Raw genomic sequence first — 144,179 nt, 5'->3', positions numbered from 1 at the left:
TGGAGGAGGGGGGGCACTGATTGGAGAGGGTGGAACATCTGTTCATTGTGTGGACGGACCACAATAACCTGGAATATCTCTGCATCCTTGGACTCCGAGACCATCCTTCCCACCTCATGCCTAGCGACGGCATTCAGCTGGGGAATAGAGAAGCATGTCCGTGAGGCGCAGCGTTCCCAGCCGAACCCCGGAGGGGACCAGATAACTGGATGTGTGTTCCTGATGCTGTCCGCCCCTTGGTCCTGGAGTGGGCCCACTCCTCCAGGCTTTCCTGCCACCCGGGCTCCCGTCTGACCCTGGCCTATGTGCGACAGCACTTTTGGTGTCCTACCATGGTCCCTGACATCTCCGCCTTCGTCAATCTGTGTGCACAACAAGACTCCTCGGCAAGCTCTGGCTGGTCTCCTTCAACCACTGCCTGTCCCTCACTGTCCCTGGTCACACATATCCCTGGACTTCATCACAGGTCTCCCCCCGTCTGATGGCAACTACGTCATCCTGACAGTAGTGGACCGGTTTTCCAAAGCAGCCCATTTCATTCCTCTCCCCAAGCTAACCTCTGCAAAAGAGATGGCCCAGCTCATGATGCAGCACGTCTTCCCGGATCCATGGACTTCCGGTGGACATGGTCTCACACCGGTCCTCAGTTCTCTTCCCGGTTCTGTTAGGCATTCTGCACACTCATTGGATCGTTGGCCATCCTGTCCTCCAGTTTCCACCCTCAGTCCAACGGCCAGTCAGAGCGAGCCAAATAAGACCTGGAGACGACACTTCACTGCCTTGTCTCCGCCATCCCCACCTCCCGGAGCCAGCAACTCGTGTGGGTTGAATAAGCCTGCAACACCCTCCCCTGCTCTGCCACTGGTCTCTCGCCCTTTGAGTGTTCCCTGGGTTATCAGCCCGCACTCTTCTTGGAGAAAGAGGAAGAAGTCGGCATACCTTCGGCCCAGATGTTTGTCAGTCGCTGTCACCGTACCTGGAAGAGAGCCCGATCGGCTCTTCTCAAGACCACCTCCAGGTATCGACTACAAGCGGACTGCGACCGGACCTCTGCTCCCCGGTATCATCTTGGGCAGAGGGTATGGCTGTCCACTCAAAATCTTCCCCCCCGGATGGAGTCCCGCAAACCTTCGCCCCGTTATATCGGCCCTTTCTCCATCTCCAAAATTATTAGTCCCTCTGCTGTTCGTCTTCTGTTGCCCTGTACCCTCCGTATACATCCCACTTTTCATGTGTCTAGGATTAAACCTGTCTCACAGTCCTTTGTCTCCCGTTTCCTGACCCTGAGCCTGCCTGCCGTTCTGTACCTTGTATACTCTGTTCTGGATTACTGACCTCTGCCTGCCCTTGACCTGTCGTTTGCCTGCCACCCTGTTTTTGGAATAAACTTTTGTTACTTTGAAACTGTCTGCAACTGGGTCTTCTCCGGAGCAGTGATAAACACAAAAAAACTGCCAGAGACCTATGAATATAGCAATATTGTCAGGACCCGGTTACGAACCCGGGTCTCCGGAGTGAGAAACAGTCACTTAACCTGTTAAGCTAACCCCCTACTTTTTCGAACATTCTGTTAAAAATCTCGCAACATTTCAGCGCCCTGCTACTCATGCCAGGAATATAGTATATGCATATGATTAGTATGTGTGGATAGAAAACACTCAGACGTTTATAAAACTGGTTAAATCACGGCTGTGGCTTTAACATAACGTGCGATTCATTGAAAAGTGCAAGAAAATCTGATCACTGAAAGTGGAAAAATATATCCATCCACTGCTTCAACCCATTGTTATGGGCGAAAGACATTAAATATGGCTGAGGTTGCAGTACCTACAGCTTCCACACGATGTCAACAGTCTTGTCATTTGCCTAGGATTTGTTTCTTGGTCAAACGAACAAGAGACAGCCCATTTCTTCCGGTCTCCGACCGGATATTTTGGTTGACAAATAGACGGACAGTATGTCAAGATGGATCCCTATAGAAAACACTTTGTCTCGTGATTAATTTGATCGCTTATTAACGTTTAATAATACCTAAAGTTGCATTACAAAAGTATTTCGAAGTGTTTTGTGAAAGTTTATCGTCGACTTTTTGAATTAAAAAAATGACGTTACGTTATGAAACGCTATTTTTTTTCATTTATCACACAGTCTACATAGAACGATATCTAGGCTATATATGGACCGATTTAATCGAAAAAAGACCCAATAGTGATTATGGGACATCTAGGAGTGCCAACAAAGAAGATGGTCAAAGGTAATGAATGTTTTATATTTTATTGTGCGGTTTGTGTAGCGCCGAATATGCTAATTATTTTGTTTACGTCCCCTGCGGGTCTTTTGTGGTGTTACATGCTATCAGATAATAGCTTCTCATGCTTTCGCCGAAAAGCATTTTAAAAATCTGACTTGTTGCCTGGATTCACAACGAGTGTAGCTTTAATTCAATACCCTGCATGTGTATTTTAATGAACGTTTGAGTTTTAACTAATACTATTAGCATTTAGCGTAGCGCATTTGCATTTCCAGAGCTCTAGATGGGAGGCCTGCGTGCCAGGTAGAAGCAAGAGGTTAACCAACTGAGCCACGAATAGTCGGTAGAACCCAGAAGATGAGGCAGACACAGCAGTACTTGAGACGGTGTATTTAATGAAGTAAAAAGTGAAGTTCTTCAGGAAAACCTGTAACTCCACAACCTCAAAAGGAATTCCACAAGAACAAAGGTAATCCTCCAAGACAAAAAGGTAAATCCACAAGGTGGAAGGTATAGCACAAAAAGCCTCAAAAGATACTCAAAAACAAACAAGAACAAAAAAACAGAATTCCACAAGAGAGTCCACCGGGATCAACAAGAGTTCACAGAGTACTAGGGCTGGGTGCTAACATACAAACACAGAGCAAAGAACTGAGGAAAACAAAGGGTTTAAATACAATCAGGGGAAACGAGGCACAGGTGCAAATAATAATGGGGATCAAGGGAAAACAAAAGGTCAAAAGGCACAATGGGGGCATCTAGTGACCAAAATCCGGAACAACCCTGGCCAAATCCTGACAAATATGAGATCTGTATGTAAAATATTTACATTTGACATTATGGTCCTTTAGCAGACGCACTTATCAAGAGCGACTTACAATTAGTCCATTCATCTTAAGGTCGCTAGGTGAGACAACTACATATCACAGTCAAATGTACAGGATACGAATATTCCATTCCAGCTAAACAATGGATATATAGAGTTTTGCAACAAAATTCAATTTAAAATCCATTTTAACACACCAAAAATCTATGAATAAAAAACAGTCATATTTTACACACAAATGAAGGTCCCATAAGCAATCATTTCTGATGATTGTGAAACATTTCTGAAATGTTTTTCAAATGGTTGTATATAGTGTTTTGGAACAAAACTCTTCAAGTATATTTTCACTTACATAGTCCAAAACATCTGTTTGAATGAAGTATCCAACTACTTAAAAAATATATATATATAATGAAAGGAATTCAATTAAATCTGCACTATTTTCAAATGAACTGTATCCTAACAAGAAATCTGCCAATCTCAAATATTTCAGATAAAAACAATATTATGGTTAATAATAACGAGTTGATGACCTGGAGAGAGGCTCAGCTCTACTGCAGGAAGCACCACACAGATCTGCCTAGTGTGAAGAACCAGATAGAGAACAAGGTGTTACAGAACCTAGTGCTTCGCAGTGGTCTGATGTGGATCGGCCTGTTCAGAGACTCCTGGAAGTGGTCAGACCAGAGTGACTCCTCGTTCAGATACTGGGGTCCCAACCAGCCCATTAATTGCATAGGGAATCAGAACTGTACTGCAGTATGGGAAGGAGTATGGACAGAACATCATTGTATGCATAGGATTCCCTTTGTTTGTTATGGAGGTGAGTCTTCATTTATTTGACTTAAGTGATCTCTTAAGTATCTTTACACCATGGCCTACTATAGCATGGGCAACATTTGTAAAATGCATTGTGACAAATGCCACGTTTGCTGTCAAGGTTACCTCTCACTGTAACAATAAACAGGACACGTCTGTGTATTTCTATGCTCCTCCCCCCAGTGAAGAAGACACAGCAGATGGTGAGAGTGAGGCTGACCACAAAGGACCAGAACATGGACCTGACTGATATTGTCGTGCAGAAGGCCATTTTGCAGCAGGTGAATCTCATGTCATACCACTCTCTGCGAGTGTCTCAGGGGGAGTTGGGATATGGTGACCCTGGTCGTGACCCCACTCCCTGCAGGTGTCTCAGGGGGAGTTGGGATATGGTGACCCTGGCTGTGACCCCACTCCCTGCAGGTGTCTCAGGGGGAGTTGGGATATGGTGACCCTGGCTGTGAACCCACTCCCTGCAGGTGTCTCAGGGGGAGTTGGGATATGGTGACCCTGGCTGTGACCCCACTCCCTGCAGGTGTCTCAGGGGGAGTTGGGATATGGTGACCCTGGCTGTGAACCCACTCCCTGCAGGTGTCTCAGGGGTGTTGGGATATGGTGAACCTGGCTGTGAACCAACTCCCTGCAGGTGTCTCAGGGGGAGTTGGGATATGGTGAACCTGGCTGTGAACCCACTCCCTGCAGGTGTCTCAGGGGGAGTTGGGATATGGTGAACCTGGCTGTGAACCAACTCCCTGCAGGTGTCTCAGGGGGAGTTGGGATATGGTGACCCTGGCTGTGAACCCACTCCCTGCAGGTGTCTCAGGGGGAGTTGGGATATGGTGAACCTGGCTGTGAACCCACTCCCTGCAGTATTTCTGTTCCACAGATAAGATTTCCACTGTTCCACAGATTTCTGTTCCACTTTCTGTTCCACAGATAAAGAAGGAGCTGAGAGATAAGGGGATGCCTGATGGCATCAAACTAAGATGGAAGGAGCAGCCCAATGAAAAGATATTCCACAAGGAAGAAAATAAGGATTACCAGAAGAAGAAGGAGATGAAAGACATCATGACAAAGAGAGAATTCTAAATTCAGAAGTTTACATACACTTTGGTTGGAGTCATTAAAACTTGTTTTTCAACCACTCCACAAATTTCTTGTTAACAAACTATGGTTTTGGCAAGTCGGTAAGGACATCTACTTTGTGCATGACACAAGTACTTTTTTCAACAATTGTTTACAGACAGATTATTTCAATTATAATTCACTGTATCACAATTCCAGTGGGTCAGAAGTTTACATACACTAAGTTGACTGTGCCTTTAAAAGCTTGGAAAATTCCAGAAAATTATGTTATGCCTTTAGAAGCTTCTGATAGGCTAATTGACATAGTTTTAGTCAATTGAAGGTGTACCTGTGGATGTATTTCAAGGCCTACATTCAAACTCAGTACCTCTTTGCATGACATCATGGGGAAATTAAAAGAAATCAGCCAAGACCTCAGAAAACAATTGTAGACCCCCACAAGTCTGGTTCATCCCTGGCAGCAATTTCCAAATGCCTGAAGGTACCACGTTCATCTGTACAAACAATAGTACGCAAGTATAAACACCATGGGACCATAGCCGACAGAAAGGAGACACGTTCTATCTCCTAGAGATGAACATACAAAGGACCTTGTGTGCAAAGGACCTTGTGAAGATGCTGGAGGAAACAGGTACAAAAGTATGTATATTCAAAGTAAAAACAAGTCCTATATTGACATAACCTGAAAGGCCGCTCAGCATGGAAGAAGCCACTGCTCCAAAACCGCCATAAAAAAGCCAGATTACGGTTTACATCTGAACATGGGAACAAATATCGTAGTTTTGGAGAAATATCCTCTGGTCTGATGAAACGAAGAAATAACTGTTTGGCCAGTTCTTTTTGTTATGTTTGGAGGATAAAGGGGAAGGTTTGCAAGCCAAAGAACACCATCCCAACTGTGAAGCATGGGGGTGGCAGCTTCATGTTGTGGGGATGCTTTGCTGCAGGAGGGACTGGTGCACTTCACAAAATAGATGGCATCATGAGTTAGGAAAATTATGTGGATATATTGAAGCAATCTCAAGACATTAGTCAGTAAGCCTTAAAACCTGACTCAGTTACACCAGCTCTGTCCGGAGGAAAGGGCCAAAATTCACCCAACTTATTGTGGGAAGCTTGTGGAAGGCTACTCAAAAAGTTTTACCCAAGTTAAACAATTGAATAGCAATGCTACCAAATACTAATTGAGTGTATGTAAACTTCTGACCCACTGGGAATGTGGTGAATGAAATAAAAGCTGAAATAAATCATTCTCTCTACTATTATTTGGATATTTCAAAAATTTTAAATAAAGTGGTGATCCTAACTGACCTAAGACAGGGAATTTTTACTAGGATTAAATTGTGAATTGTGAAAAACTGAGTTTAAATGTATTTGGCTGAGGTGTACGTAAACTTCCGACTTCAACTGTACGTGTGCAAGTGTATGGAATTACAATTATTGGTTGGTACGCCAATGAATGATATATAGCCATTGATTATTGAAGAATATACATGTATATGCCTCAAGAGCTAAATTAAACTAATTTACCCCCTCAGAAGCCAAAACAAATCTTATTTTAACTATTGTTTTTCTACAATGTAATTGTGAACAGCACATTATAGATTTAATTTAGATCACATGGATAGTCAATCCTTGCATCCTTAGCTCTATGAATTTGAGAGTGGTTTCCCAGCCTCAGCTGTTTACCAAAAAGGGTGCCGCTTTGTTGTTTTTTGAATCCCAGATTGCTCTTTAGAAGATTCAAGTTTTGTTCTTCAGAAGAAAGTATCCAAATATATAATGTAATGGTCACTTTTCCAGTAGAATACTGTTATGCCTCTTTTGAGAGCCTTTATATTGCTCCAGTCAGCTCGTGATATGCAAAGCTTTGGGACTGTCGCTTACAATGTGCAAAACCATGCAGTTTTCAAGAGCAATTCAAAATAATGTAACTTGTAATAATGTAACTTTTTTGTACAGAGCTGGCACTTGTCAAAGAGATGTCAGGAGTTGTCTGTATGTAAGGGATAATCAACAAGGGGCTATGCATTCTATCAAAAATAATGCACAACGTGGAAGGTGTGTGCCACGATGTGCAGCGATGTGGCACTAACCTTCCAAGCCCAAAGTTTATTATACTACTTATACCACGGCTATAATTTAACACGCTAAACATTTGTTGCTTGAAAATGATGTCATGTTTTGTCTTATATCATCTTGTCATTTTGCTTTTCCTTCTGTTCGTTTCCCCCTGCTGGTCTTATTAGGTTCGTTCCCTTTTTCTATCCCTCTCTCTCCCCCTCCCTCTCTCTCCTCTCTCTATCGTTCCGTTCCTGCTCCCAGCTGTTCCTATTCCCCTAATCATCATTTAATCTTCCCACACCTGTTCCCGATCCTTTCCCCTGATTAGAGTCCCTATTTATTCCTTTGTGATCCGTTCCTGTCCCGTCGGTTCCTTGTTTTGTATTCACCATGCTGTGATTGTGTTTCGCCCTGTCCTGTCGTGTTTTTTGCCTTCATCAGATGCTGCGTGTGAGCAGGTGGCTCTATCAACTACGGCCTCGCCTACCCGCGACCTGCAGTCTGTGGCCGCTTCTCTAGTTATTCCCCTCTACAGACTAGAGGATTTTTGTTATTCCCTGTTTGGATTTAAATAAACTCTGTTTCTGTTAAGTCGCTTTTGGGTCCTCTTTCACCTGCATAACAGAAGGAACCGACCAAGGAATGGACCCAGCGACTACAGACGCTCGTTACACTGCCGTCAAGATCCAAGGAGCCATGCTCGGCAGACACGAGCAGGAATTGTCTGCTGCTCGCCATGCCGTGGAGAACCTGGCCGCTCAGGTTTCCGACCTCTCTGGACAGTTCCAGAGTCTACGTCTCGTGCCACCTGTTACTTCCTGGCCTGCCGAGCCTCCAGAACCTAGGGTTAATAACCCACCTTGCTACTCCGGGCAGCCCACTGAGTGCCGCTCCTTTCTCACGCAGTGTGAGATTGTGTTCTCTCTCCAACCCAACACATACTCTAGAGAGAGAGCTCGGGTTGCTTACGTCATTTCACTCCTTACTGGCCGGGCTCGAGAATGGGGCACAGCTATCTGGGAGGCAAGGGCTGATTGCTCTAACAAATTCCAGAACTTTAAAGAGGAGATGATTCGGGTTTTTGACCGTTCAGTTTTTGGTAGGGAGGCTTCTAGGGCCCTGGCTTCCTTATGCCAAGGTGAACGGTCCATAACGGATTATTCTATTGAGTTTCGCACTCTTGCTGCCTCTAGTGAGTGGAACGAGCCGGCGCTGCTCGCTCGTTTTCTGGAGGGACTCCACGCAGTGGTTAAGGATGAGATTCTCTCCCGGAGGTTCCATCAGATGTGGATTCTTTGATTGCTCTCGCCATCCGCATAGAACGACGGGTAGATCTTCGTCACCGGGCTCGTGGAAGAGAGCTCGCATCAACGGTGTTTCCCTGCTCCGCATCGCAACCATCTCCCTCCTCTGGCTTTGAGACTGAGCCCATGCAGCTGGGAGGGATTCGCATCTCGAATAAGGAGAGGGAACGGAGGATCACCAACCGCCTGTGCCTCTATTGCGGAGTTGCTGGACATTTTGTTAATTCATGTCCAGTAAGAGGCCAGAGCCCATCAGTAAGCGGAGGGCTACTGGTGAGCGCTACTACTCAGGTCCCTTCATCTAGATCTTGTACTACTATGTCGGTCCATCTAGCTGGACCGGTTCACATGCAGTGCTTTGATTGACTCTGGGGCTGAGGGTTGTTTCATGGACGAAGCATGGGTTCGGAAACATAACATTCCTTTCAGACCGTTAGACAGGCCTACGCCCATGTTTGCCTTAGATGGTAGTCATCTTCCCAGTATCAAATTTGAGACACTACCTTTAACTCTCACAGTATCTGGTAACCACAGTGAGACTATTTCTTTTTTGATTTTCCGTTCACCGTTTACACCTGTTGTTTTGGGTCATCCCTGGCTAGTATGTCATAATCCTTCTATTAATTGGTCTAGTAATTCTATCCTATCCTGGAACGTTTCTTGTCATGTGAAGTGTTTAATGTCTGCCATCCCTCCCGTTTCTTCTGTCCCTACTTCTCAGGAGGAACCTGGCGATTTGACAGGAGTGCCGGAGGAATATCATGATCTGCGCACGGTCTTCAGTCGGTCCCGAGCCAACTCCCTTCCTCCTCACCGGTCGTATGATTGTAGTATTGATCTCCTTCCGGGGACCACTCCTCCTCGAGGTAGACTATACTCTCTGTCGGCTCCCGAACGGGCTCTCGAGGATTATTTGTCTGCTCTTGACGCCGGTACCATAGTGCCTTCTTCTTCTCCGGCCGGGGCGGGGTTCTTTTTGTTAAAAGAAGGACGGTATTGGATAGGGCTGAATGACATAACGGTTAAGAATCGTTATCCGCTTCCCCTTAACATCAGCCTTCGAGATTCTGCAAGCCAGGTGCTTTACTAAGTTGGACCTTTAACGATACCATCTCGTGCGCATCAGAGAGGGGGACGAGTGGAAAACGGCGTTTAACACTCCGTTAGGGCATTTTGAGTACCGGGTTCTGCCGTTCGGTCTCGCCAATGAAGGCATTAGTTAATGATGTTCTGAGAGACATGCTGAACATTTTTGTTTTTGTCTATCTTGACGATATCCTGATTTTTCTCCGTCACTCGAGATTCATGTTCAGCACGTTCGACGTGTTCTACAGCGCCTTTTAGAGAATTGTCTCTACGTAAAGGCTGAGAAGTGCTCTTTTCATGTCTCCTCCGTTAATTTCCGCTGAAGGCATTCAGATGGATTCCGCTAAGGTCCAAGCTGTCAGTGATTGGCCCGTTCCAAGGTCACGTGTCGAGTTGCAGCGCTTTTTAGGTTTCGCTAATTTCTATCGGCGTTTCATTGTAATTTCGGTCAAGTTGCTGCCCCTCTCACAGCTCTTACTTCTGTCAAGAACGTGTTTTAAGTGGTCCGGTTCCGCCCAGGAGCTTTTGATCTTCTAAAAGAACGTTTTACGTCCGCTCCTATCCTCGTTACTCCTGACGTCACTAGACAATTCATTGTCGAGGTTGACGCTTCCGTGGGAGCCATCCTATCCCAGCGCTTCCAGTCTGACGATAAGGTTCATCCTTGCGCTTATTTTTCTCATCGCCTGTTCTGATATGATGTGGGTAACCGTTGCTCGCCATCCGCTTAGCCCTAGGCGAATGGCGACAGTGGTTGGAGGGGGCGACCGTTCCTTTTGTCGTTTGGACAGACCATAAGAACCTTGAGTACATCCGTTCTGCCAAACGACTTAATGCCCGTTAAAGCTCGTTGGGCGTTGTTTTTCGCTCGTTTCGAGTTTGTGATTTCTTACCGTCCGGGTAGCAAGAACACCAAGCCTGATGCCTTATCCCGTCTGTTTAGTTCTTCTGTGGCTTCTACTGATCCCGAGGGGATTCTTCCTTATAGTCTGGGGAATTGAAAGACAGGTTAAGCAAGCACTCACGCACACTGCGTCGCCGCGCGCTTGTCCTAGTAACCTCCTTTTCGTTCCTGTTTCCACTCGTCTGGCTGTTCTTCAGTGGGCTCACTCTGCCAAGTTAGCTGGTCATCCCGGTGTTCGAGGCACTCTTGCGTCTATTCGCCAGCGCTTTTGGTGGCCGACTCAGGAGCGTGACACGCGCCGTTTCGTGGCTGCGTGTTCAGACTGCGCGCAGAAGAAGTCTGGTAATTTTTTTCTGCTTCTGCTCCTGGTCTTGCTGGGTCTCAGTCTGTTCCCTGCCATCGCATCTCTCCTGTTCTTGTTCCTGCCCTTGCTGTGTCTCAGTCTGTCCCTAGTTCTCATTTTTTTTTTTTAGAGTAGTACCCTAGTTTCCCTTTTATCGTTTTTCGTTACGGTCCTGAGGAGAGGAGTTGGGTTCTTTCTCGGGACGTGCTGGACCGTTTGATCTATGATTTCCTCCGTTGCCGCCAGTGTTCCTCCTCGAGAGCGCCAGGAGCGCTCGGTGAGTGGGGGTACTGTCATGTTTTGTCTTATATCATCTTGTCATTTTGCTTTTCCTTCTGTTCGTTTCCCCCTGCTGGTCTTATTAGGTTCGTTCCCTTTTTCTATCCCTCTCTCTCCCCCCTCCCTCTCTCTCCTCTCTCTATCGTTCCGTTCCTGCTCCCAGCTGTTCCTATTCCCCTAATCATCATTTAATCTTCCCACACCTGTTCCCGATCCTTTCCCTGATTAGAGTCCCTATTTATTCCTTTGTGATCCGTTCCTGTCCCGTCGGTTCCTTGTTTTGTATTCACCATGCTGTGATTGTGTTTCGCCCTGTCCTGTCGTGTTTTTGCCTTCATCAGATGCTGCGTGTGAGCAGGTGGCTCTATCAACTACGGCCTGCGCCTACCCGAAGCGACCTGCAGTCTGTGGCCGCTTCTCTAGTTATTCCCCTCTACAGACTAGAGGATTTTTGTTATTCCCTGTTTGGATTTAAATAAACTCTGTTTCTGTTAAGTCGCTTTTGGGTCCTCTTTCACCTGCATGACAAATGATTTCATTTTCTGGTAGAAATGTATTCAACATCCACTGAAGTTTAGATAGTGGCTAGAAGTGTTAATAGCTAGCAAGTTTGGATAGGTGCTACAGTAGTTTGCTTTGGTAACAAAACGACTTGTTAGCTAACCAAACCTTAGCCATGGTATATTGGCCATATACCACAACCCCCTGAAGTGCCTAATTTCTATTATAAATTGTTTACCAATGTAATTAGAAGAGTATAAATAAATGTTTTGTCATAACCGTGGTATACGGTCTGATATACCACAGCTTTCATCCAATCAGCATTTAGGACTAGAACCACTCGAATTATACAAGCTCATTGTTGAATACTTGTTGCTGATTGGCTTAAAGTGCATTCTAGAGCATGAATTATTGGCTATAGTTCATTCTTACATGTTCTATGTTTGTGCTGCTTTTGAAAGCAAAAGTGTAATTGAAAACATTTTCATAATAGCAAGCTAGGACTGATGGTTTGGTTAGCTAAGTCTGTTTTTTTTTTGTTACCATGGCAACTACCATAGCTATCTAGTAAACTCACTCGCTACTTCAGTGGATGTTGAACACATTTCTACCAGCAAATGAACACATTTCTAGCGGAAAATGTGCTAAATTATAACCATGCTAAAAAAGGGATAATCAACTCAGGGCTCTATGTGTTCTCTGGAAAATGTCAGTTCCACTCTGCTAGTGTGTCGTGGAACACACTTTCCAGGTAGTTCATTATTTTCCATAGAACGCATAGCCCTGTTGATTATCCCTTTCATAATACACACTGCAGAATGCCTTTCAAGCCATTCAAAACTGTGTTTTCAGCAATGCTGTGGTATATACGTATACATAACATGTGTATACATCTATGTACATGTAAAAGTAATATGTGTGACCATTTTAATTATATACTAGTTTGCAGTGATTAGATTTTGAAGTTGCGTGTGTGACCATTTTATATATTCCCCCCAAAATAAACACATTTTTAGCATTTATTAGTAGGGGGTGCTAGCTACATTACAGTGTATGCTGTCATACTCATTAAAAACGTTTTTTTTTCAGTTGATGATGGATCAGTACCTAAGTTGAGATACTGCTATGATAAATATTCATATACTATATTGTAGCAACCTTAAACAATACCTAGAGACCTCGGCAAGAGGTTCGGACTTCTGGGCATAACGGCTAAGGTGTTGCATTGACATTTGCTCGACCCAGATTAGAGTCCAGTCTGGGCTACCCCCCCCCCCTCAGTATGTTAATTATGTAGGTTAAATAGGTATCAACTATATAAATCCTGTTTGAAATGTTTTATAAACATGTCAGTAAAGTAGTAATTGAATAAACTTCCTGCCAGGTCTGAGGCACCATCTTCACTCTGCCCACGTAAGCCAGACATGGGCAAATTGTGCCTCATCAACACATCAGTTACCACTTTCGCAATGCCTTCGCTTGTTGTCTCCGACACCCTGTATAGCCCAATAAACTCCTCGTGAGGGACAAGGTCATGGTCAACATAATGCAGGCAGACACTCTCCAGTTCAGCACCAGAGACATCTTGAGTACCATCAACAATTACTGAAAATTGTGCAATCGGAAGAGACCTAATCTCATCTGCAAGGCCTCGAATGACTGTACTTGCCATGATGTTCAGAATTTCATTCTGTGCTTTGGGGCCTGTGTACATTGTGGTACGCTCTGTTAACCACTTCAGTTAAATGGCATCATACTCTTCTGCCCTAAGTTTCAAAAGCTGGTATAAATTCCCACTTTCATCCTTGTGGCATCCAAAGGCTAGTCCCTGCCTTACTACATGCCGCGCCGAACTAACAATTTTCATCAAGCAATGCCTTGCGTCCTGCTGTTTACCCCACGCGCTGGATAACTGGACACTGATTGGATTTAGCTGGTGTGCTGATACAGTTACAAAGTGGAGGTGGGATGGGCAGTTTTGATGTGCTGTGAATTTTACAATGGCTTTTCTCCAGTTCCTAAATCCTACACTAATGAAGGCAACATCCGCTCTTTGGCCAAAAGTTGGCTAGCTTGAAAACACCTGGTCCTGCCATGGCTGTGACACTGTCCTCTGAAGTCTCTCTCCCTGGCTCTTTCACTTTCACCACCCTCACTGTCTGGCTCCTAGAAAATAAACAAGGTCTTTGCCATACGCCTAACCTACAGATACCCAAAACTACACAATTAATCACAATAGCAATACCATTGCCTTAAACAAATTTGAGCTCAGTCACCAGTTTAAGCTGAGAGTAGGGGTATTCATGGCATTTTCCAAATATGTCCCTATTTTACAAGTCTATAAAAAGAGAGAGCCTTTCATAATGTTGCCAAACAAAGACTTAACAAACTTACCTGAGACTCCCTGTCTCTGCCAGTCTGTCTCTGCCAGTCTGTGCCCAGCTCTGGTGCCTGCTCTGCCTAATGACATCATTGTAAAACATTTCCATTATCATTTCACTTCTTTCTTATGAACATTTTATCAACTAGTCTTTGATATATTAGGCTAGTAGGGTTCTTACTTTGCTTTTAGGTGTTAAAGGAATTAAATTAATCTATGTTTTAATATCCAATTAAATTAAACACTCTTTCCATTCATAAGGACTTGTAAGACCCTTATTCTATAATAATAGACAGAGCCCAGTCTCAAAATCAAACAGCAGAGTTTATTCTCGAGAGTACTGAGTACTTACACATTTTACCACAGGTTATAAACTGAAAATGACGTCAGCGTTTTCTAAATGTTCCGTCTCTTCTTGACACTGGTAGAAAGGCTCTATAGTTCTCAAGCCTTCACTCCTCGCCTAGAGCCAAGTTCAGCCAGTGTAGATAAGCATTCTAGTCAGTCTGGAGATATAGTTCATTCATTTGTACCAAGGAACAGACCGTCATTGTTCTAAACTCTTGACCATATTCACCACATTATATTCAGTACTGGGATCAGGAAAAAAAAATTCATACATGTACAGTAACATAATAGTATTCTGATTAGTACATATACAGTAACATAATAGTATTCTGATTAGTACATATACAGTAACATAATAGTATTCTGACTCGTCAGGCCTGTTTGAAATGTATACATAATTAGTCATTATAGGTAAAAATTCCCTTAACATTAGGTTTACTGAAAAATACTATTTTTTTCTGCCATTTTTCTACCTGGCTGGCTACACACACACACACACACACACACACACACACACACACACACACACACACACACACACACACACACACACACACACACACACACACACACACACACACACACACACACACACACACACACACACACACACACACACACACACACACACACACACACGCACATGCATGCACGCACCCCCACACACACACACGCACAGTGTGCAGGTGATTTACAGTAGGATATGGGCTTCTATCATCTATTTTCTTCTATAATGGGCTTCGATCTACAAGGCAGCTAGCTAGTCAGCTAGCAAATGAGAAACGGATTGCAGTGACAAGTGTTGACAGCTGTATGAGTTCACCATAAGCTGCAACCTTTTGTCATTTTAATATGGTTTATGTTGTCATTTTATATTTGCTGGCTTCCCACAATAGCTGCATTTGCAGAGCTAGCGAGCAACAATTCCGTTTCTGTGGTATTTGCTATAATCTTTGCTATCGTCAGTTTACTCGACACACAGGTGCTTCAAAGTCCCCCAGCGACAATTTAGCTTTTGCAACGAGACCATTAAAGATATTTAAGACAATGGTAGAAGAGAATGTAGTTATTTTCAGTTTAGAGTTCAGTTTATTGCTAACCTTATCATAGGGACATTAAAAGCACTACAGCTCCATGCTGATTTTGGAATAAACTGAGGATAGAAAATATTCCATCTTTGACGACGCCACATAAATGGAATAGGTACAAGCTAGTTTGCTAGCTAATGTTTGCTTTAGTTTGCTCGCTAGCTCTGCAAATTCAGCTATTGTGTGTGTGAATCCTGCCAACATAAAACAAAATCGCTATGGTTCTACTGACTGGATTAACCTCACGTTTGTTACGTGCATTGAGTGCCTTTCAGACGGTAGACATGAACCCTCTGTTACCTTGCCAGTTAAGGAACACTGCATTCAAATCAAATCAAATCAAAGTTTATTTGCCACGTGCGCCGAATACAACAGGTGTAGACCTTACAGTGAAATATTTACGTACAGGCTCAAACCAATAGTGTAAAAAAGGTATTGGGTGAACAATAGGTAAGTAAAGAAATAAAACAACAGTAAAAAGACAGGCTATATACAGTAGCGAGGCTATAAAAGTAGCGAGGCTACATACAGACACCGGTTAGTCAGGCTGATTGAGGTAGTATTTACATGTAGATATGGTTCAAGTTTTTTATTTTACCTTTATTTAACTAGGCAAGTCAGTTAAGAACGAATTCTTATTTTCAATGATGGCCGAGGAACAGTGGGTTAACTGCCTGTTCAGGGGCAGAACAACAGATTTGTACCTTGTCAGCTCGGGGGTGTAAACTTGCAAACTTCTGGTTACTAGTCCAACGCTCTAACCACTAGGCTACCCTGCCGCATAGACAATGAAGAGAGAGTAGCAATAACGTAAAAGAGGGGTTGGCAGGTGGTGAGTGGCGGGACACAATGCAGATAGTCCGGTTAGCCAATGTGCGGGAGCACTGAGCACTGTTGAGCACTGTAACATCAAATCATTTGTTATGGGTGTAAGATGGCACAGTGATGCCATCTGTTGGTAAATGTTCATTACTGCAACTCATGTGTTTTACCGGCGTGCTTGTGATACCAGGATGTATTGTGATGTAGTAAACAAGACCGGTTACTCGCATCAATGCCTCTGTCTCGTCATTTAACATTCAAACACCATTGGATCAAACCCTTATGAGGCAAAGGATGGGGGGTCGCAATCTTTTGAAACTTAAAAACGCGCTATTAAGTTAAGATGCAGCACTCCATCACTCTCCTTCTCGGTAAAATAGCACTTACACAGCCTGGAGGTGTGTTGGGTCATTGTCCTGTTGAAAAACAAAATGATAGTCCCACTAAGCCCAAACCAGATGGGACGGTGTCTACCTGCAGTATGCTGTGGTAGCCATGCAGGTTAAGTGTGCCTTGAATACTAAATAAATCACAAACAGTGTCACCAGCAAGGCACCCTCACACCATAACACCTCCTCCACCTTGCGTTACGGTGGGGAATACACATGTGGAGATCATCTGTTCACAAACACCGCATCTCACAAAAACATGCCGGGTTGGAACCAAAAATCTCCAATTTGGTCTCCAGACCTAATGTCCATTGCACATGTTTCTTGGTCCAAGCAAGTCACTTCTTCTTATTGGTGTCCTTTAGTAGTGGTTTCTTTGCAGCAATTCAACCATGAAGGCCCGATACACACTGTCTCCTCTGAACAGTTGATGTTGAGATGTGTCTGTTACTTGAACTCTGTAAAGCATTTGGGCTACAATTTCTGAGGCTGGTAACTCCAATGAACTCATCCTCTACAGCAGAGGTAACTCTGGGTCTTCCATTCCTGTGGTGGTCCTCATGAGAGCCAGTTTCATCATAGCGCTTGATGTGTTTTGTGACTGCACTTGAAGAAACTTTCAGTAATTGACTGACCTTCATATCTCAAATTATTGATGGACTGTCGTTTCTCAATGCTTATTTGAGCTGTTCTGGCCATAATATGGACTTGGTCTTTCACTAAATAGGGCTATCTGCTGTATACCCCCCTCCCCTCACACACACACACACACACACACACACACACACACACACACACACACACACACACACACACACACACACACACACACACACACACACACACACACACACACACACACACACACACACACACACACACACACACACACACACAAACAAACGCACAAACACACACACACCTTGTCACAACACAACTGATTGGATCAAACGCATTAAGAAGGAAAGAAATTCTGCAAATTGACTTTTAAGAAGGCACACCTATGTGTTATTTTATAGTTTTGATGATTTCACTATCATTCTACAATGTAGAAAATAGTCAAAATAAAGGAGAACCATTGAATGAGTAGGTGAATGAGTAGGTGTAGGTTATCAATACACCCAGCCACAACAAAGAAACAGGTGTCCTTCCAAAATCATTAGCCAGAAAGGAAGAAAAGTGCTCATGGATTTCACCATGAGGCCAATGGTGACTTTGAAACAGTTACAAAGTTTAATGCCTGTGATAGGAGGAAACAGAGGATGGATCAACAACATTGTAGTTACTCCAAAATATTAACCTAAATGACAGAGTGAAAAGAATAACAAAAGCATTACATTATAAGTCTGTTTGTTTGGTTACTACGGTAGCAGGTGTGTTATAGTTATATCATAGCACAGCATATTTATACTGTATTCCGTTACTTTGTGTTCCTCGTGTAAAGAAGCAGCTGAGGGAAAAGGGGATGTCTGATGACGTCAAACTGAGATGGAAGGAGCAGCCCGAAGAAAAGAGGGATTCCAAAAAGAAGAAAATGAAGGAGAGAAAATCAGTTTTGACAAAGATAGAACTCTAAACTTGGAGAATTATGTTTCTTGATTTGTGGAAAGCTTTCCTATATATTATTTGATCTAATTTTCAGTTTTTTAATGGTTAAGGATTGGGGGAGGGGAAGCTGATCCTAGATCTGTACCTAGGGAAACTTCACTCTAGGGAACTTTGGAAACACAGGTTTTTCAGTCATCATTCAACACCCCATGTTGGCAGCCTAATGTTTATTCTATAGGCTTTAGCTCAGTCACCTGGCAAACACAGATGACCTAGGTTCAAACCAATGTTTTCACCTTGGTAGGCTTCTTCATCACTGGCCACTAATATTTGTCAGGCTAATGGAGGGAGTGCCTATTACCATGGTGAGCAAGGCTAGTTTATTAGCATGGTGAGCGAGACTAGTCTATTAGCATGGTAAGCTAGGCTATTCTAATTACCATGGTGAGCAAGGTTAGCCTAATATTATGGTGAGTGAGACTAGCCTATTATTATGTTGAGGCAGGTCAATAGGAATCTTTGATGGATAATTTGGAGTTAAAGTGGGTTAGGATTAGAAGCCCCAGAAGGCTGTACAATGTGGAGGCCAAGGCTCATATCTATTATTAAATTAATCTAAAACATAGGAACATCGGGTTTTTGACTGCACTGGACCTTTAAAGGGCAACTCCTACCCAGAACAATGAGGGCAGAGGTGGGTTGAGTTAAGAGGGTGACAGCCGGTTCCCTGATTGGATGATTATGAAAGTGTTTGGAAACTGGAAAGTTCCGACAACAACCCCACCTGCAGGAAATCTGATGCAACTCCACTGCCACTTGACCTACAACAACTATAGTTTACATACCTATAATGTTGGGAATAAAAATGTATATATATATATATGAATGTACAAGTGTAATATGTGTAATGTATATGTAGTTATCTAATGTAACAAGATGGTGTCATAACCTGATGGTGTGAGGTTCCTATCGATATGATTGAAATATATGTATGTATGTTACATCTTTTGAAAATAAAGCTTTTTTTGTGCTAAATGCTTGCATGTTTGACCTGTGATTTAATATATATATTTAAAATTAAATACGAACAAGGCATGCAGTATTTGGTATGTTTGGATTGTGTGGTTCTACAAGTATTAAGATGTGATGTCACAGTGAAAAACCTTTCTGGCGTGGATAGGGTTAAAAAGCAGGGTGGAAGACACAACCTAGTATCTTTACTATATATCTATTCACTGCAGAATAGGGTGGGGCTAGGCTTTACCTCAGCATTAGAGCTTCAATGCATTTTGCATACTTGAGCTGAAACCTGCAGTAACCTCAGAGAACATTTTCACATTTACTCAATTAGGGAAACAAATGTGTTTGCGAGACAAAGTGATTTGTTTGAGCAGTGCAAGATGACCAGATTTGTTGCCATGGAAACCGGGGCAATTTGTTTGGACGGGAGGGGAGCGAGGTTGATGTAGGTGTGTCAAATGTAGGGGTGTCAAACTCAATTTCTGGAGGGCCTTGTCTGCTGGTTTTGTTATTTCCTTTCAATTCCAAGTGAGGGGAGTTCCAAACTAATCAATGACCTTAATTGACCAATCAAATACAAGGGAAGACCAAAAACCTACAAACACTCAGGCTTCCAGTAATATAGTTTGACACACAACCTGTTCTAGACAAATCAAATCAAATGTATTTATATAGCCCTCCGTACATCAGCTCAAAGTGCTGTACGGAAACCCAGCCTAAAACCCCAAACAGCAAGCAATGCAGGTGTTGAAGCATGTTAGTAAGGCCAAAACCTAGGAAGAAACCTAGAGAGGAACCAGGTTATGAGGGGTGGCCAGTCCTCTTCTGGCTGTGCCGGGTGGAGATTATAACAGAACATGGCCAAGATGTTAAAATGTTGATAAATTACCAGCATGGTCAAATAATAGGTCTGGGACAGGTAGCACGTTCGGTGAACAGGTCAGGATTCCATAGCCGCAGGCAGAACAGTTGAAACTGGAGCAGCAGCACGGCCAGGTGGACTGGGGTCAGCAAGGAGTCATCATGCCAGGTAGTCCTGAGGCATGGTCCTAGGGCTCAGGTCCTCAGAGAGAGAGAAAGAAAGAGAGAATTAGAGTGAGCATACTTAAATTCACACAGGACACTGGATAAGACAGGAGATACTCCAGTTATAACAAACTGACCCTAGCCCCCCGACAAATAAACTACTGCAGCATAAATACTGGAGGCTGAGACAGGAGGGGTCAGGAGACACTGTGGCCACATCCGAAGATACCCCCGGACAGGGCCAAACAGGAAGGATATAACCCCACCCACTTTGCCAAAGCACAGCCCCCACACCACTGGAGGGATACCTTCAACCAGCAACTTACCATCCTGAGACAATGCCGAGTATAGCCCATAAAGATCTCCGCCACGGCACAACCCAAGGTGGGGCGCCAACCCAGCAAGGAAGATCACATCAGTGACTCAAACCACTCAAGTGACGCACCCCTCCTAGGGACGGCATGTAAGAGCACCAGTAAGCCAGTGACTCAGTCCCTGTAATAGGGTTAGAGGCAGAGAATCCCAGTGGAAAGAGGGGAACCGGCCAGGCAGAGACAGCAAGGGCGGTTCGTTGCTCCAGAGCCTATCCGTTCACCTTCACACTCCTGGGCCAGACTACACTCAATCATATGACCCACTGAAGAGATGAGTCTTCAGTAAAGACTTAAAGGTTGAGACAGAGTTTGCGTCTCTCACATGGGTAGGCAGACCGTTCCATAAAAATGGAGCTCTATAGGAGAAAGCCCTGCCTCCAGCTGTTAGGAGGCCTGCGTCTTGTGACCGTAGACCATTGGAATGGTGCATCATGCATGTAGGATACCTCTATGATAGATGCATAAATATCACAATGTATTTGTAGAAGACCATAATATTCCAATATATTGGTAGAAGACCATAATATTACAATATCAGTGACAATATGAACTCAAACCCTGTGTTTTAACATAATAGGATTGATAATGATGTTCATGGAGAAGATTTCAGTAACCGACCTCTTCCACATGGATACAGTAGAAAGGGAGGCAAGTGGGGCAGGTGATGTTAGTGAGGGGGAATACAGAAGGAGAAGGAAGAGTGCAACGTTTAAAAGGGTACTTACAACAAGAAAAGGAATGTAAACTAATATCAGGAATGTGAAGTATTCAGATTTTGTGTAATTATACAATATTCAACTCTTGTTACACCAGCATATCCAAACATTTGGAGGCATAGAATGATAGGAAAAGGGATAGCTTTTTCAGGAGATCAATGATCAGTGAATGACAGATCTCTTGCATGTCGTCATCATAAACCTGACATTTTTAAAGAGACATTCAATAGGAAAATATTTATTTTACACAAACCTCAAAATGACTTTATTTCAATGACAAGAATGCATATAAACATTTTAGGTTTTAAAATAAACTAATGTTCTTAAAGTGTGACATATGAGTTTTTAGGGCATAACATGCGCTTCAAAAGTAGCTAGAATTTATAAAGGCCCAATACAGGCAGTACCTCAATCAATAAAAAAACACTATTTTCTGGTGCTCCAAAGTGTCATGTGGTGCTCCTAACTTTATAAAGTTGGGAGCACCATTGCTACCAATGGCATGTTTTAATTTAAAGCCCTGGCTGCGATATAATAGCATCCTATTCAAGGGGTGTACTTACTGTATCAAGCTGCCTTGTGCTACAGAAAGAGGAGACAGGCTATTGCCAAATAGGCCATTCTGGCTTGGACAATAATTACTTACAGTACTTTCTTATAGGCTTTAGCTCAGACAGTTAAAGACCGTTTCATGCTTCCCAGTCAAAATAGTTTGAGCATATGTTACTATGACATTTTGTGACATTTTAGTTAACTTTGGTGTTCAGCAGGATATTTTCCAGCTGTTCCCTCACACACATTCTTTTGTTGAGGCAAGTCCAAGTTCGGGAGCTGAAGTCTACGCCCCTATGTCAGTGATTGGTAAACCTTACTACTCCTAGTAGGAGTGGGAACTATGGACGGAAATCTTCAATTAAGTGTTGTAATTCAATGAGAGACAACTAGTTTTATGCATGTTATTTCCCTTCAGAAATACTGCACCAAACATCTTACAGTAGTTAGATGTAAAATGGTGTGACCTCTTCAGCAAAAACATCAAATTAATGACAGATTTCTTGATTTATCTTAGATTAATTCAGACTATTTGAGAAAGGGAATACAGGCTATGTTGTTGCTATGGCGTCTCAAAGGGATAAACAGTAATATTTTAAGGGGGAATGTGAGACACAGACATTCACTTCACTTTGCTGAGTTCTGCTAGGAGGAAACTGAGCCTTGTATGCGGGCGCCTTAACATAGTCAACTGGTGAACACAGGTGACCAGGGTTCAACTCCAGTTGATAATATCAATCGTTGGTAAGTGATATTTGCTAAGCTAATGGAGGGAGTGCTTATTACTATGGTGAGTGAGGCTAGCCTAAGACGAGGGAAATGACCTGTCATTAGAAGTGATTGATGGCCGCTTGGAGCAAGGAAGTTGACAGAAGGAATGAGCACGGCCCTAACTGACGCGCGACCAAATTCAAATTCCCGAATGGCTGAGGCATACCTTTTTGAGAATCAGAGCTCAATGTTACCTTCGCCCACGTGACCATGGCTTTCCCCTTATGGAAGTGTTTCCTAATCCTGGTCCTGGGGACACAAAGAGATGCACATTTATGCACATTTAAACATAACATGTAAAATGTTGTCTCAAGTTTTATGAGCTGAAATAAAAAGATCCCAGAAAATGTCCAGACTCACGAAAAACATATTTCTCTCATATTTTGTGAACACATTTATTTGCATCCCTGTTCGTGAGCATTTCTCTTTTGCCCAGATAATATCATGATGCTGATTAAACAGCATGATCATTTCACTGGTGCACCTTGTACTAGGGACAATAAAAGGGCGCTCTAAAATGTGCAGTTTTGTCACACAATACAATGACACACAGATGTCTCAAGATTTTAGGGAACGTGCAATTGACATGCTGACTTCAGAAATGTCCACCCGATATTTCCAGATAATTAAATGTTCATTTCTCTACCACCTCCTAAAATATTTGAGAGAATTTGGCATAAATTTAACGGTTACATGTTCATCAATCATTTCAGTCACCTTGTTCATGTGTGTCAGTGATTGCGAGCATCTGCGCTACTCTGGGGGTGCAGGATAGTTTGGGATTTTGACAATGAAGCCCTTTACCTTCTTCCCCAGAGTCAGATGAACTTGTGGATACAGTTTTTATGTCTAAGTGTGCAGTTTGAAGGAATATGCTAACTAGTGTTAGCTCAATTGTTAACTAGCATTGGCTCACGACACTACCTCTAACTTTCTCCATACTGGAAGCAGAAACAGTTGAAGTCGGAGGTTTACATACACTTAGGTTGGAGTCATTAAAACTTGTTTCTCAACCACTCCACAAATTTCTTGTTAACAAACTATAGTTTTGGCATGTCGGTTAGGACATCTACTTTATGTATGACACAAGTAATTTTTCCAACAATTGTTTACAGACAGATTGTTTCACTTATAATTCACTGTATCACAGTTCCAGTGGGTGAAGTGTACATGAACTAAGTTGACTGTGCCTTTAAACAGCTTGTAAAATTCCGGAAAATGATGTCATGGCTTTAGTATGTATATACTGTACTCGATACCATCTACTGTATGCTGCTCTGTACCATCACTCATTCATATATCCTTATGTACATGTTCCTTATCCCCTTACACTGTGTATAAGACAGTAGTTTTGGAATTGTTAGTTAGATTACTTGTTGGTTATCACTGCATTGTCGGAACTAGAAGCACAAGCATTTCGCTACACTCGCATTAACATCTGCTAACCATGTGTATGTGACAAATAAAATTTGATTTGATTTGATTTGATTTAGAAGCTTCTGTTAGACTAATTGACATAGTTTGAGTCAATTGAAGGTGTACCCGTGGATGTATTTCAAGGCCTACCTTCAAACTGAGTGCCTCTTTGCTTGGCATCATGAGAAATCAAATTAAATCAGCCAAGGCCTCATACATTTTTTTGTAGACCTCCACAAGTCTGGTTCATACTTGGGAGCACGTTCATCTGTACAAACAATAGTACGCAAGTATAAACACCATGGGACCACACAGCTGTCATACCGCTCAGGAAGAAGACGCGTTCTGTCTCCTAGAGATGAACGTACTTTGGTGTGAAAAGTGCAAATCAATCCCAGAACAACAGCAAAGGACCTTGTGAAGATGCTGGAGGAAACAGTTACAAAAGTATCTTACAAGTCCTTATATCGACATAATCTGAAAGGCCGCTCAGCAAGGAAGAAGCCACTGTTCCAAAACCACCATAAAAATGCCAGACTACGGTTTGCATCTGCTCATGGGGACAAAGATCGTACTTTTTGGAGAAATGTCCTCTGGTCTGATGAAACAAAAATAGAACTGTTTGGCCATAATGAACATCGTTAGGTAGGAATCATGAGGGAGGAAAATTATGTGGATATATTGAAGAAACATCAAGACATCAGTCAAGAAGTTAAAGCTTGGTCGCAAATGGGGCTTCCAAATGGACAATGAACCCAAGCAAACTTCCAAAGTTGTGGCAAAATGGCTTAAGGACAACAAAGTCAAGGTATTGGAGGGGCCATCACAAAGCCCTGACCTCAATCCTATAGAATTGTTTTGGGCAGATCTGAAAAAGCTTGTGCGAGCAAGGAGGCCTACAAACCTGACTCAGTTACACCAGCTCTGTCTGAAGGAATGGGCCAAAATTCACCAAACTTTTTGTGTGAAGTTTGTGGAAGGCTACCCAAATTGTTTGACCCAAGTTAAACAATTTAGCCTGTCTCGACAACAGCAAGTGAAATTGCTGGGTGCCAAATTCAAAACAAACAGAAATCACATAATTACAATTTCTCAAACATACAAGTATTATACACCATTTTAAAGATGAACTTCTTGTAAATCCAACCACAGTGTCTGATTTCAAAAAGGCTTTATGGCAAAAGCACACCACGCAATTATGTTAGGTCAGCGCCTAGTCACTTAAAACCATACAGCCATTTTCCAGCCAAGGATAGGGCTCGCAAATGTTAGAAATCACGCTTAAATGAATCACTAACTTTTGATGATCTTCATCAGATGGCACTCCCAGGTCTCAATTTTAGACAATAAATGTTTGTTTTGTTCAATAGTGTCCCTCTTTATGTCCAAAAACCTCTGTTTTGTTGGTGCGTTTAGTTCAGTAATCCAAAGGCACAATGCGCACTCTCAACATTCAGATGAAAAGTTTTAAAAAGTACAATACAATTTGATGAAAAATGTCAAACGATGTTTAAAATCAATCCTCAAGTTGTTTTTGTCATACGTAATTAATAATATTTCAACAGGACAAAAGCTTCGTCAATAGAAAAGGAGAAACAAGAAAGGGGCGCCCCCGATCATGTGCTTGGATCATGTCTGGAAATGTCCACTGTCCCCTCATTGAAAGTGCTGTAACTCCATAATTTTTCAGAGTAAAAGCCTGAAACAATGCCGAAAGACTGGTCACATGTAGAGGAAGCCATAGAGATTGTGAACTGGGTCTTTGTATGGTGGATAGGCAGTCTTTCAAAATAATAGTACTTCCTGGATGGATTTTCCTCAGGTTTTCTACTGCCATATCAGTTATGTTATACTCACAGACATTATTTTAAAAGTTTTGGAAACTTTAGAGTGTTTTCTATCCAATTAAATTATAGCTTCTGGGCCTGAGTAGCAGGCAGTTTAATTTTGGCACGCTTTTCATCCAAAATTCCGAATGCTGCCCCCTACCCTAGTAAAGTTAAAGGCAATGCTACCAAATACTATTTCAGTGTATGTAAACTTCTGACCCACTGGGAATGTGATGAAAGAAATAAAAGCTGAAATTAATCATTCTCTCTACTATTATTCTGACATTTCAGATTCTTAAAATAAAGTAGTGATCCTAACGGACCTAAGACAGGGAATTTTTACTAGGATTAAATGTCAGGAATTGTGAAAAACTGAGTTTAAACTAATTTACTAAGGTGTTTGTAAGCTTCCCACTTCAACTGTACACAGATTTGTTTTTCTACGAGTTCATCTGACTCTGGGGAAGAAGATCAAGGTCCTCATTGCCAAAATCCCAAACTATTCCTTTAAGCCTTAACATTAACCAACGCCTTAACCTTAATGTTAACCCTACGCTTTACCAAAGCCTTAACCCTAATGTTAAGCCAAACCTTAAACAAAGCCTTAACACTAATGTTAACCCTAACCTTAACCAAAGCCCGGCTTGGAGTCATGGCAGCAGTGGCCATATGGTTTGACCTGTGGAAGTGGAAAAATACTTTGCATCTGAGCCCTCTAAAGAGCTCTGCATAGAGGAGAGGCAACCATTAAGAGAGACGACACCAGACACAGCAGGAGACCTCAGTCCACAGAGCAGAGAACCAGACAAGAGCAGACCATAGACCTCAGTCCACAGACCAGAGAATGAGAGAGAGACCAGACAAGACCAACTAAACAGGTTCTTATATTTTAATACGATTTTCTGAATCCAAACTGAATTATCAATCAAAATGTGGGAAATGTTTTCTTTGGTGCTTGAGATTGATATTTAACTTTAACCTTGAACATGTCGTTTTTGGGGGGTGCTAATTGATTTCTATGCTTAAAAATGGCCCATTTATATTACTAGTTAATAACAATTTTGAAAAAAATTACATGTTGAGGAGTGAGGACAGTGTTAGAAAAAAATGTACAATTAAGGTGCAATATTTTTGTGTTGCAGAAAGGCAAACACTTGTATGTGTGTCATTATAATCTAACAGCGTGATTTAATTTGAATATTTTAATCAACAACATGCGATTGATTGCCGTGATTATTTGATTACAGTTAAGTAAACTGAGCGATGCATAAATATTTACCTTCAGGTTAGCTGTACTTTTGTCATTGTAAGATACTATGGCTCCTGCTGACATATTAAAACCTGTCCATATGACAACCAATGTCTTAAGATAGAATTTGATAAAGATATTTTCAATATTTTAATGTCCTTACCTTGTCAATGGATTGCTTCAAGGGTACTGAAACCAATATGTCAATTTGTAAATTGAGTCAACTATCCCTTCAGCCCCTGCTAGCAATTCTCTTTAATGTAACAATTCCTTTTATATTCCCTTAGTGGAAACACTGTCAGTCAGACAATGGGGTGGAGAACCCTTCTCTTACTAACAGGTCAGTACAGTAAATTAATAGTGTGTGTGTGAGAGTGTGTGTGCGTGAAAGTGAGAGTGTGTGTGTGCGTGAAAGTGAGTGTGTGTGTGTGTTTGTGTGTGTGTGTGTGCGCGCCTGCGTGTGTGAATCAGTGAGTTCGCGAGTAAGCATGTGAGTGGAGAAAGGCTGGTATTCCACAGTGCCCCAGTATAGCTAACAACACAGAAATATACATTGCTTTCGGAAAGTATTCCGACCCCTTGACTTTTTCCACATTTTGTTACGTTACAGCCTTATTCTCAAATGTGATATTTCCATTTTTGATATGTAATAAATTAGCAAAAAATATATAATAAACATGTTTTTGCTTTGTCATTATAAGGTATTGTGTGTAGATTGATGAGGGGAAAAAAAACAAGTTCGGCCATTTTAGAATAAGGCTGTAATAAAACAAAATGTGGAAAAAGTCAAGGGGTCTGAATACTTTCCAATAGTACTGTATATTTCTGTGTTGTTATACTGGGGTAATGTGGAAGTGGTGTTTATTTTAGCTGCTACACTGAAAAGCTGAACTTTTCCTGGGTGAGCAGAGCAGAGCCAATTCATCAAGTGTTTGAAATTGTGAGTTGCGCCACAACATCTTGAAAATAGATCCACAGTGTAATTGTACGCTGAGCTGCACAAGCATCTCGTGAAGCTGTGTTGTTCACACCCTGGATTTATAGAAAACACAAGGTTAAGCATCCAGTGTAGCAGGCCTGTGATAATGGAACAGATAATAATGCACTAAATGATAGTTTTGTTCACAGGGCTGTTTTTACCCTCTCCATGCCATCCTCAGTACCACTTTGTGAACATGAGGAAGAACTGGAATGAAGCACAGAGATACTGCAGAGATAAGTACACTGACCTGGCCACCATAGACAACATGGAGGATATGAACAGACTGATCAACACTGTAGACAGTGGTTATAATGGATCAGCCTGGATAGGGCTGTATAATGGTGTTAACAGCTGGAGGTGGTCTCTAGAAGATATGGACTACTATGGTGAGGGAGAGGCTGAGTTTAGGAACTGGGACAGTTCAGATGGTAAATACATTGATCAGCACTGTGTAGCGACAGGAGAGTATGGGACCTGGTGGGATCTCATTTGCAACCAAAATCATTCCTCGGTCTGCTACAACGGTGAGAACATGTTATTCTTTGGTGTATTTACAGCTCCATGTCTGTACAATTAGAACATTTTAAAATAGGAAATAAGTATAACATTATCATAACTTAATGTTTGCAAACATATTTTAACCTGCATGTGCACTGACACTCTATAAAGTAATCGTGACACAAACATTACTGAAAACAAGTACAGTGCATTCAGAAAGTATTCAGAACCCTTGAATTTTTCACATTTTGTTACGTTACAGCATTATTCTAAAATGGATTCAAAAGTTATTTTCCTCATTAATCTACACACAATACCTCATAATGTCACGTTCTGACCTTTGTTTTGTCGTTATTTAGTATGGTCAGGGGTTGGGTCGTTAGTATGGGCAGGGGTTGGGTCGTGAGTTGGTCGTGAGTTGGGGTGGGCAGTCTATGTTTGTTTTTCTATGATTTTGGGATTTCTATGTTTCGGCCTAGTATGGTTCTCAATCAGAGGCAGGTGTCATTAGTTGTCTCTGATTGACAAAGTTCCTGGAGCAGCTCGAAGGCTGTGGCCATAAGGGGTAGCGGGTAACGGTTACGGACGGTTATGGCATTGAGTCCCCGGTAGTCGATGCAAGGACGTAATCCACCGTCTTTCTTGGCCACAAAGAAAAACCCTGCTCCCGCCGGGGAGGTGGATGGACGCATGAGGCCTGCTTCCAGAGCGTCCTTGATGTAGGTATCCATAGCAGCTCGTTCGGGTGGAGATAGGGAAAAGATCCGACCCCTGGGTTTCACTGTTTGTTTGTGGGTGTTTGTTTCCATGTCTGTGTTTATTCACCACACAGTACTGTTTTCGGTTTCGGTTATTCACGTTACCTTTATTGTTTTTGTATTTTAGTGTTCAGTTTGTCTTTAAAATATTCATCATGAACACTTACCACGCCGCATCTTGGTCCGATCCATACTACACCTCCTCTTCAGATGAATAGGAGGAAAACCATTACACATAATGACAATGCAAAAACATGTTTTTTTAAGTGTTTTGCTAATTTATTACATATAAAAAACTGAAATATCACATTTCTGAAAGTATTCAGACCCTTTACTCAGTACTTTGTTGTACCACCTTAGGCAGCGATTACAGCCTTGAGTCTTCTTGGGTGTGACGCTACAAGCATTGAACACCTGTATTTGGGGAGTTTCTCCAGTTCTTCTCTGCAGATCCACTCAAGCTCTATCAGGTTGGATGGGGAGCGTCGCTGCACAGCTATTTTCAGGTCTCTACAGAGATGTTCAAGTCCGGGCTCTGGCTGGGTCACTCAAGGACATTCAGAGACTTGTCCCTAAGCCACTGCATTGTCTTGCCTGTGTGCTTAAGATTGTTGTCCTGTTGGTCCGTCGCCCCAGTCTGAGGTCCTTAGTGCTCTGGAGCAGGTTTTCACCAAGGATCTCTCTGTCCTTTGCTCCGTCTTTTTTCCCTCAGTGCTGACTAGTCTCTCAGTCCCTGCTGACGAAAAATATTTCCACAGGATGATGCTGCCACCACCATGTTTCACCGTAGAGATGGTGCCAGGTGTCCTCCAGACGTGAGGCTTGGCATTCAGGCCAAAAAGTTCAATCTTGGTTTCATCAGACTAGAGAATCTTGCTTCTCATGGTCTGAGAGTCCTTTAGGTACCTTTTTGGCAAACTCCAAGCAGGCTGTCATGTGCCTTTAACTTAGGAGTGGCTTCTGTCTGGCCGCTCTACCATAATGTCCTGATTTCGAGTCTCATATCAAAAGGTCTGAATACTTATGTAAATATAAATATATAGTTTTTTATTTTTAATACATTTGCAAAAATTCAAAAAATATGTTTTAACTTTGTCATTATGGGGTATTATGTGTAGATTGATGAGGACAAAAAATACTTTTATCCATATTAGAATAAGGCTTTAACGTAACAAAATGTATACACTGTATACAGAGCCTTCAGAAAGTATTCAGACCCCTTGACTTATTATTCTACATTTTATTGTGTTACAGGCTGAACTCAAAATGGATTTAATGACAAAGTAAAACAAAAAAAAAGAATTGTTTAGCAAATGAAATACAAAAATATCTCACTTACATAATTATTCACACCACTCAGTCAATACATATTAGAATCACCTTTGGCAGCGATAACAGCTTTGAGTACTTTTGGATATTTTTTTATATTTAAAAAATACGATTATTTAACCTTTATTTAACTCAGAATGTCAGTTAAGAACAAATTCTTATTTACAATGACGGCCTACCCCAGCCAAACCCGGATGACGCTGGGCCAATTGTGTGCCGCCCTACGGGACTGCCAATCACAGCCAGATGTGATGCAGCCTTGATTCAAACCTGGGACTGCAGTGACACCTCTTGCATTGAGATGCAGGGCCTTAGACCGCTGCGCCACTCAGGGGCAAGTCTCTAAGATCGTTGCAAATCTGGATTGTACAATATTTGCAGATTAGTCTTTTTTTAAATTATTTAAGCTTTGTCAAGACGATTCCTGATCATTGCTAGACAACCATTTTCAAGCCTTACCATAGATTTTCTATCCTTTTTTAAGTGCAACCTGTAACTAGGCCACTCAGGAACATTCCATGTTGTCTTGGTAAGCTACTCCAGTGTATATTTGGCCATGTTTTTTAGGTTATTGTCCTGCTGAAAGGTGAATTTGTCTCCCAGTTTCTGTTGGAAAGCAAGTTGAACCAGGTTTTCTTCTAGGATTTTGCCTGTGCTTAGCTCTATTCCGTTTCTTTTTAGCCCCAAAAAACTCTTTACTCCTTGCCGATGACAAGCAGCCACAACCATGCCTGAAATATGAAGATTTGATCTCAGTGATGTGTTGTGTTGGATTTGTCCCAAACATAACACTTTGTTTTGTATTAAAGACATAAAGTGAATTTGTATCCCATATTTTTTACAGTTTTAATTTAGTGCCTTATTGCAAACAGGATGCATTTTAAAAAATATTTTTTATTCTGTACATGCTTTCTTCTTTTTACTCTGTCATTTAGGTCAGTATTGTGGAGTAACTACAATGTTGTTGATCCATCTTTTATTTTCTCCTATGACAGCAATTAAATTGAACCTTCGTTTAACTAGGCAAGTCAGTTAAGAACAAATTGTTATTTACAATGACGGCCCTACACTGGCCAAAGCTGGACAACACTGGGCCAATTGTGCACCGCCCTATGGGACTCCCAATCATGGCTGGTTGTGATACAGCCTGGATACGAACCAGGGTGTCTGTAGTGACACCTCTAGCACTGAGATACAGTGCCTTAAAGTGCTGCACCACTCGGGAGCCCAACATTTAACTCTGTAACTGTTTTAAAATCACCATTGGCCTCATGTTGAAATCCCTGAGTGGTTTCCTTCCTCTCAAGCAAATGAATTAGGAAGAATGTCTCTATCATTGTAGTGACTAGGTGTATTGATACCCTGGTCTTTGTGGTTAAACAATACTTTTTTTCACTGCTCGACTGAGGGACTTTACAGATAATTGTATGTGTGGGGTACAGAGATGAGGTTGTCATTCAAAAATTATGTGAAACATTATTATTGCACACAGAGTGAGTCCATGCAACTTATTGACAGTTGTGGCTGCTTTGTGTGATGTAATGTTGTCTCTACCTTCTTGACCCTTGTGCTGTTGACTGTGCCCTATAATGTTTGTACCATGTTTTGTGCTGCTACCATGTTGTGTTTTTACCATGTTGTTGTTATGTTGTGTTGCTACTATGCTGTGTTGTCATGTGTTAATGCCTTGCTATGTTGTTGTCTTAGGTCTCTCTTTACGTAGTGTTGTCTCTCTTGTATGATGTGTGTTTTGTCCTATATTTATATTGTATTTATTTAAAAATAATAATAAATCCCAGTCCCCCGTCCCTGCAGGAGGCCTTTTGCCTTTTGGCAGGCCGTCATTGTAAATAAGAATTACTTAAGCACATTTTTAGTCCTTAACTTATTTAGGCTAAACATAACAGAGGTTGAATACTTTTAACTAAAGACATTTCAACTTTACATTTTTGATTAATTAGTAAACATTTTTAAAAACATAACTCCACTTTGGCATTATGGGGTATTGTGTGACAAAAATTCTCAACTGAATCCATTTTAAATTCACCCTGTAATGTAGTGTAGTATAGAAATCCCCATCACCTGGATGTCACCATTTAGTTTGGTGGAAATTATCCAACCATTATATCAAATCAAATTTTTATTGGTAACATACACGTATTTAGCAGATGTTATTGCGGGTTTAGAGAAATGCTTACGTTTCTAGCACCGACAGTGCAGTAATGTCTAACTAGTAATAATATAAACAATTACACAACATGTACCCAATACACACAAATCTAAGTAAAGGAATGGCATAAAGAATATATAAATATATGTACGAGCAATGTCAGAGCGGCATAGACTAAGATACAGAAGAATAGAATACAGTATATACATATGAGATGAGTAATGCAAAATATGTAAACATTATTAAAGGGACTAGTGTTCCATTTATTAAAGTGGCCAGTGATTTCAACTCTATGTATATGGGCAGCAGCCTCTAATGTGTTAGTGATGACTATTTAACAGTCTGATGGCCTTGAGATAGAAGCTGTTTTTCAGTCTCTCGGTCCCAGATTTGATGCACCTGCACTGACCTCGCCTTCTGGAAGATAGCGGGGTGAACAGGCAGTGGCTAGGGAGTTTGTTGTCCTTGATGATCTTTTTGGCCTTCCTGTGAGATCTTGTACTGTAGGTGTCTTGGAGGGCAGACCGCACCACCCACTGGAGAGCCCTGTAGTTGTGGGTGGTGCAGTTGCCGGTGGTGCAGTTGTCGTACCAGGCGGTGATACAGCCAGACAGGATGCTCTCAATTGTGCATCTGTAAAGGTTTTTGAGGGTTTTAGGTGCCAAGCCAAATTTCTCCAGCCTCCTGAGGTTGAAGAGGCACTGTTGCGCCTTCTTTACCACACTGTCTGTGTGGGTGGACCGTTTCAGTTTGTCAGTGATGTGTACTCTGAGGAACTTGAAGCTTTCCACCTTCTCCCATGTGGTCCCAATGATAGGTGGGTGCTCCCTCTGCTGTTTGCTGAAGTCCACAATCACAACACTCCCACAGCCCTCACCTCCTCCCTGTAGGCTCTCTCATCATTGTTGGTAATCAAGCCTACTACTGTAGTGTCGTCTGCAAACTTGATGATTAAGTTGGAGGCGTGCTTGGCCACACAGTCAAGGGTGAACAAAGAGTACAGGAGGGGGCTGAGAACACACCCTTGTGGGGCCCCAGTGTTGAGGATCAGCGAAGTGGAGGGGTTGTTTCCCAAATTCACCACCGAGTGAGGTTCACACCCAGGGCCTCGAGTTTAATGATGAGCTTGGAGGGTACTATGGTGTTGAATGCTGAGCTATAGTCAATGAACAGTGTCGTTTCTTTGGCTATGCCGGATTAAGTGATATGACATGCTATTCTATAAAATAATTTATCCGTAATTAATGTTACCTGATTGAGCTAATCATGTAAATGTAATAAACTAGAGAGTCAGGCACCACTAAATAACATTAACAGAGCTGTTATCTTCCGAATAAACTCTTAAACTCTTAAACACCAAGTAATATTTTACATCAATAGCAGTCAATATGAATCTTCATCTTAATTCAGTCTCATCTGAAAGTTGTAAATTCTTGGTTATCTGCACAAACCCTGGCTAACAATTTGAATCAGCCATACAAAATTGGGTTTAATAATTTATTTACTAAATACCTAACTACGTAATCACACAGAATTACACATACACATAATTAAATCATAACTTGATTACAAATTACGTCATAAAGGAAAACGTCCCTAGCGGGCGGAACAAATATGACAGCTTGTTACACAAAAGAAAAGGGTCTGGGTTTGAGTGAAAGAGCGGGAAGACTGAAGAACAAAGGGAAGAAGCTGTGCTATCGTAAATACAGTATCGTATGCATTCTAAATGGAAAGCCGTGTTGCCCAACCGAGTCCTTTGAAGAATGTCTCTGGTTGTCAATTGGATACGATGTAGTAACGTCGTTGGGTGATAGACGGGATACTCTGTCTGTTCCTTCCTAACCCTCGTTGCATCTGCTGTTGCTAACTCAACGGCTAGGAGGTATCACTTCTGTACTGAATAAGAGTTCCAAGTTCGCAACCAAAGCTCATGCTGATGTTGGCTTCATTCTGTAGTTATTGTCTGAACCATTCTGACATAGGACCGTTGTACTCATGTCCTCGGAACAGGAGGTTATTTTGTCGTCAAGGGTATATATCTGAAGGGAGAGGAGGGCGTGTTTTAAAAGTTTTATAGCCCAGGTCCCTTCACAGGGGCGGGCCACTGATTGAGTAGAGCCCTATCTTATGAAAACCCAAATCTCACATTTTAGAAGCTAAAATCACATTTCATCCCATCACGAATAATTTCATATTCAAGCATTTAAATTGAACAACAATTACATGTGATTCCGATAACTCTGATGTGTAGACTTTCCACTGTAGAGTTTGTGTCATATTATCATTGATGAGAATGTCTCAGATGACAACCGAACTGACATCATATTCATTAAATACCACCGCATATGTTCCATTGGTCGGATTACCAGAATATAGTTCATTTCCCCCCCACCTTCTGATGTTCCCAGAATCTCTATGTTAACCAAGGGTTTTGCAAATGTAACCTCAGTAGGGTAGAGAGAGGAAAAAGGGGGGAAGAGGTATTTATGACTGTCATAAACCTACCCCCCCAGGCCAACGTCATGACAACAGCATTCTTACATAGGTATTTCTCTTGTTGAGATGGGATAGGGCAGTGTGCAGTGCGATGGCGATTGCATCGTCTGTGTATCTATTGGGGCGGTAAGCAAATTGAAGTGGGTTTAGGGTGACAAGTAATGTAGAGGTGATATGATCCTTGACTAGTCTCTCAAAGCACTTCATGATGAGAGGTGAGTGCAATGGGGCGATAGTCATTTAGTTCAGTTACTTCTGCTTTCTTGGGTACAGGAACAATGGTGACCATCTTGAAGCATGTGGGGATAACATACTGGGATAGGGATTGATTAAATATGTCTGTAAACAATGCCAGGCCCATTGTGAGATTATAAATTATGTCACAATCAAAATGTTCAGGGCTATGTTAGTTACAGCAGGGGTAACATGATGGCTGATGTCTGATGTGCCTTCTAGCAAACTCTATGGTCAAGAAAAACAATAGGCAAGTTTGTGGGTGCCTCCCTGAAAACGAATTGTCTTACTCACGTCGGTCACGGGGAAGAAGAGCCCACAGTTCTTGATAGCTGGCCACGTCTGTGGCACTGAAAGAAGGCGAAGAATGCAATTATTAAGAGGCTAAGGAACAAGGAGCTAATATCTTGCAATCGATGTCCTAGCATAAAATTATTGAGTTAACCTTAACTCAGAGACCAAGCATATATTTATAGTGCATATATGTACTATATGTATAGTGTAATTAACAACTATCAATAGGCCTACCAAGATACAGTCATTTAGTTAATCAAATAATTACTCTGTAAAACAAGGAATGCATTTACTCAATTCAACTAATAGAATGCATTAGTCACAAAATAAATAATACTCAACTGCTGTGTACATGAAATACATGTAACTCAGAGTAAATGACTATCACCAATAGGCTAAGACTTAACGTGGTGACACGTGTCTTCAGTTCAGAATAATCTGTAAGAGAAAAACTGTGTGTGTGATACACACAGGAGTTTGGTAACGTTCTCAAAGTATGAACAAATGTGTTGTCCTTTTAATCAAATTCAAGTAGGAACGCAGCCCCAGCCTGAATTACTTAACGCTTCGTGTTACTTAAAAAAAAGACACGAAAACAAACCCAGACTCTAATCAACTCAATTCAAATAATCTGTCCAGACAACAGAAATGTGCTTAATAACCAGTCAACCCACCCTACAGTTCTAATCCAGTCACTTTAAAAATACATCAATCAGAAAGCATACAATGCAATAAGACATGTCAAGTTTCGGCAGCTCTTTATAAGCTCTTGAAAAAAAGTAAACACCACAATTTCATTCAAACAGTAACATTCATTTAGTCAATTGAAGTTTTTATCAGTCTTCACACCACTCCTGGCGCCAGTGACCACAGGACGTCCGTGAGAACATCTCCTCCTGGAAACTGCCACAGCGAAAGTGTGCCTCTCGTATCTGACAAGCAGAGGTAACATAATGTAGGTCTGATATCTGATTGGAGGTTAACTTTACAGAAATGCTATTTATCAACAACTCAGGTTATGAATCCAAGCAACTCAGATGCTTATAAAAGGGTCTCGGATTCATTGTTCTATCACTTTTTTGTTCCTTAAATTCTGTAGTGAGATACACATTCTCTCTCTCTCTCTCTCTCTCTCTCTCTCTCTCTCTCTCTCTCTCTCTCTCTCTCTCTCTCTCTCTCTCTCTCTCTCTCTCTCTCTCTCTCTTTATCTCTCTCTCTCTCTCTCTCTCTCTCTCTCTCTCTCTCTCTCTCTCTCTCTCTCTCTCTCTCTCTCTCTCTCTCTCTCTCTCTCTCTCTCTCTCTCTCTCTCTCTCTCTCTTTCTCTCTCTCTCTCTCTCTCTCTCTCTCTCTCTCTCTCTCTCTCTCTCTCTCTTCTCTCTCTCTCTCTTTATCTCTCTCTCTCTTATCTCTCTCTCTCTTTATCTCTCTCTCTTTATCTCTCTCTCTTTATCTCTCTCTTCTTTATCTCTTTCTCTTTATCTCTCTCTCTCTCTCTCTCTCTCTCTCTCTTTATCTCTCTCTCTCTCTCTCTCTCTCTCTCTCTCTCTCTCTCTCTCTCTCTCTCTCTCTCTCTCTCTCTCTCTCTCTCTCTCTCTCTCTCTCTCTCTATCTCTCCACCCAACTGACTTTTGGGGCATGGCCATTCAGGCTATGATTTCTCTCTCTCTCTGACAATTACGAGAATAATGCCTTGTAATGCTTGTTAATGGTTTGTTACTCAAGCTTTAAGTCTTGTATGTGAATCCATTGATTTTTACAAAGTAAATAAATACAATTGTATTTTGAATCCATTCTCAGATATTTGCCTATTACTGTAACTCAACCATAGTCTCTTGCATACTACTAACTATATTTATGGAGTCAGATAAACATTTTAATAGGCTAATTGCTTAGTCTTATTATCAGTCACATTTGAGTTATTTATAATAACCTAAATTATAAATATTACTACCCACTACAGTAACACAACAAAATGTGGAAAAAGTCAAGGGGTATGAATACTTTCTGAAGTCTTGTATTTCTAGAAAATGATACTTACATTCAACGTTAAACATTTGCAGGGAAGACAACCATCATTTCTGAGAGGTTCATCTTGTCAAATGAAAGTATGACGTGGGATGAAGGGCAGAGCTACTGCAGACAGCACTACACAGACATGGCCAGTGTGAGGAACCTGGCTGAGAGCAGGAAGATAGGGAACATTGTACCGAAGGGAAACTGGGTGTGGATAGGCCTGTTCAGAGACTGGAGCTGGTCGGACCAGAGTAACTCTTCATTCAGATACTGGCGTTCAGGAGCACCGAATAATCGCTACGGGTACTGTGTGTCGATGTTCGATAAATCAGGCAAATGGGTAGACTACACATGTGGAACAAAACTTCCCTTCTGCTGCTACGGTGGTGAGTTACACTATATGTTATTGTGTGTGTGTGTGTGTGTGTGTGTGTGTGTGTGTGTGTGTGTGTGTGTGTGTGTGTGTGTGTGTGTGTGTGTGTGTGTGTGTGTGTGTGTGTGTGTGTGTGTGTGTGTGTGTGTGTGTGTGTGTGTGTGTGTGTGTGTGTGTGTGTGTGTGTGTGTGTGTGTGTGTGTGTGTGTGTGTGTGTGTGTGTGTGTGTGTGAAGTTACCCTATCTGTCTCTGTTAGAACCAATGAAGAAGAGTAGGTGGTGAGAGTTAGTGTCTGGCTCTGGCTCTGTCTCTCTCTATTTCACTTTTGTTTTATTTACTTCATTTGCTTTGACAATGTTACCATATGTTTCCCATGCCAATGAAGCCCTTAAATGAAATTAAATTGACAGAGAGACAGGGCCAGATCGACAGAAACATTAAAAATTAACATTAAACATTACACTCACAAAATTTCCAAAAGAATAAAGACATTTCAAATGTCATATTATGTGCAAATAGTTAAATTCTACAACCATCACAGCAGCAAGATTTGTGTCCTGTTTCCACAAGAAAAGGGCAACCAGTGAAGAACAAACACCATTGTAAATACAAACCATATTTCTGTTTATTTAGTTTCCCTTTTGTACTTTAAAATTACTTGAATCAACTATAGAACCAATTGCCCTTTACTGTTTTGAGGTATTGGGTCCACTCACCAACAGAGAATTTACAAAATGGGACAAACACCAAATTGAGACTCTAAATGCTGAATTCTGCAAAAATATCCTGGGTACAATGTAAAACACCAAATAATGCATGCAGAGCAGAATTAGGCAGATACCCACTAATTATCAAAATCCAGAAAAGAGACGTTAACCAGAACCAAATTGTTATGTCAGATTTTATGTTCATTTTGATGGCGTAGAAGGCCCTAAACTCTTTAACATCATCGTTTTAGACCTCACAACCATAAAGAGCAATGGGTTCTATAACTGATTCAAGTATTTTTTTCCAGATCCTAATTGGTATGTCGAATTTTATGTTCCTTTTGATGGCATATATGGCCCTCTTGCCTTGTCTCTCAGCTCGTTCACAGCTTTGTGGAAGTTACCTGTGGTGCTGATGTTTAAGCAAAGGCATCTATAGTTGTTTGTGTGCTCTAGGGCAATGGTGTCTAGATGGAATTTGTATTTGTGGTCCTGGCAACTGGACCGATTTTGGAACACCATTATTTTTGTCTTACTGAGATTTACTGGGTCGACAGAATCTGTGCAGAAGATCTAGAGACTGCTGTAGGCCCTCCTTGGTTGGGGACAGAAGCACCAGATCATCAGCAAACAGTAGACATTTGACTTCAGATTCTAGTAGGTTGAGGCCGGGTGCTGCAGACTGTTCTAGTGCCCTCACCAATTTGTTGATATACAGTGGGGCAAAAAAGTATTTTGCCAGCCACCAATTGTGCAAGTTCTCCCACTTAAAAAGATGAGAGGGGCCTGTAATTTTCATCATAAGTACACTTCAACTATGACAGACAAAATGGGGGAAAAAATCCAGAAAATCACATTGTAGGATTTTTAATGAATTTATTTGCAAATTATAGTGGCAAATAAGTATTTGGTCACCTACAAACAAGCAAGATTTCTGGCTCTCACAGACCTGTAACTTCCTCTTTAAGAGGCTCCTCTGTCATCCACTCATTACCCGTATTAATGGCACCTGTTTGAATTTGTTATCAGTATAAAAGACATCTGTCCACAACCTCAAACAGTCACACTCCAAACTCCACTATGGCCAAGACCAAAGAGTTGTCAAAGGACACCAGAAACAAAATTGTAGACCTGCAGCAGGCTGGGAAGACTGAATCTGCAATAGGTAAGCAGCTTGGTTTGAAGAAATCAACTGTGGGAGCAATTATTAGGAAATGGAAGACATACAAGACCACTGATAATCTCCCTCGATCTGGGGCTCCACGCAAGATCTCACCCCGTGGGGTCAAAATGATCACAAGAACCTAGTGAATGACCTGCAGAGAGCTGTAACCAAAGTAACAAAGCCTACCATCAGTAACACACTACGCCAGGGACTCAAATCCTGCAGTGCCAGACGTGTCCCCCTGCTTAAGCCAGTACATGTCCAGGCCCGTCTGAAATTTGCTAGAGAGCATTTGGATGATCCAGAAGAAGATTTGGGGAATGTCATATGGTCAGATGATACCAAAATATAACTTTTTGGTAAAAACTCAACTCGTCGTGTTTGGAGGACAAAGAATGCTGAGTTGCATCCAAAGAACACCACACCTACTGTGAAGCATGGGTGTGGAAACATCATGCTTTGGGGCTGTTTTTCTGCAAAGGGACCAGGACGACTGATCCGTGTAAAGGAAAGAATGAATGGGGCCATGTATCGTGAGATTTTGAGTGAAAACCTCCTTCCATCAGCAAGGGCATTGAAGATGAAATGTGGCTGGGTCTTTCAGCATGACAATGATCCCAAACACACCGCCCGGGCAACAAAGGAGTGGCTTCGTAAGAAGCATTTCAAGGTCCTGGAGTGGCCTAGCCAGTCTCCAGATCTCAACCCCATAGAAAATCTTTGGAGGGAGTTGAAAGTCCGTGTTGACCAGCAACAGCCCCAAAACATCACTGCTCTAAAAGAGATCTGCATGGAGGAATCGGCCAAAATACCAGCAACAGTGTGTGAAAACCTTGTGAAGACTTACTGAAAACTTTTGACCTCTGTCATTGCCAACAAAGGGTATATAACAAAGTATTGAGATAAACTTTTGTTATTGACCAAATACTTATTTTCCACCATAATTTGCAAATAAATTCATTAAACATCCTACAATGTGATTTTCTGGATTTTCTTTCTCATTTTGTCTGTCATAGTTGAAGTGTACCTATGATGAAAATTACAGGCCTCTCTCATCTTTTTAAGTGGGAGAACTTGCACAATTGGTGGCTGACTAAATACTTTTTTGCCCCACTGTATATGTTGAAGAGGGTGGGGTTTAACCTCTAGCGACGAGCAATCCCGTATCCGGGAGCGTAATCATAGCCTCAAGCTCATTACCATAACGCAACGTTTCCTATTCATGAAAATCACAAATGAAATTAAATAAATATATTCAAACACAAGCTTAGCATTTTGTTAACAAAACTGTAATCTCAGATTTTCAAAATATCCTTTTCAACCAAAGCTGCACAAGCATTTGTGTAAGAGTATTGATAGCCTAGCATAGCATTAAGCCTAGCATTCAGCAGGCAACATTTTCACAAAAATGAGAAAAGCATTCAAATAAAATAATTTACCTTTGAAGAACTTCAGATGTTTTCAATGACGAGACTCTTAATTAGATAGCAAATGTTCATTTTTTCCAAAAAGATTATCTGTGTAGACGAAATAGCTCCGTTTTGTTCATCACATTTGGCTAAGAAAAAGACCGGAAAATGCAGTCACTTACGACGCCAAACTTTTTTCCAAATTAGCACCATAATATCGACAGAAACATGGCAAACGTTGTTTAGAATCAATCCTCAAGGTGTTTTTCACATATCTATTCGATGATAAGTCACTCGTGGCAGTTTGGTTTCTCCTCTGTTCAAAATGGAAAATGCATGCACCTGGAGATTACACAATAGTTTTGACGGAGGACACCGAGCGGACACCTGGTAAATGTAGTCTCTTATGGTCAATTTTCCAATGATATGCCTACAAATACGTCACAATGCTGCAAACACCTTGGGGAAACGACAGAAAGTGTAGGCTCTCTCCTTGCGCATTCACAGCCATATAAGGAGACATTGGAACACAGCGCCTCAAAAATCTGGCTCACTTCCTGTATGAAATTTCATCTTGGTTTCGCCTGTAGCATTAGTTCTGTGGCACTCACAGACAATTTCTTTGCAGTTTTGGAAGCGTCAGAGTGTTTTCTTTCCAAAGCTGTCAATTATATACATAGTCGAGCATCTTTTTGTGACAAAATATATTGTTCAACACGGGAACGTTTTTCATCCAAAAATGACATACTGCCCCCAGAGGTTCAAGAGGTTAAGATGATTTCTGACATGTTGTTCCTTCTTTATCCGTAGTGTATTTCTGTATTGTTTTAGTGATTCATCATAGCGTAGACTCAGGTTTTCTGGGTCTCTGTTTTTGGTTGGATATTTTTCTCAATTTCGTTCTTAGATTTTTGCATTCTTCATTAATGTAACGGCGTTCGTCTGTTGAATGAAGAGAGTTGGACCGAAGCGCAGCGTGTAGGTTACTCATGACTTTAATGAAAGATATGACGGTACATGAAATAACTGAAATACGAAAACAACAAACGAAACGTGAAACTAATTACAGCCTATCTGGTGAAAACTACACAAAGACAGGAACAAACACCCACAAAATACAAAGCGAAACTCAGGCTGCCTAAATACGGTTCCCAATCAGAGACAACGATAAGCACCTGACTCCAATTGAGAATCGCCTCAGGCAGCCAAGCCTAACAACACCCCTAATCAGCCGCGATCCCAAATATACAAACCCCAATACGAAACACAACATATAAACCCATGTCACACCCTGGCCTACCCAAACATATAACAAAAACACAAAATACAATGACCAAGGTGTGACAATTAAACCATTTGTCATTAATTTTATGTTTTATTTTATAGTGAAGCTGAGAGGTCAAATACACTGATGAGGTTTTCTACTGCCAAGTTTACACCTTCACTATTACAGTGGAAAGTTTTATCCAGGAAGTTGTCTAAATGGGTTTGAATTTGTTGTTGCCTAATAGTTTTTTGGTAGGTTTCCACATACTTTCCTTCCATCTATTGTAATGGTCTGGGTGGAGCTGGTGCAGAGGAGTCAGGCGCAGGACAGCAGAGATGAGTAACACAAGTAACTTTACTCAAATATTCCAAATAACATGTCGTAATACCGAGCCCACAATAACGGGCTGAACATATGTAAAACAATCACGCACAAAAACCATGGGGAAAACAGAGGGTTACATAATGAACATGTAATTAGGGAATTGAAACCAGGTGTGTAAAACAAAGACAAAATAAAATGAAAATGAAAAGTGGATCAGCGATGGCTAGAAACAAGGAGAGGGACAGACTTTGCCGGAGTCGTGACATCTATAGCATTTCTTAATTTTATTCAGCTCATTTGGCTTTGTGCCTCATTATTGAGCATTGCTCTGTTCCTGTAGTGTGATTTTGCTGTGATCTGATAGGGGTGTCAGTGGTCTGACTGTGAATGCCCTGAGAGACTCTGTGTTGAGGTCAGTGATAAATGAGTCTGTAGTACTACTGCCAAGGGATGAGCTATAGGTGTACCTACCATAGAAGTCCCCTCGAAGCCTACCATTGACTATGTACATACCCAGCATGTGACAGCGCTGCGGGAGTTGTGACCCGTTTTTGTTGGTTATGTTGTCTTAGTTGTGCCTGGGGTGCATATTGGGGAGGGAATGCTGTCATTTCCAGGTAGGAGTTTGTCCGCCTGTGTGCTGAGGGTGTCAGTCAGGTTCTTGTACAGTTCTGGCATTTAGGTCGCCACAGACTAGTACATGTCCCTGGGCCTGGAAATGATTAATTTCCCCCTCCAGGATGGAGAAGCTGTCTTCATTAAAGTATGGGGATTCTAGTGGGGGGATATAGGTAGCACACAGAAGACATTTTTCTCTGTTAAGATCATTTCCTTTTGAATTTCTAGCTAATGTAAAATGTTCCTGTTATGATTAATTTAATAGAGTGAGTTAGGTCTGCTCTGTCTCCGTCTCTGGCTCCGTCTCTGGCTCCGTCTCTGGCTCCGTCTCTGGCTCCGTCTCTGGCTCTGTTAGCTCCCGCAGTGATGAAGACTCAGCAGGTGGTGAGAGTGAAGCTGACCCCAAAGGACCAGAACATGGTCCTGACTGATCCTGCCATTCAGGAGGCCATCTTGCAGCAGGTGAATTTCACCTTCTGTTCCTCGTTGAGAAATTACAGCCATTTTAGTGGTGATTGAGAGTTACAAGTGATAAAGGGTTACTGCAATATCTGGCTAAATTATATACCATTGACTACAGATTTACCTGTCTTATATAACTGTCATAAATAGTTTATGAATGCATACATAAGGGGGTATGCAGTAAAGTGTTAGCCAGTACTGACTGCATAGTTGGTAGACCAGCCAGTAAACAAAATTCTGTTTGTGTTCCTCAGATAAAGAAGGAATTGACTGGAAAGGGGATGTCTGATGATGTCAAACTGAGATGGAAGGAGCAGCCTGATGGGAATATCTTCCACAAGGAAGAAAAGGGGAAGAAGTAAGAAGGAGAAACTGAACCGAGTATGAAGCTGTAAATACTATTACAGTAGAGACTAAGGGGACTTTTCTGACCAACATCCCATTTACAGCTCAACTTGCCAAAACCCTGAAAACTAACCCTTACCGTAACCCAAACTATATCCTTAACCAACCCCCTGACCTTAACCAAACACATAACCAATGACGTATATAAACCCTGGATTGTTGATGCTACAGTATTTATTGGCCATTGAGAGACTTTGAAGCCACCGGTCGGCCATATTGGCACTCCCTAGTAGGAGCAGTCCTCCAATGGAATTGAATAGAATTCTACAGTATTTCAATTCAAATGTTAAAGGACAAAATGACATGTTTTTAAGTATGTTTTGTTGTAGTGCGGACAGGAACATTAGGACTCTCCAAAAATAAATACTTTACGGAATGTTTTTAAAATATATTGTTTCAATTTTATGTTCAGCTTACATAGAATAATTTGAAAGTATGCATTAGGGTGTCTGTTATAGAATAAATATGTCAAATGTAGACATTAATAAATGCATTTCTATAGCTTCCAAAATATTTTTACAATTGGGGAGGAGTGCCAAGATAGCTGCACCAGTAGCTTCAATACAGAGCACGATGCCAGTCATCCAGGGTTTGTACACATTGTAGCACGTAACCCTATTCTTAACCCTAACGTTCACCCGTTTCTAACCAATTTGGATATTAAACATTGTCTTTCACCTCAGTCCACGTCCCCTTAGTTTTTCCTTACTGTCTCATATCCCTTATATTCTAATTTTCACACTATAGCCAGTAGTTATTTTGTAATAATGATACATTATGTCAAATTGCATTTGGATTGGGTTTTCGCACTTAATGCTGTTATGAAATTATTCAAACTATAATTCCAAGACATGTCTAAATGTTACACCTTTCTTGATACTGATTCAATGTATTTACTTGTCTTGTTATTTCTCAGTTTCTAAGAGTACACAACTATCTTAACATGAAACTGTGTGATTGATAGATAGTAACATTTTTAAAAAATGTTTTAATTTCTTTATTTTTATTATGATTCATAATTATTTTAATATAGTTTATAATGTATTTTTAAACCATTCTTACAGTGATATTATTTCAATTTCATACTGCATTTATACTCTAGTATGGATATACAGTATATAAACATGTTAACAAATAATTGTCTTACTCTTTAAACTACTGTTGATGTAATTACATTAATGGAGTGAAATGCTATTGAAGTATGACAATTCTGAGTCTGAAATGGTTGACTAGAAGTTACGAATCAGCAATTTTATATTAGCGTACTGTCATGTCATGTTTAATAGATAACATTGTACATTGAATTCAGCAACACTACTCATCACAACCACAAAATACAACAGTAGGGTTCAAATCAGTTAGTTTTACAAACTATAGGGTATGATATGTTTAAAAAACACATTTTCAACATTAAATATATTAAGAAACATAATTTGAAGACCTGTCTGTCTTTGAACTGAGACATATCAAACATTTAAATAAAATACATTAAGGTGAATGCACAGGGTGTGTTCCTTGTTCTTCATGATGCTCTCTGCGCTTTTAACGGACCTCTGAGACTATCACAGTGCAGGTGCATTTATACGGAGACTTGATTACACACAGGTGGATTGTATTTATCATCATTAGTCATTTAGGTCAACATTGGATCATTCAGAGATCCTCACTGAACTTCTGGAGAGAGTTTGCTGCACTGAAAGTAAACGGGCTGAATAATTTTGCATGCCCAATCTTTCAGTTTTTGATTTGTTAAAAAAGTTTGAAATATTCAATAAATGTTGTTCCACTTCATGATTGTGTCCCACTTGTTGTTGATTCTTCACAAAAAAATACAGTTTTATATCTTTATGTTTGAAGCCTGAAATGTGGCAAAAGGTCGCAAAGTTCAAGGGGGCCGAATACTTTCGCAAGGCAGTGTATTTTCACTGTTGTGAGAAACATTACCTACATGTTGGTAGCACTGGTTTAACAATTCTATTATCTCATTCATATATTCTAGGTGGGGAACGTCATCTACAAAAGTGGTAGATGTCTCCTGTGTCAGGATTTGGCCAGGGTTGTTCCGGTTTTTGGTCACTAGATGCCCCCATTGTGCCTTTTGACATTTTGTTTTCCCTTGATCCCCATTATTATTTGCACCTGTGCCTCGTTTCCCCTGATTGTATTTTAACCCTTTGTTTTCCTCAGTTCTTTGCTCTGTGTTTGTATGTTTAGCACCCAGCCCTAGTACTCTGTGAACTCTTGTTGATCCCGGTGGACTCTCTTGTGGAATTCTGTTTTTTGTTCTTGTTTGTTTGTTTTTGAGTATCTTTTGAGGCTTTTTGTGCTATACCTTCCACCTTGTGGCTATACCTTTTTGTCTTGGAGGATTACCTTTGTTCTTGTGGAATTCCTTTTGAGGTTGTGGAGTTACATGTTTTCCTGAAGAACTTTACTTTTTACTTCATTAAATACACCGTCTCAAGTACTGCTGTGTCTGCCTCATCTTCTGGGTTCTGCCGACTATTCGTGGCTCAGTTGGTTAAGTGACTGTTTCTCACTCTCGAGACCCGGGTTCGTAACCGGGTCCTGACATCCTGTGAGGATAAGTATCCTTGGATTAAAAGTTACCCTTTGGCACGACACACATTGTGTGTTTGTGTCATCCCTGATGCAAATTCTATAAATAGCCAATGTTCTACAGAACGTTTTTCACATCCAGCAATTTTAATATCAAAACTCACTCAACTGTCTTGCAACGTTAGAAGAAAATTAAGCTTTCAATTGTCCACACAGCGCGACACAGCGCGATAAAAACAGGTTACTTTTCAATCATGGTATACAGGGCCTGACTGGGACAAGAATTCGGCCTTGGACATTTTATCCACACCAGCCCACATCACTGCGCGCCACCAACTCGAAAGTTCAATCAGGAAGACTTGTCTGAATGGTCGTTTACAGTCATCAAGCAGCAGAACATAATTCACATATCATCAGCAAAAAATCTTGTTCTTCTATGTCCTAAAAAAACATGGCAGTTGTAGGCTACTACCCATGAGACCTATGCCCTTGCAATAGCTGTTGCGTATTTCACGCGCACGCTTTTCCATACCCATTGGGGCGACAGGTAGCCTAGTGGTTTGATCGTTGGACTAGTAACTGAAAGGTTGCAAAATCAAATCCCTGAGCTGACAAGGTAAAAATCTGTTGTTCTGAACAAGGCACTTAACCCACTGTTCCTAGGCTGTCATTGAAAATAAGAATTTGTTCTAACCTGTTGTGAATAGGGAGCAGTATTTTCATTTTTGGGAAAAAAAATGTTCCCGTAGTAAACGGGATATTTTGTCAGGACAAGATGCTAGAATATGCATATAATTGACAGCTTAGGATAGAAAACACTCTAAAGTTTCCAAAACTGTAAAAATATTGTCTCTGAGTATAACAGAACTGATGTTGCAGGCGAAAGCCTGAGAAAAATCCAATCCGGAAGTGCCTCGTGTTTTGAAAGCGCTGCGTTCCTATGCGTCCCTATTGAGCAGTGAATGGGCTATCAACCAGATTACTCTTTCTCTGTATTCCCGAAGGTGTCTATAGCATTGTGACATAGTTTTACGCATTTATGTTGAAGAATACCCGTAAGTGGCTACATTGCGCAAGTGGTCACCTGATGCTCCCAGAGAGATTCTCGCGTAAAATACAGAGGTAGGCATTACTCCAATCGGTCCTACTGAAAAACGAATTGTCCCGATGGATATATTATTGAATAGATATTTGAAAAACACCTTGAGGATTGATTATAAACAACGTTTGCCATGTTTCTGTCGATATTATGGAGCTCATTTGGAATATCTTTCGCTGTTTTCGTGACTGCAATTTCCGGGCGATTTCTCAGCCAAACGTGAAGAACAAATGGAGCTATTTCGCCTTCAAAAAAATAATATTTTTGGAAAAAAGGAACATTTTTTATCTAACTGGGAGTCTCCTGAGTGAAAACAACCCAAAGCTCATCAAAGGTAAACGATTTAATTTGATTGCTTTTCTGATTTCCGTGACCAAGTTACCTGCTGCTAGCTGGACAAAATTCTATGCTAGGCTATCGATAAACTTACACAAATGCTTGTCTAGCTTTGGCTGTAAAGCATATTTTGAAAATCTGAGATGACTGGGTGATTAACAACAGGCTAAGCTGTGTCTCAATATATTTCATTTGTGATTTTCATGAATAGGAATATTTTCTAGGAATATTTATATCCGTTGCGTTATGCTAATTCGTGTCAGGCGATGATTACGCTCCCTCATGCGGGATGGGGAGTCATTAGAGGTTTTAACTGACTTGCCTAGTTAAAGGTAAAATAAAAAAATCTCAAAGCCATATCATATCTTGGTTGTAGAATAGTTGGTATTATGCTATATGTTGAGAAATAAAGAAAGCTGAGACCCTACAGAAAGCTGGACCCTACTCATGGACACGAGGATGAATCTTCCGAAGCTGTGTTTTTCCCGCAATTGCATTTTGAAATGTTGTACGATCAGAACACATTTGACTTGCTCATCACAGAGAAACAGGTACAGGGGAAAGGCAGACACTTTCGTGACAGGAATCATGAGGATAATGCACATTGCTGTTATACCAAATTAGGATTTTAGCTGCCCCAAAAATAAAACATTTTGAGTGAGGTGACAATGTAGAATGTGCTCTTTCGACATTGTGACAAACCTCCCATTATGTCTGCCGAATTCTTTCTCTTTTCTCTTGTTTTCCTTAATAGGATGTCGGTGGGCGGAGCCGGGAATGTCGTCAACGAAATGGGACACACCTGAGAATGCAGTTCATCGACTACAGCTCGGCATTCACCACCATAGTACCCTCCAAGCTCGTCATCAAGCTCGAGACCCTGGGTCTCGACCCCGCCCTGTGCAACTGGGTACTGGACTTCCTGACGGGCCGCCCCCAGGTGGTGAGGGTAGGCAACAACATCTCCTCCCCGCTGATCCTCAACACGGGGGCCCCACAAGGGTGCGTTCTGAGCCCTCTCCTGTACTCCCTGTTCACCCACGACTGCGTGGCCACGCACGCCTCCAACTCAATCATCAAGTTTGCGGACGACACAACAGTGGTAGGCTTGATTACCAACAACGACGAGACGGCCTACAGGGAGGAGGTGAGGGCCCTCGGAGTGTGGTGTCAGGAAAATAACCTCACACTCAACGTCAACAAAACTAAGGAGATGATTGTGGACTTCAGGAAACAGCAGAGGGAACACCCCCCTATCCACATCGATGGAACAGTAGTGGAGAGGGTAGCAAGTTTTAAGTTCCTCGGCATACACATCACAGACAAACTGAATTGGTCCACTCACACTGACAGCGTCGTAAAGAAGGCGCAGCAGCACCTCTTCAACCTCAGGAGGCTGAAGAAATTCGGCTTGTCACCAAAAGCACTCACAAACTTCTACAGATGCACAATCGAGAGCATCCTGGCGGGCTGTATCACCGCCTGGTACGGCAACTGCTCCGCCCTCAACCGTAAGGCTCTCCAGAGGGTAGTGAGGTCTGCACAACGCATCACCGGGGGCAAACTACCTGCCCTCCAGGACACCTACGCCACCCGATGTTACAGGAAGGCCATAAAGATCATCAAGGACATCAACCACCCGAGCCACTGCCTGTTCACCCCGCTATCATCCAGAAGGCGAGGTCAATACAGGTGCATCAAAGCTGGGACCGAGAGACTGAAAAACAGCTTCTATCTCAAGGCCATCAGACTGTTAAACAGCCACCACTAACATTGAGTGGCTGCTGCCAACACACTGTCATTGACACTGACCCAACTCCAGCCACTCTAATAATGGGAATTGATGGGAAATGATGTAAATATATCACTAGCCACTTTAAACAATGCTACCTTATATAATGTTACTTACCCTACATTATTCATCTCATATGCATACGTATATACTGTACTCTACATCATCGACTGCATCCTTATGTAATACATGTATCACTAGCCACTTTAACTATGCCACTTTGTTTCCTTTGTCTACATACTCATCTCATATGTATATACTGTACTCGATACCATCTACTGTATGCTGCTCTGTACCATCACTCATTCATATATCCTTATGTACATATTCTTTATCCCCTTACACTGTGTATAAGACAGTAGTTTTGGAATTGCTAGTTAGATTACTTGTTGGTTATCACTGCATTGTCGGAACTAGAAGCACAAGCATTTCGCTACACTCGCATTAACATCTGCTAACCATGTGTTTGTGACAAATAAAATTGGATTTGATTTTTATAAGGCTATGCACCTTTTGGCCTCTTTGAAATTCTTTTTTTTAAAGGGTCCGACCTTCTTTCACATCGGCTGCCACTCTAATGCCTTTTTGTCATTTGTAATGCCCACACTGTGTCCACCAAACAATATATATTTTCTTGCTTCAACCTCGCCTACAAGAACTTTCTTTTCACCTGCCTTTCTGTCAGGATTTGCAGTCATTGTCATCATGCAGTCAGTATGGATGAATATTAATTATGGGCGTTTCACTGACTATTTACAAACAACTATGGCCGTTAAAAGGGTGGGACTGTCATGCAGGTGAAAGAGGACCCAAACGCGACTTAACAGAAACAGAGTTTATTAATGTTCAAAACGGAATAACTGAAATCCTCTAGATTTGTAGAGGGGAAAACAACTGGAGAAGCGGCCACAGACTGCAGGTCGCTTCTCGGGTTGGCGCAGGCCGTAGTCGACTGAGACACCTGCTCACACGCAGCGTCTGATGAAGGCACAAAACACGACAGAACAGGGTGATACACAATCACGGCAAAAAACACGACAGGACAGGGCGAAACGCAATCACAGCATGGTGAATACAATATAAGGAACCGACGGAACAGGAACGGATTACAAAGGAATAAATAGGGAATCTAATCAGGGGAAAGGATCGGGAACAGGTGTGGGAAGACTAAATGATGATTAGGGGAATAGGAACAGCTGGGAGCAGGAACGGAACGATAGAGAGAAGAGAGAGCGAGAGAGTGAGAGAGGGAGGGGGAGAGAGAGGGCTAGAAGGAGGGAAAGAACCAAATAAGACCAGCAGAGGGAAACGAATAGAATGGGAAGCACAGGGACAAGACAAGATAATAAATGACAAACATGACAGTACCCCCCCCCACTCACCGAGCGCCTCCTGGCGCTCTCGAGGAGGAACACTGGCGGCAACGGAGGAAATCATAGATCAAACGGTCCAGCACGTCCCGAGAAAGAACCCAACTCCTCTCCTCAGGACCGTAACGAAAAACGATAAAAAGGGAAACTAGGGTACTACTCTAAAAAAAAAATGAGAACTAGGGACAGACTGAGACACAGCAAGGGCAGGGACAAGAACAGGAGAGATGCGATGGCAGGGAACAGACTGAGACCCAGCAAGACCAGGAGCAGAAGCAGAAAAAAAAAAATTACCAGACTTCTTCTGCGCGCAGTCTGAACACGCAGCCACAAACGGCGCGTGTCACGCTCCTGAGTCGGCCACCAAAAGCGCTGGCGAATAGACGCAAGAGTGCCTCGAACACCGGGATGACCAGCTAACTTGGCAGAGTGAGCCCACTGAAGAACAGCCAGACGAGTGGAAACAGGAACGAAAAGGAGGTTACTAGGACAAGCGCGCGCGACGCAGTGTGCGTGAGTGCTTGCTTAACCTGTCTTTCAATTCCCCAGACTGTCAACCCGACAACACGCCCATAAGGAAGAATCCCCTCGGGATCAGTAGAAGCCACAGAAGAACTAAACAGACGGGATAAGGCATCAGGCTTGGTGTTCTTGCTACCCGGACGGTAAGAAATCACAAACTCGAAACGAGCGAAAAACAACGCCCAACGAGCTTGACGGGCATTAAGTCGTTTGGCAGAACGGATGTACTCAAGGTTCTTATGGTCTGTCCAAACGACAAAAGGAACGGTCGCCCCCTCCAACCACTGTCGCCATTCGCCTAGGGCTAAGCGGATGGCGAGCAGTTCACGGTTACCCACATCATAGTTGCGCTCAGATGGCGACAGGCGATGAGAAAAATAAGCGCACGGATGAACCTTATCGTCAGACTGGAAGCGCTGGGATAGAATGGCTCCCACGCCTACCTCTGAAGCGTCAACCTCGACAATGAATTGTCTAGTGACGTCAGGAGTAACGAGGATAGGAGCGGACGTAAAACGTTCTTTTAGAAGATCAAAAGCTCCCTGGGCGGAACCGGACCACTTTCTTGACAGAAGTAAGAGCTGTGAGAGGGGCAGCAACTTGACCTTACGAATGAAACGCCGATGAAATTAGCGAAACCTAAAAAGCGCTGCAACTCGACACGTGACCTTGGAACGGGCCAATCACTGACAGCTTGGACCTTAGCGGAATCCATCTGAATGCCTTCAGCGGAAATAACGGAACCGAGAAAAGTAACGGAGGAGACATGAAAAGAGCACTTCTCAGCCTTTACGTAGAGACAATTCTCTAAAAGGCGCTGTAGAACACGTCGAACGTGCTGAACATGAATCTCGAGTGACGGAGAAAAAATCAGGATATCGTCAAGATAGACAAAAACAAAAATGTTCAGCATGTCTCTCAGAACATCATTAACTAATGCCTGAAAAACAGCTGGCGCATTGGCGAGACCGAACGGCAGAACCCGGTACTCAAAATGCCCTAACGGAGTGTTAAACGCCGTTTTCCACTCGTCCCCCTCTCTGATGCGCACGAGATGGTAAGCGTTACGAAGGTCCAACTTAGTAAAGCACCTGGCTCCCTGCAGAATCTCGAAGGCTGATGACATAAGGGGAAGCGGATAACGATTCTTAACCGTTATGTCATTCAGCCCTCGATAATCACGCAGGGCGCAGAGTACCGTCCTTCTTCTTAACAAAAAGAACCCCGCCCCGGCCGGAGAAGAAGAAGGCACTATGGTACCGGCGTCAAGAGACACAGACAAATAATCCTCGAGAGCCTTACGTTCGGGAGCCGACAGAGAGTATAGTCTACCTCGAGGAGGCGTGGTCCCTGGAAGGAGATCAATACTACAATCATACGACCGGTGAGGAGGAAGGGAGTTGGCTCGGGACCGACTGAAGACCGTGCGCAGATCATGATATTCCTCCGGCACTCCTGTCAAATCGCCAGGTTCCTCCTGAGAAGTAGGGAGAGAAGAAACGGGAGGGATGGCAGACATTAAACACTTCACATGACAAGAAACGTTCCAGGATAGGATAGAATTACTAGACCAATTAATAGAAGGATTATGACATACTAGCCAGGGATGACCCAAAACAACAGGTGTAAACGGTGAACGGAAAATCAAAAAAGAAATAGTCTCACTGTGGTTACCAGATACTGTGAGAGTTAAAGGTAGTGTCTCAAATTTGATACTGGGAAGATGACTACCATCTAAGGCAAACATGGGCGTAGGCTTGTCTAACGGTCTGAAAGGAATGTTATGTTTCCGAACCCATGCTTCGTCCATGAAACAACCCTCAGCCCCAGAGTCAATCAAGGCACTGCATGTAGCACCCGAACCGGTCCAGCGTAGATGGACCGACATAGTAGTACAAGATCTAGATGAAGGGACCTGAGTAGTAGCGCTCACCAGTAGCCCTCCGCTTACTGATGGGCTCTGGCCTCTTACTGGACATGAATTAACAAAATGTCCAGCAACTCCGCAACACAGGCGGTTGGTGATCCTCCGTTCCCTCTCCTTAGTCGAGATGCGAATCCCTCCCAGCTGCATGGGCTCAGTCTCAAAGCCAGAGGAGGGAGATGGTTGCGATGCGGAGCAGGGAAACACCGTTGATGCGAGCTCTCTTCCACGAGCCCGGTGACGAAGATCTACCCGTCGTTCTATGCGGATGGCGAGAGCAATCAAAGAGTCCACATCTGAAGGAACCTCCCGGGAGAGAATCTCATCCTTAACCACTGCGTGGAGTCCCTCCAGAAAACGAGCGAGCAGCGCCGGCTCGTTCCACTCACTAGAGGCAGCAAGAGTGCGAAACTCAATGGAATAATCCGTTATGGACCGTTCACCTTGGCATAAGGAAGCCAGGGCCCTAGAAGCCTCCCCACCAAAAACTGAACGGTCAAAAACCCGAATCATCTCCTCTTTAAAGTTCTGGAATTTGTTAGAGCAATCAGCCCTTGCCTCCCAGATAGCTGTGCCCCATTCTCGAGCCCGGCCAGTAAGGAGTGAAATGACGTAAGCAACTCGAGCTCTCTCTCTAGAGTATGTGTTGGGTTGGAGAGAGAACACAATCTCACACTGCGTGAGAAAGGGCGGCACTCAGTGGGCTGCCCGGAGTAGCAAGGTGGGTTATTAACCCTAGGTTCTGGAGGCTCGGCAGGCCAGGAAGTAACAGGTGGCACGAGACGTAGACTCTGGAACTGTCCAGAGAGGTCGGAAACCTGAGCGGCCAGGTTCTCCACGGCATGGCGAGCAGCAGACAATTCCTGCTCGTGTCTGCCGAGCATGGCTCCTTGGATCTTGACGGCAGTGTAAACAGCGTCTGAAGTCGCTGGGTCCATTCCTTGGTCGGTTCCTTCTGTCATGCAGGTGAAAGAGGACCCAAACGCGACTTAACAGAAACAGAGTTTATTAATGTTCAAAACGGAATAACTGAAATCCTCTAGATTTGTAGAGGGGAAAACAACTGGAGAAGCGGCCACAGACTGCAGGTCGCCTTTCGGGTTGGCAGGCCGTAGTCGACTGAGACACCTGCTCACACGCAGCGTCTGATGAAGGCACAAAACACGACAGAACAGGGTGATACACAATCACGGCAAAAAACACGACAGGACAGGGCGAAACGCAATCACAGCATGGTGAATACAATATAAGGAACCGACGGAACAGGAACGGATTACAAAGGAATAAATAGGGAATCTAATCAGGGGAAAGGATCGGGAACAGGTGTGGGAAGACTAAATGATGATTAGGGGAATAGGAACAGCTGGGAGCAGGAACGGAACGATAGAGAGAAGAGAGAGCGAGAGAGTGAGAGAGGGAGGGGGAGAGAGAGGGCTAGAAGGAGGGAAAGAACCAAATAAGACCAGCAGAGGGAAACGAATAGAATGGGAAGCACAGGGACAAGACAAGATAATAAATGACAAACATGACAGGGACAAGACGCTTGCTCATGTGTGCCAAATTTACAGTTGATTCTGATTCATAAAGGGAAACCTGCATGGGACATGTGTGCGCACTGTGTTATCAATCAGAATATTTTTGTGAGTAAGCACTTTCTGTGTTTTGTCAATATGCCACCTTTTAACTTGAATCCTCCACACAGTTTTATAAATGAGACCCCTGGACTGTTTGGACTTACCTGTTGGCAGTTTTGGACTCAGATCTACCGAGAACCCGATTTGTGTACCGAACCCTGCTATCCTCGACCAAGTCTGCGACCTGGGGTGCTCCAGAAACAAACATTAAAGCACTATCCTGTTTGATATAACTCTCTCTGGTGTTATTTTGTGTAGGTCTCCCACTGCATTTGTGTACAAACTCTCCTAAACCTGAAGAGAATTGTCACAGTATATATGGACACCCCTTCAAATGAGTGGATTCGGCTATTTCAGCCACACCCATTGCTGACAGGTGTGTAAAAGATTGCATGGCGGTGTGCTATCTCCTTAACAAACATTGGCAGTAGAATGTCCTTGCTGAAGAACTCAGTGACTTTCAACGTGGCACCGTCATAGGATTCCACCTTTCCAACAAGTCAGTTCATCAAATTTCTGCCCTGCTAGAGCTTCCCTGGTCAACTCTAGGTGCTGATATTGTGAAGTGGAAACGTCTAGGAGCAACAACGGCTCAGAGGTAGGAAGTTGTAGACCACACAAGCTCACAGAACAGGATTGCTGAAGCACATAGCCTGTAAAAATGGTTTGCTCTTGGTTGCAACACTCACTACCGATTTCCAAACTGCCTCTGGAAGCAACGTCAGCAGACAAACTGTTCGTCGGGAGCTTCATGAAATGGGTTTCCATGACTGAGCAGCTGCAAACAAGGCTAGGATCACCATGCGCAAAGCCAAGACTCGGCTTGAGTGCTGTAAAACTCGCCGCCATTGGACTATGGAGCAGTGGAAATGCGTTCTCTGGAATGATGAATCACGCTTCACCAACTGTCAATCTGACAGACAAGTCTTGGTTTGGCGGATGCCAGGAGAACGCTACCTGCCCAAATGCATAGGCCCAACTGTAAAGTTTGGTGGAGGAGGAATAATGGTCTGGGCTTTTTTTCATGGTTCAGGTCAGGTCCATTAGTTCCAGTGAAGAGAAATGTTAACACTACAGCACATTCTAGAAAATTCCGTGCTTCCAACTTTGTGGCAATAGTTTGGGGAAGGCCCAATCCTGTTTCAAACAGGGTGGACCGCTGTTTCAGTCAAAAGTATGCAAAGCTGTCAAGGCAAAGGGTGTTTACGTTGAAGAATCTCACAGATAAAACACATTTGGATTTGTTTAACACTTTTTTTGTTTATACATGATTCCATATGTTCTTTCATAGTTTTGATGTCTTCGCTTTTTACATTATAAAATGTAGAAAATAGTACAAATGAAGAAAAACCCAGGAATGAGTAGGTATGTCCAAACTTTTGACTGGTACTGTACAGTTGTATTTGCTGAGTTCATGTACAGAAGTTCAGGTATGTTTACCTGTGGCGATTCTTACCTCAATAACCATGTAGTATTCCATTAGACGCTACCTTGCCTTACTCTGTTAACTACCTAATTTTCCAACTTATTTAGTCAAGTAAATAAAGCCAAAATAATGAATTATCTGTAGCCTTCCTTTACAAGTGTTTGGGTCCTTGAAGTTTCCGAGTTAGATGACTTTCAGAATGAGAACATAGCCACTGACTGTTGATTTAATACTGTAATGAAACAGCAGGGAGCAGGTCTCGAACCCTCGACCTTCGAGCCCGAAGTCCGGTGCGCTATCGACTGTGCCGCAAAAGCATGCTCGTGCGGCAGAGTAGATTTCCGCGTTAACAAACCCAGGGTCGTTACACTACCCAGGGTGGTTACAATACTATTGTTGATATGGGACTGGTACAACAGTTAAGATAACTACGGATAGAGTTAATTAAAGGCATCTCTATATAAAACATTTCATTTGGATTTGTTTGGATAGGATAACTAAGTTAATTATAATACATTTGATCAAATGATTATTCCAGTAATTATTAAATAAATTATCTTGAATATCCAAAGTCACAACAGAGATGCCTTACAATAGATTATCCTCAAGATTACATTCTTACCCCATGACCTACGGTAACTGTACCTAATGTATTAGCAACTAAATATATACCTGCTTTTAGTTGCTTAAATTTGTAATAACCATAATTAATGTTCTGTAAATGTACATACTTTTGGAGCTCATTGAATATTCAAGTATTGGGACAGTGATAGATTTTCTGTTGTTTTTGCTTTATGGGGTATTTTGTGAAATTGATAATAATTGTAATTTCTTTAATACATTTTAGAATAAATCTGTAACGTAATAAAATGGGGAAAAAGTAAAGGGCTCTGAATACATTTCGAATGCAATATGTATGTGTATATACAGCACCAGTCAAAAGTTTGGACACACCTACTCATTCCAGGATTTTTCTTTATTTGTACAATTTCCTACATTGTAGAATAATAGTGAAGAGATAGCAACTATGAAATAACACATATGGAATCATGTAGAAACCAAACAAGTGTTAAACAAATATATATATTTGAGATTCTTCCAAGGAGCAACCCTTTGCCTTGATGACAGCTTTGCCCACTCTTGGCATTGTTTGGGATGAATCAGAATTAGTTGGGTAACATAGATAAGATGTTTTATTTTCATAATATGCTTGTGAGCTTCGTTTAGGAGACCAAACTGAACGATAATTTATAGCCAATGCTGTCTGGCGATGGGATACCCCTCTCTCAAGTAAAATCTTTCCTTGTGAAAGTTCCTATTATCTGTGTTTTGTCTTTTTTTATTTTTTTTTATTCACCTTTATTTAACCAGGTAGGCTAGTTGAGAACAAATTCTCATTTGCAACTGCGACCTGGCCAAGATAAAGCATAGCAGTGTGAGCAGACAACACAGAGATACACATGGAGTAAACAATTAACAAGTCAATAACACAGTAGAGAAAAAAAGGGGAGTCTATATACATTGGTGCAAAAGGCATGAGGTAGGCGAATAATTACAATTTTGCAGATTAACACTGGAGTGATAAATTATCAGATGGTCATGTACAGGTAGAGATATTGGTGTGCAAAAGAGCAGAAAAGTAAATAAATAAAAACAGTATGGGGATGAGGTAGGTACAAATGGGTGGACGCTATTTGCCGATAGACTATGTACAGCGATCGGTTAGCTGCTCAGATAGCAGATGTTTGAAGTTGGTGAGGGAGATAAAAGTCTCCAACTTCAGCGATTTTTGCAATTCGTTCCAGTCACAGGCAGCAGAGAACTGGAACAAGGTGGCCAAATGAGGTGTTGGCTTTAGGGATGATCAGTGAGATACACCTGCTGGAGCGCGTGCTACGGATGGGTGTTGCCATCGTGACCAGTGAACTGAGATAAGGCGGAGCAATCCTTGGGCCCACTGAGAATCGCCCGCAGCAAGAGCAACATCATTGATATATACAGAAAAAAGAGTCGGCCCGAGGATTGAACCCTGTGGCACCCCCAAAGAGACTTCCAGAGGACCGGACAGCATGCCCTCCGATTTGACACACTGAACTCTGTCTGCAAAGTAATTGGTGAACCAGGCAAGGCAGTCATCCGAAAAACCGAGGCTACTGTGTCTGCCAATAAGAATATGGTGATTGACCGAGTCGAAAGCCTTGGCAAGGTCGATGAAGACGGCTGCACAGTACTAGCACTGTCTTTTATCGATGGCGTTTATGATATCGTTTAGTACCTTGAGCGTGGCTGAGGTGCACCCGTGACCGGCTCGGAAACCAGATTGCACAGCAGAGAGGGTACGGTGGGATTCGAGATGGTCAGTGACCTGTTTGTTGACTTGGCTTTCGAAGACCTTAGATAGGCAGGGCCGGATGGATATAGGTCTGTAACAGTTTGGGTCCAGGGTGTCTCCACCCTTGAAAAGGGGGATGACTGCGGCAGCTTTCCAGTCCTTGGGGATCACAGACGATATGAAAGAAAGGTTGAACAGGCTGGTAATAGGGGTTGCGACAATGGCGGCATATAGTTTCAGAAATAGAGGGTCCAGATTGTCAAGCCCAGCTGATTTGTACGGGTCCAGGTTTTGCAGCTCTTTCAGAACATCTGCTATCTGGATTTGGGTAAAGGAGAACCTGGAGAGGCTTGGGCGAGTAGCTGCGGGGGGCGGAGCTGTTGGCCGAGGTTGGAGTAGCCAGGCGGAAGGCATGGCCAGCCGTTGAGAAATGCTTGTTGAAGTTTTTGATGATCATGGATTTATCGGTGGTGACCGTGTTACCTAGCCTCAGTGCAGTGGGCAGCTGGGAGGAGGTGCTCTTGTTCTCCATGGACTTTACAGTGTCCCAGAACTTTTTGGAGTTGGAGCTACAGGATGCAAACTTCTGCCTGAAGAAGCTGGCCTTAGCTTTCCTGACTGACTGCGTGTATTGGTTCCTGACTTCCCTGAACAGTTGCATATCGCGGGGACTGTTTGATGCTATTGCAGTCCGCCACAGGATGTTTTTGAGCTGGTCGAGGGCAGTCAGGTCTGGAGTGAACCAAGGGCTATATCTGTTCTTAGTTCTGCATTTTTTGAACGGAGCATGCTTATCTAAAATGGTGAGGAAGTTACTTTTAAAGAATGACCAGGCATCCTCAACTGACGGGATGAGGTCAATGTCCTTCCAGGATACCCGGGCCAGGTCGATTAGAAAGGCCTGCTCACAGAAGTGTTTAGGGAGCGTTTGACAGTGATGAGGGGTGGTCGTTTGACTGCGGCTCCGTAGCGGATTCAGGCAATGAGGCAGTGATCGCTGAGATCCTGGTTGAAGACAGCGGAGGTGTATTTGGAGGGCCAGTTGGTCAGGATGACGTCTATGAGGGTGCCCTTGTTTACAGATTTAGGGTTGTACCTGGTGGGTTCCTTGATGATTTGTGTGAGATTGAGGGCATCTAGCTTAGATTGTAGGACTGCCGGGGTGTTAAGCATATCCCAGTTTAGGTCACCTAACAGAACAAACTCTGAAGCTAGATGGGGGGCAATCAATTCACAAATGGTGTCCAGGGCACAGCTGGGTGCTGAGGGGGGTCGGTAAGCAGGCGGCAACAGTGAGAGACTTATTTCTGGAGAGAGTAATTTTCAAGATTAGTAGTTCGAACTGTTTGGGTATGGACCTGGAAAGTATGACATTACATTGCAGGCTATCTCTGCAGTAGACTGCAACTCCTCCCCCTTTGGCAGTTCTATCTTGACGGAAGATGTTATAGTTGGGTATGGAAATCTCAGAATTTTTGGTGGCCTTCCCGAGCCAGGATTCAGACACGGCAAGGACATCAGGGTTAGCAGAGTGTGCTAAAGCAGTGAGTAAAACAAACTTAGGGAGGAGGCTTCTGATGTTGACATGCATGAAACCAAGGCTTTTTCGATCACAGAAGTCAACAAATGAGGGTGCCTGGGGACATGCAGGGCCTGGGTTTACCTCCACATCACCCGCGGAACAGAGGAGGAGTAGTATGAGGGTGCGGCAAAAGGCTATCAAAACTGGTCGCCTAGAGCGTTGGGGACAGAGAATGAAAGGAGCAGATTTCTGGGCATGGTAGAATATATTCAGGGCATAATGCGCAGACAGGGGTATGGTGGGGTGCGGGTACAGCGGAGGTAAGCCCAGGCACTGGGTGATGATGAGAGAGGTGTATCTCTGGACATGCTGGTTGTAATGGGTGAGGTCACCGCATGTGTGGGAGGTGGGACAAAGGAGGTATCAGGGGTATGAAGAGTGGATCTAGGGGCTCCATTGTAAACTAAAACAATGATAATTAACCTGAACAACAGTATACAAGGCATATTGACATTTGAGAGAGACATACAGTAATCACAGGTGTTGAATTGGGAGAGCTAGCTAAAACAGTAGCTAAAACAGTAGGTGAGACAACAACAGCTAATCAGATAGCACAACAACAGCAGGTAAAATGGCGTAGGCTAGGCAGGGGGGGTCAGATTAACTACACACAGAGCCTGAGTGCGGCTGGGGCCGACAGATAAAACATAAACAAGCAGAATGGAATACCGTGATTAATGGACAGTCTAGCACACATCAGCTATGTAGCCAAGTGATCAGTGTACAGGGGGGCAGCGGTGGATGGGGCAGGGAAGCTGGACTGGCGAGTGTTATCCAGGTTAAAAACAGTTAGCAGTGGCTAACAATGACTAAATAGCTTGTAGCTAGTTAGCTGGTTAGACTCTGGAGGTTCTTGAGTGTGTTCTAAAATTTAAAAATAATAGCGATTCCGTATCACATTGAGTGAGGCAGGTTACCGGAAGGTATAAACAGATAAAAATCGAAAAGAGAAAGTAAATATGGGTCCAGTGAGTGTTCGGGACGCGGCGATTCAGACGGTTAGCAGGCCTGTGCTAACAAGCTAACAGTTAGTAGGCCAGGGCTAAACAAGGTAGCAGTTAGCAGGCCGAATTAGCAAGCAAGCAAGGACATTGCGATGGGGTGAGTCTGTTTATTCCTCTTCATGCGGTGACATCGATAGACCGGTCGAGGGTCCGAATATTGTAGCCCAGGAGTATGCTTCGGTGGTAGCACAGGAGCTCTGGTCGGGCTAGCTTCAAGCTAAGTGGGTGGAAACGCTAGCCAGGAGTAATCATCCGGGGTTACGGTTAGCTAGATAGCTAGCTGTGAAGAATCCAGCTGAAAATGTTCCGTTTGCGGTGGGAATCCGGTGGGAATCCGGGGATAAAAAATAATAGGTCCGTTATGCTCTGGTTAGAGTCGCGTTGTTCGAACTGGCGAGAGCTTTCCGAGCTAAAGGTTAGCTGATGACCGGATAGCTGAAGACCGCTAGCAATGGTTTGCTGACTGATAGCTGGTAGCTAGCTGGTAGTTAGCTGGCTAGCTTCAGTTGAGGGATTTCGGATGCAAAGTAGATATAAGTACTTTAGAAGAAAATAGCTACATTGGGTGAGGCGTGTTTCAGGAGAGTATTTAGAAGTTGAGGTTTAACAAAATGTTTTAAAAGATATGCGAAGAAAATATGTTTTAAAATATAAAAAACGATATATACAAGGGACACGATACGACAAGACGTTCGACTGCTATGCCATCTTGGGACCTAAGATGTCATGTCGACTAGGGGGGTGGATCTTTGCTATAAAAGATCTCAGTTGCGAAATGTTGACAACTCTCAACGTTTCATTAGAGATACTGAAATGTTGAAAGTCAAAATGCTATTGCAAAAGCTTAATTATTATTAAAGGTGAAGATTAACCTCTGGTGACTCCCCATCCCGCGTGCGGGAGCGTAATCATCGACTGACACTAATTAGCATAACGCAACGGACATAAATATTCCTAGAAATGATTCCTATTCATGAAAATCACAAGTGAAATATATTGAGACACAGTTTGACATTTTGTTAATCACCCTGTCATCTTAGATTTTCTAAATATGCTTTACAGCCGAAGCTAGACAAGCATTTGTGTAAGTTTATCGATAGCCTAGCATAGCATTTTGTCCAGCTAGCAGCAGGTAACTTGGTCACGGAAATCGGAAAAGCAATGAAATTAAATTGTTTACCTTTGATAAGCTTCGGATATTTTCAATCACGAGACTCCCAGTTAGATAGCCAATGTTCATTTTTTCCAAAAATATTATTTTTGTAGGCGAAATAGCTCCGTTTGTTCTTCACGTTTGGCTGAGAAATTGCCCAGAAATTGCAGTCACGAAAACGGCGAAAAATATTCCAAATGAGCTCCATAATATCGACAGAAACATGGCAAACGTTGTTTATAATCAATCCTCAAGGTGTTTTTCAAATATCCATTCGATAATATATCCACCGGGACAATTGGTTTTTCAGTAGGACCGATTGGAATAATGGCTACCTCCGTATTTTACGCGAGAATCACTCTGGGAGTTATCAGGTGACCAGTTGCGCAATGTAGCAGCTTACGGGTATTCTTCAACATAAATACGTAAAAATACATCACAATGCTGTAGACACCTTGGGGAATATGGAGAAAGAGTAATCTGGTTGATAGCCCATTCACTGCTCAAATGGGACGCATTGGAACGCAGAGCTTTCAAAAGATGAGTCACCTCCGGATTGGATTTTTCTCAGGCTTTCGCTCAGTTCTGTTATACTCACAGACAATATTTTTACAGTTTTGGAAACTTTAGAGTGTTTTCTATCCTAAGCTGTCAATTATATGCATATTCTAGCATCTTGTCCTGACAGAATATCCCGTTTACTACGGGAACATTATTTTTCCAAAGATGAAAATACTGCCCCCTAGTCACAAAAGGTTATTAAGCATAACTATGACTGGTGTGTGATTTGCTCTCTCATCATTTGGTAATTAAGGAAATTTCCATGACATTTGGCGACGGGGATGGGATGTGAATCTTCACTCGGTGACCGCTCCCGACGACCTAGGTAATCGTGCACAAGGGATCCCTAAAACTCAGGATCTCAGGGAGACCACACTTCGGGAACTGAGAAGATGGACCAACCTGAGATCGGAGAGGCAGCGAGCCGAGTGGATACCACATCCCAAATATAGTAAAAAATCAAATAAAAACAGGTGAGGTGAGCAAACCACACTTGAAGTTGAGTTGGATAGGATTTAGAGCCGTCCTGACACTGAATTGATCACAGTGGGGATTGGTGCGGTCTGTGGGGGTGAGGGGCCAAGGTGACTGTGTGTTCTGTGTGAAACACGGTACTTGGTGAAGCCCTATTGGAAGAAGGACTTCATTCTGAAGGTGTCTGTGTGACTGTCTAAGTGACCCTCAGAGGTGGTGAATTCCAATTATTTTAAATGTGCTAGCTAGGTATGCCCTGGGTTACTCTGTGTGAGTATTTTGTTTTGTAGGAGCGTTCTGTGTAGGCGCGGTAGGTTGACTCTGTGTGGGTAACCTTTTTATGTTCTGATGTTCTGTGTGGACATCGGGCCAGTTCTGTGTGAGCATCTGACCAATCCTGTGTGGGTGATCATTAAAATTCTGTGTGAGTACTTAAGGAATTCCTGTTATAACGGTTTTTCTCTCCCTGTGTGTGTGTGTGTGTGTGTGTGTGTGTGTGTGTGTGTGTGTGTGTGTGTGTGTGTGTGTGTGTGTGTGTGTGTGTGTGTGTGTGTGTGTGTGTGTGTGTGTGTGTGTGTGTGTGTGTGTGTGTGTGTGTGTGTGTGTGTGTGTGAGAGATTTTGTGTTTGTGTGTGTGTGTTTGACTAAGGAGCCATGGGCACGTGCGAGTGCAAAGAACCAGGCATTCCGGACCCTCCTACTGGAGCCTTGAAGGTTATGGTAGATAAATGGTGTAGGGATGTTCTGGAACAGGTACTTCTATGGCATAGTGGTTTTCCTTTGACAGGGACACTAAGTGTGACGCTGTTAGATGAGATAAGACAGAGATTGGTAGAGAAGGAAGGTAAACTAGGAAAAAAGGATCAAATTGACTGGGTGAAATTCAGCAAATGGGAAAGGGAAGCTGACAAATGGAAGAAAAGACAGGACACATTTCGGGGAAAACCCTCTCAGAATATGATAGTTCAGACTGAGGAAGGATAAAAGAAGGGGAAAGATGAAACAGTGAGAAGGAATAGGAAGGATGATGATGACAGAGACTGTCTCCCTCCCTTACTGTACTCTTCAAACTCTCTACCCAGTGTTCCCGGACCTCCCTCCTCCTCAGCCGCCTCCTGCTGATTCGCTGGATGCAAGACCACTACAACCTGCAGCCCCACCCCCTGTCTCTCCCAACACCACGGTGATTGATCGTCTGGCACGGAGCCTGGCTGAAGTCCTGACTCCGGCCAGTCTCTCTGGAGGCTCGCTGGAGGCGCAGTGGGGGGAGCACGCCAGAAGGGTAAACAAATCAACAATCCTTTTCTCGAGGCTCCTCCACTCAGCTCCAAGGAGGAAAGTGAGGACAAAGGGGCACCCCAGCTGACTCCCCCGTTGAAGGACTGTCTACGGGCCAGGACGGAGAGGCGTGTCTCTACCCCCTTCCCACACGACCCAGCATCAGACATGTATCATCAATACCCTCTGATGGCCTGTCCCAACCCTCAGCCTCGACCTGATGATGCTAATGCTGCTGCTGCCGCAGCATGGAACCCCATTGTGTACGTCCAGAGGACGTGGAGACATGATGAAATCAAAGACATTGTAGAGGACCTACCAGAGCCAAGTAAGGACGCTGTGAAATATTCAGCAGAGATGAGGGTATTGGTGGGTCAGTACAAACCATCTGCTGCTGAGATAGCCCATATCTGTAAAAAATAAACTGGGACTCAGTTGGGCGGATGTACAGGGACAGTTTGATTGCAACTACCTGTGGGCCGAGAATGGCGCATATCAGGACCAGATAACGGAGCTGCTGGCCAGGATTGTGGAGATGTATCCAACTAAGACCGACTGGACTGCTATCAGAGAATGCACTATGAAGAAAGAGGAGGGCCTGGAGGCTTTCAGAAAGAGACTTGAGACCTGTTTCAGGCTACACAGTGGTATCAGACCAAACGAACATGCATATGGGGATCTGCTGAAAGACGCCCTGGTGAGGGGTCTGACACCGGGCCTGGAGAAAGCTGTGAGGATTACCTGCATCCGTTAGGAGCCATTAGCAACGGTGGTACAGCACTGCAAGCATGCTAAGAGACAACAAAGTGCTCAGAAGGAAGAAAAAATAAAGGAAGAAAAAGTAAAGACACAGAAACTACAGGCTGCACCGATGACGTTTTACCAGGGAGCAGCCCCAGCAGGGACAAGACAAGGAGGTGGAGTGCGCAGGTGCTACAACTGTGGGAAGCCGGGTCATTTTTCTGCTGACTGCTCCGAGCCAACGAATCCACAGAGGAACAAAGGCAGGAGCGGACCGAGAAGAGGGGCCCGAGAGGAGGGGGCAAGAGGAGGAGGAAAAGGAGCACATGCATGGACAGCCCCATTCCAACAACAGCCGTGGCAGCCACCTCCCAACCAATGGCAGATCGGGCCACCACACGGGGTCCAGCAACAGCAACAGTGGGGACCACAAGGAGTCCCTCCAGGCAGAGGACAACCTGGAGCCTGGCAGACGGGGCCGTCGGCACAGACGCCCCTGTACAATCCAGGACAGGAACAGGAGAATGATTATTGAGATGATGAGAAGACAGGGACAGTTGTGCTAAAATCCTCAGAGCAACAAGAGCATTTGTTTTTAAAGTGTCACACCCTTCCGAGAGTAGAGCCAACAGTGGAGGCTTGCGTCAATGGTGAGTCATTAATATTTCTTGTTGATACTGGGGCTGCTATGTCTGTCATTAACTGCAAGGCTATGATAAAACCTCCCATGTCTAATGAAATAGTCAAAACTGTAGGGGCTTCAGGCCTCCCACTCAAAGAGCAGGTAAGCATGCCTCTGCCTGTCTCCTTTTGTGAGGACAAGTGTCAACATCATTTTCTCTACTCTGATCACTGTCCTGACAATCTGATGGGCAGGGACCTCCTGTGTAAACTAGGCATCAACATAACATGTGGCCGAACCGGTTTAACTTTTATTCATGAGGAAGAGGAGGAAGTGGTGGAGCAATTGATGTTAATGTCTGAGTGTTGTGACTGGTATTATGCATGGGATGTTGATGACGAGGTGCCCAATATTGCTCGTGTTTTCACAATGGCCAAAACCCATTGGGGCCACGAGGGCAGTTTCATGTCTGAAGCAGGCTTACAATGCACCTCCCATTTTTCACCATTGACAAGAGATCTCCATTTTGAGAAACAATGGCTGTGTGATACATTACAGAATGGGTCAGTGCAGTGTGAGGGTTTATACTGTAGCAGTGATTTCTGTGCGTTAGGGGTTAATCTAACCCCTGCACAGAAACAGCTCTACCTGTTTGAGGATAGCGCACCACATGTGTCCCTGGCAAAATCAGACAGAGTAGAATGGGTGGATACTGGAATTTGGATGAAATGCTTGGTTGATGCTACAGACTGGGAGATGCACCCTGATGGGTCAACTTATTCACCCAGCACACTGACAAGTTGTTACCCACTCAGTTGTGGAACACCAACTGAGAGGGGTGTGCATGGTGTTGATCAGGTTTCTTTTTCTACCAATGTCATGTTGTTGAGTGAAGACCCACCCCTCCTGAGAGGGGTCCCTGAATGCCTATGGGCAAGGGACAAGTATGATTTTGGGAGAATAAAGGGAGCTGAGCCAATGGTAGTCACTCCTAAAGATACCAGGCGCCCATCTAGGGCACTGTATCCACTCAGTAGGGAGGCAATAGCAGGTATTACTTCTGTTCATGCATCCTTGTTGGTGCTTTAATTCCCTGTCCAGAATCACCCTGTAACACCCCTATCTTGCCTGTTAGAAAACCTTCAGGTGATTGGAGATTTGTCCAGGACTTAAGGCCTGTGAACGATACAGTTTTTGCCCGTGCCCCGGTGGTTCCTAATGTTACTACACTGTTGGGGGCGGTACCACCCACAGCAGAGTGGTTCTCTGTGATTGATTTGACAAATGCATTTTTCAGTATTCCAGTGGCACCAGAATCTCAATTCTTTTCAGCGGCTTTAGCACAAAATCTGGAGTGTTTTATACCCCCTGGGGGCAGCACTCTGATTCAGCATGTGGATGATTTGTTGTTGTGCTCCAGCTCAGTGGAAACTTGTGAAACTGACACTCGGGCTCTGTTGATATTTCTCGCTGAGAATGGCCACAAAGTTTCAATGAAGATGTTACAGTTGGTTTCACAGACAGTGAGGTATTTGGGTCATGACATCTCTCCCAATGGCAGGCAGCTGGGTAAAGAGAGGATACAGGCGATTCTCTCTGTCCCACAGCCGGTTACTCAACGACACATGATGCCAGTGACTGGTATGGCAGGGTATTGTAGGGCGTGGTTACCTGACTATGCTGAGGTGGTGCAGCCGCTTGCTGACCTTATTTATGGCCACAAAATAGCTATGAATGACAAAATTAAGTGGACACCAGAGGGTCTGACTGCTCTGACCAGACTGAAACAACTCATGACTACTTCTCCCTGTTTGGGGCTCCCTGACCATTCTAAAACTTTTAACCTCTTTGTTTGTGAGAAAAATGGTTTTATGTCATCTGTTTTAACACAGGAACATGGAGGAAAGCAGCGCCCAGTTGGGTATTATTCCAAACAGCTGGACAGTGTGGCCAGAGGTCTGGTTTGTTGTTTGAGAGCTGTGGCTGCTGCTACTGAAGCTGTGTTGGCTTGTGCAGACATTGTTGCCATGCCGTGAACTCACTGTACACGTTCCTCATGCTGTACATGCTCTTATTTCACAGGCAAAGACGGCCCATCTAACACCAGCTCGACTGCTCCATTATCAGAATGTTCTTCTGACAATGTGTCATGTGACCCTGAAGAGGTTCACTGTGTTAAATCCTGCTACTTTGTTGCCCACCGAGGATGATGGAGAGCCGCACGACTGTGCTGAACTGGTGGAGCTTGTCTCTAAACCAAGGTCGGATTTAACTGATGTCCCTTTGCAAAATGCACATTTGGAACTGTTTGTAGATGGCTCTGCTCAGAGTTCTGAGAAAGGAGAACCATTGGTTGCGTATGCGGTTACTACGGTTACTACTGCCTCAACCACACTGGAAAGTGCTAAATGACCCTCCCACCTTTCTGCTCAAGCAGCAGAACTCTTTGCTCTCACTAGAGCTGGCATATTAGCTAAAGGCCAGTCTGCTACATGATTTTGGTACTCTGTGGAAACAGCACAGCTTCCTGACCTCCTCTGGTAAGACGATCTCTCATTCAAAACTTGTTGATAACTTGCTAAAAGCTATTTTGCTCCCTTCTGAAATTGCTGTTTGTAAGTGCCTTGCTCATACTAACTCTTCCGACCCTGTCTCCAAAGGTAATGCTATGGCTGACTTGGCAGCTAAGGCAGCAGCTGTCTCCTTGGAGGCCCCTGTGTTACAGATGGTTTTACTTCCTGATCATAACCTCTTCTCTCCCACTGATATCTCTGACTTGCAATCCTCTGTAGGTCCTGTTGAGTTGAGGAAGTGGAAACGACGATGTACATATGACCAGGTGCAGAAACTCTGGCTGTTTCCCCTACTTAGCTATGTTGTCACATGGAAGGGATCATGTGTCAAAGGGGGGAGTTGTTGATTTTGTAAATACATTTTAGTTTGCACCTGGATTTTCTGTGTTTGCTGAACAATGTTGTGCAAAATGTGTGATTTGTATGACTAACAACATGGGAAGAGGGATTCCCATACCACTGTCGGCTCATCCGACCCCTGAAGGACCATTTGAACACATAATGATGGATTTGATTGAACTCTCTCCTTGTCAAGGTTACAAATATTGTCTGGTGATAGTGGATGCCTTCTCCAAGTGGGTAGAGGCATTCCCATGTCGACATTCCACTGCTATGGCAGTAGCCAAGAATCTCCTTAGGGAGATCATCCCAAGGTGGGGGTTACGATCTAAAGTAACCAGCGACAATGGCTCCCACTTTGTAAACCTGGTGATACAGAACTTGTCTGAGACTGCAGATAGACCTCAGGAAAAGTATGATCTCTGTAATTGCAAACAAAGGTTTCTGTACCAAATATTAAGTTCTGCTTTTCTGATGTATCAAATACTTATGTCATGCAATAAAATGCAAATTATTTACTTAAAAATCATTCAATGTGATTTTCTGGATTTTTGTTTTAGATTCCGTCTCTCACAGTTGAAGTGTACTTACCTATGATAAAAATGAAAGACCTCTACATGCTTTGTAAGTAGGAAAGCCTGCAATATCGGCCGTGTATCAAATACTTGTTCTCCCCACTGTATCTAGAAAGACTCACATCTGTAATCACTGTCAAAGGTGAAAGGTGAAAACTTAGCTAATCAAGATATATTCGTGTTTTATTGTTCATGTATACATTTTTTACAATATTATAATTTTTCTTCAACTATATTTAGTGTAGATCGTTGACAAAAAAATACATTTAAATACATTTTAATCCCACTTTGTAACACAACAAAATGTGGGAAACATCAAGGGGTGTGAACTTTCTGAATGCACTGTAGAAATTTAGTTGCCTAATACATTAGGTCTAGTTACCGTAGGTCATGTGGTAATAATGTAGTATTGAGGACAATCTATTGTAAGGTATGTGTGTAAGCTATCTTTGTGATCAGGTTTGCATTATAATCTGTCTGTGTTTTATCTCCAGTGTCGTCCTCCTCTTCCCCCGGTCAACTAGCTCTGAATGATTCTCAATCGCAGTGTAAAGGTCTCTGGCAGCCCTCGTCTGATCAGTTCTGCTTCAAGCTGGAACAAACAAAGGGGTTACATCATTTAGTAAACGAGTTAACGCTACATTCCTATCCTCTTCACGCTCCTTCCCTTCATTCACTTCACTTTCCATCGTTATTCAATATCCTCATTTGATAAAGCAAATTTACACTTAAATCCCATTGAGTGAGGTTTTTCCTCATTCTATAATCATTTTTGGAGATTAAATGAATTCATTATAAAATGAAGTGTTTGAGAGCGACTCTCACCTGCTTCAAGATCTCAGATTCGGTTAGGTATCTCGTCATGTCCAATTTCAACCTCAGTATTAACTTATATCCTGTGGAGACACAATGAGAAATGATAAAAACAAACATGAAACAAAACAAACAGACTGACAGTAAGACAGACAGACAAGCAGGTACCGTAATACATGAAAATAAGGAGATTTGACAAGGTTGACCACTATTACCAATTTCATTAGATATTAAGTAAAGTAAATCACACTTACTAAGCCCACTATTCGTGGTTGACTGTCCGGCAGGTGGAGTTGTAGTGCTCATTTGTGTAGTTTTTGATAGCTCAGTAGAGGATGTTGTAGCGGGAGTTGCAGTTGTTTTAGTTAGAACTACCATTGTGAAATTAACTGAATGTATTGTTGTTGTAGTAGGATCTGTAGTTGTTGTATTAGGAGCTGTAGTTGTTGTATTAGGAGCTGTAGTTGTTGTATTAGGAGCTGTAGTTGCTGTATTAGGAGCTGTGGATGTTGTATTAGGAGCTGTGGTTGTTCTATTAGGAGCCGTGGTTGCCGTAGTAGGAGCTGTGGTTGCCGTAGTAGGAGCTGTGGTTACCGTAGTAGGAGCTGTGGTTGTCATAGCTGGAGCTGCGGTTGTTGCTGTAGGAACACTAGTTGTCGTACTTAGAAGTGATTTTGCCGTAGTAAGATCTGTCTTAGTTGTGTTATGAATGGTTGTTGTCATATTAGAAGCAGCAGTTATGGCTCTTGTAGGAATTGCGGTTGTCGTAGAAGGAGCTGCGGATGTCATAGTAGGAGCTGCGGTTGTAAGAGCTTCGGTTGTCGTAGTAGGAGCTGCGGTTGTTGTAGTAGGAGCTGCGGTTGTAGGAGCTTCGGTTGTTGTAGTAAGAGCTGCGGTTGTCGTAGTAGGAGCTGCTGTTGTCGTAGTAGGAGCTGCGGTTATCGTAGTAGGAGCTGCGGTTGTTGTAGTAGGAGCTGCGGTTGTCGTAGTAGGAGCTGCGGTTGTCGTAGTAGGAGCTGCGGTTGTAGGAGCTTCGGTTGTCGTAGTAGGAGCTGCGGTTGTCGTAGTAGGAGCTGCTGTTGTCGTAGTAGGAGCTACGGTTGTCGTAGTAGGAGCTGCGGTTGTAGGAGCTTCGGTTGTCGTAGTAGGAGCTGCGGTTGTCGTAGTAGGAGCTGCAGTTGTCGTAGTAAGAGCTGCTGTTGTCGTAGTAGGAGCTGCTGTTGTCGTAATAGGAGCTGCGGTTGTCGTAATAGGAGCTGCGGTTGTCGTAGTAGGAGCTGCGGTTGCTAGTAGGAGCTTCGGTTGTCGTAGTAAGAGCTGCGGATGTCATAGTAGGAGCTGTGGTTGTCGTAGTAGGAGATTCGGTTGTCTTAGTAGGAGCTACGGTTGTCGTAGTAGGAGCTGCTGTTGTCGTAGTAGGAGCTGCGGTTGTCGTAATAGGAGCTGCGGTTGTCGTAGTAGGAGCTGCGGTTGTTGTAGTAGAAGCTTCGGTTGTCGTAGTAAGAGCTGTTGTTGTCGTAGTAGGTGCTGCGGTTGTAGGAGTTTCGGTTGTCGAAGTAAGAGCTGCGGTTGTCGAAGTAAGAGCTGCGGTTGTCGTAGTAAGAGGTGCGGTTGTCGTAGTAAGAGCTGCAGTTGTAGGAGCTGTGGTTGTCGTAGTAGGATCTGCGGTTGTCGTAGTAGGACCTGCGGTTGTCGTAGTAGGCGCTGCTGTTGTCGTAGTAGAAGCTGCGGTTGTCGTAGTAGGAGCTGCGGTTGTAGGAGCTGCGGTTGTCGTAGTAAGAGCTGCGGTTGTCGTAGTAGGAGCTGCGGTTGACGTAGTAAGAGCTGCAGTTGTCGTAGTAAGAGATGCAGTTGTCGTAGCAGGAGCTGCTGTTGTAGGAGCTCTGGTTGTCGTAGTAGGAGCTGCGGTTGTCGTAGTAGGAGCTGCGGCTGTAGGAGCTTCGGTTGTTGTAGTAAGAGCTGCGGTTGTTGTAGTAAGAGCTGCAGTTGTCGTAGTAAGAGCTGCGGTTGTCGTAGTAAGAGCTGCGGTTGTCGTAGTAGGAGCTGCGGTTGTCGTAGTAGGAGCTGCGGTTGTCGTAGTAGGAGCTGCGGTTGTCGTAGTAGGAGCTACGGTTGTCGTAGTAGGAGCTGCGGTTGTCGTAATAGACGCTGCGGTTGTCGTAGTAGGAGCTGCGAGTTGTGTCGTAGTAAGAGCTGCGGATGCTGCGGTTGTCGTAGTAGGTGCTGCGGTTGTCGTAGTAGGAGCTGTGGTTGTCGTAGTAAGAGCTGCGGTTGTCGAGGAGCTGCGGTTGTCGGAGCTGCGGTTATCGTAGTAAGACCTGCAGTTGTCGTGGTAAGGAGCTGCAGTTGTAGGAGCTGTGGTTGTAGGAGCTTCGGATGTCGTAGTAAGACCTGCAGTTGTCGTAGTAATAGCTGCAGTTGTCGTAGTAGGAGCTACGGTTGTAGGAGCTTCGGTTGTCATAGTAAGAGCTGCGGTTGTCGAAGTAAGAGCTGCGGTTGTCGTAGTAAGAGCTGCAGTTGTCGTAGTAGGAGCTGCGGTTGTCGTAGTAAGAGCTGCAGTTGTCGTAGTAAGAGATGCAGTTGTCGTAGTAGGAGCTGCTGTTGTAGGAGCTGTGGTTGTCGTAGTAGGAGCTGCGGTTGTCGTAGTAGGAGCTGCGGTTGTAGGAGCTTCGGTTGTTGTAGTAAGAGCTGTGGTTGTTGTAGTAAGAGCTGCAGTTGTCGTAGTAAGAGCTGCAGTTGTCGTAGTAAGAGCTGCGGTTGTCGTAGTAGGAGCTGCGGTTGTCGTAGTAGGAGCTGCGGTTGTCGTAGTAGGAGCTGCGGTTGTAGGAGCTTCGGTTGTCGTAGTAGAAGCTACGGTTGTCGTAGTAGGAGCTGCGGTTGTCGTAATAGGAGCTGCGGTTGTCGTAGTAGGAGCTGCGGTTGTCGTAGTAGGAGCTTCGGTTGTCGTAGTAAGAGCTGCGGATGTCGTAGTAGGAGCAGCGGTTGTCGTAGTAGGTGCTGCGATTGTAGGAGTTTTGGTTGTCGTAGTAAGAGCTGCGGTTGTGGTAGTAAGAGCTGCGGTTATCGTAGTAAGAGCTGCAGTTGTAGGAGCTGTGGTTGTCGTAGTAGGAGCTGCAGTTGTCGTAGTAGGAGCTGCGGTTGTCGTAGTGGGAGCTGCAGTTGTCGTAGTAGGAGATGCGGTTGTCGTAGTAGGAGCTGTGATTGTCGTAGTAGGAGCTGCGGTTGTCGTAGTAGGAGCTTCGGATGTCGTAGTAAGAGCTGCAGTTGTCGTAGTAGGAACTGCGGTTGTAGGAGCTTCGGATGTCGTAGTAAGAGCTGCAGTTGTCGTAGTAAGAGCTGCAGTTGTCGTAGTAGGAACTGCGGTTGTAGGAGCTTCGGTTGTTGTAGTAAGAGCTGTGGTTGTCGGAGCTTCGGTTGTCGTAGTAAGAGATGCAGTTGTCGTAGTAGGAGCTGCTGTTGTTGGAGCTGTGGTTGTCGTAGTAGGAGCTGCGGTTGTCGTAGTAGGAGCTGCGGTTGTAATAGTAGGAGCTGCGGTTGTCATAGTAGGAGCTGCAGTTGTCGTAGTAGGAGCTGCGGTTGTCGTAGTAGGAGCTGTGATTGTCGTAGTAGGAGCTGCGGTTGTCGTAGTAGGAGCTTCGGATGTCGTAGTAAGAGCTGCAGTTGTCGTAGTAGGAACTGCGGTTGTAGGAGCTTCGGATGTCGTAGTAAGAGCTGCAGTTGTCGTAGTAAGAGCTGCAGTTGTCGTAGTAGGAACTGCGGTTGTAGGAGCTTCGGTTGTTGTAGTAAGAGCTGTGGTTGTCGGAGCTTCGGTTGTCGTAGTAAGAGATGCAGTTGTTGTAGTAGGAGCTGCTGTTGTTGGAGCTGTGGTTGTCGTAGTAGGAGCTGCGGTTGTCGTAGTAGGAGCTGCGGTTGTCATAGTAGGAGCTGCGGTTGTCATAGTAGGAGCTGCAGTTGTCGTAGTAGGAGCTGCAGTTGTCGTAGTAGGAGCTGCAGTTGTCGTAGTAGGAGCTGTGGTTGTAGGTACTGCGGTTGTGGTAGTAGGAGCTGCCGTTGTCGTAGTAGGAGCCGCCGATGTCGTAGTAGGGGCCGCTGATGTCATAGTAGGGGATGCCGATGTCGTAGTAGGAGCCAAAGATGCCGTAGTAGAAGCTACGTTTGTCGTAGTAGGAGCTGTGGTTGTCGTAGTAGGATCTGCAGTTATCGTAGTAGGAGCTGCGGTTGTCGTAGTTGGAGCTGCGGGTGTAGGAGTTGTGGTTGTCGTAGTCGGAGCTGCCGTTGTCATAGTAGGAGCCGCCGATGTCGTAGCAGGAGATGCCGATGTCGTAGTAGGAGCCAAAGATGTCGTAGTAGGAGCTACGGTTGTCGTAGTAGGAGCTGTGGTTGTCGTAGTAGGAGCTGTGGTTGTCGGAGTAGGATCAGCGGTTGTCGAAGTAGGAGCTGCGGTTGTCGTAGTAGGAGCTGCGGTTGTCGTAGTAGGAGCTGCGGTTGATGTAGTAGGAGCTGCGGTTGTCGTAGCTGGAGCTGCGGTTGTCATAGAAGGATCTGCGGTTGTCGTAGTAGGATCTGTGGTTGTCGTAGTAGGAGCTTCGGATGTCGTAGTAAGAGCTGCAGTTGTCGTAGTAGGAACTGCGGTTGTAGGAGCTTCGGATGTCGTAGTAAGAGCTGCAGTTGTCGTAGTAAGAGCTGCTGTTGTTGGAGCTGTGGTTGTCGTAGTAGGAGCTGCGGTTGTCGGAGCTTCGGTTGTCGTAGTAAGAGATGCAGTTGTCGTAGTAGGAGCTGCTGTTGTTGGAGCTGTGGTTGTCGTAGTAGGAGCTGCGGTTGTCGTAGTAGGAGCTGCGGTTGTCATAGTAGGAGCTGCGGTTGTCATAGTAGGAGCTGCAGTTGTCGTAGTAGGAGCTGCGGTTGTCATAGTAGGAGCTGTGATTGTCGTAGTAGGAGCTGCGGTTGTCGTAGTAGGAGCTTCGGATGTCGTAGTAAGAGCTGCAGTTGTCGTAGTAGGAACTGCGGTTGTAGGAGCTTCGGATGTCGTAGTAAGAGCTGCAGTTGTCGTAGTAAGAGCTGCAGTTGTCGTAGTAGGAACTGCGGTTGTAGGAGCTTCGGTTGTTGTAGTAAGAGCTGTGGTTGTCGGAGCTTCGGTTGTCGTAGTAAGAGATGCAGTTGTTGTAGTAGGAGCTGCTGTTGTTGGAGCTGTGGTTGTCGTAGTAGGAGCTGCGGTTGTCGTAGTAGGAGCTGCGGTTGTCATAGTAGGAGCTGCGGTTGTCATAGTAGGAGCTGCAGTTGTCGTAGTAGGAGCTGCAGTTGTCGTAGTAGGAGCTGCAGTTGTCGTAGTAGGAGCTGTGGTTGTAGGTACTGCGGTTGTGGTAGTAGGAGCTGCCGTTGTCGTAGTAGGAGCCGCCGATGTCGTAGTAGGGGCCGCTGATGTCATAGTAGGGGATGCCGATGTCGTAGTAGGAGCCAAAGATGCCGTAGTAGAAGCTACGTTTGTCGTAGTAGGAGCTGTGGTTGTCGTAGTAGGATCTGCAGTTATCGTAGTAGGAGCTGCGGTTGTCGTAGTTGGAGCTGCGGGTGTAGGAGTTGTGGTTGTCGTAGTCGGAGCTGCCGTTGTCATAGTAGGAGCCGCCGATGTCGTAGCAGGAGATGCCGATGTCGTAGTAGGAGCCAAAGATGTCGTAGTAGGAGCTACGGTTGTCGTAGTAGGAGCTGTGGTTGTCGTAGTAGGAGCTGTGGTTGTCGGAGTAGGATCAGCGGTTGTCGAAGTAGGAGCTGCGGTTGTCGTAGTAGGAGCTGCGGTTGTCGTAGTAGGAGCTGCGGTTGACGTAGTAGGAGCTGCGGTTGTCGTAGCTGGAGCTGCGGTTGTCATAGAAGGATCTGCGGTTGTCGTAGTAGGATCTGTGGTTGTCGTAGTAGGAGCTGCGGTTGTAGTAGTCGGAGCTGCGGTTGTTGTAGGAGCCGCGGTTGTCGTAGTTGGAGCCGCCGATGTCATAGTAGGAGATGCCGATGTCGTAGTAGGAGCCAAAGATGTCGTAGTAGGAGCGACGGTTGTCATAGTAGGAGCTGCAGTTGTCGTAGTAGGAGCTGCGGTCGTAGAAGCTGCGGTTGTCGAAATAGGAGCTGCGGTTGTTGGAGCTGCGGTTGTCGTAGTAGGAGCTGCAGTTGTTGTAGTAAGAGCTGCGTTTCTCGTAGTAGGAGCTGCGCTTGACGTGGTAGCTGCCTCGGTTGTCGTGGTAGGAGCTGTGGTCGTCGTGGTAGCAGCCTCGGTTGTCATGGTAGCAGCCGCGGTTGTCATAGTTGGAGCTATGGTTGTCGTAGTAGGAGCTGTAGTTGTCGTAGTAGGAGCTACGGTTGTTGTAGTAGGAGCTACAGTTGTCGTAGTCGGAGCTACGGTTATCATAAAAGGATCTGCGGTTATCGTAGTAGGATCTGCAGTTGTCGTAGCAGGTGCTAAGGTTGTCGTCGTAGGAGCCGCGGTTGTCGTAATAGGAGCCGCGGTTATCGTAGTAGGAGCCTCGGTTGTTGTTATAGGAGCTGCCGTTGTAGGAGCCACAGGTGTCGTAGTAGGAGCCGCAGATGTTGTAGTAGGAGCTGCCGTTGTTGTAGTAGGTGCTGTCGATGTCGTAGTAGGAGCTGCCGATGTCGTAGTAGGTGCCACAGATGTCGTAGTAGGATCCGCAGATGTCGTAGTAGGAGCCGCGGTTGTCGTAGTAGGAGCTGTGGTTGTAGGAGCTGCGGGTGTCGTAGCAGGAGTTGCGGTTGTAGAAGCTGCGTTTGTCAAAATAGGAGCTGCGGTTGCTATAGTAGGAGCTGCAGTTGTTGTAGTAAGAGCTGCGTTTCTCGTAGTAGGAGCTGTGCTTGACGTGGTAACAGCCTCGGTTGTTGTGGTAGGAGCTGCGGTCGTCGTGGTAGCAGCCTCGGTTGTCGTGGTAGCAGCCGCGGTTGTCGTAGTAGAAGCCTCGGTTGTTGTTGTCACATTAGGATCTAAGGTTGTGCTTGTTGCAGAGCAAAGGCTGCATATTTCTGGAAAAAAAATACTAAATATTACAATTATTAGTAAATATGACAATACCTTAATCCTAGGCATCAGAAATGGGCATTTCCAAAACGTCAGCCCATGTTTTTCCCTCAAGGTCCCTCAAGGCCTGAAGATGGACCAGCCCATCTGGCATTTGCCTGATATTCCATATATCCATTCCTTTTGTGACTCGCTAAACTGGGCTTATGTCGCATGTCACTACTTCACAGGAGAGGCATTTAAATGTTTTTTTATTTTTTATTATCAAATTTTTTGTGGTAGAAATGCCTTCTGGAACGTGTTCTTTCATGTGCAATAATTATTAATGTATATGGCATCTTTAAATACGAATAAAACATGTAAATTACCAGCTTAGTAAAATACAGGCACATTCCCACTAGCAATAATTGATAATGGATGGGCTGGACATGCTGAGAGATGAGTTTGGATCGGTCTGCCATGTAGCCTGCTTCTATCTATAACATGACCTGCTCAGTATGTGTGGATAATAATTTCTACGGCTACTTAAAATAAAAAAGATATCATGAAGAACTGAAAATGCTTTGCTGGACTACTTTCTGGAGGATGACCATGCCATGCTGAATCTCTCTGATTCTGAAAATGAATCAGACAATGAGGAAATCCCTGATTTAGGTCAAAACATTTTCACTTGAACAAGACATTATTGTCTTCTGATGACAGTGGTGGGGAAGAAACTGTGTCGTTGTCACGAAGTTGAGAAGTTGAGCGGATTTATGAAATCAGTGGAAGCAGAGAGATGATTGCCAAATGCTGAGAGTCCAAATGGGAACACAGAAGGCTGTTGTATAAAACTTGTCTTCTGATCACATTTTCTAACTAAGGGCAACCATGACATAGAGGAAGAAGCATTGTCCATCCATGTATACGGCTAATAGTCTAATTACATTACCAGATTGTATAAATTTCTAATTTGGTCAGAAAGTAATTTTTCATTGCAAATTAAAGTGTACTGTTAGCTATCTTTCTTGCGTAGTTTACTGCACTGTGAATCCTTAAAGAGATGGGTGGGGCTAAGGCTTGAGAGTGTGTGAATGATGCTGGGTGTAGACAAAGAAGAGCTCTCCAGTAGGTGTACTACATTTTCTTAAAGGTGGGGTTACAAGTTTAACAACATTCAAAGCAGGATTGCTTTCCCATTGCTCATCAACTGTGCAGTGTATGATACAACGTTGTATAGGTCTGAGTCTCTACTTTTATCCAATGTAAAAAAAAATACAATTTCAAATTTGCTGCATAGGACCGAATTCAGGTGGTGAGTCAGATTACTGCTTAAGCTTCACATTGAATATATTTTTACAACAATAACTAAACAGGAGATTGATACTAACCTGAAAACATTATGAGTAACAGCCAAAGTTCCATGGTTGTATTGTTATTCCCTAATACATGGGAGAAAAATATGAATCAAATTCTAAATCAATTAAACAATTATTCATTTAAAATATACATTTAAATACTAATCAATAATACAACTTGAATCATGTTAAGTCTCTACACAAAAGTTAGCCTAAACTGTAAGTGTTTTTTCTGAGAGTGATTTTTCTATCAATATAGTAGGCCTACAGTACCTGTAAGTGACAGTGTTCACTATTCCGTACATTTACATTCTGTAAATGTGCAAGTGCATTTACTTTCAATGCATAAGGTGAATGCACCAATTTGTAAGTCGCTCTGGTTAAGAGCGTCTGCTAAATGACTTAAATGTAATGTAATGTATAATATTTTATAGAATAATAGAAAATGTCTTACCAAAATGGTTGCTGCTTGTCTTAAGTGTTCAGGCTTCTGTGAGCTCCTCAAATGATATGCATGTGTTTCTCTTTTGATTTTATCTGTGTCAGCTGGCATCCCAAATGGCACCCTATTCCCTATATAGTGCACTACTTTGACTAGGGCCCATAGGGAATATGGGCGGCAGGTAGCCTAGTGCTTAGAGTGTTGGACTAGTAATCGGAAGGTTGCAAGATTGAATCCCCGAGCTGACATGGTAAAAATCTGTTGTTCTGCCCCTGAACAAGGCAGTTAACCCACTGTTCCTAGGCCATCATTGAAAATAAGAATTTGTTCTTAACTGACTTGCGTAGTTAAATAAAGATAAAATAATAGTGTTCCATTTGGGATGTACATTCAGTCTCTGGCAGTTACAGTAATTACAGTTGAACAAGGAAGAATAAATTATATTCCAACACTATTATGTCAGTAAGCAACTTCTGGTAACACTTGTTACAAAAATTTTTGGTACAGTGGTTTAAAAAGTTGTAGCATACTGCAGCACAGCTTGCATGGGGCCGGAGAATTCCATGGCACATTATTTAAGTGTTAGCCATTAATGCCAGCTAGCTAGTTTGACCACCAGAGGACATCTTTGAGAATCATTTGATAGCTTTCGATAGTGGCTGTACTGGAGAATGTAAAACCTTTTTGCAAGAACATGGTAAATGGGACTGATTTTAAGAAATGTTGCTTAATTTTATATGGTGTTTCTAGTCCAAGAAAAACTCTGGGTTTCTGTTAGGATGGAATGGAAAATATGGCGCTGTACAACGTGATGGTCGGGAGTAGGCAACAGTACTGGGATATTTAGCTAAAGAATCCCTGTTGTGCGCCAGTCGTGTATAGCAGTAATGGAAATTTGTGACCTTATTTTACCTTTTTTGCCGCTTTTGGATCCCTCTTTGGGGCACTACTTGTTGAGTAAATAAAACACTTAACAAATCACAATACAGTAACTATTGGTCACTTATGTATTATTATTCTAATATGTATTCATTATAGAATTGTGTCAGTTATTAATGATAAACATTTAAACTGCACTCTTCCTCCCCATCTCTATTTTTCAGCTCCAGATGTCAAAACCTGCACGCAGTCCAAGGGTTGCAGGTCTGCCGACTTCCTTCTGGTCACACGTTGTAGTCGGAGAAATATCCAATACAGTGCCTTGCGAAAGTATTCGGCCCCCTTGAACTTTGCGACCTTTTGCCACATTTCAGGCTTCAAACATAAAGATATAAAACTGTATTTTTTTGTGAAGAATCAACAACAAGTGGAACACAATCATGAAGTCGAACGACATTTATTGGATATTTCAAACTTTTTTAACAAATCAAAAACTGAGAAATTGGGCGTGCAAAATTATACACTAAAATAAGGATGCAGGACATGAGCTCTAGGACCATGACTCAGGACTACCTGGCCTGACGACTTCTGGCTGTCCCTGTCTCCAGTCCAGCTAGTCGTGCTGCTGATCCAGGCTCTGCTGTTTCTGTCTGCAGCTATGGAACCCTGACCTGCTCAAGGCTCACCAGAGGTACTACCTTGTCCCAGACCCGCTGTTTGATCCTGTCTCTACCGGACCTACTGTCTCAACCTCTAAACGCTCAGCTATGAAGAGCCAACTGGCATTTACTCCTGAGGTGCTGAACTAACTCTTTATTTGACACCGCTGGTTTTCTATGAATGTTTAAACATCTTGAAGAATAATCTGGCTAAATGGCTGTACTCTTTAATAATATCCACCAGCACAGCCAGAAGAGGACTGGCCACCCCTTTCTGCCATTCTAGGGAGTTTTTCCTAGCCACTGTGCTTCTATGTCTGCACTGCTTGCTCTTTGGGGTTTTAGGCCGGGTACCTGTATAAGCACTTTGACAACTGCTGATGTAAAAGGGGCTTTATAAAATACATTTGATAGATTGCTTGTATATGCTTCTATTAATGTCAGTAATTACATTAAGTTGCCTTACATTTCCTCAATAGGAAGTTGTTACTTAAGCCAACACTTTTTTTTCTGGTTTTTCCTGCTGGGGACATGGGGCTTCAGGTTTGTGATTGGACGGCCTAGAGAAATGGAATATTAGCAATAATTAGTGTCCACATTTCTGAATGAATGAAATTCAATATGGGTTCGCCGTGTATCTCATCTGACTGAGAATTGCTGATGATATACTGTTATATGTCTATTTTCTTTAGAAAATTTGCCACCAAACCACACACTTATAACCAGTGATTGTGCACACAACCATTATCTTATTTGACCAAGTTAAAAAAAAAACATAATTTTGTCAAGGTACCCAACGTATAACAAAACAGTTGGAAGGCTATTGTTGCTGTATACTGTACCCTACCCCATCAACCAACTACTAGCTGGTCACAAGGCTACGTTGTTATCATTTAGTAATGTTGTACTGTAAATCTACTGCACCCCATATCAACCAAATAGTAGTGACAAGGCTATTCGCCACCGAGTCAACATGTGGCCAGAATTATATTACACTCAGGTTGGTTTACGAACCACATTGAAAATGCAAGGGAAACGGTTAATGGCCATGGAGCAAAATAGTCCCCATGGTTGTATACTCTGCAAAAACACATTCACGTTTTTAGTACACCGTTTTTATTTAACCTTTATTTAATTAGCTATTTTATTACACAGTATGCCTACACATTGATAGGCTATATACATTTTCTTTAAAGAAAGTGCACTAAAACCAAAATACCTTCCGGCTCATTTTCAAGTCATGGTTACGGTCCTAACCTTGGAACGGGTAGCACCATCGAAAGAAGCTGGCTTGATGAAAACGATGCCCATTTCGTCTGTGCTTCATGAAATGGGTTTCCATGGACGAGCAGCCGCACACTATTCTAAGATCACCTGCGCAATGCCAAGCGTCGGCTGGAGTGGTGTAAAACATGCCTTCATTGGACTCTGGAGCAGTGGAAACACATTCTCTGAAGTGATGAATCACGCTTCACCATCTGGCAGTCCGACGGACGAATCTGGGTTTGGTGGATGTCAAGAGATCGCTACCTGCCCCAATGCATAGTGGCAACTGTAAAGTTTGGTGGAGGAGGAATAATGGTATGCGTCTGTTTTTCATGGTTTGGGCTATGCCCCATAGTTCCAGTGGAAGGAAATCTTAACGCTAGAGCATAAAATGACATTCAAGATGATTCTGTGGCAACAGTTTAGGGAAGGCCCATTTCTGTTTCAGCATGACAATGCCCCTGTGCACAAAGCGAGGTCCATACAGAAATGGTTTGTCGAGATTGGTGTAGATAAACTTGACTGGCCTGTACAGAGCTCTGACCTCAATCCTATCAAACACCTTTGGGATGATTTGGAACACGACTGTTAGCCAGGCCTAATTGCCCAACATCAGTGCCCAACCTCACTATTGCTCTTGTGGCTGAATGGAAGCAAGTTCCTGCAGAAATGCTCCAACATCTACTTGAAAGCCTTTAAAAAAGAGTGGAGGCTGTTATAGCAGGAAAAGGGGAGACCAACTTTTGGAATGAGATGTTCGATGAGCTGGTGTCCACAAACTTTTTGTATGGGTTACCTTCAGCCGAGTCAAGTGACACTTGTGTTCAGGAGAGTCTCCCCTTTCATCAGTGGGGTAATATTAGTTTGTAGCTCAAACGGTTCGTCCACTACAGACAGAAGTTGGCACATCAGTGTTACCAACTTCAAACGAGTCCCGTGACACTTGTGGGGGGCGTAGAGCAAAATGGAGAACACCATAGTGTTCACAAGAGTCTCCCCTTTCCATAGATTCATAACCGTTCAGACATTACAGATGTTTCCGTGAGAATACAGATTTTCGATCTGTCTCATGATCTCACAAATACCACTGTAGCTCTTCCACCTGTGAATTGAGACGCAACTCATGCAAAAAAGTGATATCTCTTGATTTAAGTGACAGATTTTTCTATTAGAATATCTTAAATGTTATATCATGAGAAAGTTAGAAGCGATTTATTGTGTTATGCCTTATATGTGTCCCAGATGTCCTTAAAGAATACTTTTACAAAAGTAGTGCAATACAGTGCATTCGGAAAGTACAGTTGAAGTCAGACACCTCAGTCAAATACATCTAAACTCAGTTATCCACAATTCCTGAGATTTAATGCTAGTACAAATTCTCTGTCTTATGTCAGTTAGGATCACCACTTTATTTTAAGAATGTGAAATGTCAGAACAATAGTAGAGCGAATGATTTGTTTCAGCTTTTATTTATTTCATCACATTCCCAGTGGGCAAGAAGTGTACATACACTCAATTAGTATTTGGTAGCATTGCCTTTAAATTGGTTAACTTGGGTCAAACGTTTTGGGTAGCCTTCCACAAGCTTTCCACGATAAGTTGGGTAAATTTGGCCCATTCCTCCTGACAGAGCTGGTGTAACTGAGTCAGGTTTGTAGGCCTCCTTGCTCACACATGCTTTATCAGTTCTGCCCACAAATTTTCCATGGGTTTGAGGTCAGGGCTTTGTGATGGCCATTCTAATACCTTGACTTTGTTGTCCTTAAGCCATTTTGCCACAACTTTGGAAGAATGTTTGGGTCAATGTCCATTTGGAAGACCCATGTGCGACCAAGTTTTAACTTCCCTGACTGATGTCTTGAGATGTTGCTTCAATATATCCACATACATTTCCTTCGTCATGATGCCATCTATTTTGTGAAGTGCACCAGTCCATCCTGCAGCAAAGCAGCCCCACAACATGATGCTGCCTCCCCCATTGTTGTTTCACCAGACCAGAGGACATTTCTCCAAAAATACGATCTTTGTCCCCATGTGCAGTTGCAAACCGAAATCTGGCTTTTTTTATGGCGGTTTTGGAGCAGTGGCTTCTTCCTTGTTGAGCGGCCTTTCAGGTTATGTCGATATAGGACTAGTTTTACTGTGGATATAGATACTTTTGTACCGGTTTCCTCCAGCATCTTCACAGGGTCCTTTGCTGTTGTTCTGGGATTGATTTGCACTTTTTACACCACAGCACGTTCATTTATAGGAGACAGAACGCGTCTCCTTTCTGAGCAGTATGACGGCTGCGTGCGCCCATGCTGTTTATACTTGCGTACTATTGTTTGTAGAGATTAATGTGGTACCTTCAGGCGTTTGGAAATTGCTCCCTAGGATAAACCAGACTTGTGGAGGTCTATAATTTGTTTCTGAGTTCTTGGCTGATTTCTTTTGATTTTCCCATCACGTCAAGCAATGAGGCACTGAGTTTGAAGGTCGGCCTTGAAATACATCCACAGGTACACCTTCAATTGACTCAAATTATGTCAATTAGCCAATTAGAATCTTCTAAAGCCATGTCATAATCTTCTGGAATTTCCCAAGCTGTTTATAGGCACAGTCAACTTAGTGTATGTAAACTTCTGACCTATTGGAATTGTGATGCAGTGAATTATAAATGAAACAATCTGTCTGTAAACAATTGTTGGAAAAATTACTTGTGTCATGCACAAAGTAGATGTTCTAAACGACTTGCCAAAACCATAGTTTGTGAACAAGAAATTTGTGGAGAGACTGAAAAACAAGTTTTAATGACTTCAACCTAAGTGTATGTAAACAAGTTTTAATGACTTCAACCTAAGTGTATGTAAACTAGTTTTAATGACTTCAACCTAAGTGTATATAAACTAGTTTTAATGACTCCAACCTAAGTGTATGTAAACTAGTTTTAATGACTCCAACCCAAGTGTATGTAAACTAGTTTTAATGACTTCAACCCAAGTGTATGTAAACAAGTTTTAATGACTTCAACCTAAGTGTATGTAAACTAGTTTTAATGACTTCAACCTAAGTGTATGTAAACTAGTTTTAATGACTTCAACCTAAGTGTATGTAAACTAGTTTTAATGACTTCAACCTAAGTGTATGTAAACTAGTTTTAATGACTTCAACCTAAGTGTATGTAAACTAGTTTTAATGACTTCAACCTAAGTGTATGTAAACTTCAGACTTCAACTGTATTTAGACCTCTTTACTTTTTCCACATTTTATTACGTTACAGCCTTATTCTAAAACTGATTTTGTTTAAATTCCTTCATCAATCTACACACAATACCCCATGATGACAAAGCAAAAACAGGTTTTTAGAATTTTGGGCCATTTTATTTAAAAAAAACATATTTACGTTAGTATTCAGACCCTTAACTCAGTACTTTGTTGAAGCACCCTAGGCAGCGATTACAGCCTCAAGTCTTCTTGGGTATGATGCTACAAGCTTGGCTCACCTGTACTGCGGAGTTTCTCCCATTCTTCTCTGCAGATGCTCTCAAGTTCTATCATGTTGGATGAGGAGCCTCGCTGCACAGCTATTTTCAGGTCTCTTTAGATATGTTTGTTCGGGTTCAAGTTGGGGCTCTGGCTGGGCCACACAAGGACATTCAGAGACTCATCCCGAAGCCACTCCTGTGTTGTCTTGGCTGTGTGCTTAGGGCCATTGTTCTTTTGAAAGTGTAACCTTCACCCCAGTCTGTGGTCCTGAGCGCTCTGTAGCAGGTTTTCATCAAGGATCTCTCTGTACTTTGCTCCGTTCATCTTTCTCTCGATCCTGACTAGTCTCCCAGTACCTGCCGCTGAAAAACATTCCCAATCTTGGTTTCATCAGACCAGAGAATCTTGTTTCTCATGGTCTGAGAGTCCTTTAGGTGCTTTTTGGCAAACTCCAAGCAGGCTGTCATGTGCCTTTTACTGAGGAGTGGCGTCCGTCTGGCCACTCTACTGAGTGCTGCAGAGATGCTGCAGAGATGGTTGTCCTTCTGGAAGGTTCTCCCATCCCCACAGAGGATCTGGATCTATGTCAGAGTGACCATAAGGTTATTGGTTACCTCCCTGACCAAGGCCCTTCTCCCCTAATTGCTCAGTTGGTCCAGGCAGCCTGCTCTAGGAAGAGTCTTGGTGGTTCCAACCTTTTTCCATTTAAGAATGATGGAGGCCATTATGTTCTTGGGGACCTTCAAAGAGGCCTTTTGGTACCCTTCCCATGATCTGTGCCTCGACACAATCCTGTCTGGGAGCTCTACAGACAATTCCTTCAACCTCCTTGCTTGGTTTTTGCTCTAACATGTACTGTCAACTGTGGGTCCTTATATAGACCAGTGTGTGCCTTTCCAAATCATGTCCAATCAAGTTGTAAAAACATCAAGGATGAGAAATGGAAACAGAATACAACTGAGCTCAATTTCAGTTCCCTTAGCAAAGGGTCTGAATAGTTATGTAAATAAGGTATTTCTGTTTTGTATTTTTAATAAATTTGCCAAATATATATATTTTTTAATATTTTAGCTTTGTTATTATGGGGTATTGTATGTAGATTGATTCAAGCAGTTTTAGAATAAGTCTGTAACGTAACAAAATGTGGAAAATGCCAAGGGTTTGAATACTTTTCAAATGTACTGTAGGTAATAGGGTGTGATTTGGGATGCAATCAGTGACTAAACAACTACAAGGGAACGCCTGGTAAGGAAAAGAGAGCCAAAGCCCTGAAGGGTAGCATTCCAAAATGTTATGTTTTTGTGAGTGTGTTATCGGAGAATGACATGCAAAAGCCTGAGGCTTGAAATCTCAGTACAGTGTTTTCTGTATATGTTTGTTTAACATACACTTCTTTCTAAAGTGACCTGAAGTTCACACCTAATGGGGCCTATAGCTGTCACGACTTCCGCCGAGGTTGGCTCTCCTGCCCGTTCAGGCTGTGCTCGGCGGTCGTAGTCACCGTCCTATTAGCCACTACCGATCCCTTTTCAGTTATCTGTTGGTTTTGTCAGATTGTTTTCACCTGTGTGTTAGTTAATTAGTATCTGTATATAATGTAGGTTGTCCCGCCCTTGTTTTGTGCGGGATTGTTTGTTTTTGTCATTTCGTTTCGGCTGTCGGTGTTTTTGTGTTTTATTTCTCCGGTTTGTCTGTTATTCCTGTTTTGGATATTTTTCACCCTGTTTGTATTTTGGCTTGTCCGTGTTTATTTTTGTTCACCGGAGAATAAACCTCTATTCACTATTTGCTCTCTGCGGCTGATTCCACCCACCTTGACTAGTCGTGACAGAATCCCGCACCACCCATGGAATCAGCAGGAGCAGCAGCGTCTCCTCTCCCATCGATGGAAGAGAGGGTCCTACATCATACCAGCGTGATTCATCGGATTGGTTCTGCTATGGACCAAATGATGGAGAGAATGGATCGATGGGAGAGGAGTGGCCTCCCCACCTCATCTCTAGCAACCCCTTCTCCAGCACCTCCTGTTTCTGCGACCACATATGGCTCTGGGGCTCTTCGGCTGACACTCCCACGGCAGTTTGACGGATCGGCGGCTGGGTGCCAGGGTTTCCTCCTTCAACTGGAATTATACCTGGCTACCGTGCGTCCTGCTCCCTCTGGAGAGGAGAGCGTGCTCGCCCTCGTCTCCTGCTTGACTGGGCGAGCCCTCGAGTGGGTCAACACAGTGTGGAATGGTCCGGACTCGGCTAAGGATAATTACCAAGAGTTCACCCGCCGATTCCGAGCTGTTTTTGACCATCCACCCGAGGGTCGGGCGGCGGGTGAACGGCTGTTTCACCTGCGTCAGGAGACGAGGAGCGTACAGGATTTTGCCCTAGAGTTTAGGACGTTGGCAGCAGGAGCAGGATGGAACGACATGACCTTGATTGATCATTTTAGATGTAGTCTCAGGGAGGACGTCCGCAGGGAGCTGGCATGTCGGGACACCACATATTCACTGGATGGACTTATCGATCTGGCTGTCCGTCTCGACAACCTGCTGGCTGCTCGCGGGCGTTCGGATCAGGTCCTGTCGTTTCCAATCCCCAGCCCCCCTGATCCTATCCCTATGGAATTAGGAGGTACGGCTTCGAGGGGGACCGGAGGAGGAGTGTCCTCCTGCACCAGTTGTGGTCGACGAGGGCACACGTCCGACCGGTGCTGGAGGAACTCGTCTAGGAGTCGGGAGGACAGGCAGAACACTGCTCGATCACCCCAGGTGAGTAAGCACCAAACTCATTCAGCGCTTCCTGTCGGTCATGTGTTTGTATTGATTTCTTTCCCTGGGTTTTCCCCCTCTCTACAGCATAAAGCGCTAGTCGATTCAGGCGCAGCTGGGAATTTTATGGATCGTGGGCTTGCATTAAGGCTAGGGATTCCCCTGGTGTCGTTAGATCAACCTTTCCCCGTGCACTCCTTAGATAGCCGACCATTAGGGTCAGGAGTAATTAGGGAGGCTACGGTGCCGCTGGTCCTTCTGTAGCTCAGTTGGTAGAGCATGGCGCTTGTAACACCAAGGTAGTGGGTTCGATCCCCGGGACCACCCATACGTGCAATGTATCCACACATGACTGTAAGTCGCTTTGGATAAAAGCGTCTGCTAAATGGCATATATATATAAATGGCATATATATATAATATATATATATATACATGGTAACGCAGGGTGATCATAAGAAGCAGATTAGCCTGTTCCTTATGGATTCACCTGCGTTTCCAGTGGTGTTGGGGGGTCCCTGGTTAGCTCAACACAGCCCGGTGATTTTCTGGGGACAGGGGGCTCTTAAGGGGTGGTCAGAGGAGTGTTCAGGTAGGTGTATAGGAGTTGCCGTTGGTGCGACTACGGTGGAGAGTCCAGACCAAGTTTCCACCGTGCGCATTCCCTCTGAATATGCCGATTTGGCTATCGCCTTCAGTAAAGGGAGGGCGACCAAATTACCACCTCATCGTCGAGAGGACTGCGTGATAAACCTTCTGGAAAACGCTGCACTTCCTAGGAGTCATGTTTATCCATTGTCCCAGGAGGAGACAGTTGCGATGGAAACATATGTTTCCGAATCGCTGGGACAGGGGTACATTCAGCCCTCCATATCACCCGTCTCCTCAAGCTTCTTTTTTGTGAAGAAGAAGGATGGAGGTCTGCGTCCGTGTATTGATTATAGAGGTCTAAATTCCATTACAGTGGGGTTTAGTTACCCACTACCTCTCATCGCTACGGCAATGGAATCATTTCACGGGGCGCAATTCATCACAAAACTGGACCTGAGGAGCGCGTATAATCTGGTACGTATCCGGGGAGGAGATGAGTGGAAAACCGCATTTAGTACTACTTCTGGTCATTATGAGTACCGCGTCATGCCATACAGTTTGAAGAATGCTCCAGCCGTTTTCCAATCCTTCGTAGATGAGATTCTCTGAGACCTGCTCAGGCAGGGAGTGGTAGTGTACATTGATGACATCTTGATCTATTCTGCCACACGCGCGGAGCATGTGTCTCTGGTGCGTAAGGTACTTGGGCGACTACTGGAGCATGACCTGTATTGCAAGGCGGAGAAATGTGAGTTTTTCAAACAGTCCGTTTCATTCCTGGGGTATCGTATTTCTACCTCCGGGGTGGTAATGGAGGATGATCGCGTTACAGCCGTGCGTAATTGGCCGACTCCGACCACGGTGAAAGAAATGCAGAGGTTTTTAGGGTTTGCCAATTACTACCGGAGGTTTATCCGGGGTTTTGGTCAGGTGGCTGCTCCCATCACCTCACTGCTGAAGGGAGGACCGGTGCGCTTGCGCTGGTCAGCAGAGGCGGGCAGGGCTTTCAGTCGTCTGAAGGAGCTGTTCACCAATGCGCCTGTGTTGGCGCATCCGGATCCCTCTTTAGCGTTCATAGTGGAGGTGGATGCGTCCGAGGCTGGGGTTGGAGCCGTGCTGTCCCAACACTCGGGCGTGCCATCCAAACTCCACCCGTGTGCTTTCTTTTCGAGCAAGCTCAGCCCAGCGGAGCGAAACTATGATGTGGGGGACCGGGAGTTGTTAGCTGTAGTCAAGGCTCTGAAGGTGTGGAGACATTGGCTTGAGGGGGCTAAATACCCTTTTCTCATCTGGACTGACCATCGTAATCTCGAGTACATCCGGGAAGCTAAGAGACTAAATCCACGTCAGGCTAGATGGGCCATGTTTTTTACTAGGTTCCAGTTTACCCTCACATACCGGCCAGGCTCCCAAAACACCAACGCTGACACACTGTCTCGCCTCTATGATACAGAGGAACGGTCAGTAGAGCCAACACCCATCATTCCACCGTCATGTCTTGTGGCACCGGTGGTATGGGCGGTAGATGCTGAGATAGAGAGGGCCTCACGGTCAGAGCCGGCTCCTCCTAACTGTCCAGTAGGGACCAAGTACGTGCCGAGGGTGGTCCGGGACAAGCTGATTAGGTGGGCTCATACTCTTCCCTCCTCGGGTCATCCTGGTATCAAGAGGACAGTGCAGAGTCTGAGAGGGAAATACTGGTGGCCCACACTGGCTAAAGACGTGAGATTTTATGTCTCCTCCTGCTCAGTGTGTGCTCAGAGCAAGGCTCCTCGGCACCTACCTAGAGGGAAATTACAACCCCTCCCCGTTCCACAACGGCCGTGGACACATTTATCGGTGGATTTTCTTACCGACCTTCCCCCGTCCCAGGGAAGTACTACGATCCTGGTCGTTGTGGATCGGTTTTCTAAGTCCTGTCGTCTTATTCCGTTGCCCGGTCTTCCTACGGCCCTGCAGACTGCTGAGGCTTTGTTTACCCATGTCTTCCGGCACTATGGGGTGCCTGAGGACATCGTCTCTGATCGGGGTCCCCAATTCACGTCCAGAGTGTGGAGGGCGTTTATGGAGAGACTGGGGGTCTCGGTTAGCTTAACCTCAGGTTTTCACCCCGAGAGTAATGGGCAGGTGGAGCGCGTTAACCAGGATGTGGGCAGGTTTCTGCGGTCCTACTGTCGGGACCGGCCTGGTGAGTGGGCAAGGTATGTTCCATGGGCCGAACTAGCCCAGAACTCCTTACGCCACTCCTCTACTAACTTGTCTCATTTTGAGTGTGTGTTAGGCTACCAGCCGGTCCTGGCTCCATGGCATCAGAGTCAGACCGAGGCTCCTGCGGTGGAGGAATGGGTACAGCGCTCCAAGGACACCTGGAAAGCCGTTCAGGACTCATTACGGTTAGCGGGAGAACGGCAGAAGAGGAGCGCTGACCAGCACCGCAGTGAGACCCCCGTGTTTGCACCAGGGGACAGGGTCTGGCTCTCGACCCGAAACCTGTCCCTCCGTCTACCCTGTCGGAAGCTTGGGCCGCAGTGTGTGGGGCCGTTCAAAGTCCTGAGGAGAATAAACGAGGTGTGTTATAGGTTACATCTTCCTAGGTATTACCGTATTAACCCCTCGTTTCATGTGTCTCTCCTCAGTCCGGTGGTGGCTGGTCCCCTGCAAGAAGGTGAGGTGTCTGAGGTCCCTCCGCCCCCTCTGGACATCGATGGGCCCCCGGCGTATACAGTTCGAGGCATTCTGGATTCTAGACGCTGGGTGCGGGGCCTGCAGTACCTCGTGGACTGGGAGGGGTACGGCCCGGAGGAGAGATGCTGGGTTCCGGTGAGGGACATTTTGGACCCTTTTCTCCTGATAGAATTCCACCGCCTCCACCCGGATCGCCCAGCACCTCTTCCTCCGCAGGGGGGGGGGTACTGTCACGACTTCCGCTGAGGTTGGCTCTCCTGCCCGTTCAGGCTGTGCTCGGCGGTCGTCGTCACCGTCCTATTAGCCACTACCGATCCCTTTTCGGTTATCTGTTGGTTTTGTCTGATTGTTTTCACCTGTGTGTTAGTTAATTAGTATCTGTATATAATGTAGGTTGTCCCGCCCTTGTTTTGTGCGGGATTGTTTGTTTTTGTCATTTCGTTTCGGCTGTCTGTGTTTTTGTGTTTTATTTCTCCGGTTTGTCTGTTATTCCTGTTTTGGATATTCTTCACCCTGTTTGTATTTTTGGTTGTCCGTGTTTATTTTTGTTCACCGGAGAATAAACCTCTATTCACTATTTGCTCTCTGCGCCTGATTCCACCCACCTTGACTAGTCGTGACAATAGCTACATGTAGCCAGCAAGGAACCAATCTCACTTCATTGGTAATGAAAATAGTGCAGTACAACAGGTATTGTCATTGTATTTATTTTTCTAGGCAAGTCAGTTTAGAACAGAAGTCTTATTCTTAATGACAGCCTTGGAACAGTTGGTTAACTGCCTTGTTCAGGGGTAGAACGACAGATTTTGACCTTGTCAGTGTCACGAATATTACCGAAGGTGACTCCCCTTCTTGTTCACGTGTCGCTCGGCGGTCGTCGTCGCCGGTCTACTAGTTATCGCCGATCCGTTGTTCTGTGTTCGTTTAGTTCTGTCTAATTGGTAGCACCTGTTTCTTGTTTGGTTGTTAGGATAGGGTTATATATAGTCTGTTCAGCCCGCTTCTGTTTCGTGCGGGCTTGTTCTCCTGTTTCCTTGTTTGAGTGTATTTTTGTTGGCATTTGGGTTTCACGCTGTCCGTTGTTCTTGTTGAACTACATAGTTGCTATACCTGCTGAGTGTACATTCCAAATGGCACCCTGATACAGTGCCATTTGGGACACATCCTGAAAGAGAAACAAAATAAAAGTGAAAAGAGACATAGATCATTTGATGAGGAGCTCATAGAAGCATGAACACCTAAGAAGACAAGCAGCAACCATTTTGGTACGACATTTTCTATTATTCTTTAAATCTTTATACATCGAATGTACATGCACTATTTTCCACGGAATAGTGAACACTGTCACTTACAGGTAGGCCTACTTTATTGATTGAAAAATCTCACTCAGAAAAACTTCATAAATAAAATAATTTGGTAGCACTCTATGTAATAAATATAATATAACTATAATATAATAATATACTATAATATAATATAACTCTACGTAATAAAGCATTTATAATTGGATAGTAAATTGTTTACTCCTTATTTATTAATCATTACTCCCACATTTGTAATTGTTAGTAGCCTAGTTATTCACACATGTATTAACAACTTCTAAAGTATTTAATAAGGATTCATACAATGTTTAAAATAGGTCCTTATAAACCATTTACTAATCATTAGATAAGTGTTTTTGCGTGGCCTATCAAAAGTTTGGGGTATTTATACTTTATAAATATTTTATAAATGTTTTGTGTGTCCAGTGTAATTTCTCACCAAAAAAAATGTAGGGGGGGGGGGGGGGGGGGGTAGGGTGTTGTTCGACTAAGCTCTATGGAATTGTTTTAAGACGGTCTGTTTCAAGAGCTCTTGAAGCTACAAAAACAATGTACATTTTATTTTAAATTGTAATTTTTTTACCTTACTGCTAAAATGTCTAAAACCTGTTTTTGCTTTGTCATTATGGGGCATTGTGTGTAGATTGATGAGTGATAATACATTTAGAATAAGGCTGTGACGTAAGAGAAAGTGGGTCTGAATACTTTCCGAATGCGTTGCATGTTAAATAGAAATCAAACTGGATGGTCTTCAGAGCTAGAGGGGTTGCAGGTAGCCTACTGGTTAAAGCGTTGAACTAGTAACTGATAGGTTGCAAGATTGAATCCCCGAGCTGACATGGTAAAAATCTGTCATTCTGCCCCTGAACAAGTAAGTTAACCTACGGTTCCTAGGCCGTCATTGTAAATAAGAACTTGTTCTTAACTGACTTGCCTTGTTAAATAAAGGTAAAATAAAAAATAGATGGGAGGGGTTGAGTGTAGCTGAAGGATGGGATTCATTTGGGGGGGGGAAGACTGGCTTCCCTTGGCATCCATGAATACAAGCCACTGCTTTACTGGGCCTTTAAAGGTAGTAACTCTAACATAATAGTACAGTTCAGCGAATTAATGGATTTAGACATTAGTTTCCTTACCTTGTAAGCACTCTATGGTGCTTTGGCTGAGAGCTGGGACGTCACCAGGACCGGCCTTTCGGGGCTTTAGTCCAGAATCATTTTGGGTCAGCACTGATTTTTCTGCGCTGCTTCCATCGTGTAAACATTTTTTGTAGGTCTCTTAATTAACTTAGTGTGGTGCTTTGTTCCATAGAGCCGTGGTTATGTGAAACTCCAAAAGTAATTCAACCATTAACATAAACTCAAAGCTAATTTTGCTGTGTGTGGTCAACTAATGTTAAATGCCAATTTCAGCACGGTTTTGATTGGGACTGCGCCATTGTGCTGTTTTGAGACAAATGGGGGGGGGGGGGACTTGAGACAAGCATGGGGGGGGGGCTTGTCTTGATAAATCAATCAATGTCAGATTTTTTTTTCACTGAATCTCTGTTGCGTTCATCATCATTAGTCTAGTTGCTCATCTATTAGCAGAACTGATCAGAACATTTTGAGGCCATTTAATGCATAGCCGAGACCCAGTGGATTATTTTGCACTTCACTATTATAGGCTACTACCAACCAAAAGCCTGTGACTTGTCTGATAATCCATCAATATGAATTTGTTGAACTAAATCTCCATCTGTATATCTTGTTAAAATGTATCTCTGGCTGGGAAAATAAGAAGAAGAAGTCTTTATTTTTTTGGGCCACAGGGAGAGCTGTAATGAACTTCCTCTGTTGTTTAAAGTGAGTCAGACCGAAATGCAGCGTGTAGGTTACTCATGACTTTTAATGAAGAAAATAACGGTACATGAAATAACTGAAAATACGAAAACAACAAACGAGTGAAACTAATACAGCCTATCTGGTGACTAACACAGAGACAGGTACAATCACCCACGAATTACAACGCGCACTCAGGCTGCCTAAATACGGTTCCCAATCCGAGACAACGAGAATCAGCTGACTCCAATTAGGAATCGCCTCAGGCAGCCAAGCCTAACTAGACACACCCCTAATAATACACACTCCCAATTAATACAAACCCCAATACGAAATACAACATATAAACCCATGTCACACCCTGGCCTACCCAAACAATTAACAAAACACAAGATACAATGACCAAGGCGTGACAAGAGCACAGCACACGGAAGGGGTGCTAGAGGTACTCCAAAATCTATAATGACTTATTATACTAAATGCTATTAATAAAATAAATTATTGAAAATACTACACCAGAAAGCATAATTTAGCAAGAGAATCAATAGCTTCGTTAAAAATATTGCTGTGAATCTGTTACGCATACAGGAACCCTGCAGGGCAAATATCAAACAGCTGATTATTGAGTGTGGTTGTCAATTTGATATTTATTTAGGCACGTCTTTTAAGAACAAATTCTTATTTTCAATGACAGCCTAGGAACAGTGGGTTAACTGCCTTCCTTGCTCAGGGGTAGAGAGACAGATTTTTACCTTGTCAGCTCAGGGATTTGATCTAGCAACCTTTCGGCTACTGGCCCAACGCGCAAACTAGTAGTCTAGCTGCCGCCCCAACAATCAACAGCAGCTAAAAGGCCTCATGCAATATTTCAAAATTAGGAAAGGAGGAAGGTTGGTGGACTACAACAGGAACAGGAAAGTTGGTGGACTACAACAGGAACAGGAAAGTTGGTGGTACAACAGGAACAGGAAAGTTGGTGGACTACAACAGGAACAGGAAAGTTGGTGGACTACAACAGGAACAGGACAATTGGTGGACTATAATTTCCTCCTCATATTGTAGACCTACAATCTGTTTATCCACGATTTTCATTGGCCTATGCTATTGGTTGCATTTAAAAGTGATACCAAATCATTTTAGAATCTTATTAAGGTTTTCCAAGTGAAATTTGTCAATCAATACATTAGGCCTCCCTGTATGTGTAAATTCTCCATGTGAATATTGAAGTCACCAAAACTGTGAATGTTACCTGCCATGACTACAAGGTCTGATAGGAATTCAAGGAAATCAGTGAGGAACGCTGTATACGGCCTAGGAAGCCTGTAAACAGTAGGTATACAAAGTGATTGAGTAAACTGCATATATTACATAACTAGAAGCTCAAAAGACAAAAACGCAGTCCTTTATCAGGCTTGGTAAATTGAAATTTACTGTCGTAAATGTTAGCAACACCTCCCCCCTTTCCCCACAACAACCACAGCTGCTACCACAAGCATAGCTTCTACCAGAACTATAGCTGCTCCCACAACAAGCACAGCTACAGCCACAACAACCACAGCTGCATCCATAACAAACACATCTTCCCTGACAACAACTACAGCCGCTCCCACAACATCCACTGCTGCAACAACAACATCCCCTGCTGCAACAACAACAACCTCAGGTTTCCCCAGAAGAACCACTGCCAGCTCCAGAACAATCACAGCAACACCAACAACATCTATAGCTGCTATTACAACAACCACATAGACCCCTACAACAACCACAGCTTCTCCCACAACAACAGCCACAACAACAACTACTGAAATCACAACTACACAACAAACCCTGACCTACCAACAACTACACAACCAATCATTCAAAAGATGAGCACAATACCTCCAACCGCCCGGACTGTCAGACACAAACAGTGGACCTGGTAAGTGTGATTTACTGTGCTTCATATCTAATCCAATTGGTAATTGAGGTCAACCCTGTCCTGTCCCTTCCTTTTAACATACACTGTTTGTTTGTCTGTCTCTCTCTCTCTGTCTGTCAGTCTGTCAGTCTGACAGTCTGTTTGTTTCATGTTGGTTTGTAATGTTGACTCATTGTGTCTCTACAGGATATCTGGTTGGACTGAGGGTGAAATTTACCTCGAAGACAGAGCTAACTGAATCTGAAATCAAGCAGCAAGTCTTAACCTCTTGCTCCTACCTGACACGCAGGCGTCCCATCTAGACATCTGGAAATGCAAATGCGCTACGCTAAATGCTAATAGTACTAGTTAAAACTCAAACATTCATTAAAATACACATGCAGGGTACTGAATTAAAGCTACACTCGTTGTGAATCCAGGCAACAAGTCAGATTTTTAAAATGCTTTTCGGCGAAAGCATGAGAAGCTATTATCTGATAGCATGTAACACCCCAAAAGACCCGCAGGGGACGTAAACAAAATAATTAGCATAGTCGTCGTTACACAAACCGCACAAATAAAATATAAAACATTCATTACCTTTGACCATCTTCTTTGTTGGCACTCCTAGATGTCCCATAATCACTATTGGGTCTTTTTTCCGATTAAATCGGTCCATATATAGCCTAGATATCGATCTATGAAGACTGTGTGATAAACGGAAAAAAAATAGCGTCTTATAACGTAACGTCATTTTTTTAAATTAAAAAAGTCAACGATAAACTTTCACAAAACACTTCGAAATACTTTTGTAATGCAACTTTAGGTATTAGTAAACGTTAATAAGCGATCAAATTGATCACGAGGCGAAGTATATTCTTTAGCTGTCCGTCTGGAAATAATGTCCGAGTAAATCTCAACCAAAATATCCGGTCGGAGACCGGAAGAACTGCGCTGCCTTGCGTCTGTTTGACCAAGAAACAAATAGTAGGCAAATGACAAGAATCTAGACAACGTGTGGAAGCTGTAGGTATTGCAACCTCAGCCCCATTAAATGTGGTTCACCTTTATCAATGGGTTCAAGTCCATTTTCAGTGATCAGATTTTCCTTCACTTTTCGATGAAACGCACGTTCTGTTATAGTCACAGCCGTGATTTAACCAGTTTTATAAACGTCTAAGTGTTTTCTATTCACACATACTAATCATATGCATATACTATATTCCTGGCATAAGCAGCAGGGCGCTGAAATGTTGCGCGATTTTTAACAGAATGTTCGAAAAAGTAGGGGGTAGGAGTAACAGGTTAAAGGAGGTTAGAGTCTATGTGTTACGAGAATTTGATAATAACTGACAATCAATAGCTCTGACCAATCCTCGAGATCTGTAAGGGAACACCCCTCTGAAATGGACAAAAATGAATGGGAAGTCATTGGCACTGGACAAACCATATACACGGTGTCCAATACCACTCAATTTGGCGTCGTTTCGTTCAAATTTGATTGCAAATGCCATATGGCAAATGCCAGGTGTAACACTTTAAAAATCCAACAGGTGGCGAGTGCGCTCCACCGTCGTTTTTCATATTGCAAATGTAACACAAGTCAACATCCAAAAGTAACCTTTTGAAAGTGAAAAAAAATCAAAAACGTATCACCCCCTTAAAAAAGTGCTTTCTGGACCGTTTTTCAAAATTCTTTCGAATTTTGTGTCAATTACACATGTATAAGAACTGTATCAACATACTTTAGTCCGATTTTATTATCATCATGTTTTTTTTACTTGTGCATAAGGCATATGTTTTGTCCATTTGCAATATGATTTCATAGGAAGTCAAAAGTCGAAAATGTGAACTTTTTTTCAAAAACGTATCACCCCCTTAAAAAAGTGCTTTCTAGATCGTTTTCAAAATTCTTTCGATTTTTTGTCAATGAATCATGTGTAAGAACTGTAGCCTATACTTTTGTCAACTTTTATTATCACTTTTTTTTACTTGTGCATAAGGCATATGTTTTGTCCATTTGCAATATGATTTCACAGGAAGTCAAAAGTCAAAGTCAAAAGTCACTTTTTTGGGGCCAAATGCCATAAGAAATGTCCAAATGCAATATGAAAGATTTGAAAATGCCAAATCAGGATGTTATGTCCATTTGCCATGTACCATCACGAATTTGACATGCTCAAAAATACTGTAGAAATGCAAAATTGACTGGCCTGATGAACTCTGGATGGCCGGGCTGTGATAGTGGTTCCTCTCCATCGCTCGTTGTGTTGATTTCATCATGTCCATTTGGTGATGTTTTTTTCTCTATTGAATCATATTGCAAATGCACGTGCATTTGCAATATGTTTCAATGGGCATTTACCATCACGAATTTGGCATGCTCAAAAATCCTGCAGTAAAGCGAAATTGACTAGCCTGATGAACTCGGGATGGCTGGGCAGTGATAGTTGTTCCTTTCCATCGCTCGTTAGGGTTGATTTCAGAATGTCACTTTGGTGATGGTACCTCACTGTTTAAACATATTGCAAATGGACAATAGTCACCAGCAAGTCACCGTCCATCAGTCAATTAGATATCATTCTGACACCAAACTGATACAAACTGACACCAAACCCACTTTTTCCAAATCGTTTAGTTGCCAACTATCACATACTTCAGAGCTGGCCCAAAATTCACAACGCCTTCTGTTCAAACCATAATAAAAACGTAAAACACGTAGTTACGTTCTAGCTGCGGGTCCAGTTCTTATGTTATGTGTAGGCCTAGCTGAGGCAGCCCCGAATCCCAAGTTTCGGCTCGATAGGTCATTTGGTGCCCGAGCAAGATCCTAACTGGTGCTGAAAATCCACTTTTTTCCATGCTTTGCTACGGGGTCCTTGAATGAGCTATCGGACAGAAACGTTGGGGTCCGTCTATATGGGCCGAGGCGGTTGCAATGCACCTAGTCTTGCGACTCTGGGACATTTCTAAATGTCGTCATTTTCGTGATGAAAATGTACTAGGCTGTTTCTCGGTCCGAGAACCTTCTAGAGCCATGTAACTCACCACGCACTAGGTCTAGAACAGGTTTCTAAAGTTTCAGAACTCTAGGTCTGACGGTTCTTTAATAGTTTGAACAAGGTTAACTAATGCAGGCAGTGTATGTCTCTACGCACCCTAATGTGTCCCTCCTTCCAAGCTGTGTGTGTATGTGATTTAGTTTTTCTTTGACATTTGACGTGGAAATTTCCTCTATTTACCAAATCATGGGAGCAAACCACACACACACGTCAGAGTTAGTTATAAAAGTCCATCTTTAATTATATGAGCTCTTATCACAATCCTGTGACTCTCAGATAATCCAGTGTCTCCCCAGTGAATTTTCTGAGTCCCTTTACAATGCAACTGAGTTCCTTTAATAGCAAAGACACACATAGTCAGACAGCATAGACATAATTCATCGTTCAGCTTTGTCTCCTTTCCCAAACCCCAGAACCAATAAACCAAATCCTCCATATCAACAGGCATATATCAAATTGTCATTTATATACAACCCACTCTAAATACAAACTCCTGGACAAACTCACGGATAGGAGGTTAGTCTATAGGTTAAGATAGAAACAACATTAGAGGGAGCATAGAATGATTCCAGACACTGCAACCCCTCCTTTCCCCACTGGGAAAGGTAGGGAGTAAAAGATGTGTTTACACATGATGACACTTTGACCTCTCCCCTCTCATGTGGCCCATGCAACTTAGTCCTGACATAGAACAGATAACTGCCAATGGCCACCACTATTGTACAACAAAATATATTCTTATGAGAAATAACTTACACATTTGATGAATATTAAACATTTTACAAATGTTACCAATAAATTCTGATAATTCCACGACACATTTAATGGGAATAATGACTGATTTACAGTTCATGGGGGTTGCCTAATGACACATATGAAGTTTTTTTAACCCTTCGAAACAGCCCCTGTAAAACCAATTATGGCCCTTCCGGTTGGCACAGGAAGCTATAAGTAAACACATATCCTCATTGGGGTATGTCTTTACAGAATCCTGAGTTTTGAGTGTTTACGTTAGAACTGACCGATTTACACAGGGTTGAATGCACTATTTATCACAAATTGCTGGTTGGGTATGGAAAAACACGTTTAGGGTGATTCTAACCACTTCCGGTTGCTTCAGGAAGCTTAGAATCGACACAGGTAGACCTCACAGTGTCCTGATGGACTGTCATTGAAGACAGGTTCATAAGGCATTCATAACCCACATAGGCTTCAGGTTGACTTTAGAGGAGCAGGCAATGTATTCCTATGGGGAGAGATGTCATTGTATTCTGTAAGATCAAAAAACCCTGTTTTACTGTTAAGGTTTAATGCCACACGGTCAAGGTTAGGCTTGCACAGATCGGGAGGACCTCAGGAACGTACCTGAGGTCGAATTGTGCTTCTCACCTTAACGGTTCTCTAACTGTCACCCAAAAGCAAATGACATTTAGGGCCAGGCTTCATTTTGGGCCTACTTTTTTCACGGTCGCTGCAGTCAGAGCGAGCTACGGTCAAGCGGGACATCTCGTTGAACTCGGCACGGCCTAGAGAATATGTAAATGCCATTGCAGGCTCTGTGTGTCTTTAAGCACCGCACTTTGTCACTCCATCCTTGCTGTGTGTGTGTGTGTGTGTGTGTGTGTGTGTGTGTGTGTGTGTGTGTGTGTGTGTGTGTGTGTGTGTGTGTGTGTGTGTGTGTGTGTGTGTGTGTGTGTGTGTGTGTGTGTGTGTGTGTGTGTGTGTGTGTGTGTGTGTGTGTGTGTGTGTGTGTGTTAGAGAGAGAGCTTTTCTTTGACATCTGTTGGGAGAAATGACTGACTTACAGTTCATGGGGGTTGCAGCACCCATGACACCATTTTAAGGCACTTCCGGTTTACACAGGAAGCTGAAAGTGAACACATATCCTCCTTGGGGTAGGCAATTATAGAATTTTGAGTTTTAAGTCTTTATGTTAAGAACGGACTTATTTACCGAGGGTTTAGTGAATGTGTGTTATTTCAGAAAATCACAGAATATCACAGAAATCTCGCAGAGCTCCGAAGCACACTTTAAAAAGATTTGTATGAACACGCTGCAACTGGATCTGTAACTGTTAAAAAAGAAAACACCTATTTTTAAACATCACCAACATCACGATAGATGAATGGCTGGTTCTCTTTTTATTGAAACTGAAGGTTCCTTGACTTTGACGTGAAGCGGAAAAGTAATTGTCCCTGCCACTGAAAAACATCCCCACAGCATGATGTTGCCACCACCATGATTCACCGTAGGGATGGTGCCAAGTCTCCTGCAGACATGAAGCTTGGCATTCAGGCCAAAGAGTTCAATCTTGGTTTCATCAGACCTGACAATCTTGTTCCTCATGGTTTGGGAGTCTTTAGGTGCCTTTTTGCAAACTCCAAGCAGGCTGTCATGTGCCTTATACTGAGGAGTGGCTTCTGTCTGGCCACTCTACAATAAAGGGCTGATTGGTAGAGTGCTGCAGAGATAGTTGTTCTTCTGGAAGATTCTCCCATCTCCACAGAGGAACTCCGTAGCTCCTTCAGAGTGACCATCAGGTTCTTGGTCACCTCCCTGACCAAGGCCCTTCTTTATTTTATTTATTTATTTCACCTTTATTTAACCAGGTAGGCTAGTTGAGAACAAGTTCTCATTTACAACTGTAACCTGGCCAAGATAAAGCAAAGCAGTGCGACACAAACAACAACACAGAGTTACACATGGAATAAAGAAACATACAGTCAATAATACAATAGAAAAAGTCTACATACAGTGTGTGCAAATGAGGTAGGATAAGGGAGGTAAGGCAATAAATAGGCCATAGTGGCGAAATAATTACAATATAGCAATTAAATACTGGAGTGATAGATGTGCAGAAGATGAATGTGCAAGTAGAGATATTGGGGTGCAAAGGCACAAAATAAATAAAATAAATAACAGTATGGGGATGGGGTAGTTGGATGGGCTATTTACAGATGGGCTATGTACAGGTGCAGTGATCTGTGAGCTGCTCTGAAAGCTGGTGCTTAAAGCTAGTGAGGGAGATATGAGTCTCCAGCTTCAGTGATTTTTGCAGTTCGTTCCAATCATTGGCAGCAGAGAACTGAAAGGAAAGGTGGCCAAAGTAGGAATTGGCTTTGGGGGTGACCAGTGAAATATACCTGCTGGAGCGCGTGCCCTGAGTGGTGCTGCTATGGAGACCAATGAGCTGAGATAAGGCGGGGCTTTACCTAGCAGATACTTATAGATGACCTGGAGCCAGTGGATTTGGAGACGAAAATGAAGCGAGGGCCAGCCAACGAGAGCGTACAGGTCACAGTGGTGGGTAGTATATGGGGCTTTGGTGACAAAACGGATGGCACTGTTATAGACTGCATCCAATTTGCTGAGTAGAGTATTGGAGGCTATTTTGTAAATGACATCGCCGAAGTCGAGGATCGGCAGGATGGTCAGTTTTAGGAGGGCATGTTTGGCAGCATGAGGGAAGGATGCTTTGTTGCGAAATAGGAAGTGGATTCTAGATTTAATTTTAGATTGGAGATGCTTAATGTGAGTCTGGAAGGAGAGTTTACAGTCTAACCAGACACCTAGGTATTTGTAGTTGTCCACATATTCTAAGTCAGAACCGTCCAGAGTAGTGATGCTGGATGGGCAGGCAGGTGTGGGCTGCGATCGGTTGAAGAGCATGCATTTAGTTTTACTATTATTTAAGAGCAGTTGGAGACCACAGAAGGAGAGTTGTATGGCATTGAAGCTCATCTGGAGGTTAGTTAACACAGTGTCCAAAGAAGGACCAGAGGTATACAGAATGGTGTCGTCTGCGTAGAGGTGGATCAGAGAATCACCAGCAGCAAGAGCGACATCATTGATGTCGACCAAGGCCCTTTTCCCTAGATTGCTCAGTTTCGCCAGGCGGCTAGATCTCGGAAGGGTCTTGGTGGTTCCAAACTTCTTCCATTGAATAATAAAGGAGGCCACTCTACTCTTGGGGACCTTCAATGCTGCAGAAATGTGTTGGTAGTCCTTCCCCAGATCTGTGCCTCGACACAATCCTGTCTCAGAGCTCTATGGGAAATTCCTTTGACCCCATTGCTTGGTTTTTGCTCTGACATTCACTGTCAACTGTAGGACATTAAAAAGACAGGTGTGTGCCTTTTCAAATCATGTCCAAATAATTTACCACAGTTGGACTCCAATCAAGTTGTAGAAACATCTCTAGGATGATCAATGGAAACAGCATATACCTGAAATCAATTTCGAGTCTCATAGCAAATGGTATGAATACTTATGTAAAAAAATCCTACATTTCTAAAAACCTTTTTTTCTTTGTCATTATGGGTTATTGTGTGTAGATTGATGAGGGGGAAAAACAATTTAATACATTTTAGAATAAGGCTGTAACCTGTGGAAAAAGTATATACACAAATGCATGTGGCCTCCCCTTCAAATTAGTGGATTCGGCTATTTCAGCAACACAGTGTGTAAAATACAGGTGTGTAAAATATAGCACACATCCATGCAATCTCCATAGACAAATATTGGTAATAGAATGGCCTCACTGAAGAGCTCAGTGACTTTCAATGTGGCACCATCATAGGACGCCAACAATCCAACAAGTCAATTCGTCATATTTTGTCCCTGCTAGAGCTGCCCTGGTCAACTGTAAGTGCTGTTAATGTGAAGTGGAAACGTCTAGGAGCAACAACGTATCAGCCGCAAAGTGGTAGGCCAAAAATTGTCTGTCCTTGGTTGCAAAACTCACTACCGAGTTCCAACTTGCCTCTGGAAGCAACGTCAGCAGAATAACTGTTTGTCGGGAGCTTCATGAATTGGGTTTCCATGGCTGAGCAGCTGCAAACAAGCCTAAGATCACCATTCGCAATGCCAAACACCGGCTTGAGTGGTGTAAAGCTTGCCGCCATTGAAAGCTGAAGCAGTGGAAACACATTTTCTGGAGTGATGAATCACGCTTCACCATCTGACAGTCTGATGGCAAGTCTGGGTCTGCCGGATGCCAGGAGAACGCTACCTTCCCACATGCATAGTTTCAACTGTAAAGTTTGGAGTGGGAGAAATAATGGTCTGGGGCTGTTTTTCATGGTTCGGGCTAGACCCCTTAGTTCCAGTGAAGAGAAATCTTAACGCTACAGCATACAATGCTTCCAAATTTGTGGCAACAGCTTGGGGAAAGCCCTTTCCTGTTTTAGCATGACAATGCCCCCGTGCACAAAGCGAGGTCCATACAGAAATGATTTGTTGAGATTGGTGTGGATAAACCTGACTGGCCTGCACACAGCCCTGACCTCAACCCCATCGAAAACCTTTTGGATGAATTGGAATGCCTTCTGCGAGCCAGGCCTAATTGTCCAACATCAGTGCTCTTTTAGCTTAATGGAAACAAGTCCCTGCAGAAATGTTCCAACGTGTAGTGGAAAGCTTTTCCATTAGAGTGGAGGCTGTTAAAGCAGCAAAAGGGGGACCGACTCCATATTAATGTCCATAATTTTGGAATTAGATGTTTGACGAGCAGGTGTCCACATACTTTTATGTAGTGTATATAGTGTATGTTCATGAGATCCCACACTCTGGGCCAAGATTTGCAGTCCCGTTAGTGACGGTACCTGGAAGGTATGATGATCCATCTCATTAGAAACCAAAACACAGATAGAGGAAGCTTTATTCAACTCAGACAGAACAATCACCAAAGAGGAACTCCGCTGAACCCACATGTCTGTTTACTCACAACAAACCACTGAGTCTTCATCGCTCCCTAAAGGGGACTCACATCAACATTATATTAAAACAGAGTACCCTAACAAACTTAGAGAGAAAGTCATTCTATACTTGAGTTCTGACGAAGGCCTTTGACCAAAAGCTCCAACACCAGGACCCCTGACCGACCCTTTTCCCTTTGTACCAATGCATCATAACGGACCCTCAACTAATCCAGACGACACTCAAATTTACATAAATAAATTGTTGCATTGAATTTCCCTTTTGCGTGATGCCGTGTCAGTAACTGATTATTGTATTTCTGTTAGTCTTAATTACATATCCTGATTAATACTGTTGCTGCATTGTCCATATTTGGATGTGAACTGATAGCCTAGGGAATGGCGGCTCCTAGTGGATGAAACCAGGGACGCAACTTTCACTCGGGATGGACATGCCTCCCCACATTCTGAAATTGCATTTTTGTCCCCACCAGTTTTATCATTGGAATGTTATTCAAAACGATTGCTTTAGGACCATGCAGACTCCTCCGAGCGGTCGAGTAGGCTGTTTGGAGTGTTTATCCAACTGGATTAAAATTATTGAAAAAATAATGATTCAAAATCAAATGTATAATGTCCCCCCCCCCACATTGTGGCCTTGGATGAACCTATAATTTCGGTGCAGTTTTGGTGGATTCTGTTATATTTTCCCTCTCAGTTGATAAGACCGTCTCATCCTCAAAAGTCTGGTGAATGTGTGTTTGTTGAGTTCAAGTACAGAAGTTCATGTATGATGTTGACCTGTGGTGATTCTCACCTCAATGACCGTGTTGTTTTCCGTGAGCCTATACCCTGCCTTAGTCTGTTAACTCTCTCATTTTCCAAATGATTTAGCCTAGTATAATACCAACAACAAAAAATATCAGTGGCCTTGAGTTCAGTTACAAGTGTTTGGGTCATTGAAGTTTCTGAGTTAAATGACTTTCACTGTGAGAACATAGCAACTGACTGTTGATTAATACATCATATTTAATTTACAAATGTTAGAAAAAAATGTCCACTTCCACTTTTTCTCCACATTACAGAGTATTTTGTGTAGATCGTTTACAAAACAATACAATGCAATAATTTTTAATTACACTTTGTAACATAAAATGTGAGACAAGTCAAGAGGTGTGAACTTTCTGAAGGTACTATAGATATTTAGTTGCCTAATACATTAGGTCCAGTTACGGCAGGACATGGGGTAAGAGTGTAATCTTGAGGGTAATCTATTGTAAGGTATCTGTTGTCGTGTCTTTGCTATGCCGGATTAAGTGATATGACATGGGGTTCATAAACCTCCCCCAACAGGCCATCGTCATTAAGGTTTGCAACTCTCTTTGTATTCTGTCCTGAAATGATTCTCATATGCAGTGTAAAGGTCTCTGGCATCCCTCGTCTGATCAGTTCCCACTGAAGCTGGAATAAACAAAGGGTTGCATCATTTAGTGAATGTGTAAACGCTACATTCCTATCCTCTTCAAACTCCTTTCCACTTATTCGCTTCACTTTCCATCTTTAATCAGTATCCTTATTTGTTAAAGCAACCTTACACTGAAATCCCTTTGAGTGAGATTATTCCTCATTCTATAATCATTTTTGGAGATTAATAATAATTCATTATTATATGATACGTTTGACAGTGACTCTCACCTGCTTCAAGATTTCAGTTTCGGTAAGGTCTGTTGTCATGGTAAATTTCACCCTCAGTACCAACTTATATCCTGTAGAGACACAATGTGTCAGTAATACGAACAAGCATTAAGCAAAACAGACAGACAGACAGACAGACAGACAGACAGACAGACAGACAGACAGACAGACAGACAGACAGACAGACAGACAGACAGACAGACAGACAGACAGACAGACAGACAGACAGACAGACAGACAGACAGACAGACAGACAGACCATACTATAAGAAAAAAAGGAGACTTGACAGGGTTAACCACTATTACCAATTTCATTAGATATTAAGTAAAGTAAATCAGACTTACCAGACCTACTATGCATGGTGTACTGTCCTGCAGGTGGAGTTATAGTGCTCATTTGTGTAGTGTCTGGTAGCTCAGTAGTGGTTGTTGTATTAGGAGCTGTAGTTGTTGTAGTAAGAGTTGCAGTTGTTGTATTAGGAGCTGCAGTTGTTGTATTAAGAGCTGCAGTTGTTGTATTAGGAGCTGTAGTTGTTGTTGTATTAGGAGCTGCATTTGTATTAGGAGCTGCAATTGTTGTATTAAGAACTGCAGTTGTTGTATTAGGAGCTGCAGTTGTTGTATTAGGAGCTTTAGTTGTTGTATTAGGAGCTGTAATTGTTGTAGTAAGAACAGCAGTTGTTGTATTAGGAGCTGTAGGTGTTGTAGTAGGAGCTGTAGGTGTTGTAGTAGGAGCTGTAGGTGTTGTATTAGGAGCTGCAGTTGTTGTAGTAGGAGATGTAGGTGTTGTAGTAGGAGATGTAGATGTTGTAGTAGGAGCTGTAGGTGTTGTAGTAGGAGCTGTAGGTGTTGTAGTAGGAGCTGTAGTTGTTGTAGTAGGAGCTGTAGGTGTCGTAGTAGGAGCTGTATGTGTTGTAGTAGGAGCTGTAGGTGTTGTAGTAGGAGCTGTAGTTGTTGTATTAAGAGCTGCAGTTGTTGTATTAGGAGCTGCAGTTTTTGTAGTAGGAGATGTGGTTGTTTTATTAGGAGCAGTGGTTGTCATAGTAGGAGCTACAGTTGTTGTGATTAGAGCTACAGTTGTGGTTGTTGTAGTAGGAGCTGTAGTTATGGTTGTTGTAGTAGGAGCTGCAGTTGTGATTGTGGTAGTAGGAGCTGTAGTTGTGGTTGTTGTAGTAGGAACTGTAGATGTGGTTGTTGTAGTAGGAGCTGCAGTTGTGGTTGTTGTAGTTGTGGTTGCTGTAGTAGGAGCTGTGGTTATTGTAGTAGGAACTGTAGTTGTGGTTGTTGAGGTAGGAACTGTAGATGTGGTTGTTGTAGTAGGAGATGCAGTTGTGGTTGTTGTAGTTGTGGTTGTTGTAGTAGGGGCTGCAGTTGTGGTTTTAGGAGCTGTAGTTGTGGTTGTTGTAGTAGGAACTGTAGATGTGGTTGTTGTAGTAGGGGCTGCAGTTGTGGTTGTCGTAGTAGGAGCTGTAGTTGTGGTTGTTGTAGTAGGAGCTGCAGTTGTGGTTGTCATAGTAGGAGCTGTAGTTGTGGTTGTTGTAGTAGGAGCTGTAGTTGTGGTTGTTGTAGTAGGAGCTGCAGCTGTGGTTGTTGTAGTAGGAGCTGTTGTTGTGGTTGTTGTAGTAGGAGCTGTAGTTGTGGTTGTTGTAGTAGGAGCTGTAGTTGTGGTTGTTGTAGTAGGAGCTGTAGTTGTGGTTGTTGTAGTAGGAGCTGTAGTTGTGGTTGTTGTAGTAGGAGCTGTAGTTGTGGTTGTTGTAGTAGGAGCTGTAGTTGTGGTTGTTGTAGTAGGAGCTGTAGTTGTGGTTGTTGTAGTAGGAGCTGTAGTTGTGGTTGTTGTAGTAGGAGCTGCAGCTGTGGTTGTTGTAGTAGGAGCTGTTGTAGTAAATGGATGTGTGGTTGTTGTAGTAGGAGCTTCAGTTGTTGTTGTAGTAAGAGATGCACCTACAGCTGTGGTTGTTGGAGCAGGAGATGCACTGACAGCTGTGGTTGTTGGAGCAGGAGATGCACTGACAGCTGTGGTTGTTGGAGCAGGAGATGCACTGACAGCTGTGGTTGTTGGAGCAGGAGATGCACTGACAGCTGTGGTTGTTGGAGCAGGAGATGCACTGACAGCTGTGGTTGTTGGAGCAGGAGCTGCACTGACAGCTGTGGTTGTTGGAGCAGGAGATGCACTGACAGCTGTGGTTGTTGGAGCAGGAGATGCACTGACAGCTGTGGTTGTTGGAGCAGGAGATGCACTGACAGCTGTGGTTGTTGGAGCAGGAGCTGCACTGACAGCTGTGGTTGTTGGAGCAGGAGCTGCACTGACAGCTGTGGTTGTTGGAGCAGGAGATGCACTGACAGCTGTGGTTGTTGGAGCAGGAGATGCACTGACAGCTGTGGTTGTTGGAGCAGGAGATGCACTGACAGCTGTGGTTGTTGGAGCAGGAGATGCACTGACAGCTGTGGTTGTTGGAGCAGGAGATGCACTGACAGCTGTGGTTGTTGGAGCAGGAGATGCACTGACAGCTGTGGTTGTTGGAGCAGGAGATGCACTGACAGCTGTGGTTGTTGGAGCAGGAGATGCACTGACAGCTGTGGTTGTTGGAGCAGGAGATGCACTGACAGCTGTGGTTGTCATATTAGGATCTGTAGTTGTGCTTGATACAGAGCAGAGTCTGCCTATTACTTGGAAAAGGATAACAATTATTAGGTAGCGTAACAATACTTTAATCCCAGGCACCAAAAATTGACTCAGGCATTTCTAAAAACATCTGACAATGTTTTCCCTCAAGGTCACCACACATCATCATCCTGCAAAAAAAAAACACAAAAACATTTAGACAGTTCCATTGGGCTTTTGGCAGAAAATGTCTTCTGGAACATGTGAACTTTCCTGTGCCTTAATAATACACGTGTATGCCATCTGTAAATACAAATAAAATTGTTAAATCACGAGCATAGTAGTTTTTGACACAGAAAATACAGGAACATTCCTGCTTTCAATGATTGGCTGAGATAATGGAAGGGCTGAACATGCCGAGAAATGAGTTTGATATGTCTGCCATGTAGCATGGTCTTATCTATTACATGAGCTGCTCAGTATGCAGCAAATTAAAGCATACTGTTAGCTAGCTAGCTAATGTTAGCTGGCTGGCTCTCTAGCTAACGTTTTGTGAATGTTCTGTGTACTAATATTATTTGTATCTCAGAAAGCCATTTGAATTGCTAGTTATAGCCTAATGTTGGCTAGCTAAAATTGAACCTATTTGGTTAGCTTTAGCTACTTGCAGGTTCATGCATGGTATTATTGCCGCGTTCAAAACAAGTGGGAAAAAACAAGAGTTCAAATCATGACATCAGTTAATTTCAGATCGGAAAGTCAGAGCCCTAGAAAGAGGCCCGAGTTCCAGAGTTGGATGACCGTTCAAATATTTTTTTCCAAATCCTAATTGTTTTGAACGCAGCGTTAGTTGGGATTATGGTTAGCTAGCTAGCTACATGTCCAAACAAAAGAAACCACTATGCAAATGACCATTTCACTGTACCTTTTACGCCTTCTATATCCTCTGCATGTGACAAATAAACTAATATTTCATTAGTTAACTAGGCAAGTCAGTTAAGAACAAATTCTTATTTACAATGACAGCCTAGGAACAGTGGGTTTTCTGCCATGTTCAGGGGCAGAACAATAAGAGTTTTACCTTGACAGCTCAGGGGTTCGATCTAGCAACCTTTCGGTAACTGGCCCAATGCTCTGACCACTAGGCTACCTTCTGCCTGTTTACCAGAAATTGTAATCTGAAGAACAACATAACCGGCACCAAAATCAGATTAGGATATAGGCCAAGGACCAGATAAATTGTATTTTTGCTACTACTTTCACCATGTTTAGTCTTGAAATCTTTGGTAGTTTACTACATTGTGAATCCTTAAAGAGATAGAGATATGTGGGGCTAAGGCTTAAGAGTGTGTGAACAATGCTGAATGGGTGTAGACAAAGAAGAGCTCTCCAGTAGGTGTACTGTACCAAAATATTCACAGACCATTTTCTCAAAGGTGGGGTTACAAGTTCATCAACTTTCAAAGCATAATTAATTCCCCATTGCTCATCAACTGTGCAGTGCAGGATATAACATATTATAGCTCTGAGTCTCTACTTTTATCCAATGTAAAAAAAAAATGTAATTTCAAATTTGCTGCATAGGACCAAATACTAACCTGAAAAAAATATGATGAGAAACACTCCAAGTTCCATAGTTGTATTGGTATTCCCTCTAATACATGGGAGAAAAAACATGAATCAAATTCTAAATACATTTTAAACAATTATTAAGTTAAATTATACATTTAAATACTATCAAAAATACAAATTGAAATACTGAAGGTAGCCTAAACAGTAAGCAGTTAAAAATCTCATTATGTTTTTTTAAGTGAGATTTTTCTATCAATACAGTAGGCCTACCTGTAAGTGACATTTACATTCTGATAAGTGCAGGTACTTTTAATGTATAATATTTTATAGAATAATAGAAAATGTCTTACTAAAATGGTTGCTGTTGTCTTCCTCAGTGTTCAGGCTTCTGTGAGCTCCTCAACTGATCTGCATAAGCTTCTGTCCTGTAATTTGTTCTCTGTCAGCTGGCATCCCAAATGGCACCCTATTCGCTATAAAGTGCACTCCTTTGACTAGGAAATAGGGTGCCATTTGGAATGTACACTCAGTCTCTGGCAGTTACAGTAACTACACAGTTCAACATGAAGAATAAACTACATTACAACACTATCAGGCCAGTAAGCAACATCTGAATATATTTTTAAAAGTACAGACTCATAGATTCAAAATGGTATATCATACACTGTAGTTGGAGGAAACAGGAAAGTTATACCGCTTTTAAAGTTGATAAACGTGTTATCCCACTTACAAAATAATAGGCAAAAATACCCTTCAAAGTGTTCACACTTGCTCAGGAGCTCTTCTATGAGTATGCCCATTCAGCGTTGATCACACCATCTTATGCCTTAGCTCCACCCATCTATTTAAGGACTCACATGTGAGGACATGTACTAAAAACAGAGTGAGTAAGGTGGTGTAGTAAACCAGTGTTGAAAGTAGTAGTCTACAATAAGGAAAAACTCCAGGTAAAAATACACTTCATCTCGTCTTTGGCTTCTATCAAATCAAACCAACGTTTATTTGTCATGTACACAGGATACAGAAGGTGTAAACGGTACAGTGAAATGCTTCCTTGCCAGATCCTCCTCAACAGCACAGTATCAATATCAATAAATAGAAGGGGAAAAGTCGCAATGCCAGTAGAGAAAGAACAAAAGAATATACACAAGGTAGAAAAACACAAAGTAGAAAAACAATATCAACAACGGCAGCGGTGATAGAAGAAGTTATATGTGTACAATCTGAGTGGCTGAGCAGCTGGATTCATGGAAAACGTAGCAGCAGCGTATGGTGGTTGAGTGTGTGAATGTGTGTGTTGTGAGTGTTAAGAGAGAGGCATGTGAATGTGCATAGAGGCCGTGCAGATCGTCCAAGGGGGCAGGCAGACAGCTAGAAGAACATTGGTGGAGGGCTTGTGATGTCCATGGCCTCTCCCCGATCTAAAAGACCAGTTTTGTTGTGTCCAGTCCAGGTGGTGATTGTACAGGCAGACCATCTCTGGGAAGAAGGACGTCAGCGTTGCACAGCAGCTAAAACCTGGTCCCAGCTGAGTCCAAACACTCCTTTATCACCAGGATCCAGAGCATCAGAGTTGTTTTTTTTTTTTACCTTTATTTAACCAGGCAGGTCAGTTAAGAACACATTCTTATTTTCAATGACGGCCTGGGAACAGTGGGTTAACTGCCTGTTCAGGGGCAGAAGGACAGGTTTGTACCTTGTCAGCTCGGTGGTTTGAACTCGCAATATTCCAGTTACTAGTCCAACGCTCTAACCACTAGGCTACGCTGCCGCCCCCTGTTAATGGTCAAAATGGTCAAAATTGTTTTAATGAAATGGGATGATATTTGGATGAAACCAGATCAACGTATGATGGCCAAAGTATGAAAAAGGATTGTTACTTCTACATTCATAAAGTTTTATCTTAAAGTTACTGGCCCCCTCCCCATGCCATTCACTTGCTATCAGGAGGTGGGATTTTTAAGGGATACGGTGACATCAGCCTAGCTCTCCCATTTTATTACACCAATGGGAACATGATATTCTCTTACCTAATTTAGATAAGTACCATCTTGTAACCAACATTGGAGAAGGTATGTTTGCAGAGGGGTGTGATTTATATAGCTATATAGCTACTCTACTGGTGCCAAAATGTAACAACTATAATTAAGAGTTTACCCTATTCATCTATGGCAAAGATACTTATGTTTCCGCTTTCATCTGTATCGGTTGTTAGCTAGTTACTGGCTAGCTGGGTCTTCAGCAAGCATGGAACAAAAGAGGGGAAAGGTCACTCAAAACTCTGACGCAGTTGTCATGCCAACACATCATTCAGTGCTGCTGTGAACCGCATCACATGGGACATGCCAAATGGGAGAACTATATTATTTTCTACATCATTGATGCAAATGTTGCTTGAGATGTGTTTACTGCAACACTGTTCACTGCATCCAAGTTTCTTGACATAGGCATTTCAAACAGCTGTCAGTCAAGGCGAGTTCATGAATACAAGATCCCAGCCCACTCAACCTGTCTTTTCAAACTTCCTGGTACTTAGCAATGAGAGAGAGTACTTATTTATAGAATGTCATTGATGGAGTACTTGGTATTACCGAAGATGATTGAAAAACAACATTTATACCAAGCCATGAGGTCAAAGGAATTGTCTCTGCACTAACCATCTCTGCAGCATTCCACCAATCAGGCCTTTGTGGTAGAGTGGCCAGATGGAAGCCACTCCTCAGTAAAAGGCACAATGCAGCCCACTTGGAGTTTGCCAAAAGACACCTAAAGGACTCTCAGACCATGAGAAACAAGATTTTCTGGGCTGATGAAATAAAGATTGAACTCTTTGGACTGAATGCCAAGCGTCACGTCTGGAGGAAACGAGGCACCGCTCATCACCTGGCCAATACCATCCCTACGGTGAAGCATGGTGGTGGCAACATCATGATGTGGGGATGTTTTTTAGTGGCAGGGAATGGGAGATTAGTCAGGATCGAGGCAAAGACGAACAGCGCAAATTATTTGTATTTATTATGGACCCCCATTAGCCAAGGCAGCAGCTACTCTTCCTGGGATCCGGCAAAATGAAGGCAGTTATACAATTTTAAGACATTACAATACATTCATTACAAAATTCAGAACACACTAAGTGTGCCCTCAGGCCAAAACACCACTACCATCTATCTACAACACAAAATCCATTTGTACGTGTGTATAGTGTGTATGTTATCATGTGTGTTTATGTATGTGTCTGTGCCTATGTTTGTGTTGGTTCACAGTCCCCACTGTTACATAAGATGTATTTTTATCTGATTCTATTGCTTGCATCAGTTACCTAATGTGGAATAGAGTTCCATGTAGTCTGGACTTGGAGACTGTGAAGAGACCTCTGGTGGCATGTCTTGTGAAGTGTGCATGGGTGTCTGAGCTGTGTGCTAGTCATTTAAACAGACCGTTTGGTGCTTTCAACATGTCAATATCTCTCACAAGTACTTTGAGCCAGGAGAGATTGACATTTATATTATTCATGTTTGTTGTCTGTGTACATCCAAAGGCCAGCCATGCTGCCTTGTTCTGAGCGAATTGCAATTTTCCTTACTCCCTTTTTGTGGCACCTGACCAAACTAAACAGTAGTCCGGGTGTGACAAAACTAGAGCCTGTCGAACCTGCCTTGTTAATAGCTACTGTTGTATCAATATGTTTGGACCATGACAGTTTACAATCCAGGGTTACTCCACGCAGTTTAGTCACCTCAACCACATTATTTATTACAAGATGTAGTTGAGGTTTAGGGTTAAGTGAATGATTTGTCCCAGATACAATGCTTTTAATTTTTGAAACATATTCCTTGCCACCTATTGTGAAACTACCTGCAGCTCTTTGTTGTCATGCAGGTGAAAGAGGACCCAAAAGCGACTTTTTATTCAAGTCCAAACAGGGTTAAGTTGACAGAGACACCTGCTCACACGCAGCATCTGATGAAGGCAAAAACACGACAGGACAGGGCGATCACAATCAGCAAAAACACGACAGGACAGGGCGATAAACAATCAAAGATGGGAACCGACAGGACAGGAACGGAACACAAAGGAATAAATAGTCCAGGATTTTGATGATAGAGAGAAGAGAGAGCGAGAGAGTGAGAGAGGGAGGGGGAGAGAGAGGGATAGAAAGAGGGAAAGAACCTAATAAGACACCATGATAATAAATGACAAACATGCTCCGCTTTATGAGGAGGAAATTTTGGAGACTCCTTTACTGGACATGAATTAACAAAATGTCCAGCAACTCCGCAAGATGTCGCGGAGAGGCACAGGCGGGGAGACTGGTGATCCTCCGTGTCCCTCTCCTTAGTCGAGATGCGAATCCCTCCCAGCTGCATGGGCTGGACAGCTCTCCCAAACTCTGCCAGAGGAGGGAGATGGTTGCGATGCGGAGCAGGGAAACACCGTGTAGTGATGCGACGTGTATGATGCGAGCACGCACCAAGGCCCTCTCTGCTTGACCGTTAGACAAACGACAGAACTCCTCTCGGCGTCCTAACGGAAGGCCATGAATTCTGAATACATTCTCAATAATGATTTGCGGGAAGGAAGTTTAGCGAGGGAATTCCACGAGCCCGGTGACGAAGATCTACCAGGAACGAAAAGGAGGTTACTAGTGTGCGTGAGTGCTTGCTTAACCTGTCTTTCAATTCCCCAGACTGTTAACCCGACAACACGCCCATAAGGAAGAATCTATGCGGATGGCGAGAGCAATCAAAGAGTCCACATCTGAAGGAACCTCCCGGGAGAGAATTACTCATCCTTAACCACTGCGTGGAGTCCCTCCAGAAAACGAGCGAGACAGCGCCGGCTCGTTCCACTCACTAGAGGCAGCAAGAGTGCGAAACTCAATAGAATAATCCGTTTAGGACCGTTCACCTTGGCATAAGGAAGCCAGGGCCCTAGAAGCCTCCCCACCAAAAACTGAACGGTCAAAAACCCGAATCATCTCCTCTTTAAAGTTCTGGAACTTGTTAGAGCAATCAGCCCTTGCCTCCCAGATAGCTGTGCCCCATTCTCGAGCCCGGCCAGTAAGGAGTGAAATGACGTAAATGCAACCCGAGCTCTCTCTAGAGTATGTGTTGGGTGGAGAGAGAACACAATCTCACACTGCGTGAGAAAGGAGCGGCACTCAGTGGGCTGCCCGGAGTAGCAAGGTGGGTTATTAACCCTAGGTTCTGGAGTACACAGACAAATAATCCTCGAGAGCCTTACGTTCGGGAGCCGACAGAGAGTATAGTCTACCTCGAGGAGGAGTGGTCCCCGGAAGGAGATCGGCAGGCCAGGAAGTAACAGGTGGCACGAGACGAGACTCTGGAACTGTCCAGAGAGGTCGGAAACCTGAGCGGCCAGGTTCTCCACGGCATGGCGAGCAGCAGACAATTCCTGCTCGTGTCTGCCGAGCATGGCTCCTCAAAGGATCTCGACGGCAGTGTAACGAGCGTCTGAAGTCGCTGGGTCCATTCCTTGGTCGGTTCCTTCTGTCATGCAGGTGAAAGAGGACCCAAAAGCGACTTAACAGAAACAGAGTTTATTCAAGTCCAAACAGGGAATAACAGAAATCCTCTAGTCTGTAGAACTGGGAATAAACTGGAAGCGGCTGCCGAGCATGAACACAGACTGCAGGTCGCCTTCTGTCATGGTAGGCGCAGGCCAGAAGTTGACAGAGACACCTGCTCACACGCAGCATCTGATGAAGGCAAAAACACGACAGGACAGGGCGATACACAATCACAGCAAAAACACGACAGGACAGGGCAGCACGGTGAATTCTAAACAAGGAACCGACAGGACAGGAACGGAACACAAAGGAATAAATAGGGACTCTAATCAGGGAAAGGATCGGAACAGGTGTGGGAAGACTAAATGATGATTAGGGAATAGGAACAGCTGGGAGCAGGAACGGAACGATAGAGAGAAGAGAGAGCGAGAGAGTGAGAGAGGGAGGGGGAGAGAGAGGGATAGAAAGAGGGAAAGAACCTAATAAGACCAGCAGAGGGAAACGAATAGAATGGGGAGCACAGGGACAAGACATGATTATAAATGACAAACATGACATTTGTTAAGTGTTGCAGTCATTTCAGTTTCTGTAGTAGCTGACGTGTATAGTGTTGAGTCATCTTCATATACATAGGCACACTGGCTTTAATCAAAGCGGCATGTCGCTTTGAGTAAAGATTGAACAAATCAAAGGGTCTAGACACCTGCCATGGGGAATTATGTCAGAGAGGCTTCCATTAAAGACCCTCCAGAGCGTTCAGGACCTCCGACTGGGGCAAATGTTTACCTTCCAACAGGACAACGACCCTAAGCACACAGCCATGACAATGCAGGAGTCTATGAATGTCCATGAGTGGCCCATCCAGATCCCGGATTGAACCCGATCGAACATCTCTGGAAAGACCTGAAAATAGCTGTGCAGCGACTCTCCCCATCCAACTTGACAGAGCTTGAGAGGATCTACAGAGAAGAATAGAGAAACTCCCCAAATATAGGTGTGCCAAGCTTGTAGCGTCCTGTAATCGCTGCCAAAGGTGCTTCAACAAAGTACTGATTAAAGGGTCTGAATACTTTCGTAAATGTGATGTTCCTTTTTAATTGTTTTATTTTATACATTTGCAAACATTTTTGGGTGTATTGTGTGTGGATTGATGAGGATTTTTTTTAAATACATTTTAGAATAAGGCTAATGTAACAAAATGTGGAAAAAGTAATGGGGTCTGAATACTTTCCAAATGCACTGTATATTTTTATACCTAAAGGGGTCCTGAAATTTCAAAACAAATAGATAAAAGTTTCTTGATGCTATGATGGTTTCCTGATGGTATGATGACTAGAAAATTGACAGTAGAAAGCAATGGGTTAGAATATGTACATAACCAACCCATCAAATAAAATGCAACATCTATTTATGGCCAGCTATGTAAACTCTAACATTGATTTATCCTGCAATAGATGTCATTCAATTGGTAGTATTAATTTTTGTATTATTCTAATGCCTGTTAAGCAGGTTGACATTTATTGGGATGAGTCTTGTTCTGAATGCAGAACTGATCTATTATCACTACATTGGTTGCAAATGTCAAAATGGGCTGTATTGTAAAAAAAATGTATTTCACAAAAATGTGCATTTTGGCCTTAATGTAAGTTTCTGGTTAGGCATTAGCGATAGCAGTGTGGTTAAGATTATGGGTAAAGTTAGGTTTAATGACTGTGTGGCTGTGCCAGATTTTATGACTTTATGGCTATGGCAGTTACTAACCTGCACCTCTTAAGGGGAAAGTAATCAAATGAAATTAAATTGTTTTGATCACATACACATGTTTAGCCAATGTTATTGCGGGTGTTGCGAAGTGCTTGTGTAAGGGGTGCGTAACTGGTGGCAGGGACGTCAGTCGCAGGAGAGCAGAACTAGCCGGAGCAGTTTAATAGTAAAACCAACAGCATAAGAAATACAAAACCTGACGCGCACCAGTCAAACAAATATGCACAAGCACTTATACAACAAACAATACCACACAAAGACATGGCGGGAACAGAGGGTTAAATACACAACACATAATGATGGAAATGAAAACCAGGTGTGTGGAAAAACAAGACAAAACAAATGGAAAACGAAAAATAGATCGGCGATGGCTAGAAGACCGGCGACATTGACCGCCGAACACCGCCCGAACAAGGAGAGGCACCGACTTTGGCAGAAGTCGTGACAGCTTGTGCTAATCAGATTACATTATTGAGTTTGGGTAATTCAAAAGTTACGTTACTGATTTTAAAAAGTGGACAGGTAACTACAGTAGTAACTGAAAGTAACCTACCGACCCTGGTGGCATAGCAGGAAGATCAAAATGCCGTCAAATCCCAGATGAGGACATGTTGAATAAAAATGACTCTATAAATAAACATACACAATGTAATCATTTATGTTAGTGTGTCAAGTTGAAAACACTGCAGCTATTTCGTGACTTTCCGGGGACAGCGCCTCATTTTTGTTTGCAGGGCATCATGTGAACATTTTAATCCACATGTGAAAGGTTATGTGACCACGTGAAAATCTGGTAACACTGTAATTGACACATAGCAATTTATAATTTCACATAAACTCTCTTTACGGGAAAAATACATGATTTCACATTTGGAAATCACATGATTTCACGTGAAATTATGTGCGGTTTTGGAACACTTTACATGTGATGATATTTCACATTAAGTTTCACATGTGGATTTCCGGTAACACTTCACTTGACACCCAGAATTACAACACGTCATGACAGGGTCATTACCATGTCATAATATATCAAAACAGTAACATGGTCATTACACTTTCATGATGCACATACATATTTCGACCTGTTATTATTTAATGGCTGGTTATGACATAAGAGTGTCAAAACTCACAAAACGTACCACTCAAGGCAAAACATTCCATTACACCATAGCCTGCTTGTCAACATTATGTTTATATTATATTTATCTGTATATATTAAGGAACACCTAACTTTCCCAGACATACATTACTCCTTTCGACAACAGCTGCAATTACTAATTCCAAGGGTATTTCATGAGGTTGTACTTCAAAAAAGAATGTATTATTATTATTTAATTGCTATTATTATTAGTTGTCATATTATTATTGTTACTAGGTATTGTTTGTTTAGTTTTTTTTTTCATTTGGACAATCTTGAAAACGAGATACTACATCTCAAGAGATTTCATACTGCAAAATATTTTCTGAAATTGAACATGTTAAATTTTCACTGTTCACACGTTGAAGTCAGACATACACCTACCTCAAGGCTCTGTTTCTGATGACTGGGATGAATGCAGGAGTGTCAAGGCAAACGACAGGTCAAGGGCAGGCAGAGGTCAATTAACCAGAACACAGTCCGAAAGGTACAGAACGGCAGGCTCAGGGTCAGGGCAAGCAGAGGTCAGTAATCCAGGGTGGTGTGACAAGGTACAGAACGGAAGGCAGGCCCAGGGTCAGGGCAGGCAGAGGTCAGTAATCCATGGTGGTAATGACAAGGTACAGAATGGAAGGCAGGCTCAGGGTCAGGGCAGGCAGAATTGGTCAAAACCTGGGAAAACTAGAAATCAGGAACTAGAGAAACAGACGATCCAAGATGGAGTAGCAGTCAGACGTCTTTGTCCATCGTCTTGTCGTGTCCCATTTATATATATTTTTATGTACTTTTCTTCGTATATCTTTTATATATTTTTCTAAACCTCAACTTCAAAATAGTCTCCTGCAACCCGCCTCACCCAATGTGATCTGTTTTTTCTAAAGTATTTTTATTTACCTCGGAACCGGAATCCCCCAACAGAAGCTAGCCAACAGAAGTTAACAGAAGCTATCCAGCTCACTAGCTACTAGCTAGTAGTCAGCTAACCACTGCTAGCGGTCATCAGCTAACCTTTAGCTCGGAAAGCTCTCGCCAGTTTGTGCAACGCGACTCAAACAGGAGCGTACCGGACCTATTTTCTCTCCATATCCCCGGCTTCATACCGCAAGCTCCGAACCTTTTCACCTGGATCATCGCAGCTAGCTAGATGCTATCCGAGTGACTACTGGCTAGTGGCTAATGTCTGTCCCAAAGCAAGCACCAATTAGCTTGGAGCTATGCTAGGCCCATTCTCCCGGCTAGATGAAGAGGCCCATCAGCCACTCCTGGGCTACAATAACTGGACCCCTTCTACTGCCGGTACGGGGCACGGAATCCCGCCAATCCTTCACAACTGGACTACGATGTAATCTGCTCGAGGGGGTACTCAACTGGCCCCTACATCGTGACGACACCCTGAATGCCCATCTGCTAGCCTGCTAGCCGCGGCCCGCTAGCTGTTTAGAGCATATAGTACTGTTAGCCAATTTCATGGGCCACTATACCTATTTTGCCAATTGGACCCCTCTGCTACTCGGAACCCTAGTAAACCATCACGTCTGGTCTATCGACGTCAGGCTAAAACAGACTTTCCTCCATTGAGACGTCCCTCTAAGGCCCTTCTGCTAGCTTGCTAGCCCCGGCTTGCTAGCTGTCTGAATCGCCATGTCTCCAGCCAGCCCAACCATTAACTGGACCCCTATGATCACCCGGCTACGCATGCCTTTTCCCAATATCAATATGCATTGTCCATTACTGTCATGGTTAGGGATTATTGTCTTATTTGACTGTAGAGCCTCTAGCCCTGCTCAATATGCCTTAATGCTTAACCAATCATTTAGTTCCACCCCCCACATATGCAGTGACATCCATCACCTTGTTTTAATAAACATCTCTAGAGACAATATCTCTCTCATCATTACTCAATGCCTAGGTTTACCTCCAATGTACTCACATCCTACCATACCTTTGTCTGTACATTATGCCTTGAATCTATTCTAAACCTGTTCCTTTTACTCTCTGTTCCGAACGTACTAGACGACCAGTTCTGATATCCTTTAGCCGTACCCTTATCCTACCCCTACCTCTGGAGACATAGAGGTTAATCCAGGCCTAGCTCCACTCCTACTCCCCAGGTGCTCTCATTTGTTGACTTCTGTAACCGTAAAAGCCTTGGTTTCTTGCATGTTAACATCAGAAGCCTCCTCCTAAGTTTGTTTTATTCACTGCTTTAGCACAGTCTGCCAACCCTAATGTCCTAGCTGTGTCTGAATCCTGGCATAGGAGGACCACTAAAAGTCCTGATATTTCCTTTCCTTACTGTAACATTTTCCGACAAGATAGAACTGCCAAAGGGGGAAGTGTTGCAATCTACTGCAGAGATAGCCTGTAGAGTCCTGTCTTACTATCCAGGGCTGTACCCAAACAATTCAAGCTTCTACTTATAAAAATCCACCTTTCCAGAAACAAGTCTCTCACCGTTGCCGCTTGCTATAGACCACCCTCTTCCCCCAGCTGTGCCCTGGACACCCTTTGTGAATTGATTTCCCCCATCTATCTTCAAAGCTTGTGCTGCTAGGTGACCTAAACTGGGACATGCTTAACACCCCGGCCATCCTACAATCTAAGATTGATGCCCTCAATCTCACAAATTATCAATGAAACCATCAGGTACAACCCCAAATCCGTAAACACGGGCACCCTCATAGATATCATCCTAACCAACTTGCCCTCCAAATACACCTCTGCTGTTTCCAACCAAGATCTCAGCGATCACTGCCTCATTGCCTGAGTCCCTATGTCACGGCCGTCGAAAGAAGCGGACCAAGGTGCCACTCCTGGGCTACAATAACTGGACCCCTTCTACTGCCGGTACGGGGCACGTATGGTCAACGTACATTTTCCTCTTTATTTTGGAATGACGCTAACAAAACAAGAAACAAAACGAACAAACAACCGTGACGCTTACAGGGCTTTAGTGCTACAAACAAAGTTAACTACCCACAATCACAGGTGGGAAAAAGGGCTGCCTAAGTATGGTTCTCAATCAGAGACAATGATAGACAGCTGTCCCTGATTGAGAACCATACCCGGCCAAAACAAAGAAAAAAAAACATAGGAAATAAAACATAAAATTCCCACCCAAATCACACACTGACCAAACCAAAATAGAGACATAAAAAGCTCTCTAAGGTTAGGGCGTGACACCGTAATGGGTCTATGGTCAAACGACCACCCCTCATCACTGTCAAACGCTCCCTAAAACACTTCAGCGAGCAGGCCTTTCTAATCGACCTGGCACAGGTATCCTGGAAGGAAATTGACCTCATCCCGTCAGTAGAGGATGCCTGGTTATTCTTTAAAAGTGCCTTCCTCATCTTCTTAAATAAGCATGCCCCATTAAAAAAATTAACCAGGAACAGATATAGCCCATGGTTCTCTCCAGACCTGACTGCCCCTGACCAGCACAAAAACATCCTGTGGTGTTCTGCATTAGCATCGAATAGCCCCCGTGATATGCACCTTTTCAGAGAAGTTGGGAACCAATATATACAGGCAGTTAGGAAAGCAAAGGCTAGCTTTTTCAAGCAGAAATTTGCATCCTGTATCACAAACTCAAAAAAGTTATGGGACACTGTAAAGTCCATGGAGAATAAGAGCACCTCCTCCCAGCTGCCCATTGCACTGAGACTAGGAAACACTGTCACCACTGATAAATCCACTATAATTGAAAATTGCAATAAGCATTTTTCTACGGCTGGCCATGCTTAACACCTGTCTACCCCTACCCCAATCAACAGCCCTCCACCCCCCACAGCAACTCACCCAAGCCTCCCCATTTCACCTTCACCCAAATCCAGATAGCTGATGTTCTGAAAGAGCTGCAAAATAAGGACCCCGACAAATCAGCCGGGCTAGACAATCTGGACCTGTCAGAAGGTGGGTGTAGCTGGTGCATGAAGTCAGGCGCAGGAGAGCAGAATGAGTGAGCAACTTACTTTACTCAAAATAAGGCATAAGGTAACAATACAATACAATATTGACCAACAATAAATGGTAATCAATTACGAACTTGGGAAAACAGCAATAACCAGCAATAACTTAACGAATGAACATAGAAACAATCACGCACAAAAACATAGGGGAAACAGAGGGTTAAATACATGAACATGTAATTGGGGAATGAAACCAGGTGTCTATAAAACAAAAACAAAACAAATGGAAAATGAAAGGTGGATCAGCGATGGCTAGATGACCAGTGACGTCGACCGCCAAACAAGGAGAGGGACCGACTTCGGCCGAAGTCATGACAGGACCCTCTCTTTCTAAAATGATCTGCCGAAATTGTTCCAACACCTATTTACTAGCCTGTTCAACCTATCTTTTGTATCGTCTGAGATACCCAAAGATTGGAAATCTGCCGCGGTCATCCCCCTCTTCAAAGGGGGAGACAGAGTAGTGAAGTAGGGAGACACTCTAGACCCAAACTGCTAGAGACCTATATCTATCCTTCCCTGCCATTCCAAGGTCAATGAAAGTCAAGTTAACAAACAGATTACCGACCATTTCGAATCCCACTGTACCTTCTCCACTATGCAATTTGGTTTCAGAGCTGGTCATGGGTGCACCTCAGCCACGCTCAAGGTCCTAGAAAATATCATAACCATCATCAATAAGAGACATTACTGTGCAGCCATATTCATCGACCTGGCCAAGGCTTTCGGCACTGTCAATCACCACATCCTTATCGGCAGACTCATGCAGCCTTGGTTTCTCAAATGATTGCCTCGCCTGGTTCACCAACTACTTCTCTGATAGAGTTCAGTGTGTCAAAGCCTGTTGTTCGGACCTCTGGCAGTCTCTATGGGGATGCCATAGGGTTCAATTCTCGGGCCGACTCTCTTCTCTGCATACAGGTACATCAATGATGTCGATCTTGCTGCTGGTGATTCTCTGATCCACCTCTACGCAGACGACACCATTCTGTATACCTCTGGTCCTTCTTTGGACACTGTGTTAACTAACCTCCAGACGAGCTTCAATGCCATAAAACTCGCCTTCCATGGCCTCCAACTGCTCTTAAATGCAAGTAAAACTAAATGCTTGCTCTTAAACCGATCGCAGCCCGCACCTGCCTGCCCGTCCAGTATCACTACTCTGGCCGGTTCTGACTTAGTATATGTGGACAACTACAAATACCTCGGTGTGTGGTTAACTGTAAACTCTCCTGCAGACTCACATTAAGCATCTCCAATCCAAAATTTAATCTCGAATCGGATTCCTATTTCGCAACAAAGCATCCTTCACTCATGCTGTCAAACATACCCTCGTAAAACTGACCATCCTACCAATCCTCGACTTCGGCAATGTAATTTATAAATTAGCCTCCAATACTCTACTCAACAAATTGGATGCAGTCTATCACAGTGCCATCCGTTTTGTCACCAAAGCCCCATATACTACCGACCACTGCGACCTGTACATTCTCGTTGGCTGGCCCTCGCTTCAAACTCATTGCCAAATCCACTGGCTCCAGGTCATCTACAAGTCTCTGATAGGTAAAGCCCCACCTTATCTCAGCTCACTGGTCACCATAGCAGCACCCACCCGTAGCACACGCTCCAGCACGTATATTTCACTGGTCACCCCCAAAGCCAATTTCTACTTTGGCCACCTTTCCTTCCAGTTCTCTGCTGCCAATGACTGGAACGAACTGCAGAAATCACTGAAGCTGGAGACTCTTATCTCCCTTACTAACTTTAAGCACCAGCTGTCAGAGCAGCTCACAGATCACTGCACCTGTACATAGCCCATACAACTACCTCATCCCCATACTGTTATTTATTTTTGCTCCTTTGCACTCCAGTATCTCTACTTGCACACTCATCTTCTGCACATCTATCACTCCAGTGTTTATTTGCTATATTGTAACATTTGAATAAATGTGGGTTTTGACACTCTTATGGAGTAACTCAATTTATGTCTCAACATGTGTAAATATTTGGTACAGACAGTGTTATGACAATATTATGACAGGTTATGAAAAGTTGTGTCAGCTGTTATGACATATAATGACATACTTATGGCTGTGTCATAATGTGTTACAATGCTGGGTTTCAAGTAAAGTTTTACCTGAAATCCACATGTGATACTTCATGTGAAATATCATCACATGTAAGTGTTCCAAAACTACCCAGTTTCACATGATCTCACGTGAAATCATGTGATTTTCCACATGTGAAATCATCTGTTATTTCCTTAAGGGGAGTTTATGTTAACCCCCTAGAGTCGATTGAGGCACCGGTGCATCAATCCAAGATACTTGGCAAAACATTTAAAAATTAGATACTGTATTGAAGGAACTTCAATCCACCGCATTCGCCAGTGTCACACTTCCGCATCTGCGGTGAAAGCTGGCAGAGCTAGAGCGTTGTTTATTTGACCATGAGACGTCCCAGAAATCTATCTTCTCACGAAAACGTCTGTAGCATCCAAACGGATTGACCTACATGTTATGTATGGGAAAATGTGCTGTACATTGTACTTTACCCTGTTATGTTTTACGACAGTCTGCTGCGTTACGCATGAATGTGTTGTCAGAATGAGTAGCACATGTCATTAAACGTCAGAGTGATGTACAGGGTGAAACCGTGCAAATGAGTGATAGCTGAATTCAGCTTACCACCGCCAGCACCATTCATCACTGTGGAATAACTGGCTTGGAAGTTTTAACACTTATCTCAAAGCTATGGACTTTTCTACAATCTCCGACAAGCGTAGGACAGCACTGCTCCGTCACTACCTCGGTACAGAGGGACAGAGGATTTTCAGAGCGCTTGGATCGGCTCCTACATTCAAAGCTGCAGTCAGCCTCCTACAGAACCACTTCGCCGGGAAAGAGTGAGTTTGATGGGCTGCCTCACAGCCTTTACTCACAGGCCCCTAGTGAACCCGGGAAGTGACCCCAGTCATGCAGCCCTTGGGTTGCATCCCCTGTGCACTGCGCGATGACGTCACAAACGATCTCCAGTCACAGTTGGAAGCAGACATCATTGAGCCAGTCAACGCTGGCCCCTGGATTTCAAACTTGGTCATTACAACCTTAAAGTTAAGTAGAATCCGGACCTGTGTGAATCTCCACACTGTGAACAAGGTTGTTATCTCTGATAAGTACCCCTTCCCTACAGCTGAGGAGCTGACCGCACAATTCACGGCTCCAGGGTCTTCACGTAGCTCGACCTGCGTCAGGATTATCTTCAGGTGCCCCTCCTCCCAACCAGCTGAAACGCTACGGCCATCGTCACACACGCTGACATGTTCAGATACACATGCATTGTCACATGCTAATCTGTTTCACCTGTCTTTGTGCTCGTCTCCACCCCCCACCAGATGAATCTCATCTCCCCCATTATGCCCTGTGTATTTATACCTGTGTTTTCTGTTTGCCTGTTGCCAGCTCGGCTTGTCCAGTCAAGTCCTACGAGCATTTTCCTATGCTCTACTTTTTGTCTTTCTTAGTCTTCCCAGTTCTGACCTTTCTGCCTGTCCTGACCCTGATCCCGCCTGCTGTCCTGTACCTGCCTAATTCTGATTTGGATTCATACTCTTTGCCTGCATTGACTTAACTTTTGCCTGACCCATCGTACTATCCTCCTCCTGTGTCTGCATCTGGGTCTTAGCCAGAGTCGTGATAGTACGATCTGGCCATGACTGACCCAGCAGACTCAGACCAGCTCCGTAACACTGTCTCTTCCCAAGGAGCCACCATCGGAAGACACGAGGAGTTACTGCAAAGCCTTATGGAGGGACTCCAGACCCTGGCAGAACGCCATGACCAGGCATGCAATACATTGCTGGAGCAATTCCACGGATTCCCAACTAGGCAGCAAGCCACAACAGTAATCTCCCAGACTCTCAGTTACCCCACCACCAGTGGGCTCTCTTCCCAGCCTTCCTCGGTGTCTCGAGAACCTTGCTTAACTCCTCCAGCGCGCTACGCTGGAGATTCTGTAACCTGCCGGGCTTTTCTCTCCCAATACCCCCTCATCTTCGAGCTGCAGCCTTCTTCGTTCCCCTCGGACTGCTCGACAGTAGCATTCCTCATAACGCGGATGTCTGGGGGGGCATTCGGGAGGGGCCTTCGCCTTGGCTACGACGATGTGGAAGCAACAGTCCACCGTTTGCCTCCGTCTGGAGGAGTTTGTGGCGGAGGTACAAAGAGTGTTTGATTATCCGTTGTCCGGGAGAGAGGCTGCTCGTAAACTTCTCTAACTATGTCAAGACTCCCGTAGGGGGGTAGACTATGCAGTGGTTTTCGCACGTTGGCGGCTCAGAGTGCCTGGAAAGCAGAAGCACTTATCTACACGTTCCTTTACAGTTATTGGAGGAGGTTAAAGACCAGCTCACAGCCCGGGATCTTCCCATGTCGCATAACATTTCTATAGGTTACGCAATTGAGTGCCCTCTATTACAAAGAGGAGGATCCCATCAGCTTTCTATAGGCTAGGCCTGCTATATTTGTTTATCAACTTTCCTAATACTAAGCACATTGCTTATCTTTACAACAGGAGTATAGTCTACCTGGCTGGCATGAAAATGAACCACGTGAAAAGCATTCTCCATTCGCTATTTAAGAGCAGAGATGACATGTATGTTTTTCCACTGCCCCTGTTTTGAGACAGGTGCATGATAATGGTCCATTCTAAATAAAAACACATTTCAAAATATATGATTTAGTATATGTAAAGTCAAGATTAAATATGTGTGAAGTCAAGAATAGTGTGATGGGTGGCAATATTAGCCTATCTTTTGTGAATGACGCCCTTATGGCAAACAGCACCTTATTTTTTGGAAACTTTTTTGAATCATAGTCGCACACCTCATGTAGCCTAGCCCATAGGGCTTTATGTTTTGATTAGGTTTGTATTTCAACTAAAGTGGCAAAATAACATCTTAAAATAAAGCACATTAATCCGCTTTACAATGGGTGTGTAGAGCCTAAATGGCATACATTTTTTTAAATATATTTGAACTTTATTTAACCAGGCAAGTCAGTTAGGAACAAAATCTTATTTTCAATGACTGCCTAGGAACAGTGGGTTAACTGCCTATTCAGGGGCAGAATGATAGCTCAGGGGTTTGAACTTGCAACCTTCCGGTTCCTAGTCCAATGCTCTAACCACTAGACTACCCTGCCGCCCCATATGCAACAACTGATTTTTTGTTTGTTTGGGGAAGATCATTTTCACCATAAAAATGCACATTTATATTAAAAGCAATATATGCATAATTGTATTTGTGGTCACTTTTGAGAATGGTGTTTTCCTGCTAAAGGAACATTCAAGCTTATAGCCTACTGCCGTACTTAGAATGTGAAGAAGTACCCTAATAGTTTATCAACGTTTCAAACTAAACATTCTCATCTGTTGCGTCAGGCTCATTTCTTAAAGGACAGTGGTGTATAGTTCTTAGATCAAAAATACTTGAATGTACTACTTAAGTTGTTTTCTGGGGTATCTGCACTTTACTATTTGTGTTTTGACACCTTTTACTTCACTACATTCATTTAAAAAATAATGTACTTTTTACTTCATACTGGCGGACTCACTAAACACACATGCTTCGTTTGTAAATAATGTACTTTTTACTCCATACTGGCGGACTCACTAAACACACATGCTTCGTTTGTAAATAATGTACTTTTTACTCCATACTGGCGGACTCACTAAACACACATGCTTCGTTTGTAAATAATGTACTTTTTACTCCATACTGGCGGACTCACTAAACACACATGCTTCGTTTGTAAATAATGTACTTTTTACTCCATACTGGCGGACTCACTAAACACACATGCTTCGTTTGTAAATAATGTACTTTTTACTCCATACTGGCGGACTCACTAAACACACATGCTTCGTTTGTAAATAATGTACTTTTTACTCCATACTGGCGGACTCACTAAACACACATGCTTCGTTTGTAAATAATGTACTTTTTACTCCATACTGGCCTCATAAACACACATGCTTCGTTTGTAAATAATGTACTTTTTACTCCATACTGGACTCACTAAACACACATGCTTCGTTTGTAAATAATGTACTTTTTACTCCATACTGGCGGACTCACTAAACACACATGCTTCGTTTGTAAATAATGTACTTTTTACTCCATACTGGCGGACTCACTAAACACACATGCTTCGTTTGTAAATAATGTACTTTTTACTCCATACTGGCGGACTCACTAAACACACATGCTTCGTTTGTAAATAATGTACTTTTTACTCCATACTGGCGGACTCACTAAACACACATGCTTCGTTTGTAAATAATGTACTTTTTACTCCATACTGGCGGACTCACTAAACACACATGCTTCGTTTGTAAATAATGTACTTTTTACTCCATACTGGCGGACTCACTAAACACACATGCTTCGTTTGTAAATAATGTACTTTTTACTCCATACTGGCGGACTCACTAAACACACATGCTTCGTTTGTAAATAATGTACTTTTTACTCCATACTGGCGGACTCACATGCTTCGTTTGTAAATAATGTACTTTTTACTCCATACTGGCGGACTCACTAAACACACATGCTTGTAAAATAATGTACTTTTTACTCCATACTGGCGGACTCACTAAACACACATGCTTCGTTTGTAAATAATGTACTTTTTACTCCATACTGGCGGACTCACTAAACACACATGCTTCGTTTGTAAATAATGTACTTTTTACTCCATACTGGCGGACTCACTAAACACACATGCTTCGTTTGTAAATAATGTACTTTTTACTCCATACTGGCGGACTCACTAAACACACATGCTTCGTTTGTAAATAATGTGTTGGAGTGAATGTCACTTTTAATTGAGTCATTTTGTCTTTATTTTTACTCAAGTATGCCAATTGGGTACATTTGCCATCACTGTTAAAGGGGAATGGAAACACTTTAGGAAGTAAATCTAAGAAAAGAGATGTATTCAATCCACTAATACTAAACATGTGCATTTAACATAAAAACATCTTCATATTTAGTATTTTGATCGTCAGCACCATAAATTGCCATAGTAACGACTGACGCTAGTGCGTCACTGGCATTAATCAGCTTGTCTGTGGTATTGAGTTTTTGCGCGGAAAGTGAATTGATGAGAGTGATGTTAGGTTCGGACAACAAAGATGGCAACAGCAAGTAGTAATTCAAACATGAACTGTATAGTGCCAGGCTGTATGAATTGGCTCCCAGTAAGCTCCCTCAGTAAGCTACCATCTGCTGCCCAACAACCCACAACTTTTGAAGCTCCATATCCTGAAGAAGGACGTGCCAGGTCGAGCTGGTAGGATCTGCAGCAGGCACTTGGCGGAGGAAAACTTCATGATGAAGGGCACTTTCAATGCTGCAACCAAGAGTTTCCGAATGGAAAGGAGTCATACGACTACGTTGAAGTGCTCTGCTTGCCGATCCATGTTCAAGGGTTATGGTGTAGCAGTTACCAAAAGCCAATGGAGCCTGTGGTAAGGTTAACCAGTCATGAGTCAAGACTGTTGTTGAACTAGGCTAGCGTTAGACACTGGACAACTTTGTTGCAACTGTAGTTGAAGGTAACTAGCTAATTGCGTCTGAAGAGTTTTGTGCAACACTCCCCCAGCAACTAATGTTAGCAAGCAACTCTACTGCAACTAAAATTGCAACACAGCTTCTCTGTGTAGACCTGCTATTAGGTAGTTACTGTAACAGCTTCCACCTCAGATAGTCAAGTGTTGTAATACATTTGGTTGACAGATTTGTTTTTGGAATGTGTTGTTGCTCCACCTCATTTAGCTTGACTGAAGTTGACACAGCTAATGTTTGCTGAAAAATAAGTGTGTGTGTGTGTGTTGAAATAGCATACAAGACAGGTATCTTATTAACGCCAACTGATATATTTGGGTTCAGTTTTCTCAACAAAACGTTTGTTTGTTTTCAGGATGACATCTTCCTCCCTGAAAAGGTTTTCATCCATTTGATTGATTGATTGCTGTGCTACATGCAGTGTATTCATCAACTGTCTGGGTGTTTTTATAGTATCTGTAACATATTCTGTGTGTATTTAATCTGCAACTTAACTTCTTCTTAAAGTGGCAATCAGCAGTAGAAACAAATATCAAAGGGTCCTCCCTGCTCCTCTTTTGGTAAAAAGCTAAGGGATGGGTCTGGAGAAATGTAACCACTCTCAAATTCATGAAGCTATAGATGCAAGGACTGACCATCTATGATATCAAAATGATAGTTTTAACCATGTTTTCAGGCTGCATTGGATGTGTTGACATTTTATTTTGTTTACAAACGTTGGAGTAAAACAAGCTTATATTTGGGGTATGACAGTTGAACTTAGCTCATGAGGCATTTACAAGTTCGATTAATCAAGAATCAATGGTTAGATATCATTAATTCCTAAGTGCAAAAAAGGATGTAGCAACCTCTGATTGGCCTTTTATGGTATGCTACTGTTTGTCTTTTGATCTTGAGCATGAGGCAAAGACCTGCAATCACAAGCCTTTCATGAGAATCCTCCTTAACCCTCTAATTGACTATATCTTTTTGTAATCCTGTTTCTATGATCTGTTTCCACTACCATGTAGCCAGGTTGCTGTGGATAAAGGAGTTTGCTTAATGGTATTCAAGTCTCCTTTGGCTCCTTTGACAAGCTGCCCAGTGTAGTTACCATTCCTTTCCAACAGATGGCAGCCAAAGCTTGTTGAAGTCACTAGTCCAGCAACAGCGACACAGGGTTAGTGTGCGTTGAAAGTAGTTTTTATCTTCAATGCTGGTTTATCTAGTTGCGCTTGAACCTCTTGTTTAAGTGGACAAGCTAACTAATACAATATTTACATATGGTGCAGCATTAGGCCTATTTCTTGAAAAAAATTACAGCAGGCTATATTTACTAAATGAACTGGTTTAATTCAAACTCAAGACTCTGAGCTACTCTTGGTAAATTCAGCCATTTTGAGGGGTTCCAAAATGTTCTCTCCTGCCACAACAATGCTAATATGCCGATTTACAGTTACAGTTAGCAGGAGGTCTAAATCCTAGTGTTCCCATTTAACTTTTCTTTGTAACATGCACTTTGATCAAGTGAAGAAGACTCAGCAGGTGGTGAGAGTGAGGCCCTGTCTCTGTATCAGTTAGTCCAGGTGAAGAAGACTCAGCAGGTGGTGAGAGTGAGGCCCTGTCTCTGTATCAGTTAGTCCAGGTGAAGAAGACTCAGCAGGTGGTGAGAGTGAGGCCCTGTCTCTGTATCAGTTAGTCCAGGTGAAGAAGACTCAGCAGGTGGTGAGAGTGAGGCCCTGTCTCTGTATCAGTTAGTCCAGGTGAAGAAGACTCAGCAAGTAGTGAGAGTGAGGTCCTGTCTCTGTATCAGTTATTCCAGGTGAAGAAGACTCAGCAAGTAGTGAGAGTGAGGTCCTGTCTCTGTATCAGTTAGTCCAGGTGAAGAAGACTCAGCAGGTGGTGAGTGTGAGGCCCTGTCTCTGTATCAGTTAGTCCAGGTGAAGAAGACTTAGCAGGTGGTGAGTGTGAGGCCCTGTCTCTGTGTCAGTTAGTCCAGGTGAAGAAGACTTCACACTCAACGTCAACAAAACTAAGGAGATGATTGTGGACTTCAGGAAACAGCAGAGGGAACACCCCCCTATCCACATCGATGGAACAGTAGTGGAGAGGGTAGTAAGTTTTAAGTTCCTCGGCATACACATCACAGACAAACTGAATTGGTCCACTCACACAGACAGCATCGTGAAGAAGGCGCAGCAGCGCCTCTTCAAACTCAGGAGGCTGAAGAAATTTGGCTTGTCACCAAAAGCACTCACAAACTTCTACAGATGCACAATCGAGAGCATCCTGTCGGGCTGTATCACCGCCTGGTACGGCAACTGCTCCGCCCACAACCGTAAGGCTCTCCAGAGGGTAGTGTGGTCTGCACAATGCATCACCGGGGGCAAACTACCTGCCCTCCAGGACACCTACACCACCCGATGTCACAGGAAGGAGATAAAGATCATCAAGGACAACAACCACCCGAGCCATTGCCTGTTCACCCCGCTATAATCCAGAAGGCGAGGTCAGTACAGGCGCATCAAAGCTGGGACCGAGAGACTGAAAAACAGCTTCTATCTCAAGGCCATCAGACTGTTAAACAGCCACCACTAACATTGAGTGGCTGCTGCCAACACACTAACTCAACTCCAGCCACTTTAATAATGGGAATTGATGGGAGATGATGTAAAATATATCACTAGCCACTTTAAATAATGCTACCTAATATAATGTTTACATACCCTACATTATTCATCTCATATGTATACGTATATACTATACTCTATATCATCTACTGCATCCTTATGTAATACATGTGTCACTAGCCACTTTAACTTTGCCACTTTGTTTACATACTCATCTCATATGTACATACTGTCCTGTATAACATCTACTGTATCTTGCCTATGCTGCTCCGTACCATCACTCATTCATATATCTTTATGTACATATTCTTTATCCCCTTACACTGTGTATCAGACAGTAGTTTTGGAATTGTTAGTTAGATTACTTGTTGGATATTACTGCATTGTTGGAACTAGAAGCACAAGCATTTCGCTACACTCGCATTAACATCTGCTAACCATGTGTATGTGACAAATAAAATTGGATTTGATTTGATTTGACTGAAATCAGATTGAAAATGTATGGCAAGACTTAAAATGGCTTGAAGATTTATTTTAAGAATAATGTGCAAATATTTTAGAAAGACTCAAGAGCAGTGATATTAGTTTTTCTCAGTCCCTTGGTGCATTTTTCATATCATCCCTAACATGTGCAAAATAATAAGTGCATTTCTCAGAACAATTTGTACAAACTGCAATATACAATATATATGTTTCAGTCACTAAAAATCCTTAGTACATCTCTCAAAAGTAAATATTCATGCCAATGATCATGTCAGTGTCATCAGAATGATAAGTCATTGAGTCATTGTTCACGAACAAGGTCGTCAAAATGTTTAGGCATGTTGTCAATGTAACTGTGTACTTTGACAGTATTACCTGATGTAAACTTAGGCTACAGTTTGGATGACAGTTACTGTATTGAAAATGCTCAAGGCTGCACTTCTATGGCATATATCAATTTCAACAGTACTATGTACATATTACTGTATGTGGGTTATTGATTGAAAGAGACTGGACAACCCAAGGGGCACAAAGGAAAAACAACTAAATTAGAAAGAAACACAGGAAACCACCCCAAAGGCACAACTTTGCCCGCAGCACTGTTGTGCTGTCTCTACACATCCAGACGTTCCTGTCTGTCGGCCCACATATTCTCATCCACATCACACCGGATATTTTCCCTTCCAATGCAACGTGGAAAGAATCTTTTGGAATGCCTTATCCATCCTCTGCAGGCGTCTACTGTGATGTCCTCACATGCTGCATCTATTGCAGCCAGCAGGGTCATCTGTGTGTGTGGCTGACGATCGTACACCTTCCACCTCCATGCTGAAAATAACTACTGAATTGGATTAAGGAATGGTGAATAAGGTGGGAGGAATTCTATGAGCATCCTCGGGTGGGTCACAAACCATTGCCTTATGATGTTTGATCGATGGAAACTCACATTATGACAAATGACCACATACTTTGGCAAATCCTCTCTAAGCAGACCCCTCTCATCATCAGGGATGAGAGCCCTGTAGAGAGTCTCTAAAAAGTTGAGTAGATGCTGGGTGTTGTATCGCCCTATAAGGTGGATATGAGTTAGGACACCATGCTCCGAAATAGCAGCACACATGGTGATATTTCCTCCCCGTTGGCCTGGCAAATCCATAGTAGCTCTGATTTGGTCAGGTTGAAGCCAGCCTCATCCACGTATACAAAGTTGTGAGAGGGTTCACTTGATTCCAACTCCATTATACGCTACAGTATATCCCAGAACACACAGTTGAATTTGTTTTGGTAAGGAAGAGTGACATAAAATGTACATATATTGCATGTTCCTTCCACAGCAATGGACATGTGTGCAGTTTATGCTTACTGTACTATGTATCACTATAAAATGTTGCTGTAAAGTAGTTACATAGATATATGTTTTACCTGTACATACTGGTACCGTAGCTCCTTAACTCTGTCCTCATTCCTTTGGAATGGTACACGGTACAGCTGTTTCATACTCATCTGGTTTCTATGCAGCATCCTGTCGATGGTTGAGATGCTAACCGTATGGATGTTTTCAAAGACATCGTTGTCTTCTATAATGGTCCTTTGTATTTCCCTGAGTCTCATGGCATTGTTTGCTCGGACCATGGTGCAAATAGCCTCCTCCTTTTGAGGTGTGAAAAGGCGTCCTCTGCCACCGGTTTGAGGTCATCTTGCAGTCAGTCCCATGTGGGGAAATGCAGTGATGCATCGCATACTTTCACAGAGACAAAAACTATGTGAACACACATTTTACTGTAAAACATACAGGTGGGTGCATGTAAGGTGCAGTATGTATCTGTATAGAGTATATTTATGTATGCTGTGAAATACAAGCGGACTACTGTAATATGAAGCATTGTAGGAAGTATACCGTATACTGCTTATATACAGTAACAGTGCAGTGTACATTGGTGGACATACCTGTTCTCTCTTCAAAACTTTTGAATTATTGAGGACACGGTTGATCTCCTAATATTCGGCTGCACCCTTCGACCCGCCTCAGCCATTGTAAGGCTATGATTGACAACATGGTCTACAATAGTGGCCCTTATGTCATCAGATATGCGCCTATGTCCTCTTCTGCCTTTTCCTCTGTTTTGCCTTCCACCACGCATCCTACTCCTCTTCTTCCTCCTCTTGGCTGTTGACCCTGTTCGTTTCCTGGTCCATCCATTATTGGAAAATTGCAACTCTGTGTTGTGGTCTGTCTATATATGCTTGCCAATTGATTCTTCATGAGATGCAACTTTGAGCAATTTAGACAACTGGTTGATTATTGGTTGAACTAACACTTTACATTCCTTCATGAGTGAGGAATCAATTTCACCTGCACGATTCATCAATTCACGTTTTTGTACAAAAGGTCTAATAGAAATGTGTAAAACTATGCTTGACAGTTTATGACAAATAGTTCAACAATTTTGCACGTAATGGCTTATGCAAGGAACTAATGCCTAGATGTTTTGAGGGGTAAGACTATTCAACAGAGAGCCATCTACTATATTTTGATCAACATGACATGAGCAATTGATAATGTGGAAAAAAGCTGACGCTTGTACATTATCAATTGCAATTTGTTCAAAGGAATAAGAAAATGCTTTAATGATGTGCACAAGTGACTAGATGATGTGGAATTTGTACAAGTAGTATCAAAAAATTGCACTTTTGATCTAAGAAATGCACCAAATGCAACAAAGCTGTAACATGTTAACTCAGGAGGATGAAAACTTATCTAATCAAGATATATTACTGTTTTATTGATCATGTATATATTTTCTACAAATGTTAGATTTTTTCTTCTCACTTTGTAACACAACAAAATGGGGGAAAAGTCAAGGGAACTTTCTGAAGGTACGGTAGGTATTTAGTTACTAGTACATTAGGTCCAGTTACCGTAGGTCAAGGGGTAAGAGTGTAATCTGTAAAATAATCCATTGTAAATTATGTGTGTAAAATATCTCAGTGATCAGTTTTGCATTCTGTTCTGTCTGTGTTTTCTCTCCGGTGTCCTTCTCCTCTTCACCCCGTCAACTAGCTCTGAATGAATGTCAATCGCAGTGTAGAGTCCAATGGCAGCCCTTGTCTGATCAGATACTCATGAAGCTGGAATAAACACAGGGTTTACATCATTTAGGACATTTGATAATGCCACATTCCTATCCTCTTCACGCTCCTTCCCCCTCATTCACTTTCCATCTGTATTCATTATACTTATTTGTTAAAGCAACCTTACATCCCTTTGATGAGTGAGATTTTTCCTCATTCTATTATCACCTTTGGAGATGAATTCATAATAATTCATAATAAAATGATACGTTTAATAGGGACTCTTACCTGATTCAAGATCTCAGATTCGGTTTGGACTGTCGTCATGGAAAATTTCACCCTCAGTACAAACCTATAACCTGTAGAGACACAATGATTCAATAATAAGAACAAGCATTAAGCAAAACAAACAGACAGACAGACAGACAGACAGACAGACAGACAGACAGACAGACAGACAGACAGACAGACAGACAGACAGACAGACAGACAGACAGACAGACAGACAGACAGACAGACAGACAGACAGACAGACAGACAGACAGACAGACAGACAGACAGACAGACAGACAGACAGACAGACAGACAGACAGACAGACAGACAGACAGACAGACAGACAGACACGTACCGTACTATAAGAAAAAAAGGAGACTTGACAGGGTTGACCACTATTGCCAATTTCATTAGATATTAAGTAAAGAAAATCACACTTACTAAACCCACTATTTGTGGTTGACTGTCCGGCAGATGTAGTTGTAGTGCTCATTTGTGTAGTTTTTGGTAGCTTAGTAGTGGTTGTGAAATTAGCTAAATGTATTGTTGTTGTATTAGGAGCTGTAGTTGTTGTATTAGGAGCTGTAGTTGTTGTATTAGGAGCTGTAGTTGTTGTATTAGGAGCTGTAGTAGTTGTACTAGGAGCTGTAGTAGTTGTACTAGGAGCTGCAGTGGTTGTTATACTAGGAGCTGCAGTTATTGTCGTAGTAGGAGCTGCAGTTGTTGTTGTACTAGGAGCTGCAGTTGTTGTACTAGGAGCTGCAGTTGTTGTCGTAGTAGGAGCTGCAGTTGTTGCCGTAGTAGGAGCTGCAGTGGTTGTTGTACTAGGAGCTGCAGTGGTTGTTGTACTAGGAGCTGTAGTAGTTGTACTAGGAGCTGTAGTAGTTGTACTAGGAGCTACAGTTGTTGTCGTAGTAGGAGCTGCGGTTGTTGTTATACTAGGAGCTGCAGATGTTGCTACACTAGGAACTGCAGTTATTGTCGTAGTAGGAGCTACAGTTGTTGTTGTAGTAGGAGCTACAGTTGTTGTCGTAGTAGGAGCTGCGGTTGTTGTCGTAGTAGGATCTGCAGTGGTTGTTGTACTAGGAGCTACAGTTGTTGTCGTAGTAGGAGCTGCAGTGGTTGTCGTAGTAGGAGTTGCAGTGGTTGTTGTACTAGGAGCTGCAGTTATTGTCGTAGTAGGAGCTACAGTTGTTGTTGTAGTAGGAGCTACAGTTGTTGTCGTAGTAGGAGCTGCGGTTGTTGTTATACTAGGAGCTGCAGATGTTGCTACACTAGGAACTGCAGTTATTGTCGTAGTAGGAGCTACAGTTGTTGTTGTAGTAGGAGCTACAGTTGTTGTCGTAGTAGGAGCTGCGGTTGTTGTCGTAGTAGGAGCTGCAGTGGTTGTTGTACTAGGAGCTACAGTTGTTGTTGTAGTAGGAGCTACAGTTGTTGTCGTAGTAGGAGCTGCGGTTGTTGTCGTAGTAGGAGCTGCGGTTGTTGTCGTAGTAGGAGCTGCAGTGGTTGTTGTACTAGGAGCAACAGTTGTTGTCGTAGTAGGAGCTGCAGTGGTTGTCGTAGTAGGAGTTGCAGTGGTTGTTGTACTAGGAGCTGCAGTTATTGTCGTAGTAGGAGCTACAGTTGTTGTTGTAGTAGGAGCTACAGTTGTTGTCGTAGTAGGAGCTGCGGTTGTTGTCGTAGTAGGAGCTGCAGTGGTTGTTGTACTAGGAGCTACAGTTGTTGTCGTAGTCGGAGCTGCAGTGGTTGTCGTAGTAGGAGTTGCAGTGGTTGTTGTACTAGGAGCTGCAGTTGTTGTCGTAGTAGGAGCTGCAGTTGTTGTCGTAGTAGGAGCTGCAGTGGTTGTTGTACTAGGAGCTGCAGTGGTTGTTGTACTAGGAGCTGTAGTAGTTGTACTAGGAGCTGTAGTAGTTGTACTAGGAGCTACAGTTGTTGTCGTAGTAGGAGCTGCGGTTGTTGTTATACTAGGAGCTGCAGATGTTACTACACTAGGAACTGCAGTTATTGTCGTAGTAGGAGCTGCAGTGGTTGTTGTACTAGGAGCTGCAGATGTTGCTACACTAGGAACTGCAGATGTTGCTGCACTAGGAACTGTAGTTATTGTCGTAGTAGGAGCTGCGGTTGTTGTCGTAGTAGGAGCTGCAGTGGTTGTTGTACTAGGAGCTGCAGATGTTGCTACACTAGGAACTGCAGATGTTGCTGCACTAGGAACTGCAGTTATTGTCGTAGTAGGAGCTGCGGTTGTTGTCGTAGTAGGAGCTGCAGTGGTTGTTGTACTAGGAGCTGCAGATGTTGCTACACTAGGAACTGCAGATGTTGCTACACTAGGAACTGCAGTTATTGTCGTAGTAGGAGCTACAGTCGTTGTTGTACTAGGAGCTGCAGTTGTTGTACTAGGAGCTGCGGTTGTTGTCGTAGTAGGAGCTGCAGTGGTTGTTGTACTAGGAGCTGCAGATGTTGCTACACTAGGAACTGCAGTTATTGTCGTAGTAGGAGCTACAGTTGTTGTTGTACTAGGAGCTGCAGTTGTTGTACTAGGAGCTACAGTTGTTGTCGTAGTAGGAGCTGCAGTTGTCGTAGTCGGAGCTGCAGTGGTTGTCGTAGTAGGAGTTGCAGTGGTTGTCGTAGTAGGAGCTGCAGTTGTTGTCGTAGTAGGAGCTGCAGTGGTTGTTGTACTAGGAGCTGTAGTAGTTGTACTAGGAGCTGTAGTAGTTGTACTAGGAGCTACAGTTGTTGTCGTAGTAGGAGCTGCGGTTGTTGTTATACTAGGAGCTGCAGATGTTGCTACACTAGGAACTGCAGTTATTGTCGTAGTAGGAGCTGCAGTGGTTGTCGTAGTAGGAGCTGCGGTTGTTGTCGTAGTAGGATCTGCAGTGGTTGTTGTACTAGGAGCTGCAGATGTTGCTACACTAGGGACTGCAGATGTTGCTACACTAGGGACTGCAGTTATTGTCGTAGTAGGAGCTGCAGTTGTCGTAGTCGGAGCTGCAGTGGTTGTCGTAGTAGGAGTTGCAGTGGTTGTTGTACTAGGAGCTTCAGTTGTTGTTGTACTAGGAGTTGCAGTGGTTGTTGTACTAGGAGCTGCAGTTGTTGTTGTACTGGGAGCTGCAGTTGTTGTAGTAGGAGCTGTGGTTGTAGTTGTCATAGCAGGAAGTGTGGTTGTTGGAGTAGGAGCTACAGTTGTGGTTGTAGAAGGATCTGTGGTTGTTGTAGTAGGAGCGGCAGTTGTTGCTGTAGTAGGAGCCTCAGTTGTGGTTGTCATATTAGGATCTGTGGTTGTGCTTGTTACAGAGCACAGGCTGCCTATTACTGGGACAAATATTACAATTATTAGGTAGCTTAACAATACCTTAAGACCAGAGACCAGAAATTGGCCCTGGCTTTTCCAAAACATCTGCCCATTTTTTCCCTCAACGTCACCACACAAAAAAATTGACAGGCCCATTGGTCTTAAGATAGACCAGCACATCTGGCATTTGCTGGAAATTCCATATAACTCGTCTATTTGTGACCTGTTTCAAGAAGCTAGGCCTAATATCGCATGTCACTACTTCACATGAGAGGCATTTCAACTTTTTTTTATTGTTATAAAAATGCATTTTTTGGCATAAAAGCCTTCTGGAATCTATGAATGTTAATGTGCCTTAATTTCAAACTTTTATGCCATCTGTATATACGAATACAATTCTTACAATACGAGCCTAGTTGGTTTAGCCACAGAAAATACAGGAACCTTCCTTTCAGCCATGATTGGTTGAGATAATGGATGGACTGGACATGCCGAGAGATGAGTTTGGGTTTGTATTCCATGAAGCACGATTCTATTTATAACATGACCTACTCAGTGTGTGTGGATCATTCTTTCTACAGCAGCTTTTTTTCCAAAGATATCATAAAGAACTGAAAATGCTTTGCTGGACTACTTTCTGGAGGATGACCATGCCATGCTGAATCTCTCTGATTCTGAAAATGAATCAGACAATGAGGAAATCCCTGATTTAGGTCAAAACATTTTAATTGAACCAGACATTGTAGAGTCCTCTAATGACAGTGATGGGGAAGAAACAGTGTCGTTGTCACGGAATAATATGACCGAGTTTTGAAATCAGTGGAAGCAGGGAGTTGATTGCCAAATAAGGAGAGAGTCCAAAAGAGAACACAGAAGGCTGTTGTATAAAACTTGTTTCTGGATTACATCTTCTAACTAAGGGCTCCCATAGAGGGAGAAGCATTCATCCATGCATACAAGTAATAGACTAGCTACATTTACAGATATTATACGTTTCTAATTTTGTAAGAAAGTTTTTTTTCATTGCAAGTTAAAGTGTACTGTTAGCTAGCTGTCTAGCTAACGTTAGCTGGCTGGCTCGCTAGCTAACGTTACTTATATGATTTGTGTAGTAATGTTATTCATATCTCTGAAAATTTCTCAATTTGCATTGACAGTTATAGCCTAATGTTAGCTAGCTAAAATTGAACCTATTTGGTTGGCTTTAGCTAGTTGCAGATTCATGCACGGTTGTATTGCCACGTTCAAAACAACTGGGAACTCATGACATCAGTGATCTTCAGATCGGAAAGTCGGCGCTCTAGAAAGAGGCCCAAGTTCCCGAGTTGGAATTCCCAATTAACTGTTTAAATCGATTTATCACAGCTGGAGGTATTTTTTTTCCAGAGTTTCCATTTGTTTTGAACTGTTACAGTTTTCTTCCTGGGAAGGAGAGGCGGACCAAAATGCAGCGTGGTTATGGTTGAACATCTTTAATAAAGATGATACCGTGAACAATATACATGTACAAAACAAGAAACCGTGGAAAAATCAAAACAGTCCTAACTGGTGCAAAACACAGAAACAGGAAACAATCACCCACGAAATACTCAAAAAAAATATGGCTGCCTAAATACGGTTCCCAATCAGAGACAACGATAAACACCTGCCTCTGATTGAGAACCACTCTAGGCAACCATAGACTTACCTAGAATACTACACTGAACACAACCCCGTCAATCTACAAAACCCCTAGACAAGACAAACACATAATCACCCATGTCACACCCTGGCCTAACCACAATAATAAAGAAAACACAAAATACTAAGGCCAGGGCGTGACATGAACGCTCGAATGTCAGAGATTTTGGCCTATTTATTGCCATATCTCCTCATGCCATTTGCACACACTGTATATATATATTTTTTTTTATATTGTGTTGACTGTACGCTTGTTTATTCCATGTAACTCTGTGTTGTTGTTTCATGTCGCACTGCTTTGCTTTATCTTGGCTAGGTCGCAGTTGTAAATGAGAACTTCTTCTCAACTAGCTTACCTGGTTAAATAAAGGTGAAATCAAATTTTTAAAAATAATGTAAAAAATTTGAGTTCCCAATTGATTTGAACGTGGCATTAGTTGGGATTATGGTTCATTGTTTAGCTAGCTAGCTACATGTCTAAACAAAAGACTCTACTATGCAAGTGACCATTTCACGGCACCGTTTAGACCTTCTGTGTCCTGTGCATGTGACAAATAACCTTTGATTTAATTTTATATAGTGTATGTTAACCAGAGATGGTAATCTGAAGAACAACTTGACCTGCACCAAAGTCAAATGAGGATATTGGCCAAATCAAGTCAAACATTATTTATCACTTGCGCCGAATACAGCAAGTGTAGACCTTATCGTGAAATGCTTACTTACAAGCCCTTAACCAACAGTGCAGTTCAAGAAAAGTTTTTTTTTA

At 43.2% G+C, this 144,179-nt stretch overlaps 2 protein-coding genes and 2 long non-coding RNA genes across 5 annotated transcripts in view; 1 reads left to right on the top strand and 3 right to left on the bottom strand.

Annotated features, from left to right (window-relative positions):
• The first annotated feature begins 26,499 nt into the window (after positions 1 to 26,499).
• On the top strand, positions 26,500 to 46,092 carry LOC124008600 (macrophage mannose receptor 1-like). The gene is made up of 6 exons (XM_046320002.1): positions 26,500 to 26,620; positions 27,279 to 27,331; positions 28,120 to 28,497; positions 37,816 to 38,154; positions 43,988 to 44,094; positions 44,349 to 46,092. Exons 2-6 carry the CDS (start codon positions 27,301 to 27,303, stop codon positions 44,454 to 44,456), a joined length of 963 nt encoding a protein of 320 aa, XP_046175958.1. The 5' UTR covers positions 26,500 to 26,620; positions 27,279 to 27,300; the 3' UTR covers positions 44,457 to 46,092.
• A 24,487-nt stretch (positions 46,093 to 70,579) lies between these two features.
• On the bottom strand, positions 70,580 to 72,267 carry LOC124007653. Its single transcript, XR_006833984.1, has 3 exons — positions 71,463 to 72,267; positions 71,221 to 71,291; positions 70,580 to 70,987 (listed from the first exon to the last, which is right to left on the bottom strand). It is a non-coding gene; the product is annotated as an uncharacterized LOC124007653 (long non-coding RNA).
• A 33,779-nt stretch (positions 72,268 to 106,046) lies between these two features.
• Positions 106,047 to 108,603, bottom strand: LOC124008775. Its single transcript, XR_006834159.1, has 3 exons — positions 108,142 to 108,603; positions 107,797 to 107,867; positions 106,047 to 107,562 (listed from the first exon to the last, which is right to left on the bottom strand). It is a non-coding gene; the product is annotated as an uncharacterized LOC124008775 (long non-coding RNA).
• Positions 108,604 to 137,709: 29,106 nt separating this feature from the next.
• LOC124007734 (mucin-5AC-like) overlaps positions 137,710 to 144,179 on the bottom strand; it is a 9,570-nt gene continuing 3,100 nt past the window's right edge. The window contains exons 3-5 of one of the 2 annotated variants that reach the window (XM_046318463.1): positions 138,883 to 141,750; positions 138,456 to 138,526; positions 137,710 to 138,224 (exon numbers count right to left, since the gene is read on the bottom strand). In XM_046318463.1, coding sequence (XP_046174419.1) covers positions 138,153 to 138,224; positions 138,456 to 138,526; positions 138,883 to 141,750 — 3,011 coding nt within the window. In that variant the 3' untranslated portion in view covers positions 137,710 to 138,152. The remainder of the gene's footprint in view (positions 138,225 to 138,455; positions 138,527 to 138,882; positions 141,751 to 144,179) is intronic. The other variant, XM_046318464.1, reaches the window with a different exon arrangement.

Source organism: Oncorhynchus gorbuscha, linkage group LG21, assembly GCF_021184085.1.
Source record: "Oncorhynchus gorbuscha isolate QuinsamMale2020 ecotype Even-year linkage group LG21, OgorEven_v1.0, whole genome shotgun sequence".
In the NCBI taxonomy this organism is placed as follows: domain Eukaryota; kingdom Metazoa; phylum Chordata; class Actinopteri; order Salmoniformes; family Salmonidae; genus Oncorhynchus; species Oncorhynchus gorbuscha.
This window is presented reverse-complemented; position numbering and strand designations above follow the sequence as displayed.

What these genes read in the sequence shown, in the direction of transcription:
- LOC124008600 (XM_046320002.1), top strand. Translation starts at nt 27,301, where the DNA reads ATGGGGTGGAGAACCCTTCTCTTACTAACAG. An exon ending in AACCCTTCTCTTACTAACAG is followed by an intron (nt 27,332 to 28,119) that starts GTCAGTACAGTA and finishes TTTTGTTCACAG; the next exon opens with GGCTGTTTTTACCCTCTCCA. An exon ending in AGGAGGCCATCTTGCAGCAG is followed by an intron (nt 44,095 to 44,348) that starts GTGAATTTCACC and finishes TGTGTTCCTCAG; the next exon opens with ATAAAGAAGGAATTGACTGG.